Source organism: Peromyscus maniculatus, chromosome 4 (genome assembly GCF_049852395.1).
Source record: "Peromyscus maniculatus bairdii isolate BWxNUB_F1_BW_parent chromosome 4, HU_Pman_BW_mat_3.1, whole genome shotgun sequence".
NCBI classification, from domain to species: Eukaryota; Metazoa; Chordata; class Mammalia; order Rodentia; family Cricetidae; genus Peromyscus; species Peromyscus maniculatus.
Window position 1 is genome coordinate 85,788,610 of NC_134855.1, and position 110,916 is coordinate 85,899,525.

Consider the following 110,916-nt stretch of genomic DNA (forward strand, 5'->3'; position numbering starts at 1 on the left):
TCTGGAACAAACACACCCAGGCATCCTTACCTTTGTTTGTAATTTAAAAGAAAAAAAAAGTTTGTTTTTACTTTTAAAAAGTATTTCCCCAAGTTGGCTTATATAGAGGTAGATTAGACCTCCCCAAATACCAAGATTAATATTTTGCCTAATCATCAGACATCATCACAACACCTTCTCAACATGTGAAACTGAAAATAATGTTTTAAAAAACAAATTACAGATGGGGGGGAATATGGGGAGAGATAGCTAAAATTAAAAGCCTTTTGGTCAGTAGTATGGAAACTGAATACAGTAGACGTTTTTAAAAATATATAGATATATGAAGGTGATCTAAATGAAATTGTCAAATTAACAAGGGAGACAGAGCCCCAACTGGACATCTCTTGTCACCAAACAAAGTAGCCAGAACTGGGTTACATCTAATTTAGCTGTTGGCCAAAGAGGTCCCAAACAACTCAAGCTGTTTCCAAGGATACAGGTTGCTCTCCACAAACTGATGGCAAGGCCTTATGCTGAAGACAATATCTACACAACTAGTTGAACAAGGAGAAGTCAAGCTGGTGCCTACCTACAGCCTTCACCACTATGGACTAGTGTTCTTGGAACTAGAAGGTACTCTGCATACTAACAAAAAACAAAAACAAAACAAACAAACAAACAAACGACAACACAAAAACACCAACCCAGTGACAAATTCGTCTATCTACGAAGGTGTCCTGACTGCAAGAAATGATAGTCCAATAGTGGCACAAAGCTTGTGGTGGTAACTGATCAATATTTGGTTTTATTTTAGGCCCATTCCATAAGATGAAACTCATGCCACTTGGGTGAGTAAGAACTTGAGACTAGATAGCCCAGGGATGTATGACTGTGTGAGGGTGTCAGATCTTGAAGTTACAGAGTAAGCTGTCACGTGGGTGCTGGGAAGTGAACCTGGGTCCACTGGAAAAACAGCCAGTGCTCTTAACTGCTGAGCCACCTGCCAGGTCTAACAAATGATTCTTAAGGGTAAGTTGCATGCCCCACATTCGAAAACCAACAGAAAGCAAACTCAGTAGCATCTTTGGAGGTTCCTTGTTTCATAATGTTTTGTCAAGGCTTTTTTCTTCTTTTTCTTTCTTTTTAAAAAAAAATGTATTTTAAGTTTTCAATTTTTTTAACCTTCAGATCCTTCCTGTATATATTATGGCTTCTGGTTTTGTGTTTTTCTGGGATTCCTGAGTGTACAAACTAGTAAGTGCCTGCATCTACATCTGTTTCTTTGCCTTTTCTTGGGCTCTTTTCCTTCTATTTCTTTGTTTTGACCTATTTCAATGTGTTTGTTTTTGTTTTATCTTATTTTATTATTATCCCTTAGAAGCTTGTTTGTTTTCTAATGAGAGACAGAAAGGAGATGGAACCGGATGGGAAAGAAGATGAAGAGAACCAGGAGGAGTAGAGGGAAGGAAAACTGTAATTGGGAAATATATGAAAAAAATCAATTTTCAACAAAAGAAAAAGAAATTACAAACTTGGGTTGTATGAGTTAGGGCTATAAAATCTTGTCCCATGTCTGGTTTTTTGCATGCTTATTTTAGAAATGGGATATCACTGTGCAATCCAGGGAGGCATGGAACTTTAGAGCAGGCTATGCTCAAACTCAGAGACCCACCTGTCTTTGCCTCTGCTGGGTATGTGCCACTGAGCCTAGCTAAACATTTTTTTTTACTAAGAATTTTTTTTCATTTTATATACCAATCACAGCTCTCCCTCTTCCCTCCTGATTAAAAAGCCAAAAGAACTGTATCCCTTTAATCAAAAACTTAATTTGTCTTGCCAACCTAAAACCATAGCCAATAATCCCAAAGGTGTAGATACAGACCCTAGCACAACCCCACCACCAGGGCCAAATTTCATACATTCATTTGCCTGGAGTAAGAGAGTTTCTAGGTCATATTTCAGCACACTCCTGATTTCTTTCACTTATTACTATCCATCTCCTCATTTTCTTTAGGAGAGGAGGGTTAATTATTCACATTCGTGTTACTCCAATGAGATACCTGACACAGGTTATTTATAAAGACTCGGGTTATTTATAAAGCTTATTTCTCAAATGGTTTCTAAGATCTTAAGTTCAACATGGGTTGTCCCCATGGCCACTAATGAAAATGATAGATATTAATGGTGGGAATCCATGTTGGAATAAGTGGACACATCTTGAGCCATGAAACAAAATAACAACAAAAACTAGAAATAGGGGACTATAGTCTCCTTTGAGGGGCATCTTCACTGACCTAAGGACCATCATGAGGCCTCACTTTCTAATGGTTCCATCATCTAAAAATATTAATCCATTCTGTAACTCGTGGTTATAACTCATATTCTAGAAAGTGAAAATACCAATTTCCTCTTTCCGACAAAAATTTATTGTTGACCAAATGGGCACCTTAACTTCACCTAATAGCTTTTTCCAAGGACATTAACACAATAGTAAGACTCCTTCATTTGACCGTGAGGAAATCTCAACTAAATATGACCTCTGCATGTATGTATGTGAAGAATTCATTGGTTTGAATAATTCAAAGCTTAATAAATATTTTCACTCTAGAATCCCCCTTATATCCTAAAGAACTTATTCCAAAGAGTGTTTCTTGATGTGAATCCTAGTTACTACATTAGAAATTAATTCTAAGAATTACTTTAAACTTTTATGCAAAAAGTAACTATATAATTCAAACAAAAAAATCAGAATGCAGCTATTGTTCCATATTCTTATGTCTTCAAAGTCTGTCTTAATAAAAAATAGTTGCATTCTCATCCCTGCACCTACATTCAGTTTATTGGACTGACACTCATAATTATCTCCTCAAACTCTACTTTATCTTCTTCAGAAAATGACACTAAAAATGTAGACATTAAAAATCTAATTATTGTGAAGTTTTTAATTTTAGCCTTGGGAGTACCTAGGAGAATACCAGGATCCCTAGGATTGCTTGTACCACATTTACAGTTTCATACCTAAGAGAAAGGTTCAGGAGTAGATCTGAATTCAGGACTAGTTATGTCAGGACTCATGGGGGTTTAGCTCTGCTCACAGGTGGATGCTCCTTTGTTAGAACAAGCATGACTACCAGCAGCTCCAGGTTTACATCTGAATAAGTCAATAATCCTGGAGCAAATAATCACACGGTTTTTTTTTTTCAGAAGTGCTAACAAAAGTCCTGTGTCTGACTTGTATTGATAAACCTTTGTTCGTTGTCCATCCTGTTCGCCTAGTGTCACAGTGAGTAGGGAATAGGAAATATTGAGTGAACAGTTATTGACAGCTTTGTCACTGTGAAGCTGAAGGAAGAAGGCTGATACCTACAGAACGTCATGCACAGAGATGGCTTCCAGCAGGAAAACAGAAACATCACCACAAAAAGGGACATGGAGGTAGCAGGGGTTAATCGCACTGCTATTTATTTCCATGCTGTTCTGCAGCTGTCATGGGAAGAACAGCACGTTTACCTCCCTCTTCCCTGCTTCTGCTCATTTAGTCCTCATTGAGCTCGGCTTTGTGCAAAGCCCAGTGCTAGACACTAACAAAAACAACCCAAAGTGACGCCCGTGCTAGTGCTGGTGGAGTCCTCAGAGTGGGACGTGTGCTCTCTGAAGAGATCTACAGGTACTAAATCACTGCACCCTCACAGCAGCCCCTGAGAGAAGCACCACTTTTATCACTAGTCTCCCAGGAGGGACAGTGACAATTAGGCAGAGACTCTCTGTTGGAGGATGGAGACAGTTCAGCACCAGGGCAAGTTAATGACTTTTAACACAAGAGAAGAAGTGTCACTGGAATGGCAGGACTCTGGGTACCCATAGGCATGGTTTGGCTGGAGACCCAAGGTTGTAAGTTACAAAATGGAAAATATTCTGAAAACGGAAACGTCTCATGCTTTACAGCTAGATCTGTACTAGGAACCATGTTATATATTTTTCAAATACCATCTCAGTTAATTTTCCTCATCCTATATTATTAACCCTTAGAGAAGAAAATAAGTACTAAATAACAGAGCTAGGGAAGAAGGAAGCGAAGCCAAGGCGAATCCAGGTGTTTCTGAGAAGTCGGGCATCTGAGAAGAGAGGAATGGTACCCAGGATGGGAGGAGAGGTTGTAAAGAAGCAGAAAAGCATTGCCCCCTTCACCAGCTGCTGGGGAAACACAGAACACCTGTAAGAAAGCAGCCGTGGCAGCAGAACCAGAAACAAAGGATTTAGGAAAGCTCGTGAATTTATAGCTTTAAAATCCTACAAGTAAATTCTCCTTCAGGAAAATATTTTTTAAAAATGTCAATATAAACAATAAAATTACACTATATATTAACGCCACTGAAAAGCCCTGGATCTATTTAGAGTGAACACACAGATTCACAAACTTTCTCTCAATTACCCTGAGAAATGGCACAAACTTACTTCTGAAAGGAGTCTCCCTCTCTCTCCACTCTTGTTCAGCTTAATAAAGATGCTGGTGAGAACAGCACTCAAATTAACAATAAGTAATAACTCTCTAGAAATTAAACGCAAAAGTAATTTTTAAAAGCCCCAAATTTTTAATTAAATTTATCTTTTAAATATCACACCTCTCTAATATCATCTATAGTGAACTGTAAAAATCATGATTAATTCTAACCACCATATATATTTAAATGAAAGCAGTGAAAGGCTGGCCTGTGTTTCTGGTGTTTGGGCTTCATTAAAAAGGTGCAGCTGAAGTTTTCTTTCATCCTGCCAGGGCCCACAGCTGCTCAGACCCAAGTAAACACACAGAGGCTTATATTAATTAAAACTGCTTGTCCATTACTTCAGGCTTCCTACTGACTAGCTCTTACACTTAAAATCAGCCCATTTCTGTTAAGCTATATGTTGCCACAGGTTCTGTGGCTTTACCTGTGTGCCATTACATGCTGCTCCCTGTCAGCCTTCCTCTCCCTGTCTGTTTATCCTGCTTATACTTCCTGCCTGGCTACTGACTAATCAGCATTTTATTTATCAACCAATCAGAGCAACACATTCACAGCATACAGAACATCCCACAGGAAAAAAAAAATGGCTGAAATAAGTTACCACTATGAAAGGAGTGGCTGAATTAGAACTTTATCCTAAAATCCACTACACCAAGAGTCATTTTTTTTTATTTTATTAACATTTTTTTTTCATTTATTTTACATACCTACCACAGTTTCCCCTCCCTATTCTCCTCCTGTTCCCTCCGCCTCTGACTCCCATCTATCCCCTCCCCACCCACTCCTCTTCTGAAAGGGCAGGCCTCCCATGAACTTGAATAAAGCATGGCACATCAGGTTGAGGTAGAACCCATCTCTTCTCCCTGCATCAAGGCTCCAAAAGGCAGTTTTTAATGTAGGATGTGAGTTGTGATCACATGAATGGAGGGCCCTATAAAAGTTCACAGGGAACGGAACCTGGGAAGAGCAGAAAGGCTCACAGAGAAAGCACAGTACCAAAGGAGAACTAGTTTAGAAAACTCAGAAGAAACAGAATTCTCTGAAAGGTACTGGCGTGTCATGTTTCTACTTCATAAAGATCATTCTGTGCTACTATCAGGGGAAATAGTTCCTCCCTTCTGCTAGAATCCACAACTCCTTGTTTCCATAAAATATTTTTTTGTCTATGCACAATTTTACAGATAGAGATAAACCTCTTTTTGCCAACCAATTTGTTTCTTTGGGGAGGGGAGAAAGCACATGGAATGTAAGATAAAAATAACAGGAACTTCTCGACGTTTGCAAAGAAAATAACAAGTTTCTACATTAAGGAATGTGTGTGACCACCGAACGTTAAAGCAAAGCACAGCTAAAGCAGTCTAAAGTTAAAAGCACCCTGCCAGAGTAAGCATTTGTGTAGATGCAAAAGCCAATAGGAAAAGGGAATCAATCATCCTTGATTCCCCAAACAAAGATAAGTAGCCAGTATTTGTTTTGGTGGTGTGATTGCAAACACCACTCAGAAGAATCTTGCCCAATAGACTTTGAGAAAAATGGCACTACTGTAAAAATCTTAATAAATAACAATAATATTTATAATTATCATATATTTATTATTATCACAGCAGCAGCAATAGTAGTTATGTTGTGTCCCATAGAGTTCTGGGATCTGAAGGTAGGGCCTTGTGCATTAGGCACATGCTGTATCATTGAACTATATCACCAGGTCTGGTTTTTGTAGTTTTTAATTTCAGACAGAGTTTTGCAAAATTCCCTAAGCTGGCCTTGAACTTGGCAATTCATCTGCTTCAATTTCCTACGTACCCAGAATAAACTCCTGGGCTACCAGACTTCACTTGTCCCAGGCTCCTGAAAATTGTGCATACCCTAATAATCCTGGAGCCAGAACCTGGGTAGAAAGCAACCACTGCATTAGATAATATTAGCTGAATGCTAGAGTATGTATGACCTTCATATGTGAAGTCCATGATTTCCATGCCTACTTCTGGTTACAGGTTAGTTTCACATGCAAACCTTTACACAGAGAAATAATGAAAACCCATGTGCTGGCTATTGCCACCTACATATTCCAGAGCAGATAATAATTGCATTGCTACTTGTGAATTCATAAGGTGACATTAGCAATTATATAACAATCTCAACATGCCTTCTTAGTATAAATCCATCCTTGAAAAAAATTCTCTCTAGGTTTTAGAGACTGTAAACCTAGCCAGGTCCTAGGTCATCTGATTTCTCCTGGTACTGTCAACATTGAGGCTACAGCAGGTGTTCTTAATTGATTTTTCAGTCATCTAGCACAAATGGCTTAATTCTTCTCTCATCCTCCAAAATTATCAAATAACCATGTTCTAAATTCAGACACACATAGCAATGAGAAATCAGGTGCGAGGACATGGAACACATTCCTTGATGAGTCTCCTGCTCACACTGAAATTGAAAGCCCCACTTACCTTACAAATACTGTTTTCATCATCAAGGGAAGTGTTCCTTGCAGTGTATTAAGCTGCTCTGGGATGAGAGGGAAGATATTAGAATTTAAACGTGGAAATGAATGTAAAAGATGCATCATAAACTTTGCAGATACAGCATCAGATACTAAAAGAAGTCTTTATTAAAATAGTAAATGAGGATAAGATTAAGTGAGACCATTGTTCTGGCTTTGCCACTGTACCCACTATCCTTTTTCAAATGTAAATGGAGGGTATCTTTTGTCATCAACAAAAGTTACAAGGGATAATGAAGAGTGGAAGAAATGTCATAAAAGCAGATGGGAGAAAGCACAGAGGTGGATAATTCATCTACAACATCCTTGAAGACATGCCAAAAATCTTTATCTACTAAGGGAGCTACAGTAGAGAATGTGAAATCTCTTATCCCAGAAAGGAAGGCTTCTTGTTTTCCTGTGGAGATGGCAGTGGGCCAGAGTAGCCATCCAGAGGAAGGTGAAGAATAGAGTTTACTAGAAGGAGGCCCAGGTGAAAGCAGAGACCGTTATGAGTGAAGCGGAAGGGAAACAATTGCTTGCTGTTCTGCAATAGCCTGCTAAGGCAGGACAGTGCTGGATGCAGGCTGGGCGCCTGCAGGTCCCTGAGGATTCCACAGGAGACACCCCCAGTAAATAAAAGAAAAGCTGACGCCTATGCACTGACTCAGACAGCAAAAGGAGGCCCAACCTCTTAACATTCCAGTAATGTGTGTGCTGTTAGCACAAAGCCCAGGTCTAAGCCAGGGGAAATGTTCACCTCACAACACCAGTTTGCAAGCTCCGTTCTTAACCTGGTGCTGGAATCAGACAAATAAAGTGAGAGGGCTCAGTGTTATTTCCTCAAAATGCATCATCCCTCTCTAGGCTGCCAGTGGTCAATTTATGGGCAAGCAAATTGATTTGGAAGTTAGAAAGCTGGGAGTTTGAATGCCCCTTATCCTAATTATCCGTGTTGTATACATTTCTTAACTTCTAGGGACTTCCTTTGCTCATCTACTAAATCACAAAACAGTACCTTTTCTATAGGGTTGTGAGGGAATGCCGGACAGAGGGTTTGGTGCCCTGTTGACATGAATGTAGTAAATTAAGCAGTTTACAGGAGAGGACATTCTCAACTCTGACCCACTGGCTTCCTCCCTCCACTTCTATCTCATGTGCAGGAACGCTGAGACCCTTTCCTGGGTCCTGGAAACTGTAAAAGATTCACTCTACACCTTAAGTGAGAAGCAGGGCAGAAAGGCACTCAGATGTTTGGCTCTTACATTTCAAAAATGGAGGCCTAAGTATAATTCAGGAAAGAAAATTTATAAGACTAAAAAACTAAGTTTTATTATTTTTTTTCATACACCAAATTAAGATTGCAAGACTGAAAAGGTAATTTTTGGGAGAGATTGTCTTAGATAAAAACAGGGGGATAGTTCTGGAGTTGGCTAAAGGCCAGCAACTTCTTAAAGTATCCAGCAATAGAGAATTGTCCCAATGCCCCTATGTATTTCCCTGTCTATTCCTGTAATACCTGTATACACCCTGACATTGATGGTTGTATAAAGTCTTTTTTTAAAATCATCCTGCAAAGATTATCCAATCACAACAGCCATCAGGTAACTCAGTGATCACCCAATGACCATCTTAAAGTGATCACTATTGGCTCCCTAACACTTTGGCCAGATCCATCTGTGTAGTTTCCCTTTAGTGACCAGAAAACACCCATTAGCTAATGTAAAACCATGAGGAAACTTCCAGTGAGCTACAAGAATATGGCATACCTGTAGTTTCTATGTCACAATACCTATTGTTACTATAACTTATATCCATGAATTACACAAGCAAATTCTAATCATCCACTATCACTAATTTAATCTTAAGCAAAGCAAGGGCTGGGGTGATACAATAATAAAATGTTTGCCAAACAAACTTAAAAGACCTGAGTTTGAATCCCCAATACTCATACAAAAAGCTGGGTGTAGCATAACCCCATTGCTGCGAATAAAGAGACAGGAGGATCCTCGGGAACTCACTGACAAGCCAGCCTAGTCAAATTGCTGAGGTTTGGGTTCACAAAAAGACTATGTTACAAAACTTAAAATGGAGCAAGCAAAAGGAAGGCACTCAACGTCAAGCCCTGCCCTCCATGCACACATGCATAGGCACCTGCTCACATGTGCACACACCCACATGAACATGTACACACAAAGAAGCAAAATGTGTGTACGGTATTCTATTACTGTGGGATTCTCACAGTAGCTTATAAAACATCGGTATTCCTCCTGAATCCTGGAAACATACAGCTGGAGATGAAAAATCCACTTCCTGAGCAACAAGTAAGCAATCACAGTCCTAAACCAACCCTAAAATGTCAGAAAGCCTTCAAGGAATCCTAAAGATTGCTGATGCTCCTCTACGCTGCAAGGCTTCTACCAACGGCCTCTTTACAGGTCAAAGAAGCTGGGGAGTTACCTTCAGAGTAAGAAAAAGAATCTATTATTCCTACATAAGCTGGCTTTTATTTATTTTCTGTTTTTCTATTTTTCTTTTGTTGAACATGGATTTTTTTCATACAATATATTTTTATTAGTTTCTCCTCCCCCAACTCATCTGAGATCCTCCCCACCTCCCCTCCCAATCAAACCCACACCCTGTATGCCCCTCATTAGAAAAAACATGGGCATTTAAATAATAATAATAATAATAATAAAATAAGACAAAAACAAATAAAAGAGAGTAGGTGAAACTACAAAAGAAAAAGCACAAGACACACATATAGACGCAGAGATGCACAAATTTGTACATATAGGAATCCCATAAAACACCAAACTGGAAGCCACAATATATACACAAAGGACCTATAAGGTTAAAAAAAAATCCTGAGAAAATATTATGAGACAAAGACTTTCCAAAGACACCATTGAGTTCATTTGTGTTGGCCATCTACTGCTGGGTATGGGGCCTGCCCTTAAGAGTTATATGTATCCCCAGAGAGACTCCACTGGAGATAACTTATTTTTCTTTTGTGGGTGATTATCAATTAGAAATAGTTTCTGCATTATAAAAGAAGAAAAGGAATAAAATAAATAAATAAAATATGGCTGAAAGTGGGAGAGGAAAACGGCAGAGGCATGACCATACATGTGTACATGCGCAAGTATTCTGGGGGAGGTGACACACTCCACTCAAGCAGGATTAGTAACGTATATTGTTGGGAAGCAAGTCCCTTACGGGTAGCTGATATTTACTGTCTTCGTAAAGGCAATTCTCCTTTCTCCTCCTTTTTTTTTTTTCTTTTCTTTTTTTTTTTTTTAATTATTATTATTTTACAACACCATTCAGTTCAACATAATAGCCACAGAATCCCCTGTTCTCCCCCGCTCGCCCACCCCTCCCCCTAGCCCACCCCCCATTCCCACCTCCTCCAGATCAAGGTCTCCCCCGAGGACCGGGGTTGACCTGGTAGACTCAGTCCAGGCAGGTCCATTCCCCCCTCCCAGCCAATAAAATTAAAGGAATACCTAAGCACATTACCAATTGACAGGTTATTAAAATAATTTTGGGTAATAGAACACTAGTTGAAATTTGTTGTAAAACTTAGATAGAAATCTAAAATTGGCCAACAGTTTTTCATGATAAAACTCCTTATATTCCCTTACCCTCATTTAAATAACCACAGAACAGAAGCAGTGAATGTATGCTGAATCCTGCTTCATACCAAGGATAAATACCATTCATTCAGAACTCATAAACTCCCTAGATAAAAGGAACACTATCCAGTTCATTAAGAAGAGCATTTCCATGATGAATGAACTTTTGTATTTAATAATCACTTCTCAAAATATATATGTTGCTTCTAATCATTTTCCTAGTAATGATTGTAATAGCAATACAATACTGAAATTTTTAATGTAACGTTGCCTGATCAAATGAAAAAAAATAAACTAGATTTCAGTTTAAATATAATGATTGAATATATAAAAAAAAAAAAAAAAAAAAGAAATAGTTTCTGGGTTAGAGATGGGAGCTTGTGTCCACCATTTCTACTCTCAGAACTGGGACCCCATTCATCTTAGACTCATTGAGACTCTATGCATGCTGCCACAGTCCCTATGAGTTCATATGTGTGCCAGTCCCCCTGTGTTAAGGAAGGCTTGCTTCCTTGCTGTTCTTCATCCCCACTAACTCTTACATTCTCTCTGCTTCCTCTTCTACAGAGTTCCCTGATCCCTGAGTGGAGGGATTTGATGAAGAGACTCCATTTAGTACTGAGTGTTCCAAAGTTTCTCACTCTCTGCACACTGTCTGGCATAAGCCAGCTTTTAAAAATGGACAGCAAAGAGGTCAGTAAAGGACAACCTGATAATTTTCAGTAGAGAGAGGGAAAATAATTTTCAAACTTTTCAACTTGCCCTTGAGAGTTTATGTAATATGTGATGTTCCCTGGAATTGTCACACATGAAACCTTGGGCATGTTTACAAGTCAGACAGAGAAGATGGTCAATGGAAGAAAGCAGATGGTAAGATGCCAAGTTTCCACGTACAGGTATGCTACAAGCACAACCCTGGGTAAAGAACACATCATTTGGGGTTACTGAGAGGATAGCTCTGTCAATAAAAAGTCAAGTAGGGGGCTTGTCATACAAACATAAGGGGACCTGAATTTGATGCCAGCACCTATGTAAAAAGGCAGATATGGTGACACATATAACATTCCAGCTCTAGATCCCTGGGGATTTTTGATCAGCCAGCCACCCCAATTGACAAGCTCCTGGTCCTAGTGAGAGATTCTACCTAAAAATATGTTTCCTAAAAAATAAAGGATTGTCCTCTGTCTCTCTCTGTCTCTCTCTGTCTCTGTCTCTGTCTCTCTCTCTTGTCTCTCTCTCTCTCTCTCTCTCTCTCTCTCTCCCCCTCTACCTATCTATCTATCTCTTTCTCAACAACAACAACAACAACAACACACACACACACACACACACACACACACACACACACAAATACACAAATGGATTTGCTACAGACTATCACTCTTGACCAGGACACTCCCTGCTGGCTTGCTTTCATAGTACTAGAGAGTGCTGTTTGGGCTTCTGGTGGGGAAGTCATCAACAGTCTTATCTTGCTTTAAACCCCATGAACAGTAATAATGATGAGTGTGACAAAATATGCCCATGGGTGCAGTATTGGCACAAATGTTATAGGGATAACCAACTACCTTCTGATTGAATTCAAGGCCTTCTCCACAGAAGGAAACACATGCCTGACAACTGTAAATCTCCCCCAGATCATTGTAGAGGAGCTCACAGGCCCCATGGGTGAACCTACTACTATTATTCTACTAAATGGGCAGGGTATTAAACTGTCTGCTAAATAAGTGTCTCTACAACCATAGACCAGTACAGCTCTCAGGCATTGTCAGGGGAGTTTCATTGTGCAGTGGACATTAATTAATGTGGAAACTCAACTGGTCAAAGTGGAGAGAATAAACATCAGTGGAGTATTCAGCATCTATATATCACCCTGTCCCCAAAGCTCAGGACCACTGAAGTGAGAGGAAAGTTATAAGAGTGGGGGGCCTGGGAGCACTGGAGTGAAACAAGGTCTCCTGGACATTACAGGACTGTAGCACTCATGAAATCATAGCAGCTGTGGTTTCCTGTACAAGATCAAGCCAATCAACATTTTAGAGCAGAGTGGGAAGGGGTTTATGAGTGCTCACTACTAACTGAAGAGCTATGGACAATTCATGACTTCTGAAAGAAGTAGATTCCATTTTCTTTAACAAAATGGCCCCTGGTAAGTTGATCACATTCCAGTGGATAACCCCATACCAAGGAGTATATGGGCAGCACAAACTGGACTCAATGAATTAATTATGAGAAGAAAAAAGAAGAAGGAGGAGGAGGAGGAGGAGGAGGAGAAGAAGAAGAAGAAGAAGAAGAAGGAAGGAGGAGGAGGAAGAAGAGAGCAGGACATTAGTAGGGGAGTAATGAGGTGGGGGTACATCTGGGCACAGTTAGAGGAAGAAGTAGGAGTGAATATGAGCAAAATATATGAAATTCTCAAAATTCTCCTTTCAAACCACTTAAATGAATTTCTACAATGTCTGTGTGGCTAAGAACTATCCTGGAAGTTTGGCCTGACTTCTCGTTTCTTTTCCATGATGGAACATTATGAAGATAGACCACCCGACAGATTTTGAAACAGCCTGTACCTGAAGGTTCCTTAACTAACCCCCATTACTGATGCTACTTATGTAGAATGGGCACTGTGACTTCTAACATGTTGTACTTTAAAGCTTTTACCCTTCCCCTTTCCTTAGCTGTGGAAATGTCTCACCACTGTATATTTCCCCTCTTTCTCATTACACTTCATTTTCAAGGATCATGGAAAAAAATTGAGTTATAGCTTAGAGAAAGTAAGAATGCTAATTACTGAGACAATGTGATTATCTTATGAGCAGTAACCAGATCTGCCTTGTTCATTGCCAAATCCATAGTGCCAAGACAGGTATCATGGATGACCTCTTTCATTCATGCCATCAGTCCACAAATATTTATTAGCTGCCAACTCTGTACAAGATATGTATGATTTAGAGGCAAACTAGATGAAATCCCCATCCTCATTGAACTTATATTCTGAAAGAAGGACTCAAACAATAAAGAAATGCTGTGGGCAACCTGCCTATTGTCCAAGCCTGAAGACCTGAGTTCAGATCCCAAGAGCACATGTAAAAATCAGATATGAAAGTACAGATGCCATAACCCCAGCACTTAGTGGCAGAAACAAGTGGACCCCAGTAACTCACTGGTCAGCCGATCTAGTTAAAATGATAATCTTCGGGTTAATAAGAATCTCAAAAAATAAAGTGAAGAAGCAATGAGGGAAGGACAGACATCCTGATGCCAGCCTCTGGCCTCCCCACATGCCCAAATGGGTAACCATGTCCACACACACAGATGTGATCACACACACACACAAGTACGATGAGGAGATAGCTCAGCGGATAAAGTTCTTGATGCAACCAATGGAGGAATGAAGCACGCAATGCTAAGTGTTGATAAATGCACTAGAAGAAAATAAAAATGAGGAGCATGACAGGAAATCCCAGGGAGAAGTGAAACCTAGCAGCAATGATAAGGTACGTGGTTTGAGGTTGCCAATGTGACATTTGATCAAAGACAGAATAAGTGAGCAAGTGAGACACGAAGCTGTCTGGAGTTCAAGTACCAGGCGAGGGAGCAGTATGGAAGAAGGACTATGGTCAGCATCTATTAAGAATAGTAATAAAGTCACTATAATTGGAACAAAATATATGAAATGTAGAGTACAGGAAAATATAAGAAGAAAAGCAGTAGGAGCCTTCAGGAAAACAGTGCAGAGTCCTGTTTTAGTAAGTCCAATATTGTTGCCATATTCTGTGGAGAGTTTGAGTAGAAGAATTTGACCTGACTTCTATTCTAGAATAATTACTTCATGTTCTGTGCTTGGGGATACTATAAACCCACTACCAGAAACAGATTGAGAGAGGAGTCAGTTGACAAATTAAGAGTCTGAGAAAAGGACACAGGTGCAGCATGCCATATCGATAGCCTGGATTGATGGAGTATGAGAGCGGTTGGAAACTGTCTAGTTTGCACTTAGTTCACAGATAGCTGATGGAATTTGTAGGTATATTTCAGTTCACAGACAGCTGATGGAATTTGTAGGTATATTTCAGTTCACAGATAGCTGATGGAAATTGTAGGTATATTTCAGTTCACAGATAGCTGATGAAATTTGTTGGTATATTTCAGTTCACAGATAGCTGATGGAATTTGTTGGTATATTTCAAAAGGGCATCAAGAGGCATCAAAGATACATGAAATAGCACCTTGAATGGAAAAAATAGAATTTCCATTTACTGATGTGGGAGACAAGGAAAGAGGCAGGCTTTGGAAGCAGGAATGGAAATCTCTAGCTTAAGCCATGAGAGATTTGAGTTGTTTCATACATGTCCAAGTCTGTCAAGAAGGAAGTAAGATACATACATCTAGTATTGAGGAGAGAAGCCTGAGGTAGAAGTATATTCTCTTGTCACTATGAATTACATTTAAACTCACAATAGTCTATTAGAAAATGATTGTAAGCACAGAAAAACACCAAGGACTGAATCTGAGAGCTGAACACCATAATTTAGGATTCTGCACATTCAGAAACAACCAGCAAACTGAGATTGAAAAGGAGTAATTAGTCAGAAAAGAAAACAAAATAATGTAATTAATTTTATTTAATTAATTTAATTGAATTAATCCAGTAATTAATTTATATTAAAAACAAGTGAATAATCAAATGAATGAGACTGTGGGTTCTAGAGAAAAAAATCTTGGCCATCTTTATGGTTCTACTAACATACAATCTTAAAAGTATAAGTATAAATGTGAATACAAACAGTCCTAATATTAACATCTCAGGCCCATACCTATTCTGGGTCTAAGTTTCCATTGGGGCTATGACAAATTACTAGGTAAGAGTAAGTATGAGGGCCAGACTATGAGACTTCTCATTTCAGCTGTAGGATAGCTATATAACTTTGACTAAATTAATTGCCAATTAATTGTTGTTGGGATAACAACAGTATCTACTTCCTAGGACTCTTAAGAAAATTAAATGTAAAATCACATAAATCATGCTCCCCGGACAGTTTCTGGCACTCAAAAAATACCCTAATAGCTATTATTTTTATTATTATTTGGTACACAATGGACATCAACAATTTACTCAAACATGTTTTAAGCCCAGGAGTCCCTAAGAAGAAAGAATGAACTAGAAAACAAGGTTATTTGAAACCTTTCAATGGGGCTGAAAATTGTCTCAGTGGTATGCTTGTTTATTTTACCCTTTAACAAATGTCATACATGAAGCCTCTTTGCAGCTGCAGTATTTCTCTTTGCATTGTGTGTGTAAATATACATCACCTTTTTAAATCTTCCATGGGTTCTAAGGAAAGCCCCTGTTAAATTGATATACCTTACTTTAAAAAAAAACTTCTATGCTTTGTTAACATATTAAGGATTAGATGTTCTTAAGAAAGCTAATCTAACAGGGATTGGATATCTGATTTCATTAAGGAAGGAAAGGGAAATGAATTTTTTTTTCTGTGTTCAATGGGAGGGGAGAAGAGATTTGTACAGACTTTTAGTCTCCCTATTCTTTCCTCTACTTTGGGGGTCTTTAACTTTGCTTCTCTACTGCACATTGGTTTTCTTAGGAAAAACCACTCCTTCCAACTACTCATTCTCCTTCATCTCACACCTGAGAGAAGCAATTGATATTGAGCCCTTTTCTCTTCTTAGGAGTGTGGTACACAAAGAAAATTCAATAAGCAGTTGATCTTATCAAAGAGATTAATCCAAGAATAGTGACTTGCTTTCAAAATAATTCTTTGCTTTTCATAGGGAGATCCTAAATAGGATCTCTTTAGGTAGTTTTTTCATCTGTAGGACACTGCTATGATAATATATTGGTGAGAACTTTGCTTAACATATAGCAAATATTTTAGAAACACTCATTTTTATTGATGGCTATGGTCTTCCTGATGCCAAAGATACCTCTCTCTCCCCTAGATTTATGATGGCAAGTGAATTTTGATGATCAGTACCATTCAGATTATGAAGAAGTTTCCAAAGCTTTAAGAGGTGTTAAAAGATTGAACACAAGGCTATATTGACAGTGCAGCATGTTCATTGAGAAATATATAATATGGGAGCAAGGAAGAAGAGTATTTATACATGTGCTTTCCAAATGCACTAGGAAGAAATGTCTTCAGGAAAAGAGAGAATGCATCTTTGACTTCCTTAGAAGAAGAGTGTATATTCATTTAATCCAGTTACAGAGAAGTGTGGTGGATTTTAAGGATATTTGCAATCCTTCTGCTAGCTTCTTTATACAAATGTGGTAGTTTTGGTATTCAACCAAATGTGGTGATACTGTGTTCCACAAAATATTGTGCACCCTAATAAACTTATCTGGGGTCAGAGAACAGAACAGCCACTAGATATAAAGGCCAGAAAATGGTGGCACACACACACCTTTAATCCTAGCATTCTGGAGGCAGAGATCCATCTGGATCTCCGTGAGTTCAAAGCCCACTGGAAACAGTCAGGCATGGTGACACACAGGAAGTGAGGGCAGGAAGCAGAAAGGTATAGAAGGTGTGAAAACCAGGAACTAGAGCCTGATAAGCTTTTAGGCTTTTGAACAGCAGTTCAGCTGAGATCCATTTGGATGAGGATACGGAGGCTTCCAGATTGAAGAAACGAGATCAGCTGAGGAACTGGCGAGGCAAGGTTAGCTGTGAATGGTTCTGCTTCTCTGATCTTTCAGCGTTCACCCCAATACCTGGCTCTGGGTTTGTTTTTATTAATAAGACCTTCTAACAATTCCTGCTACACACATTTACTAGAAGTCTTTCCATAAATGGACTGTCAAATTCTTTCCTTTGCACATGGAAGAGACTCAGATATTAAAATCAAATATTATGTTACACATACACACACGCACACACACTTACTTCTTACCCTCTCATAACGTATGACAGCAGAGATGTTGAGTTGCCTTTCTTTGCCAATAGAACCTGTATTGCTCTAGAATTCACCTATAGTCACTCACTCTAACTCATTGCTACCCATGGTTATTAATTTTGCCAAAATCACGTTGCTAGGCTTATCAGAGTAGTACACAAGTGAAACATTCGTGAACAGAGTTTGCTTAGAGGTTGTACAAGTACCATGTGATAGCCTTGTCTTTAGTCTTTTTCTAAAGGATATTGACAGTTCCTTAAATCAGATCAAAATGACTGAAAGGACATGCAATTCGAAGACTGGCTAACCATCCACAAAGTGGTCACAAGACAAGATTCTGACTCAGAAAGACAGCAAGCTTAAGACCTGCTGTCTGACCATTTAAAAATAATCTCCTGCCTTGGGTGACACGTGAGTAATGTGTAAAGCCCTGGGGCTAGGTCAATATGATTACATGGACAAACTTACCAGTAGCACCTCACATGTTCTGTGTGGGAACTTCAGTGTTTTATCCGCTTTATCTAAACATCCAGCTGTGGTTCTAGCTGTTATGGAGGAGTCTAGGGGATCTAGGAATCCTCTAAAATTAGAAAAGTGGATATATTTTTCAGAGAGGAGATTTCAGATAAAATTAAAACTTCCTACAGACTTTTACTTTGTATTTCTTTAACCATTATTCTTTATTACATGTTCCATCCTCACTCATGTTAACTTTAGATATAAGTTATTAAGTGGAAAGGGCCACATCTAACACAACAGTCTGCTGATCCCCAATCCTTAATTAGAGGACGTGCTCAGGAAACATTAGGTGGTGGGAGGAATGAGTAAACCATGTCTGTATAACAGAAGAGACCCTCTGCTATTAAGCAAGATTATCTTAGACTTCAAGTTTGGGTTTGATTTGGTGTCACTGTGTTCACAACTTCACTTTAGTTAAGAGCTGCCGATAGAGGAAGGAACTTATTCCAATTCCAGGCTCAAGTATGACAATAGATGGCAATCAGCACCGATATCAAAGAAGTGGAGAAAACTCCATCATTGTGAGGCTAAGGATGCTATTATAACCAAGAAGAATGATTAGATGCAGACTTATTATAGCAGTTTCAAATAAAATGAGTCCCGATAAAACATGTTAAATTACCTCCTCAAGAGAAAACACATGCTTGCACAGGATGAAGATATCTTACAGGAACTGAATGTGAGGGCACAGTTACTGCATTTCACAACAAAGACAGAAACAAACAAATAAATGCCTTCATAGTCAAACCAAAATTCTGGAGCCACCTCAGTTTCCAGGAACCTTCCTCATGTGTTTTCATTCCTTTATTATATTGCAAGGTTATGATGGCAGCTGTGGAATGCCTGAATCAACACCTAACCCAATGGAAGCTATATTTACTTAACTGACTAAACAACATGTATTACCCCTGGAAATTTCTAGAACCAAGTCCATGTTTCTACACAAAGGAGAGTTTGAATTCTCATCTCATTTCACTTCCCTTCCATGAGCATAGGAATGGATGACTCTAATGAAATCCTCATGCTATTCAAAATGACTGCCTTCAGCACTGAAGAGCAAATAATATCCTAGAAGACTTTCGGAACTGAGCATGCAGGACCAGACTTTTTTTCATGGGAATTACCTGAAATCTAAGTGTCTTAACTGGTTAAAATTATTATTAAACCTCAGCAAATTTACATAGCCCTACCAAAGAAGGAACAAGATGGCTTACAAATGAGGTGACAACTCTGTTTAACAGCCAAGGACAGTCTTTCAAGATAATTTGGGACAAGGAGCAAAGCTTACCTTATTGAATTGACGAATACAATGGAACCTGAGGCAGTTGGAATGCAATTATCCCTGCTAGAATTCAGTCAAGCCAGCTTCTGACACTTCTAAGCAATGCTGTGGGCCTTTTTAATGAACAGGGGGCCTTGGGATTGGATTTCACCTTAGTTCCAGGTATAAAACCTGCACCCTGAGAATGCAAAGTGGGAGATGTTGATTAGTTCACACATGTCAGGTTCAGAACTCTAATCCTAGAGATCAATAGCTCTGACTTCTGTTTCGCAGAAGAAAACTGAGGCATAAAACATCACAAAGTAAAAAAAAAAAAAAAAAAGAACTCTGTTGTTTCATGCTCCCTTTTGTATTCCCAAGTCCACACACCCCTCAAGTTAATTTAATTAGCTAACTATTATTACTGTATTTTCTATACTCAACCCTTTGCTCAAATTCTGGAAATTTATGATTAATGTGATGAATGATGCTTGGTTTTTCCTTCCTTTGTTCCTTCCATCCACCCTCCCTCTCTCTTTCTTTCCAGAGCTGAGTATCAAATGCAGGGCTAGGCAAACATACTACCACTGAACCGAATCCCCAACCCCAACGGGTCTTTGCTTTCTAAAAGCTGTTACCCTGTCTGGAGAAACTAATATGAACCCAAGTTATTCTTTCAGAAGGCTGAGTTTATTAGTCGGCTTTCTATCCCTATCAAAAATACCTAAGTGAAAACAACAAATACTAAAGAAGGGGAACACACAGCACTACCACCAAAAGACAACAGGAATTAACAATCACTGGTCATTAATATTCCTTAATATCAATGGACTCAATTCAACTATAAAAAGACACAGGCTAACAGAATGGATACAAAAACAGGATCTACCCTTCTGCTGCACACAAGAAACACACCTCAACTTCAAAGACAGACACTACCTCGGAGTGAAAGGCTGAGAAAAGACTTTCCAATCAAATGGATTTAAGGAGCAAGCTGGTGTAGCTATCCTAATATCTAACAAAATAAACTTTAAACTAAAATCAATCAAAAGAGATCAGGAAGGACATTACATATTCATCACATGAAAAATCCACCAAGATGAAGTCTCAATTCAAACATTTATGCCCGAAATACAAGGGCAGCCACATTTGTAAAGGAAACATTACTAAAGCTTAATTTGCACATCAAATCCCACACACTAGTAGGAGACTTCAACACCCCACTCTCACCAATAAATAGATCTGCCAAACAGAAACTTAACAGAGAAATAAGAGAACTAACAGATATTATGACTCAAATGGACTTAATAGATATCTACAGACCATTCCATCCTAACACAAAAGAATATACCTTCTTCTCAGCACTGCGTGGAACATTCTCTAAAATCGACCACGTACTCGGTCACAAAGCAAGTATCAACAGATACAAAAAAGTTGGAATAACCTCCTGTATTTTATCAGACCACCATAGATGGCTTAAAGTTAGATTTCAACAACAACAAAAATTACAGAAAGCCTACAATCTCATGGAAACTGAATAATGCCCAACTGAATCACCAATGGGCCAAGGAAGAAATAAAGAAAAAAAATAAAGATTTCCTAGAATTCAGTGAAAATGAATATACAACATACCCAAACTTATAGTACACTATGAAAGCAGTGCTAAGAGAAAATTCATAGTGCTAAATGTCCACATAGAGAAGATGGAGCAATCTCACTCTAGCGATTTAACAGCACACCTGAAAGCTCTAGAACAAAAAGAAGCTAACCCACCCAGGAGGAATAGATGTCAGGAAATAATCTAATATAGGGCTGAAATCAATAAAATAGAAACAAAAAGAACCAATAAAACAAAGAGTTGGTTCTTTGAGAAAATCAACAAGCTAGAAAAGCCCATATCCAAACTAACTGAAAGGCAGAGAGAGAGCATTCAAATTAACAAAATCAGAAATGAAAATAAAGACAGAACAACAGACAATAAGGAAATCCAGAGAATCATCATGTCATACTTCAAAAACCTGTACTCTACAAAATTGGAAAATCTAAAAGAAATGGACAATTTTATGAATAGGTACAATATACCAAAGTTAAACAATTTAAATAGACCTGTAACCTATAACAATTTAAATAGAAATAGTCATTAAAAGTCTCCCAACTAAAAAAAGCCCAGGACCAGATGGTTTCAGTGTAGAATTCTACCAGATTTTCAAAAGAGAGCTAATACCAATACTCTTCAAATTGTTCCACACAATAGAAACAGAAGGAACATTACCAAACTCTTTTTATGAGACTACAGTTACCCTGATATCCAAACCACGCAAAGATGCAACAAAGAAAAAGAATTATATACCAGTCTCCCTAATGAACATTAATGCAAAAAATACTCAATAAAATATTGGCAAACTGAATCCAAGAACACATCAAAAAAATTATCCACCATGACCAAGTAGACTTCATTCCAGAGATGCAAGGATGGTTGATACAAAAATCTGTCAATGTAATACACCACACAAACAAATTGAAAGAAAAAAAACCACACGATCATCTCATTAGATGCTGAAAAAGCCTTTGGCAAAATCCAACACCCCTTCATGATAAAGGTCGTGGAGAAATCAGGAATACAAGGAATATACCAAAACATAATATGGGCAATTTACAGCAAACCAACAGCCAGCATCAAATTAAATGGAGAGAAACTCAAAGCAATTCCACTAAAATCAGGAATAAGACAAGGCTGTCCACTCTCCCCATATTTATTCAATATAGTACTTGAAGTTCTAGCTAGAACAATAAGACAACAGAAGGAGATCAAGGGGATATAAATTGGAAAGGAAGAAGTCAAACTTTCACTATTTGCAGACGATATGATAGTATACATAAGTGACCCCAAAATTCTACCAAGGAACTCCTATAGCTGATAAACACCTTCAGTAATGTGGCAGGATACAAGATTAACTTTAAAAAAAGTAGCCCCCCCCATATACAAATGATAAACAGGCTGAGAAAGAAATCAGAGAAACATTACTCTTTAAAATAGCCACAAATAATATAAAATACCTTGGAATAACTCTAACTAAGCAAGTGAATGACCTGTATGACAAGAACTTTAAGTCTATGAAGAAAGAAATCAAGAAGATATCAGAAAATGGAAAGATCTCTCATGCTCATGAGTAGGTTGGATTAACATAGTAAAAGCAGCAATCTTACCAAAAGCAATCTATAGATTCAGTGCAATCCCCATCAAAATCACAACACAATTCTTCACAGACCCTAAAAGAACAATACTCAACTTCATATGGAAAAATTAAAAACCCAGGATAGCTAAAAGAATCCTGTACAATAAAGCAGCCTCTGGAGGCATCACCATCTCTGACCTCAAGCTCTACTATAGAGCTACAGTAATAAAAACAGGTTGGTACTGGCATAAAAACTGACATGTGGACCAATGGAATCAAATTGAAGACCCTGATTTTTGACAAAGAAGCCAAAATTGTACAATGGAAAAAGAAAGCATCTTCAACAAATGGTGCTGGCAAAACTGGATGTCAACATGTACAAAACTGCCCATACTGTTATTTATATATTTATTTTTGGCCTGGAGCTATTTGCAGCCAAAATTGTTCATTAAATCATATGCTTTTCCACTTTGTTACATTGCTTCCCATTTGTAATATTTTTGCATACATTAATTTTGCTAGATGTAACTGCAAATTTAAAAGATATTGAATCCTTAAACCAGAATGCCACAGGACTCCCTGGTGGTATCTTGGCTCCTGCTTTGGTAGGGGAATTTCACCCAGCATGGCTGCCAGGTGCAGACAACTTCACCCAATTTTGTCACCGTCATTGCCTGTGGTTGTGTTACAAGTTACAGTAACAGTGGCAACCACTTACCGAGCACTCACTATCTGCCTTCTAAAATGGTATCTAATCAACACCCCAAAATCCTCACAAAACTCCACATAACAGTTAGGTTTCCCCTGCTTTTCTGATGAAGAAATGAGGACTCAGAGGCACCAAGGGACTGGGACTGGTCTTAAGCAAAGCCAGCAACTTGCTATAGCTTACCAGAATCCAGTCTCAGTGCCGTACCCAGTCTCTTGACATCCGCAGCTTACTTCCTCACTTAGCATAAGATAAGGAAATGAAAATGAACCTATATAGGACTGCTGTGGGATGTTCTATATGTTAAATATGTTGCTCTGATTGATTAATAAATAAAACACTGATTGGCCAGTAGCCAGACAAGAAGTATAGGTGGGACAAGGAAAGAGGAAAATTCTGAAAAGTGGAAGGCAAAAACAGGGAGACACTGCCAGCTGCCTCCATGAGTACCAACATGTAAGATACTGGTGAGCCACGAGCCATGGGACAAGGTATAGATTAATAAAAATGGGTTAATTTAAGATAAAAGAACTAAATAACAAGAAGCCTGCACAGCCATACAGTTTGTAAACAATATAAGTCTCTGTGTGTTTACTTGGTTGGGTCTGAGTGACTGCAGGGCTGGCAGGTGAGAGAGATTTGTCCTGACTGTGGGCCAGGCAGGACTGGAGAAAACTTCAGCTACATGGGACGGATAGGACTGTAAACACCCAATAAGTCAGTTTAAAGGTGTTTATTCCGCTGTTATTAAACTACAAAAGATAATGGTTGACATCAACAACCATCTTATATCCGAGACATCCATGTATTTCAAATTCAGGTAAGTCTCTTAAGGTGGCATTGACAGGGGCCACTTAGATGATTGACGGCTGCTCTGGTCTAGAGGATTCAAGAGCACTTTACTCACAGGCCTAGCACCTTAGGGCAAACTGAAGATGAGACCTAGGTCATCCTTCTGCGTTTCCATGAAATCTCACAGCTTCCCCATGCGGTAGCTCCAGGACACTAGTTGCAATCAACTTGTCTATCCCAGTACTAAAGCTACAGAAGGAAACGTTTACAGGAATAGGAAGGTAAGTAATGTGAGCGTTTGAAATCTCAATGAGTTTTCTGATTTGTGAAAATAAAGACCATTCTTGGGTTGGTTTCAAAAAGAGGAAGCTATTTTCTCATATTTCTCAAGACAGAACACACTGTGGGTTTGGTGTCCTCTGAGGCCTCTCTCTATCGTGGTCCCATGGCTATCCTGGCTGTCCCCTAGCTGTGTCCTGTGGAATCTCTCCACCGTGCATGCACATCCCTAAAGCTTTTCTTTCTATGAGAAACACTAAATGATATTCGCACACTACATCCTCATCTTAAATTTAAAAACTCTTTTACAAACCAGGTCTAAACATGGTTATGTTCTGAGACACTGAAGATTAGGACTTTGATGGTGGGAAGTGGAAAGATGAGCAATTTACTCCACAATAAATGTTAATCTAGTGCTTTTAGGTTAAGTGGGGAGGGAGACCCAAAGAGAAAAATAATATTTCGCTAGGGTTAGAGAACCCAGCCTTTGGCAGTGAGAATGAGAACTCTTTCCCATGCAGGCCCACTAAGAAAATACTGGACAATTTCCCCAAGATTTATATTTTGTATTGTGGGAGCAATAAACAGAGGCAGGTTCAATGCAGGGACTAGAGATTTCCCCCTTTTCTTTAGAAATTTCAGCATTCTTACAACCACTTTTATCATAGGACACTGAGGTCATGGGCTTCTCAGCACACCCGGATCTCTGAGCCATTCATTCTTCCCATTTCTTGGCTGACATTTCTAGAATGCAGGTCACTATTTAGACTCTGAATCACAATAATATTGGAGAATATGATGTCCTTGTTTCTACCTTAACATAGAGCTGTCAAGACGTTGAGAACATCTCCACAGTAATTTGCAAACATAGACCCATTCTGGGACTCTGAGTCACCGCATTAGTGCCCCCTAATTTGCAGTGTATACCCCATCTTTGATTTGCAGCTCCTGGATTTCAAGAATAACCTGCATCTTAGAAAGAAATTGGCTTATAATCTGTCTAGGCTTCTTCTGGGATGCATCTGCTACCTTCCAGGATAGAGGGGGTAGAAAAAGTCATTTAAGTCTCTAGGGAAATGTAGCACAATTAGTGCTCAATGCTCCTTTTGCAGTCTCTCCTTGTATTCTAATCTATGTTTCCATGCTGTATGAGATTAAAAGACACATCCTCCCAGAGATAAAAGGAGTAATTTAATTCTAAGTCATCTAATAAAATTATGCTAAGCTTCTATTATGTATCACTATTGTTGGGGGAGGGAAAGATGCAGTATAGTAAAGTGAAACTGGCCTGTCACAACACAAAACACATTTCAACAAAACAAACATGAATTAACAGAAGGATGGGGCAGAAAGGATTTATGTGGTATACTGTTCAACATCATGAATTATGGAAGCTAAAACCCCAGAGTTTTTCCTTCTTATTTTATCAGTTGTAAACCTTGTGATCCACGGTTTGTTAGTCAGAGGTTTAAGCAGAAGCACATAGGTAGGGTACTAAACAAAGCACCTGGTATAAATCAGTGCCCAGTACATGGTAGCTCCCATTTTCATGCTTCCTAACGTGGCTGTAAGAAGTGAACAACTGACAGTTTTGATCTCTCCTATTCCTCACCAACCTTGCAAATACGATTTTTCTCCACTCTTCTCCACTTCCTAAATGATTTCTTCAAACATCCAGTTGGTCATGCCAGAACTTCTTTGCCCTCCTCCTCCTCCTCCTCCTCCTCCTTCTCCTCCTCCTCCTCCTCCTTCTCCTCCTCCTCCTCCTCACGTCCCATAAGCCAGTCAGAAGCAGAGGAAGGCAGGATGTCGAAAGTGGAAATTTGTGGTCCCATGTTGTCTGGGGCAAGAGAGGTAGTTAGTACAATGGAAAGCACATACCTGTCAGATGTTTCCAAGGAGACACTGCAATAAACTGTTTCTTTCTCCTGCTTACTTCCTTTGGGATTGTTATTTGTCTTATAATTTCAGGTTACAGTCCATCACTGGGTTTGGGAACTCAAAACAGGAACTTCAAATAGCTAGTCCCATCACATTCAAAGCTAAGAGCAGAGAAAAATAAATGCATGCATCCGTACCTGCTTTTGTTTAACTCATTTTTTCCATTTGTATACAGTTCAGGATCTCCTCCCTAAGAAATAGTGATACCAACTGTGAGCTGGGTCTTCACAAATAAGCTAACTTGATTAAGACAAGACTGCAGAAATGTCCATCAGCCATACTGATAAAGACAATCCTTAACTGAAGTTCTCTTCCCAATTCACTCTCAATCTCTCTCTTTCTTTCTCTCTCTCTCCCTCTTCCTCCCCCCTCCCCCTCCCTTTTTTGCCTGCATGTATGGCTGTTTTGCCTGCATGTATGGCTGTGCAATATATACATGCTTAGTGTCGGCAGAAGCCAGAAGAGAACATCAGATTTCCTGAAACTGAAGTTACAGGTGGTTCTGAGCCACCATGTGGGTGTGGGTGCTGGGAATCAAACCCAGGTCCTCTGGAAAAAAAACAGCTAGTGCTCTTACAAGCTAAGCCATCTCTCCAGACCCACACCCATACCTACCCTCACTTGCCTCCTTTTGATTTACATTCAAGACATACTCCTTTCTCTCAGTCTGTCATTTTCTACCTGGAAACCATAGTGAACGTCAACCTAGACTCTCAACCTACAGTCCTCTAAGCTAGTCTTTACAGGGTCACCAGTCACATCTCCACAGGATTGCAGCCTCGGCTAAACCTTGACTTCATCTTTTTCAGGGAACACCATTCTTCCCCCACAGCAAGAAATGCTGAGCTAAGCCGATTCAGAATTCCTAGCTCATAGTAAGCTACTAGTTTTGGAATGGTTTCTTACATGGATTAGCAAACCAACATAGCACCCTGGGGGTTTTATACTGGCTAGTTTTTCCCCTTAGAATATTCCCCCCCCCCTTTTTTGGTCAGGCCGATCCTTATTTAGAAGTATAGTTAAGCAGGCTGTATGAGAGTAAGGATGCATGGTCTTGGGGTGTCTGGGTTGGAGGAGGCAGTTACAGACAATAGAATGTACATGACCTTCAGATATTTGATCCTAGGAAGACACTTGAGGAAGCCGCCTCTTTCTCCTACCTGCTTCCTGAATTACTGACCACTCACAGCAGCCTGAAACCACCCAAAGCAGAGGCTTACAGAAGTTCTTTCTGAGGATTTTCCTACTAAGAAATATAAAGCTAAAATGAATTTTTACAGAAGACTAGAGTCCTTTGATAACTCCTAGAATGGCTGACATTTGCCAGAGAGCTCACAGGAAATTTTCAGTTTCTAGCATGCCTACATACTCAATACCATACAGACAGCACTGAGTATGGTCAAGTCGATAAACACTGTTTCTCTGATGTAAAAGGATGGTGTCAGCCAGAATTACCTGAAGGTCCTACCATCTTTGAACTTCACAGACATGAGGGAGCTTCTGGGAAGACATATGTAAAGTCACCATATGAAACCAGAATGAGCTCAGGACACATCATATAGATAGATACTTTTCTACCAAGTGAAGAAGAGACTGTTTTCCAGGATTCACATGGAAGGAAAAGTCACTTAGAGAAAGTACACTGAAGCTACTCACATTTCTGTGCTGAACTGAAGAGAAATAAGTGCCATTTTGAGATGAGGCAGAAATGTGATGTGTTATAGAAACAGAGTCCTTGAGCCTGGGGAACACTGGTAAAGTTCACCATATGCTCAAGTTAGGGTTTCCATAGAATTAATAAATGGTCATTTGAAAATTTCCTCAGTGAAAAAAAAAGCTAATTCCTCATTCTGTGTCTTTTTCCTACTTCCTGATCTCTGAGCAGTGGAGTTTTGCCAACAGGAACACTACTTGCTGAGGCCCTTTAGAAAAGCAACAGCCATTCTCTTTCTTCATTTCTTTCCAGAATCCTTCTATCCTTGCTGCCATAAGGCACTCTTGTCTTACCCTATTACTTCCACTGTTTTCAGGGTGGTATCACCTTAGTGAGACACTGTCTTTCCTCTCCTTTCAAAGGAAAACAGACCTAGTTTCTTTAACCTTTCAGCAAATTCCCCAAGTCCCTCTGTCATTCTAGTTGGCTTCTGCTCTGCCTTCTCTAGTTCCAGAATATCCTATTTATAGAAGGAAACCCAGAATGAGCTCAGGACTCATCATATGACCTAACCAATTCTCTTTACATGACTAGAATAGCTTGCTCCAACTTCTCTTCCCTTCTGCAATTTATTCAGTGTATCTCAAACGGAGCATATCATTCTTCTTTTATTCCAGTACATATTAAATGACAAATATTCAAACTCTAAGCCAGTGCTATTTATTACAAGGGATTGATGTTCACTACAATCAAGACAATTCCAGAATTAATAGGTTCAGGGAGGGGTTAGAGACTATAGTTAATACAGAATTAAGGTTTAAAAATCCAAGTTTTTTCCCCTTGATTTTTTTTTAACTGTATGACATTCACTCCAGTTACTTAAGAGGTTTCTTAGCTGTCAATCACACCATAATGTGAGTGAAACCATTGCCTGGAAGAACATGCTTTAGCACTCAGCTGTGCAAAACAATGCAACCCTGTCACCTGGAAATTTGTTGAAAATGCCAAATCTTGGTTCCTATCCCAGATTCAGAATCTGCTTTCTAACAAGCCACCAAGGAGATTTGTGTGTATATTAAATTATGAAAACCGAAGTTCAGCAGCTGTGAGATCTTCCCTCCAGGTACTGCAGGCAGTAGAGAGCTCAAGTGTCTCTCTTGCTAGGCCCACCACATTACCTTCAGTCTATTTTCCTCACTGATTTTCATTTGCCTTTCCATGATCTTAACTCTGGTGATCCATCTCTTTATATTTACTTTTATTCATCTTTGCCTGTAAGATGTTTTAAGAAGAGTCACTCAGCTCAAGCTCCAAATTCCACAGTGGTCTTATTTCAGCTTCACTGTGAGGTTGTCTGGTTTTCTGAAACTGAGTTAAGTCATATTTAAATCTTCTATCTCAAGTTTAGTTGTCAAGCTGAGGAATATATCAGAGCTATTGTAGACTAAATCATGAGTTTCCAAAAGAGCTCCCCACCCCCCACCCCCCCACCCCCTGACGCACCGTGTGTGTGTGTGTGTGTGTGTGTGTGTGTGTGTGTGTGTGTGTGTGTGTGTCCTCCCTCCCCACCCCCCTTGGTGCTCTGATCGTTTCCTTTCCAGCTAAACTAGGTTTGGTAGATGGAAGATTTTGTGAGTTCTTTTTAAATATGAGCTCAACACCAGGTTCTTGGCAATCATTACCCATTCTTGTTTTCAGAAAGCTTTCCAAATTGTGCATCGTGATTCTCTGCCTCTCCTTCTATTGCCTGTGGAGAACCATTAGGGATCAGGAAGTGACTAAGAGAGCCAATCTTTCTTCCTACCTGGACAGAATCACTTCTTATGTCATAAACAGAAAATTTTTGTTACCTGTTTTCTTAGACTACAAGTCATCAACTCTGCTGCTATCGAAAGCCTCTCTGTGGCCACTGTCCTACATTGATTATAACTAGCAATCTTGAAGTAATGAATAAGAAAAGGGAACATTGAGGAAAGGAAAGGGGACACTATTAATATCTTACAGTAATTAACAAAGTGCTCAACTCTGAGATTCAAGGATGCTTTATGGAATTATTAATATATGGTTCTGTAGCCCTCATCACTCTATCTGCCACAGAGTAAGTACAAGAGGAAAGATTAAAAGTAGTAGTTAGAGAGAAAGAAAAAAATAAGACCTCAAACACAGGGTGAAATAGAGAACTCATCAACATAAACAAATTGACTTGATGAAAATATTTGGGAGGAAAGAATATGAGCTCTATCTCATCCACATCTACATCAACACTCTAGAGGAGTTCCTAGCCCATCACTTCATTGTGATGTAAATTTCCATTTCAAATCCAATATATTTCAAAAGATATCCAAGCATCTCTTAATTTGCTAAGGAAAAAACATTTCTTTCTCACTCTGTTTTGTGTTCCCCTTTCCCACTAATTCTAAGATGTCTCAACCATCTATTCAATTGTATTCTTGTACTGTCTACTTCTGTGGAGTCCTTATTCATTTTTGTGCCTATCTTTAAATATATAAGACAAGCTTTTAACTGTGGCATTGATGGAAGACCCATGTGAATATAAACAAACCAAAAAAAACTCCTTCCTGCTAGGTTATGTTCATATTTTGCTTTAAATTTGGCTACATTTTCAGATTGTGATAGTTCAGACACATTTGTTTAGCATTTACTTTGAAATGGTCCTATCATTGCTAAAAATGAATGGGGTCAGATGAACTTGGAGATGTGTGATATTCATATCACAGCTGACTAGATTTGTGTGGGAAAAGATGACATGACCGCAGGAACAAATGCTCCCAAGATTAAAATTGTAGCAGGTACACTGGTTGGTTGGCATCTATTTTAACAGATAAAATGACTGCAATCTTTGCTTGTATTGGGTACTGGATTTCTACAGATGGAAAACAAGAAGGAATTATATAAGTGAGTTTGAGCAGGTAAAAACCTGGAGAGCTGATAATAAACCAAAAGAAGAGAATTCTCCCCAGGTCATTGGAAAATCAAGAAAAGAAAATACACACATGTGTAGTCATTATACAACACATATCACATATTTATGTAGGTCAAATATTATCTCTTCACTCTTCTCAACAACTCACTACAATAAATCTCATTATATAGCAATTTTTATAACTCATCTTGATCCATAAGTTGTATTACTTTTAAGTAATAGATACAAGCAAGGAAGGTAGAAAAATATTCCTTTGGAAATATTTTCAATACAATCCTGTGCTGTCTAAACAATTCAAATCTAATCACTCATTCATGTTTTGAATCCAGAAATACCTAAGCCATCAATTTAGGGTACCTCTAAAACATAGCATTAATTTTCAAAATAAATATACGTTAGAGAAGGCAATTCCCTACAGAAGCCAGGAACAGTTGACAAAGTCAGACATATGACAATAAGAAATAAGTGTGTTCACATATAGCTTATTCTCCCACGTCATTCTAAGATTTCAGACCAGTCTGAATTCACCAACAGGCAAGGGTGGTTACTAACACCTTTGTGAATTTCACTCTCAGTAAACTGGCTTTGCCCACAAAACTTGTACCCCAAGACCTCTGAGGATGGTTTGTGCCAGCGGTCCTAGTCTTAGGGCAGCATCTGCTGGTTAATTCATGGATGGACAAAAAGTGACCATTTGTGAACAATATGAACAGTTCTTTTAGTGGGAGGTAGCTGTTGCCTTGGTGACTGTAATGGGTGAAAGGTCATCTCTTAATGATGATCACCCCCAAGTCTCCAGGAGTCTAGCAAGTCTATGAGGTGAAGAAAATCTTTGTACAAACATATGTTTGCTGGAGCTGAAGATGGGCTGGGTGGATTTTGGAAACATCTCTCTAGAGGTGCATATGGATACTCAACGCTGGACTTACTACTAATACTAATAATCCAGTACCAACGGCGGTTTTAAGAACAGAAACCCATAGGAGTTAGGAAGTAAAGCTTAGTGTCCCTAAAGAGAGCATTCTTGGTGGGGCAGCCACTGCATGCTAATCTTCTAACTCATCCTATGTGTAATTCTGATTTTATACACCAGGAAGTACGAATTCCATTCGAACACAGCACATCTGATTGGAATAAAGAAACTAGAAATTGAAAAGGACTGGGTGGTCTAAAACTTCAGAACTCTCCACCATCTTCTGCAACACCCTCCCCACCCCGCCCCCCCCTCGCCGCCGGCGCCGCTGTCTCATCCCTGCAGTCAATAGCGCCACAGCCAGGGCCAGTTAGGCCGTTGGTGGGCTCCACTGTTGGGAACTCGGGAGGAAGAGTAAAATCATGGTGTCGGTGCCAAAACGGCGAAACCTGAAAAGCGTCTGGGGACTTCCCAGTGCACTCGCGCTCCTCGGAGCTACCGGCATCTCCATAACAACTGGTTTTACATTCATCCTCGGTTCCTGTGCTCCGCTGCGCAGGGGAAGCCGAGGGTAGGCAAAGGACTGCTCTAGTGAAGAAATACCTGGAGCTAGCGCCTCCCAACGTTGGGGGATGCGGTTACCTCTGGACTTACAGCTCATTTCTAGAGATTTCCGGAGTTCTGCCCAGGACCTCAGCCCAGTGCCTCGCCCTTCCCCCACTGCGCCCCTCCCCCACCGCATCCGCCTTTCTCTTTATTTTACACGCGCACACGCGTACGCGCACACACACTGGGGGGTGGGGGGTGTTTTATTGTGCCTCCTTCTTCTTGAAGTTCATCTCTTTCCTTTCAACTTACTTTCCGCCAACACGTGACCTCTCCACTTCCCAGCCTGCGCAGTCACTGGTGGAAGTGTGGTGGCCAGCACGGGGTTTCCTGGGAGAGCCCCCCTCCGGGTACTCGCTTCCGAAGCCCACCTCCTTGAGCGCGGGGCACTGGTTCTCAACCCGGCTACCGGGAAGTACCCGGGTTAAATCAGCACCCGGGGCGGGGGTGGGGGTGGGGAGGACACCGAGCCGACGTGCCACCCAGGGTCTGGCGCGGATCTCCCCACCCCCACCCCGCCCCCAGCTTATACCCCTCACCCCTGGGCTCGGAGCTGCAGGGCTCCCGAGGCGGACCTAGCTGCACACAGGGGCGGTTAACTCGCATTTGAGAAGCCATAAGCCATTAGAGCAAACGCAGTCATAACTTCATTCAACTCAAGCCGCTTGAGAGCTCGGCTTACAACACAGGTTCCTGTGGGCAACTAGTGGCTCGCCCGGGTGCCTCTCGCCTAGTCATCAGTCCCTAAGAGGAAAAGGGAAAGTTACGGGGCTGCTACGCTCTTCGATGCACGCAGTTGTTCCTCAGGACAAGTCACTCCCGCTACACCATCACCCTCCCCCAATTCGATCGTCACTCACGACCACGTCCGCTGGAGACCCTTAGTCATGGTGGGGGAGGGGGAGGGGCACGAACTTTTCTAAGAAGTTTCCTTTTTAACCAAGGGAGTCACTGTGTGTTGGTCACGTAACCGACTCAGAGAGGCTGCTGTTGCCCCCTCCCCTAACCCCCTCCCCGCTGCGCTTTTTTTTTTTTTTTTTTTTTTTTTTTTTTTTTTTTGGGTATTCTTATTAAAGCGGTAGCCGGCTGGTGCAGAAAAGCAACAAGTTCCCCAGCGGTCTTCCCGCCCTAGCCTGACAAGGCGAAGGCTTTCCTACCTGGCGACAGGGAAATCTCCTGAGCAGAGCTAATCTTTGCCAGAGCCCCAGGTGTGACCTGGGCAGTGAGTGGGCAAAGGAGCGGTGTGCAGACTGGATATTTTTATGGGGGTACTCTGAAATTCCCTCACTTTCTCTGGGAACTTTCTGTGCCAGGACGCAGTGACAGGCGGTGAGAAGGATGCTTCAAGAAACATCCGCTATATAGCAGAGCCGTTGGACAGTCATTGGTAACCTCGCTCATTCATTAGAATCACGTATGAACTCAAAGGGAAACGTGTCTCTCAAAATGAGGGCGTTTGCGTAAATCTATAGGTTTTCAACATCGATGCCAATTGCTTTGTCTTCTGTAGTCGTCAAGGTGGTTGAGAGTTTAAGCTTGCGGATATTGCAAAGGGTTATTAGATTCATAAGTCACACCAAGTGGTGGGCGATCCACTGAGCAAAGCCGAACTTCTCACATGATGACTTCAAACAAGACACATTACCTTCCAGCATCTGTTGGGGAGACGAGATTTTAAGACACTGAATCTCCAGGACAGCAAAGCCACAATGGTGAGTAGCAATAAGCCTTGCATTATAATTGAAAATCTTGACATGTTGCCTAACAACAGGAATATCACGGCTCTTCCTAGCACTTCACACGCCAAAGAACAGCAGCTATTCAGGCCAGGGGAATCGGGTTTTACCCACTGAAACTTTAATTGGAATCATTTGAGATTTAACACAGCAGTGTGGAACTGCGTGGAACAAACTTGGAACTGGAGGGGGTTGTTATACTGGCTGTTCAAAGCTGATGCTTGTCTGCCAGCCGTCTTGTATTCCATTCTTTGCTTTACTGTATGGTGCATGAGCATATTGTATGATTTATATGTGGGCATGTAATTGACATCCGCAAAGGGGTTAATTTCCATCTAAAAACAATAATGTTGTTAGAGGTTGGGGTTGGGAGTGGAGGGGATAAGAATGGGGTAGAGACTAAGAGTTAAGGCGAGGATAGGGGTGGAGTTGGGGGAGAGAGGAATAAGTCAGAAGTGCCTATCATCGATAATGAAATGGGTAATGCTCTCATACATGAAAAGGGTCTCATCAACATGTGATCAACTATTAACAGGATGGCTTTGGCAAAGCCATCCGCACGTGACAAAACGTAAGGAAGTGGAAGAAACCGACTAGAGCAATATCAAGTACCACTTAATTAGAGATTTTTTTTTTAGCCTTTTCCTCCTGCTGCGCCGGGTGTGTGATCCGGGCTAGCAGAGTCCATTCAGCACCTTGGACAGAGCCAGCGGATTTGTCCGAGGTGGTAGTACTTCATCCAGGTATTCTTTTCCTCGCTGTCAAGCCAACCCGGTGTCGCCCTTAAAAAGCGTCTTTTCCGAGGTTCGGCTCACACTGAGATCGGGGCTGGAGAGAGAGTCAGATTTTGAAGCGGAGCGTTTGGAGAGCGAGCCCCAGTTTGGTCCCCTCATTGAGCTCGCTGAAGTTGGCTTCCTAGCGGTGTAGGCTGGAATAGACTCTTGGCAAGCTCCGGGTTGGTATACTGGGTTAACTTTGGGAAATGCAAGTGTTTATCTCCAGGATCTAGCCACCGGGGTGGTGTAAGCCGCAAAGAAGGTAAGCACCGGGGCGGGGACCCTGCATCCCCAATTCTTGAGCTATTTTGATACTCGATCTTCCGGGAAGGACGCGTAGTGGAGCGGAGGAAGTGGAGGGAGAGCATGAGAAAGGGCTGTTTCTTGGTATTTGCCCAGTTTAAATTGCCCTAGGTGAGAACCTGAGGCAAATCGAGGAGGGGGAAGCTCAACCTTCCTGCGGATATAATGAGTTTAGTTAACTTGGAACCGCAAATATCTGATTCAAATGTAAGATCTCTCTCATTCCCCCTTCCCCTCCCTCTTTTCCGTTCTTTTTGCTTGTGTGTGGTGTGTGTGCGTGTACAGTAGATTCATTACTAATTATGAAGCTTTTACACAACATTTGATTTCCTAAAATTTGACTTTGTACCATTTAGAATCCGACGATGGAGGGAGTGTGCAGTGGGAAAGAGGAGGTGGAGGCTGGGAAGAGGGAAGGAGGCTAGCTAAATACCCACAAAATGAATCAAGGTAATTTCAGCTCCTCTAGTGAGGAGGATTCATTCTCTCAGTATCCCTGCCTCCCTCTCTTTCCCCCTCCCTCCCTCCCTCCTTCCCGCCCCCCTTCTTCCACCCCGCCCCCTCCTCCTGCCTCCATCCCTCCCTCATTTTCTTTCTACCTCTCCTTAGCCCTCGCGATCCTCGCTGGATAGTTCTTTATGTTTTGGGTGATTCTTTTCTTTTTTTAAATTTTTACCCCTTTCTATATTCCCTCCCCGAGAGTTCCCGGCGCTGGCTTGGAGGGCTCCCGCTTTCTCAAGGGAAGGGGAGCCGCTGAGACTGCGCTCCACTCCCTGCCGGGCCGGATGCCTCACTGAGCCCAGGTCCGAGTCAGTCAGGGTAACTCAGGGAAAGGGGGGGCCTCCGCTCGGGAAGTGGAAGGTCCTTTCTGGATCCAAGAGCCCGGGAGCGGCCCGGGGAGGGGGCCTGGGCGGCTGGTGGAGGTGGAGAACACTCGTAGCTCTGTGCGGCGGCTGGACAGAGCCACCAATCAGCGGGGCGCGCAGACCGCCTAGCCGGGCGAGGTTGTGTCCACCGGCTCGGGTGGAGGGCCTGGGCTCTCCGCCGAGCTGCCGCCACCACCTGGGTGGGCTGGTACCCTAGCAGGGAGTGGAGATGGAGGGAATGGGGGTAAGCTAGACTCGGGCTGGGAGCCGCCCAGCCTTCTCCTCCAACTCCCCTGCCCCCGCCTGCGCCCCCGAGAGACCTAGAGCGCCCCGAGCGTGCCGCTGCGCTGTCCTCCAGCTTCTCTTCCGGGAGTTCAGGGACTTGCGCGCCCCTGGGGGAGGGGTGAGGGTACCTATCCACACTCCTATAACCCTCATTCCCACTGCTTCCCTGGCCCTTTGTTCAGGCCAGGAGCTTTGCCCTGCCGCAGCTTTCTATCCAAGGCTTGTTGCCTCCGGACCCCTCCCCAGATAAGGCTTGGGATGAGGGTGAGGGGCGTTATGGGGGAGAAAAACGATTTCTCAAACTCAAGACTCAAGATTATTTTTAATGAAGGAAAGAATCCCAACTCTGCGCAGGTGGAAAAGATGAATTCATAGGCGATGCGAGGATATTGTGGAAATTTAGGGGGCGGGGGGGGGGAAAACTGGCAGTTGGATCAGATGACTGCCCATAGGCTGTTCGCCACACAAAGGGAACGTAGGGCAGGGTTTACGGATCAAGCCTGCAGCGAATGGGGCACAGACAGTTCCGGGATCCAGGCGTTTTCTCAGTCAGATCTACGTGAAGGGAGCGGAGGGGAGGGGCCGGGAGGGAAGCGTGGCGGGAGGGGCCGGGCTTGGGGACGGGGGGATTTCGGATCAGTCTGATGCAATTCCAAGCGTGCTGCAAAGGAACTCCAAGGCGCCCGCATCACCATCGCCACCCACCCTTCCCAGATGGTGCTGTTTTAAATACGGATCTGCAGGGCTGAACGCAGAACTGGGAGATTTATTGCAAAATCCTGAGAAGGGGGGCCGGGGACAGGGAACCAAGGGACAGAATTTAAAGGTGCAACGCCTGCTTTTTCCCCAACCCAGCGGCAACCGGTTGGAGTTTTTTTTTGTTGTTGTTTTTCTTTTTTCCTTTTTTCTTTCTATTTTTTTTCTTTATGTCTGCCTGTCTTTGGATCTAATTCACTAAGGACAAGGTGTAAATATTGTGACATTTCGTGGAGGCTTAATGGATAGGGAAAAAAAATCATCTGTCATTCTAAATTGCAGAGTTTCCCTCCCGCGCCATGCCTTGCTTGCGATACTTGGGGCTGCCTAATACAGTTACGAGGGCTTTAGACAAACGCTTCGTTAAGGGAATATTATGTTTTTAGTCCACTTGCCAATTTGTCTGACAGTTGAACCGAGAAAATTGTAGGTATCATGTCTGTGGGCGGCAAGGAGGGAAAATACTTACCAGTCTAATTATTTTAACCTCGATTTTTTTAACAACTTAAATAAGCCTCAAAAGTGTCACGTCATCCTCTTACATCCAAGCATCCTTGATTTGTAAGGGGAGATGATTTCGACTGTCACTTTAAGAATGGTGCCCCTGGTATTAGCTATTTTTATGTATTAACACAGATATCAGATATCTTTAACATAAAGGTAAAAATTTCAATTGCCCTTTTTGGAGTCAGAAGATTAATAGTAAGTGGAGAGGGAGGGAGGAAGAGGCGGGGAGAAAGAGAGGGAGAGAGATTCTAACCTTATAATTTTAATAGTATCTAGCCTACTTTTGTAGCCCCTGGTCTTGCATATGAATATTTCTGTAGGTGAGATTTTTACCTTGGTCTGACTCCCTCAGTGGAATATATAAATACTGAATCAGATGAAAATACATGCATCTTGCCAGTATCTTTTCCAGTGTCATTGATAGTAAGACCCACAGCACAACAAAGACAACAGGGGGAAAAAAATCTGAATAAGCTTTGCAAACTGCCACTCCAGAAGTGGTCGACATCACTATGCATGCAAAGTTTGCACTTGATTGAACCAGAGTCCTTGCTAATTAAGAAGATCGTCTCATCTGTATGGTCAAGGCAGCAAATGGAGGTTTTTAAAAGCAAGTGATTAATTGCCTTGCTAAATATTGTCAGTTATCTATCAGTGTAAATTGGAAAGAAGCTTTGAAAAGATGTGGATCAACCTGTGTAAGCAGCTGCTTTCATTTGCACTTTCCCTACTAAGTCTTTAAATTCTTAATAAGAAAAGGTGGTGAATTTAGCAACTTTCCTTTTCCTGGCCTGTCCTCTAGAGGAAACTTTAATAAGAAACAATGTATCAGCACCAGAAATGAGAGAAAGAATACAAGATACTGGGTGACCACAGAATAGAAAATCAGCCACAAAAGTCAGCAAGTTGAATTGAGACAGTTCAAACTAAAACGTGACTTACAAAAGGTGTTTGGTTTTTTGTTTTTTCCATTTATTTCTGTGATCTTGAGACCATTGTCCAAATTGCTCAGATAGCATTCATTTGGTCATATTGCTTACAATCTGTCAGTTAAAATGAAAGTTTTTCTTACTGAATACATTCTTCTACGTAATTTTTGCTTTTAATTAGAGCAAGCTTGTCCAACCATGCAAGTGATTCTAACGAATATGAACTTATATCATATGATATAAAAACTCTGCTGAAAACTAAATTTGTTCAGAACAGCACTGACTTGCCAGAAAAATATCTATTTTTGTAGCTTTCTTTTCACTCTATGGATAATTTAATGAGTTGCCTTTTTTAATTTTACAACTGCTACCTCAGAACTATCTCAAATTATCTTTCTTTTGCTAGTGTTTTTCTCTGCTGATCTGTCAGTGGTGTGTGTGTGTGTGTGTGTGTGTGTGTGTGTGTGTGTGTGTGTGTGTTTCTAGTGGGTTTAACAAGCAGCTAGTCTCTTAAAATTACATACAGTAATCCCCATAAAGAACACAGTGTAGTACTTAATAATAAAATAAACATTAGCATTCAGTGAACGTTTACCACTACTGAGTGCTGTGGAAGTAGAGGGGTTGCCTTAAGTGGAGAAGATTAAATTTTTAAACAATAAAATGTTCTCTCCCCTTCTGACTTCAGAGTGAGTATAATTTTCAAGACTATAAAGTCTTACATCTTTTATCTGGAAATGTAGAGCTGTTGCTTTCACAAGTGTCTCTTGAGAAAAAGACACATGTTCTATAAACAGTAATCATCCCCCACCCCCAATTTGACACCATGGGTCAAAATATTGGGTTATTATTCTGCTTCCATTTCTACTTGGTGAGTTTTTTGTTTGTTTTTAATTTAGGCAAATATTCATCTTTCCCCCTCCCTCCCCTTTTCTTTTTTATTGAAAAACTGTAAAAGAATCCTGTACGTTATTTTCACTACTGTGCAATACTACAAAGACATACTCCCTAGTAAGAGCATTTCAAGTGTTTTGACAACTCATTACAGTTTTCTTCATTTAATTTCTGTTGGGCTATATGAAGTGGGGATCAGGATGGCCTTTTACAGAGGAAACTGCAGTGCCAAGGATTATACATATTTAGTGTCCATTCGTGCCTCCTCAAACATGACTAAGGCCTCTGAGGGAATTTTAGGTATCATTTTCTCCTATTTTGATATTTACTTTTAAAAAGAGGATCTACAAATATTCACAAAACTTGGTCAAGCTAATGGAAAGTTTTAACCAGCCCATGGCCTTGCCTTCCTAAATTCTTTTCCTCTCTGTAAGTTGGAGACTCAAAGTAGGCAGGAATCTTCCCTTGGCTGACAAACTAGCTAAGTCACAGTCACTAATTCCCTTGAAAAACAAACACAGAAGATAGGCCAAAGCCAAGAAGTACATTACTTTTACTCATGAGTCATAGAATCTAATGGCCAGACATTTGTCAGAGGTCACTTAGCCCAGTCCATATCTGATGCATGAGTTCATGCTGGCTTGCTCTCTTTCAACCCTCTGGAATTTCATCCTGGTCTTGGATTCCTGGATACTTGTTTACCTTGGTAGATAGTGTTTGCATATCTTAAGTGGATCATGATGACATTTGCTCCCAAAGTATGCCTTCTGCAGAAAATTAACAGTCGTAATTTTATTCCATACATATTAAATATCAATTAATTGTGAGTCCCAAACTGTGTCAGAATTTGAAGATTCAGCCATGAGCAAGACTGAATGATCCTTAACTTGCTGGAACTTGTAGGCTGGTGACAAAGTCTGGTCCCTTGAAGAGTACAGACATCTAGATTTGTACCTTCTTCAAGAAAACACAGTGACTCAGATTCTAAGCCGTAGTTGAAGCTTTGTCTTCAACTCATTGTTAATAGCTAAAAGGTCAGTCAACTTAGTTTCTGTTTCCTTACACGTAGAACAGAAAATACATTCTCAGGATAAATTCTAAATTTCAGTACCATGTTTGATTGATATGCAAGATAACAGCCTGGGTTGGGTATATGGACACTCAGGAGGCTGAGGTAGAAGGATCACAAGTTCAAGGCCTACCTGGCCTGCTGAGTAAATTCAAAGTCTACTCAGGCAACTTAGTGGAACCCTGTCTCAAAACAGAAAGTAGAAAGACAGCTGTGGTAGTTCAAAGGCAGAACATTTGCCTGGTATGCATGAGATCCTGGGAGTCATTCCCAGTATTATAGGAGATATGCACTGTAATGATTTCCCATTTCTTCATGGGAAGTAGAGTTTCAGTTACCCTACCTAACCTTGGATAATTTATAATTTTAGGGACCATCTATTTTGTACTTTCTAAATACAGTTTTAAAAGCTTAAATGCAACCTATTTGAGACTCACATAGGAGGAATCTGGATATTGAATTTACCATTTTTCTCAAAAATGATGATTATGATAGAAGAATGACCTTAAATTTCTTCAGATTTATTTTTAAAGGAGTGATGTGTTAGAATCCTTACTATCAATTTTTATGATTTTTTGTGACATCAGTGTTGTATTTTTTTATGTAACTTCTTTTTAAAATTAAAGATATTGCATGCCGAAAGTGTCTTGTTCTTATAAATAATGCATTATATGTACATGATAATCAATAATTAGATGGACCAACCAGGAGAAACATGAAAGAGAACTGGTAGCTCAAGGCCTGCAGAAGGTGTGTGGGCATTTGGACATCCAGGAAATGCTATAGATCTGTCCTTAGCTAACTCAGCCTGGTGGAGATAATTAAGAAAAAATGTGGGTGTAGAAAGACTGCAAGCCATTCCCTGGGATGGGCTAGATTGCTACAGTAGTTCAAAAACAATTGGCACAGCCACCCACACTGGACATGATTGCCCTTTGATGAGGCAGCTATTGACTTTTATAAAGATGCCATATTTAAAATAACTTCTGATGCACTAGGGATGACAGACATCACTCTTGAATTCTATTTTAGACAAATGGCAAAATATATTTCAAAGTATTAACTAAAAAATAAACCTTAAGAAAGTTTCTATAAGCTAACCATTTAGCAATTTGTAATCCCCAAATTAACAATTCAATGTGAAGCCAGTAGAAACATGCAACTTATATGAGATATTTTAAAACGATAAGGGCATGTCTCTGGATTGCTAGGGGAATAGAAATGACTTTTCCAATGTTTTTAACCTCTGAGTGAAGGCATACTATTTGAAAACTAGGAAGTAGGATCCAACGGCAGAAGAAAATGTTAAGATCTTGGTGCCAGAATATGTGGTAAGTGCTGTGATACCTAGAAATCTGCTCAGAATCTGTATCAGTACCAGGAGTAGATGAAACTAAGATCTCTCAAGCTTCAAGGAAACACTGATACCCACAATTTTTAAGTATTAAGACCTCTGTAAGACAAAATATGCAAATTAAGTGTTTGCATGAATGTTCTCCCAAATATGAAGCCAGTAGAGTAGGGCATGGCTAGATAGATGAATGGGGAAGAGAGAGGAAATGTATAGCAAACTGAGTAGAAAATAATCCAGGGGCTCTCTGTGGGTATTCCTCCAGGCCATTTGCCCCCAGAGACTGATCTCTGGCTTCCATGTTCATTATTGTTCTAATTACTTTAGTAGGAAACAATGATTTCCTTGACTTTCACCTTCATCCTCCTCTGAGAATGTCTTCCTCTCCAACAACTTCCATAATCAATATTCAAGAATTAAGCTCTTATTCTTTACGACATACTGAACATGAGATTTGTAGCCATTTTTATTGCATAAACTCTTGGCAGTCTGATAAACCCTTTGTAGACTCATCTTAGAATATTACTTCTAAATGAATATAATAAAAAGTCTACAGTTACAAAGGAAACCAATTGCATTTTATACAGAAATAATAATACAAAAATGTAATATTTTATACAATATAGGAATATATGTATTTGTACGTTGAATGAGATCTAACAGCAAACTGATTACTATAATTTTAATACTTAGGCACTGTTATATTTTGAAATAACTAACAATTGGCAGTCAATATGGAAATGTCTAACTTCTACTTGTAATAAAGTCTACAAGTACTACTGGATAACATCCCCTACACATGCTTGACAACAGAACATGTGGGAGGCACTCATTAACATGGCATTGATTCAGAAATGTGAATTTAGCCAATGTCAACATTAGCCATTCCGTTTTCCTTTCTGGCAAAGAAAACTGGCATTAGAAGAAAAAATTTTAAATTCACTTTTGCTATGAGACAACCTACATAGCGGGTAGAAGACCAAATGCTGAGATAGCTATGGCGTGGTAGGGGCTCCTCCATTGAGCTCCCTGACACCCTAACATGGCTCCTTAGTATGGGCATCACAGCTCCACAGCCCTAGAAAATGGTCTCTGCTGTGAAAAGGACAGGAAGTCCAGGAGGCTGGGTTATAGCTCAGTGCTAGAGTGCTTGCTTCGGATACCTGAAGTCCTGGGTTTGAGCACCAACACAGCCCCCTGCTGAACACAGATCATGAATGTTTAAGGCCCGGTCATTAACTTCGGGGGATATTGTCCCCAGAGAGCTAGTACAACCTCCACAAACTCAATCAGCCTGAGATCTCTTCCATTTTTGTCATTGCTACATTGTGGGGACATTTACACAAATGGAGAGGTGAGGGGACATCTGCTTCGCATTTGGCCCGCACTAAGCTCTTTGCTTTGTATTTGACATAGATTATTGAACCCTCAAAGTAACTCCTGGAGACAGATTATATTCTAATTATATAAACAAGGAAACTAGAGCTCAGGGAGTTGAAGTAATTTGCCCAAACAAACATAGTAAATCTTAAAGTGGAGAAGCTGAACTTGAGACCCAAAGTTTTCTGACGTATGGGTTCATTTTTGAATCCTGCCTTCTAAGCCTGGTCTGGTGGTACAGGCCTCTAATTCAACTTTTTCTGGTGGTTGAGGTTGGTTGGAGGTTGAAGTTCAAGGCCTGCCTGAGCAACTAAAGTGGAGATTCTATCTCAAAATATAAAATAAATATATAAATAAAGCTGAGGACATAACTCAGTGCTGGAATACTCACCTAGCACGTGTGAGGCCCTAGGTTCAATTCCCAATACAAAGGAAGGGAGAAGGAAAGGAAGGAAGAGATGGAGGGAGGGAGGGAGAGAGGGAGGGAGGAAAGGAGGAAGGGAGTGGAGATGGGAGGGAGGGAGACCCTGTATTCCTCCATACTTGGTGCCATGAAAGCCTTCTTTTCATTTACATATGGTTTGTACATGTTTTTCTTCCTTTCCTTTTCTCTCTCTCTTTCTTTCTTTTTCTTTCTTTCTTTCTTTCTTTTTTTCCTTCTTTCTTTCTTTTTTTCTTTTTGTTTTGATTTTTTGTGTTTTGCTTTTTTGAGACAGTTTTTCTGTGTAGCCTCGGCTGTCCTGAACCTAGCTCTGTAGACCAGGCTGGCCTTGAACTCACAGAGATCCATCTGCCTCCGCCTTCCCAATGCTGGGATTAAAGGGGTATGCCACCACAAGTAATAATGGTATTTTCTTAAGCAGTCCTTGCCATACCTCTTTACAATAGATGATAGTCCCAATATTAGTGGCCATAAACACTACTTTAGGATGATTTTTAATATTTGCTAATTAATGGAAGACTTTCAAGTCACTGATTGTTACTTCTCATTTTAGAGCAATGTGGAAAAGCTGGGCTCCAACCTGTGTCTTTCTAATGCCAAAGCTTTCTTTTAATTATTAACCTAACCTGCAAAACTTTATGCAGTTTTAGCTGTTGTAATTGTTGTCATGTCTCAGACACTATCAATACAGAATTTTCTAGAAATAAGTGTCTAGCCCAGCTAGAGACCTGAAGCTCTTTACCTGCACATTCTTGCACTCACTTTGGCTTATTACACAATGGAGGATGTCTCACTCCTTTCTTGTTTAGAACAGTTCCAAATGAGTTGACTTCTAAGAGTTATTGAGTAAGAAACATTATAAATTGTTTAGATTGGGATTTAGTGTGTTTAGAAGCCATTTCATAAGTTTGCCTTTTCTAACTGTTACTGGCTGTGGTACTGCAGATGCTCAGATGAGGAACACCCTCTCCAAAGACACACAGTCGATGACAAACCTCCAAAACTTACATGTTGTTTACAGATATGGAGAAGAAGAAAATGGACAAGCACAGCCTGAAACGTAATTGCAGGCTTATAGTTCCTGCTGGGGACTAAGATGTTTATTGGCTTTCCTTGTGCAATTCAGTGTTCTTCCTCTAAGGGCTCCACTCCAAACTTGAAACCTCTCTGGAACTACATCTCATTTGGGAGAATGCCAAGAATGGTATCTGGGTCCTTTGTGTCTTGCACCAACTCAGAGGTGAAAACACCAGCTCTAGAAGGGTAACTGCACAATAAAACAGCATATAAAAGGGAGTCATACATCTACTTGGATGTCTTGATAAATTGCATCCATCCTTCTCCTAGAAAGCAACTTACAAACATGGCATGGTTTAAAATGGTTGATTGAAGGCATGTTGATAAATCTTAGCACAAGTCAATGGTCTTCTCAAAGATGCTAAAGTCACATGAGGGATTAAGGATGCTGAAGTCTATAAAAAGACTTATTCCAGTTCTACCCCAATTTTGGCAAGGAAGGAGACTGAATTCATTATACATTTGGTGTGGACTGTGAAATTATGGTAGAAGTATATCTGTTGGATGAAATAGGCAGGAAAGTTTGATTCTAGGTATCGGGATGGTTAGTGTAATTCTTATGTGATTGCATTTATTTTATTAACTTCATTTTAATTAGGTTTTATGTCTTAACAAAATGGAAGGAAGAAAACAATGGTTTTCGAAAGTAGTATAGTATTTCATAAATCTTATTTTTCTAAAATAGTGTACAAAAGTATTAACACAAACTTGAAAATAGTATTACAATTTAATAGTTAAACATCCACAACTTGAGATATTAACTAGAGTATAGAACATCATTTACACTTAGACAATATTGTGTGCGGCTGGGTTGGGAGTGGGGGACTGGATATCCTGTTCAGGATCTGTTTCTTTTGAAAAAACTCAGCATGTTTATGCTAAGGATAAAGATTCAGCTTTGATACAAAGGCTTGTTCTTTTATAAACCAACCATGTCTGTCTCCAACTCACAAGGGATGATTTGTCAATCTGATTGAATCTTCTTCTCCCTTAGTTTCCCCCCCTCAACAGCTGTGTTCAGATAACTCAAGATTCCCATGTTTCCTGAGTCCTGGATAATTTCACACACATGTTGAATGCAGGACTCCACATTTTCAGAAGAATATGGAGACCTTGGAGGAGGTCCAGGGTAGAGCAAGGGAAGTGATGAATGGACTGGAAGTTGGAGTTTATGAAGAAGGTTGTGAGATTTGATCTGCTCTAAGAAAAGTGTGAGTGGTGACTTAGCAACACCAGGAAGTTAATACGCAGCTGTTCTTCATCTGCAGTAAGGTTGGATGAAATGAAATAAGATATTAATTGTAACAATGAAAACAGGCTACAAGGAGGAGCTTCCAAGTGCTAGCAATGCTAGATTCTAAAAGTTCTTAGAGAGAAGCTTAACATGCTTCTCTGCTTTACAATGACAAGCCTGTAAGTAGGGAGGAAAACAAGGTCACCCCATAAGAGCCCTTCCAGGAGCCAGGGGATAGCTCAGTCTGTTAAGTATTTGCCAAAATTTAAGAAGACCTGAGTTTGACCTCCAGAACCCACTTAAAATGCCAGGTATGGTGGCCTGTAGAGTTCAGACACGCAGATTTCTGTGGTTTGCCAGACAGGCATCATAGCCTACCCAGAGACCTTCAGGCCAGTGAGAGACCCTTACTCTAAAAAAGCAAGGTGTATGGCACTTTAAGAAGGAAAGGTGCCTGAGGAACAACAGCTAAGGTTGACATCTGACTTCCTCATACATATACGTATGCCTTTAAACCCACATGAACACACAGACAAACACACGTGCAAGCACACACACTCACACACAGCACTCCCAGACAACATTTTTGAAAAAAAAAAAAAAAATCCTCCTGGGCTGGAGTGATGGTTCTACAGTTAAGAGCACATACTGCTCTTGCAAGGGACCCAGGTTTCCTTCCTAGCACCCACATCAGATAGTTCACAACTACCTAAAATTCCAGTCCCAGGCACCTGCACACATGTGGTGCACATAACCTCATGCAGATACACATACGTACAGATAAAAAGAACAAAGAATGTTTTAAGAAAAACGTCACCTAATCATTCGCCAAAAATTGATTTACCTCCAATAAATATCACTTGCCCCATTTCTTTTCAAGCACTCTCTTCACTCTTATTTGTTTTATGAAAACACAGCTAACCATGAACAGCAGTAATTGAGGTGCCAGTTAACTGTGGTGTGCCCTCCCTAACTCTTATGTACCCCTCAGCCTCAGAGGGACATTTCTTGTCATCACTAATACATGGGGCATGCAGATGATCATCAGTATTACACCGTATAACAAGCCTAAAGCAAGCAAAACAACATAAGTTTTCATCTTTGGCAAATTTACAAATGGCCCTTGAACTGCACTATAACTCATGGCCAAGATTATAAACTAAAGCATGGAGATGTGTTTTATTTGTCTGTTTGTAACACATAGAATAATGACTAGCACATAGTTGATGCCCAACAAGTTATAAGTAATTGAAGGAATTTGTTCACGAAGTGATGGGAACCTGAAATTGATGAAGTGGTGGCTTTTGGATGCTTCCAGATGATGTTATGTGCTAGACAGACCCAAAACTTAACCTGGCTGCTTGAATGTGCTGTGGAGCCCCCACACCTACCATGTGCCTATGGAACACCAGGTCAAGAGAAAGATGTACCACCTGCCCAGATCTTTCAATACAAAGCTCACTGAACAAAGGCACACATGTCAAAATTACAGGAAAAATAGATCAGGTTCTTGATGCATGCTCTTAATATGACTTTGGGAAGCACCACAATGATTTTGTTTTTAGACTTTTCTTTCTTCATTTGTCCATGAAAAAATATGAAGTTTAACAGCAGAAAATATCTCACCCCAAACCATCACACATTAAAAACTTGTTTATCTCAAAAATAAGGTGACCTACTCTAGGTAACTGATTCATTGTCCTGAAACCCAGTAATTTAAGTTTATTCATGCTTTCCATGGCTCTACTCCCAGCACAACCAACATACACTCTGGTTAGTAACTCCAGCTTTTATTTCCCAAATCAACAGTTCCGTATCTTGTGACTACGTTCATAACCATATTATAATGAGTAAATCAATGTCTCTTTCATTGTTAATCTTTCCATGTTCTCAAGGATGATCTGGTAACTTAGAGGAGGGTTTACAAGTAGACAATTCTTGAATGTTTAGGGGGTTAACCTCAGCAATTTCATAATGGTTTTTATGGTGTTTTTCTTGAAGTAGACAAGTATTTCCAGATGGGATTTTTTTTCACCCTCCTTTTCAACACTCAATACTGAGGCCTTTGTAATCTTTTCTGCTCTGTTCTCTTGCTTTTATCTCTCAATCCCGGGACCGCCAGGATACATAATTCCTGCCACAGTTGTTGGCCAATTTGGTCACATCTAAATATGATGTAGTTATTTTTGTTCTTTATAAGAATCTTACAGAGAAGTACTACCCAATGAATAAGGATACTATTTTTCCCTTAAGGTGTTTTTCTCAGAACAGGGCCTTATTCAATGATTTCAAAGACTGTGAATGACACAGTTCAAGGCCAAACTAGACCTTCAAAGTCATGCAGGGTGGATTTGAAGACATCTTTGTCAGTCTACTCACCAGGGAAGCTTTCTGTTTACATACTATTTTCCCTATGCTAATTACTTTCCCTAATTTTCAGCAGTGCTTGGGGTCAATTCATTTGATACTAGACACTTTTTTTCAAAGAAGGGTGGAGATAGGAGTAACCAGGAAACTTCAATAAACACAATTAAACATAAAATGCTTATGGAGAAGTAGAATTGACCTCAGCCAATTAAAATTATTAATAGAAAAATATGTCAGTATCAAATCTGATCCTGCCGCCTCTGTTCCCACTTGGGTAATGAGGATTAGTTTGTATTTCCTGACAAGAAGAAATGGGAAGTCACATTTCTGCCTCCCTTCTGTCCTCTTGAAACATCGACTTAGGACAGCATTAGGCAATAAGCCAAAGGAATTAAGACTTGGACTCACCCAAAAGTAATGCTAAAACCCCAAAGCAATGGCATTTCTTTTCTTCGTAGTTTTTTTTTCTTCCTTTTAATAGTAGAGAAAATGTTGGCACCAAAATCTTAGAAGGAATTTTTGCTCCCAATAACAATCTTTCATGTCAGAAGCCAATCTTTAAGAAAAAATACACACTTAATTTTATTAAATATTGTCTTTGAGTATAATATGAAAGCACTGTTAGTGCTTTAGTACCTGTAGTACAGGACACTCAGGAATCCACGTCCAAAGCCAGCTTGAGCTGAATAATGAGACCTGCCAAAAATAAAGAAAATGCTTTCTGTACAAAGTTTGATCTTAGGCTCCCAAAACTAGTTGAATCTACTACCAGAATAAATTTTCTAAGAATTCATAACTTCCTGCAATAGTCCTGGCACTTCATCCATCTTGACTTTGTTGTTCTTCATTGTAAGGGGAACTTTTTATGGTGAATAGATAAATGTCTTAAGTCCGGTCTCTTACTGTTCAGTTATTGCCATAGTCACAAATCAGGGAATTTGAAAATACTCGAAAGTGGGAAGAAGTCTACTTTACCCAGCTTATCTGAATTGGCACTCGATCTTTTGTCCAAAATGCTTCTGCCTTTCTGACTCATATGTCTTTTTCTCAGTAAAAATGCACCACCCACTGGAAAGGGAAGACACAAACATTTATTTCTATAATGTCAAGGAAGAATGGGCATAACAAGATCAGCCATGCAATCAGAGTCTCGGAATGAGAGCATGGTTCCTTCAGCAGAAGTGCTAACAGGACAATGTGAGTTCGACAGAAGAGAGATTAGCTGTAATATCTGCAAGAGCAGCAATGACAATGCTTGGGAGGAAATTTGCTTGCAAGGTGTTTTTCAGAAAAGAAATAAATCACAACAGGTTTCAAAACCTAAGGTCCGAACTCATTCCTGATAAGTGTAAAGTTGGAAAGTAGGCGTCCATTTGAAGCTGACTTAAAGTTATTTTCCTTTTAAAATTGGGTAGATGGGCTGGAGAGATGGCTCTGCAGTTAAAGGCTAGGTTCGCAACCAAAAATATAAAATTGGAAGCAGGACTACTCTAGTCCTTTCTAAACATATACAGGTAGTTTTAAAGATTATAATATAGCCACTTAAGATATAGCAATTGAAGAAATAGTGGTTGTGTTCAGCCTACACCCTAGGAAGAAATACAGAGGGTCTTGGAGGTGGCCCCAGCACAGATTCATGTTCTCTATTGCACTCTGTTTCTCCTGCACATTTCATATACATTAGATAGTTCACAATAAACTCTACCATCTGTGCTGTAGGGTCCTTTATATTGATCATGTGCTCCATCAAATTGACAGAGGGGCAAAGCTAACTGTGAGTGAAACTCTGAGAATGTGCATATATTTGAATAACTTGACTATTCAGACCAACAATGTGCAAAGGGAATCTGAGGGACCTGGAATTCTGATGACTTTCCTTTCCTGAAGGGCAGAGAGTAGAGGCAGGGGGCATTTCTAACAGGAGTTCTTGAGGCCTTCCAGGTGTATGCCTGATATGTGCACTCGAGTAAATTACTATGCACTTGGCTAAACTACTATGTGGTATTGAATGTCTGGTTATTCGCTTATAAAACAGAAATAGTGTCTGTCAGGAGTTTTTCGAAGCTCTCAAACAGCAAATATTAGTAAGTTCACTTTATTAACTATCAGCTGTTGGGTAAATGAATCTCAGTATATAATAATACCTTATATTCTGCTCAACAGCTCATTCTTGATAACCATGAGACATCTGGGAAAGGGAACTGTTCATACCTCTTTTCCTCTGGCAAATTTAATGCTCAAGCGTTTAAAGACATTCATACAGCAATGTCTTAGCAATGATTAAGTCATTAAGATTCAACAAAAATGCACATTCACACACAAGGGCCCACAGAAGTTGGGGTGCCAGAGTTTCTGATACTCATTTTTGCCTCCTTTATGAGTCACATATGAGTCTTCCATGGTATGACTTGAGATTGTCTGTAAAGAAATTGCTTATTAAAATGCTAATCACTGGGCCCTTCTTTTACCATACTAAAGGCCAACCTCAGAATAAGGAACCTCTCTTTTAATGCAGGCAGGTGATTATGTTAACCAGAGGTGGGGACTCCACACTCAGTACTGCCCTCTTGTTCTCTCTTTTTTTTTTTTTAATTAAGGTCTGCCCTAGCTTTTACTAACTGGTCGGATTAAAGGAGGAATGTTTAACAATGCAGGATTCCAGGTAGACACTTGGCAGAGTTTATCATACATCTAAATGAAAATAGTTCTTAACTACAGGCAAAAGAGAAGCCCAAAGACCCGCTACTCCAGAGGAAGAGGGGCTTAGTAAGCCACTCACCCCACCCCACCCATCCCTCACCCTAAACTCTGGTTAAAGATTTTTTTTAAATGTGTTGTTGCCCAGATAATGAAAGGCTTGGTGTGTGTGTGTGTGTGTGTGTGTGTGTGTGTGTGTGTGTGTGTGTGTGTGTGTTCGCTAGGATTGGAAGTAAAAACATCTACAAAGCATGCAATACCCTGGAACGGAATTCTTCTAATAAAAGATGTATCATTTTAAATGCGCGGAATTCTGATTCTGGTAATTCGTGCACTAGAGTGTCTATTTCGAGGCAGAGGAGGTATCATATGACAGCTCACGTCAAGGCAGCGTGGAGCCCTCTCGTGGACTCCCACCCACTTTCCCATTCACCGAGGAGAGGACTGCTCGCGCTGCCGCTCCCCCCACCCACCCCCGGAGCTAGCATGAAATCTCCCAGCCTCTGCCTAGATCAAATGGAGCTTCTCGCTGAAGGCGTGCGAGTATTCCCTCCGCCATGCAATTTCCACTATCAATAATTTAACTTCTTTGCTGCAGAACAGGAGTACATACCGGCCACCAAAGACTCGTCCCCCTCCCCCTTTTAATCGAAGGGAAGGGGAAAAAATATAGTAAGAGTCTAGGACCTTGGGGACCGGTCTTCCCCAGAGCAGCTGCCTTGATGTTTACTTTGACAAGTAGTGACTGAAAAAGGTGGGTTTCTTTTCTTTCTCTCCCCCCCCCCCCGTTTGTTCTGCTGGGAAGCATATGGCTTTAGTGAGGTCTGTTATTGCCTAGGCTTCTCGGCTAGAAGCAGTAACTTGGTGTAATGTTATCCGGGGTTATTCATTAATAAAAAATACTGTTATTATCTTGATTGAATTCTATTAGGCAAACTCCGGAGAGGTCAGGGCGCGAACTCTGGTTAAGCTGATGTGTTTAAGGTAGAGGAGTAAACCATAACCCCCGTACACTCTGTGCAGTTTCATTGTGTGCTCGGGTTTGGTTTTTTTTTTCCTTTTTTTTTTCTTTTCTTTTCTTTTTCCTAGCTCTGTGGTGAGGAAAGGTGCGGGAAGGTGTGTCTGGGGTTAGGGAAATGCACGCCCTCTCCCACAGAACTTGGGTGCTGGGATGGGAATGATGGAAAGAGTTGCAAACCAGAGGAGAAAGATTTGGGCGCCTGGGATTCACAAGCGCTTTTTCATGTTCTGGGGGCACATTGCCAGGAACAGGGTTCCGGAAACTGGGATTCGACCCCCCCCCCCCCAAGCCAGGGCACCCTGAGGAGGCCACAGAGGGCAGGCGCAGGGCTTTGGGGTTAAGCGGCGGGCTCCCGGGAAATGGTGAGAAGCCGGTGCAGGGCGGTTAGGGGTTCCCCGAGGGCCCCCGAGGGCTAAGCCCCCCGAGAGGAAAAGGCGCGGCGTCCCCTTTAAGCGGCCGCCCCGAATGGGTATCGGTGGCGCGGCGGAGCAGGGAGGGGATAGGGGCGGCGCTGTCTGACCAATCGAAGCTCAACCGAAGAGCTAAATAATGTCTGACCCCAGAGCCTGGTGCTGGCTGAGCTCCGGGTGCCCGCCGCTGCCGCCGCGCCAGGGCGCACCCGCTGGCTGGCAGTCGCACGGTCCCCGCCGCGCCGGGGACTCCCGGGCCTGGAGAAGGAGGCCGCCTGGGGCGACGCGCCACCTCCGCCTGGGGAAGCTTTGATCAGACCGGCTTCCTCCTTCTGCCACCCCTGCTGTGGGGCAGACGGGAAAGCGCACGGGGCCCGGGACAGGGCGCAGGGGCCAAGAGCGTGACAACGATGTGACTCCGCTGCCGGGGACCCGAGAGCTTTGTGTGGACCCCGAGGTAGGCGACTGCGGGGCGTGGGGCTAAGCGCGGGAGCCGGCGGCGCGTGCGCCCGGGAAAGTTGGCTGGGGTGGGGTGGGGGAGCGATGAGAAGTTGTGGGACCGCAGAACTCCGGCTTCACCTTCGTCCTGTGACAGCAGAGGGGCGGGGTTGCTCTTGAGGAGCGTTCTCCCTGGAGCCCACGGCCCAGAGGGACAGAGGGACCCCGGGAATCCCTGCAGTGCGAGAGAAAAGGCCAAGGGGATAGGACGACTTGCGCCATGGGAGCTAAGCCTGCGTCCAGGGGATCCCCGAAGTCCTCCCGCAGACGAGGAAGGGTGGTGAGAGAGATGTAGGGCGCCAGCTGTCGGGGGCTCAGACGGAGGGCACCGGGTCAGGGCTGGGCTGGGATCCCTTACCATCAGGTAGACACTCTCCAAGCGGATTTGGACCTCGGTGGTGTGGGGTCCGGGAGTGGATCTTTGCGCCCTCTGCCCTCATGTCCCTTCCTGGGTATCACACAGGCTGTACACTGTCACCTGCTCTCCAGGGAGTAATACCAAGGCTTACTTACAGGTCCAAGGCCAACGTAACTGGAAAAACTTCGGGGCCATTCTTGCCGCTAGGGCCTGAAAGGATCTGCGGAACTCCCAGACAGCCTGCACCCGACCCTCTGCCCATCCTGCCGGGCTCCCTTAGGGCATCCTCCCGCGGAAGTGAAAGTTTTGACTTTCGTCAGGAAATAGATTGGGTGTCTATGGAGGATGAAACAACTAGTTTTGGTTTCTGGGGATGCTGAAGGAGGAAGAGGGATGGATGAGTGAGCTAAGGCTGGAAAGAAATAGCTGAGGATGGGGGCTTGGAGTTTTGTGCTTGATGATGAGGGAGAAGGGGAAATTGCAGCCCGGGCGGGGGGGCTCTCCCCGGGCGGCTGGGGGTGGGTGAGCCACAGGCTGCGGGGGTGAACTGGTGTTTTAGTGAAAACAATTCGTGAGTTGGGGGTGGAGCCTGGACTAGGGAACTGGGTATGGGGACCCGGGTGGGGGGCGGGGGAGAGCAAGATGTAGAGGGAGGATCCAGAAGAGGAGGGAGAGGAGGGCCCGGAGAACTGCGCTAGAAAGGTAGAGGGTGCCCTCTGCCGGCCGCAGTGCCAAGAGCAGCTGCTGGGGGCGGTCGGATGGGGGTGGGGAAGTTCTTAGGGGCAATTTTGCTGATCTTTAGTGGGGTGTGAGCAAAAAACTTGTTGAATGGTGTGTTGGACAGATTCCTGAGATGTGCGGCTCAGGCTGGGAAGTTTGACTTGTTGCGCTTCTTTCCTTGAGTGGCTGGGGTGCTTTGACGATCCACCCTTGACGATGAGCTGTGGGACTTTCTGGATCTTACTTCAGGTTCCTCCCGGTATCCCGCATTACACTTCTAAGTGTCAACAACAGCCAACGAACTTTTTATTTCCCCTCACACGAATGCAGGATGTTCTTGGCTAGAAGCATATTTCTCCCTGTTTATTAAACCTTCTAGAAGTTGTATTTCAAAAGAAAGCGGTGTATAACTAGGAACAACCATTGTTATCTAATTGTATAAAAGGTTAAATGAGTCCCCCTTCCCAACAATTGGATCAACTTACTGAGAATATACCCCTCTTTTAATTCTTCTCCGAAATCGATTTTTAATACATTAGTTATAAGGTCAAAAGCCATTTTGATCTTAGGATTGATTTTTGTTTTTTTTTTGTTTTTTCTTTGCATTATTTATTTATTTATTTGTTTACTTGTTTATTTACGGGTTTGATTCCGCTAAACATCCAGGTTCCTCTAAGCTTGCCACAGGCGACACTAATTTCAGGTCGGAGGTAGCTGACGTTAGAACAGGAGCGCTTCAAGCTGTTACACATAATAGACTTAATCCTTTGCACAGGGGTTGAAATAACACTAGGGAGTTTTTCAAATAATTACTGCAGTTCCCTGGTTTTGCATAAGGTTTGGAGTTTTTGTTTTGTTTTGTATTTTTCAAGTTTATCTCTGAAGGTAAGAAAAAGGAAACAGACACTTGTTGAAATGTAATCTTTACTGGAATTTGAAATATGGTAGTTACCATGATTGGAGTTCCAGAACCATAAAGTTGTTTTCTGTTTTTCTTTTATGTTATTTTGTCAAATGGGACACATATTGGTAAACATTAATAGTAAGTACTATGACACAGAATGCATGTTATATAGCGAACTGTTCTAAGTAATTTAAAATGTTCCTGTTTATGAGTGATTTAGGAAGAAAGGAATAATTTCCAGATAAACAAGACTGGTGTACATGACGTACACATATTGAAGCAATAGACCATTGCAGACACACTTAGACATAACATTTTTTTAAAGTAGAGTAACAGTAATTTTTCACATACTTTTAAAATCTCTCACAGCCCATTCAGAGCTAAGTTGGTAATTAGAAATCATGTTTATTTTAGGGTGCTACTTAAGGTCGTTTGAAAGGACTGTCAACCTGTAGGTATCTAGAAATGAAGGCATTTAGGAAATCTGTTTTAGGATGCCCTCCTGGAAGCATGTAACTTTTAATTGCAAACAAGAGGAACCTAGAAAGTGATCATTTGGCTAGAGTGCCGCCATCCTCACCTCACAACACGTTTATGCTATGTAAATTGGTTCCTTAAATCTCCTAAAGGTCCCAAGAGGGAAAGGAGCTGGGTTATTTCTAGTTCATTTTGACTTGCTGGGAAGAAGAAATCATATTAAATGTAAAAATTTATAAAATCCTAGCTCAAAGTCCTTGGATTTTCTGGGGGGCAACATTAGAATGTAAGCTGTTCCCTGCTTCCTGAAATGTTTTGAGAGTCCCAACTTTTTAGTAGTTAAAATGTAAATGATTGATAATCTCATTTCTTCCAAATATAAATAGCTCTGGATTGTAGCTTGGCACAGGGAACAGGCTGAGCACGCCCACCTGATAGTATAGCAACCAGCTTGTTTTCATTCTTTCTTGCATTCATCTTTAAAGCCTTCCGTAAAACCCCTCCCCCACCCCTCCCCCACACAACTCTATGTCCCTATACGTTGTAAAATGTAGCACAGCCAGCAGGTTTGGGTTCCATACGTTTATCTTCTAAGCATCAAGACAACCTAAGATGTATGCCTTGGAAGGAAAGGTCACACACAAGTAGTTCATTAAGAATTTAAGATGTAGGAATCTAGTCCTAGAGTAGACCAAAGAGCAGTTGTGGATTTCCTGAATGAAAACAGAACACGGAAAGGGGACAACAGCCACACCGCTGACTGTCTTTTATGAAAGGCACTCCTGCTGCAACAGTTGTATTGTTCTGATTTCATTCTAATGATTAAAACATAATTTTCAGCCCGTGTTTGTCTCCTTGTGGAGAAGGTTTCAGTTTATGTGAGGGGGCTCTTTGAGTCCCGTGAAAGTAAATATATCTCTTTAATAAGGTAATTGCTCACTTGTCTCAACTTGTTTTCAAACAATTGTTATGGAGCACTCCGTTTCCACTAATTGCAAAATTGCTGCTTAATTGAAGGACTCTCAGCCGCCTAGTGCAGCCATTCAGCCACTGGCAGGCTCTGTGATCTCAAGCTGTGAATTGCATTTTAAAGAGGAATCAGAAGAGAGTTTTGCAGAATTCCAAGTTGAAAATGCTGGCTGTTGTTCAATGGAGGCAGAAGCCATTTGAAGGATAATCACATTAAATTGCATTATGATAAATTTTCTTTATTAGGATGGATAACATGCACAGATGGAAGTCAGAAGTGAATGAGCAGACGTACTGGTTACACTATGCCTCCATTTATTCTGTGTAGTATGGAGTAATGCTAAGCAATAAATGATGTTGGCAAATGAAATCCTTCTGTCACTAGCATGAGTGAGTTAGCCCTTGGAAACATTAGTAAGGCTTCAGTACTTTTAAAGTTAGGGATGCGCATTCTTAAGGTTCTTCTAATTTCCACTTAGGGCGTGAGATTATTTAATCCTAAATAGTTTTATATTTCAATGAATCACTGGACTTCCATCACTCCATCACAAGAATACGGAAAACTTCGGAAAGTTATGGACCCAATTATTGCATGTATGGAGTCGTTGTTGACAGATAAAAAAATAATGAAACTTAGTAGTTGCATTGATATTTGAAAATTGTGTAGGGGAGGGGAATGGTGTCATATATATTATGATGATGATACATATGATATATACATATGTATCACGTGTCATATTATATATACGTATATATCACATATTACAAGATATATACATATATTCATATATATCGTATGTACATATATCACATACATACATACATATATATATACACACACACACACACAGAGTGAGATTATCACAAGCAATATGGCAACTTTGATTTATGTAACTACTCAAGCACAAATGCGAACTATGAGACACACTGTTGGTGAGGCAAATCTTACCAAATATAGTGGCTAGTTATAAAGTAGCTCATCGCCCTGCGGTTTCATTTATAGATGGGCTGAAGTTCAAGGATGGGTTGCAGTAGATGAGTGAAGGGGCAGGGTACAGAATGGGAGAGTGACTGAGGGGAGTAACATAATTTACAAGCTTCAGTGGCAGGCATAATAAAGTAAAAGTTTATTTCTAAAGAGCCCAGAGAGTAATGAATGTTACATAGTTTTCCCCAAAGGTTCACTTGAAAGAACTTTTCATTGGTTGTCATGGCAGTAATGTCCTGCTTTTGAAAGTTTACAGAACCTTAGAGCTTTTAAATGTGCTTTCATCTTGGTTGCTTTGGTTTGCCTGGGATTTTATGATGACCTTCTGTGTTTTTATATGCCTCTGCATTTTTGGAAGGAGGCGAACAGGCAAAGGAGGATATCTTAATTTCAATATAACCAGGAAATACATAAAAAATTACATGATTTTTTTTTAAATCACTGTGTTTCTGTTCAGATTGTTTTTTAAAAAAAGCAGTCTGTTTTTTAATTGCAACTCATCTATATGAAATCTGATAAGTACGTAATAGAAAGTCAGAAAAACATTCCAAATTAATTTAAGAAATTCATCCAACATTGAAGTCGTAGTGTCTACTAAAGCATTTGCCCAGCCTCACGAGGAAGTCAGCTTGTTGCCACACAAACTGCTTTCCAAGGCCATACTGACTAGCTTTCCATGCTTCCCTGTGCAGGCTTGGGAAGTGTGTGTGAAGGGGTGAGGAAGAAGAGAGGGAAAAGTAAGATTTATCATAACAGGTGACTTTTAAAGTAAACAACTCCATACCTCAGCTTAAGCACTAAGTAGGTTTAAAAGTTTTAATATGCGAGTCAATGTAAAATCGGGTACCAGAAATCAAGGACTGGGTCTCCCCCCACCTCCATTTACTTACTGTTTTCAAGTGTTTGTACCATAGCACTGAATACAAAGGTTTTGATTTTACCATTGCCAAAGGCAATTCATTCTATTTTCTGAGATAGAATAACACCAAATGAATGAAATATAAAGATCTTAAAGAATGCCTTTCATCTCTGATCTAATTTTAACTTTCATGATTTGAGAAGATTTAAGAATAAAATGGAGGGTAATAATTAGGGCAGGATTTTTAAACACCACTTCACCTACCACACACCCCATCCTCAAAAGTAAGGAAAATAAAAGAAGTAGAAAGAAATGATAAAGATAACATCAACCTGGGAGTAAATAGCATGGAAAAGTGATGAAAACAGGAATCAATAACTATAAGTTGACTCAAATGTCTCCCCAGTTGTATAATAAACTTATGTGTAGTTAGTGTACCTCTGCATGATCCCACATCGGCATCCAGAACAGCATTAGTCTAAGGAGGCACATTTGTAAAAGCTGCTAAAGGAACAGACAGATTCATTAGTAGTTGCCCAAGATCCTGCATTTGTTGATGTTGTTGATGAAAGAACTTAATGGTTTTAGTGGGGGAAAAAGGTGTTTATTGTTTTGCTGGCAGGGAAAAAGAAACTGGAAGAAATATTTAATAATACTTATTTTTCCCTAGTACCTATTATAAAAATCATTTACTTAACTGAGCTCTAAAATTTTTTATGCATAATTTACCTCACTCATGAAATTATGTTCAGAATATTTGGCATGTTAAAGCTGATTGAGAAAGAAACTACAAACTTACAGGTGAAATTTTTTTTAAAGCCTTCAATTTTAGAGTGTGAGCAGAGAGGCTGGTTTCTGTGTGTTTCAGGGACTGAACACAGTACGTATTAAATGTGTGCCAGTGTCTAGTAAGAAAGAACAGACAGCATGGCAACCAGAGAAAGAAACTGTACCCTACGTGCTTTGTGTCATCCATGGGAGTAATCAGAAAACATTCTTATTCAGGCAAAGCAAGCAAGCAAGCACCTTCCTCTCCTCCCACCCCCACCCCAAGAGAAAGATAGAGAGAAGCATGTGTGAAGATGAAGGGACGCTCATTTAGTAAAGCTTCTGTCACCTGGCAGTGAGTCTAATGACTCTTGGATTTGGAGCTTCTGCCTCAACACTACATTTTCTGTGGACTCCTCTGCCTCTGAAACCTGAACCAGGGCCCAAACTGAAACAACTTTCTCTGTGTTTTCACATGGGCACTTATGTGTTGGATGTGTTTTTAAACACGGACTACTTTCTCTTATATTACATAGAATCTAATGGTGGAGAAATCTACAGTCATGATGCTGGAGGGAGATGCTTGGCAGAGTCCCAGGCCACATTCCTAGACCAAAGGCTCCAAGGTGTTCTCTCTTATGCAACACTGGGAAAGTACACCCAGCACCGAGTGTTGGCTGATGATGTGTCTGAAGGCACAGACGATATGCTTATCACATCAAAGCATAAAGCCAACAGGCACTGCAGGCATTCTGCTGCTAGATAGAAGTTGGATCATTTACATTTATTTAATGGGAAATACTGTGATTACTTATGTATGTGTTGTGTATGTGTGAATTATATGTTTATGTGTGTTCGTGTGTGGATGTATGTGCTCATATTTCTGTGTAGACATCAGAGGAAAACTTGGGCTATCATTCCTTAGTGATGTCATTTACCTTGTTATTTGAGACAGGGTGTCTCCTTGATCTGGAGCCCACCAAGTACATTAGGCTTGCTGGCCACTGAACTCCGGGCATACCCCAGTCTTTGCTGCCCCAGTGCTGGAATCACAAATACATGCCATTGCACTTTGTGTGTAGGGTGTGGGTACAGAACTTTGGCCCTTGTGATTTTTGAGGCAAGTGCTTTACAACTGAGCTATTGCCCCAGCCCTTGTGGAATTTAAAAATTCAGCAGAACAAAATAAGGAGCTAGGGGTGTGGACTTGGAGGCTGACTTATCAACAGATGACAGGAAGGGAAAACTTGGGTGTTTTAAGTAATTGCAGATTCAGTGTAAGCCCATGGTATAACAGGAGCTGTTTATGGGGCTACTGCAAGTTTTGGCCAGGCTTATAGAAGTATAATGCACAAATGAAGAAACAAATCATTTGTTTACTTAATTTTGAAGTCAGAAGGTGATTTTGTTCAAATATCCGGTGTTATTAATATGTATGTTATGTTCGTGGGCCATGCCTTTATAATTACTTAAGTACAGCACATTTGGCATCACCAACTCAGAAATAGTTAGCTTCCTAACATGCAAGGAAGCAAACTTTTACATAATTGTTTTGTGAATCTCAAAAAGAAGAAAGAAAAGAAGAGGTGGGGTACCCATAGGATTAGTAAATGGCAAATGGACTGGCCTTCTATGTAGTACCAAAACTCTTGTCTAGTGGCAGAAGTTACTTCTTAATCTGCTCTTTGAAACAAAATTGGAAAGACAAACATGTCAATTAGCCTCTAAGTTCATGTTGTAAAACCTAGAAAGCATAATATTGTACCATACACCATTTTTTCTTAATAAAACCATACACAGAGCACATATGTGTATGTGCATGCATGCATGTGTGCCTGTGTGTGTAAAATAAGCAACTCTGGTCTAGTTAGAGAACAAGCAAGCAGCATGCTATCTCTGCCCCTCACTCTCAACTACACCCCTCCTAGAGGTCCCTTGAAACTCCACTCCATAAAACCTCCTCAGTAAGCAAATTGCTCTCAATCAGAAGTCAGTAGGTAGAGGTCCATAGCAGAGTAATGCTGGAATAATAATTGTTTCTTGTGAAGGCATCAGTCCTCTAACATGTTTCTGTGCCAATTTTTTGTGTTGAGACTTGCTTCTGCCTCCCAGTTAAGAGTATTCTGAAAACAGTAACTAGAAAGGTAGATTTCCTTTAAAAAAATGTGCAAAAATTCCCATTGTAGAACTTTGGAAATCATAGTTTATAATGGAAGAAAAGCAACAACTAAGCATTTATTCATCATTAAAATGTATAATTAGCATTAATATTTATTTCAAAATCTTTACTGACTATTTCATTTTCTTCACTTTCCTTTTTTCTACTACAGAGTTTAATCTTGCACACACTAAGTAGATGTCCCCACTGGGTTACACATCTAGCCTACCTCCTTCTTTATGGTCTTCACGTTCATGGTAATGATTTTCTTACAATAGTATTGTAAACAAAAACAAAGGGGGGATAGATACAGGAATTGGGGCACATATTTCATAAAGCTGAAGGTTGGGGTAGGTGAACTATTGGAGGTAGTAAATTAGAACATAAAGAGCACAGATTCCCAAACCAAGTGATTATCACAAATGCCTTGTGAATTTTTAAGAATACAGATGTGAGGTCCTAGAATCTAAGACTGAGCCTGGGTATGTGCTGTGTTTAACAATTTGCACAGTTGTCTCATCCATACAGAAATGTTTGAGATCTCCTGAACTAGAAGTCACATAAACCTAATAGCCTATGATTTATCGGGACTAGTCATTTACTTCATTGCCCAAATACCTAGATTAGAACATGACTAGAAGAGATTTGCAGGCTTCCAAATAACCAGACATTCAGAGACTCTGACTGGTAGGCCTATTAAATGTTGTTCTGACTTGGAAGGAATTTCCTATCAGAGACTTCCAAAGAAGAGCAAAAGACCAAAGTCCATATTCCTGAACTCAAGGATGGAGTTAGTCTAACATCTGTCAAGTCTGTGATCCCAGCCAGTCACTTACTCTGTGCCTCAAACTCTTGAAAAGGTAGTGGGGGGTTAAATGTGTTAATATGTGTAAAATTTAGACTGGCACTTGCCATTACCACTGAGCTATATTCTTATCACTTCCCAACTCCAGAAGAATATGTTTTAATACTTTATCATCAAAACAGCAAATGCCTCCCTAGCACACTTCACACCTAAATGAGCTTTAACAAAAAGGACAAGATCAGAAATCTCCTACAATTCTCCGAGTCTATTGTTTACTTATTACTTTCTCCTCACACAATTATACCAATTCTTTAAGTCCCAGCAGGAATTCTGTTTCCACTAAAAAGACTCCTGTCCATGATAAGCCTACCCTATCTGACTTGTTTTCTGCATCTCCGAGCATAGTGATTAATTGCATAACCATTAAATCACTGTTGTGTATCGTGTCTCTGTCAGATTAGATGTTAGGAGCTTTGGAGACGATGCTCTAGTCTGAAAAGATGATTTAGAACATCTAAGGGCAGTCCATTTTCTTCATATCACAGAAAGATTTCTGAAATAGAACTTGTATGAGGTAGCCCATGCCTGGTACCTTTCCTGAGTCTAATGATTAAATGTGATTCCAACATACCTCTTATTTGCTCTTTGATCTTGAGAAAGTTGTGTAAGTTCTGAGGTCTACAAGCATGTCTAGGGAAGTCATTTCCCCATCCCTATGTTGTTCAAGAGGCCTTGCTTCAAAAGAGCACTGTCTGAGGAAGATTGCTCCTGCCATATAGCCATCAGCATCACTTTGGTTTATATGACTGGTGGGTCCCACTCTATCTGTCTTCCAAGTTGTGTGGTGTGTGCGGTTCCCTCGTTTCATTAGCGGGAGATCCCCAAGTATGTTGTACGAGTTAGCCAGCTTAAATACAGCTGGAAGCAGAATTAGACCCTGCTGGAACCAGGAACCAGGAACATCACATAGAGGCCCTGACTAATCAAAATAGAAGGGAGGGCTCTACTCGCTTTTACTGGGTTCTAAGTAGCTGGTTTCCCGTCCCAGCATCTGGATGGTGGTGCAGTGTGAGAGCACTGCTAGCGAGCCCCAGGTTACAGCACCAACATGTGGTTACTTCCAGCCTCTTGAAATGTTTCACTCCAGGAAGGTGAGGAAAGCAACGCTTCGATTTCCTTGATTAGTTTAACATTGTGGGGCAGTTTTGACCATCCGTTTCATGGTAAATCTGCTTTCCAGATGACTGTACATATGGAGATGAGAAGGGTTTTTTTTTGGAGGAGAGGTGCCTTTTAAAAGAATGGTTTTTCATTCAGTCTCTAATTTTGGGTAAACGGTCCTCTGGGGAACATTTTCAGAAATGTTTGAAGTTTCCATCTGATTTTGGAAGTAAGTTGGAAGCCACCTGTGTGAAGCAGGCACTTACTTGCTCCAATAACGATACTGTTCACAGAGTAAGGGCCATCCTACTGGGGCTTACATTCAACATAGGTCTCATGTTTATATCCAAATCTGTGTCCTTAGAGTTTCCTCTATAGCTGCCTGCCCAGTTCCCTTGCTAGACGTTACAGAATGCAAAACACTGAGGATAACCACACATGGAGCCCTTTAACTACATGCCTTTCTCTTCAAGTCGCTCTCTGTCTGCTTGTTCTTGTTTTGTGTTCGTATCCTTATTCTTTCTTTGAGAAGCTCACTTTCTAACAGAAGGGTTAGTATTCTGACTCTCGGTGTGTCACAGAGGTGAGGCACGGGTCCTTAAGTTTGTCCATCTATGCATTTGTTCAATTCTCTGGTAAGAAAAAAAAATGGTCAAATGGCTACTTAATGGGGTTAGTGTTATATGACGTGCTAGGGAAAGGATCCAAACTCATGTCTTTAGTTCCCAGGCTCCAGCCCTGCCCTTCTGCCCATTTCTTCCAGGGAAATGTACCAAAAGATGAAATAGAAAACTCACACTTCTGGGTACCACACCACAGCAGCGAGGCTATGGGTCTTAAAAAATGAAACCCCTGGGTTAAATATTTTTAAAACTTTCTTATTCAATGAGTTAATTAATTATTTAGTCAATTTTTTTTTTGAGGCAGAGCCCTATGTAGCTTAGGCTGGTCTTGAACTCACTGTGTAGCTCAGGATAACCTTGAATTCCTTGATCTTCCTGCCTCTGCCTCCCATGTACAAAGATTACCAGCATGTACCATCTAGGCCTAGGGTTAATTAAAAATTTATATTTAATTTATTTACATTATTCAAATACCAAAATAGTATTAAAAAGAAGTTTATACCAAGAAGTCTGCCTCCACTTGCACCTACCCTCCACACAACACCTACAATTGACTTTAGTATAGAATTATTTGTTTTGAAACCATTACTGTTTGCTTTACAGAAATATAAGTAAGTATGGCTGTCATTATCCCCCCATCTCTAAAGGAAAGGTGACGAAATATTCTGCACATTGTTTTTGGTCACTTAGCACTATATTTCAGAGACCTTTCCATTCCAGCTTATGGGGGACAGAGCATGTTCTTCATAGCTGCCTATTTGACTAAGTAATTACTGTGGTTCTATTTTCCCATAGTTGAAAGCTGCACTTCTTGTGTTATACATCTTGTTGTAATTGATAACCTTATGTGTTATATATATGCATACACATGCATGTGTATATATGCATGTTTGTACCTGTGCACCTGTCTCTACATTTGTTCTTGGGAGTGGAACGGCTGTATTGTAGTAGTAAAGTTCACTCACAATTTTGATAGTGATTCCCTAAACTTTCCTAACCCAGGATGCAACAGTTTATACTCCCACTAACAGTGTATGAGAACACCCATCTCTCCACAGAGTCACCTCCGGTGAGTTGGGGTCAGATGAGACATAGTAATTTCCAAGTGAATACTCAGTCTTTTATTTTGCCCCTGATTTTCAGTGAGACTGTGACACAGTGGGCATAATGTCTCACTGTGGACATGGGCTTATGACAACTCCAGTGCCACACACAGAATGGGCCCATGTTGCCGCCTGCAGAGTTCCCTGTAATGGAAAGTTAGGCGTACATTCATTATTCACCTGACTAGCAAGATTGGCTCTAAAGAGCTCAAGTGATTATTGGAACAAAAAAGAAAATTTTTCCACCGTGGTGCTTTATATCCCAGGCTTCCAATCCAGTGCTCTCTTTTCTGTTACCAACCTCATTTCCAGGACTGACTTCAAGATAGACACCTCAAGGCACAGAGAAGTCTTGCTAAGAGTATTCATACCTAAGGAATGCTCTTTTGAGGAATGATTCTGTGCTTCCCCCAAAGTTTGTAATTAAATAATTAGCACCTTCTGTGATAAATGAAAATTCCAGAGCACATAAACGCTGAACTGTGGTTCACTCTCAGTACACTTTGTCCTCGGTGTTGCCAGGCAGCCTCCTGCAGTATGCAAATAGGGAATCATGTGAAAGCAGCATGATTTATGACCTAGATAACATCTCCACATTGTGAATGGCGTGGATTCCAGGTCAGCCTCCCATAACTCTTACCACTCTTATTGGACTGATTCTTAGTCTCATTTTTCTCTGCCGATGCCTTATTTAGAAAAAAAGGAATTCTGTCATTCCCACTGCCTAGGAGGATGTGGCAAATGGAGCGTGGCAGAGTGGTTATCCAATCCAAATAGGCATTCTTGTACCTATTTTCATATTTGTTTGCTTGCTCATGAAAAAGGGTCTCATTCTAGCCCTGGCTGGCCTAGAACTCACTATGTAGCCCAGACTGACTTTGAACTTGGAGCAATCCTTCTGCCTCTGCCTCCTCACTGCTTAGGTTGCAGGTGAGCCAACACGCCTGACCAAACAAGGTTTTCTAAAGCAGAGTTTTGACAGGGCCGTATTAAAATTACTTTCTTCCCCTCTACAGAACAGCTGAACTTGGAGAGTTTCACTGATGAGTGTATTTGGTCTACACAAGAGACCGTTCATGAGTGTGTAAGTAGACTTCCAAAAGCTAGCTAATGCACAGTGACAAAGACACACTTGACTTTCTTAATGATACTTGCAAAGGCTTTCACAACAGGCATTTCCAGTTCTGTTCTCAGGCTCCTTGAAGCTGCTTCTCTCAAAGTGTCCTGTCTCCCAAGGGCTGATGATGGTCAGAAGCAAGATGTTCTATTTGTCATCTAACTCAACACATGAATTAAGAATGCTAGTTCCCCCACATCCCAGTCCTAAGAGTGCTGCATGCACCAGGCTGGACCATTTCTTCTGCCATCTTTGTGGTTTTCATTCCTTCTTGAGAATACATTGGGGACTGTCCTGCTGTAATTTTCTTTCTGCAAATATCTTAGCCCCTAAGCTACAGTCTTTAAAAAGTAGGACAAGGGTCACAAATAAAGTGCCATACAGCATTAGACATTCAGATATGGGAAGTATTAAGTTAGGGTGTTACGAAGATGTTATGTCACAGGTACATTTTTAAAAGGCACTTAACATTTGGGTCTTGATTGAAATCATTCTTACTCCAGCAAAGTTGGCAGAGAAGCATCTGGTAGCAGTGTTATGGTCTATAAAGTACATAGTTATGTTCCAATGTCCAAAAAATTCCCAGAGAAAAAATGTCTGACACCTCTAATGAATTACCTTCATGCATAACTTTGACACTCTGGAGTTATGTATGTATTGCATGATTGGTACCTTAAGGGAATAACCCCATGTTAGGGACAGGCTTTAACAAAGAAACTTTAGGGTTATATTCAAGCCCATGGAGTTAGACTTTAAACACACTGTATATGAGAAACTCTCATATAGGATTCTGCTGAAGTAAATAAATTTGAGCCTGGAATATAGAGATTACAGAATGTCTTCACCATCTAGGCTTTCAAAATCAATGACACCATATCCACAACTGGATCTATACAGAAAAGCCAAACAAACAGTTGTAAATTGATTTGATTATATGGCTAATAGTTAATGAGAGTTAACTGTTCAGTGGTCATTTTAATACAAAAGCAGCTTAATAATACTTAATATTTATACAGCTGCCCAGAGTATCTTCTAAAATCCATTCTCCACCTACATGACTGCTATAAACAATGGCTTTTATTTAGAGGGTATAGGTAGAAATATAGTCCCCATCCCATTACTTAGATGAAATATATTGTTGTGAGTTTTCATGCCACCTCTACAAATTTATATTTAGTGAAAAGAGGGAAGGCTGGAGCTCTCACTATTCTGCTACTCATGGCACTACAGGTTTGAATATTCCCATACCAGTGCTTAAGTAGTGGTGGTATTTTTGACCAGCCACATAGATCACTTCTCATCTGAGATGCTACTATTTTCATTATATTTTTTAGTAGTTCAGAACACAGTCAGTATCCTGAATATGGTCCATGTGGATCATTATGCACAGTGCACAGAAACTTCCTTACAGTAACACTTAGAAGAATTGAGAGCTAGAGTAAGACAGTGGGCAGGGAAACATATTTTATTTTTCCTCCCACATTAAGCTGCAAATAATGAGCACTTTCCTGTGCATTGCAGTAAGCAATTAAAAGAAATTACAGAGTTGGATGCAAGCATAACCCGAAGGACAACTGGATGTGTGGAACCACCAGTTTTCTCCATGTGCCCAGGCTAATCCTCGTTAAGACTCAGAACATTGAGTTTCTACAGAATGGGTTGCATGTCCATACATGTTTTGGCATCTACCCACACACTTTTGTATGGTATGACTGCGCATCCCAGGAGAAAGGCTGTGGTGTGTGCCTCTGTGACTCAGTGGAGGAGAACAAACTGCTGAAAATGGTGTCATAAAGGTGAGCAACAAAGAACTAGTAACCTTCTCTTGCTAATTTTATCTTTCCCCCAGGAAAATAGTAATTTGATAGTAATTTGAAAAGGAATGTTGCTCTTCTGTTGCCAGGGGCAACTTATCTTCCCAGTTGCTTCCTCCACATATTTTTTTTTTACCTCACTTTTTTAAGTTTGGCGTTCTATGTTTTCAGAAGATAGGGTCGAATTGAGAGTGGTCCTTTGTTTAGACAAAACGTAGCCATCTTCCTGAAGTGATGATATTAAATCTACAAGCTTGGTCCTAAGACGGGTTTACAGGTTGATATTGTATATATATTCTTTCTGTAGTGGAAATTGTGCTGATAGCCACAGGAATATGTTGGCTATGGAAAGTTTCAGGAGTATCATCTGTAGAAAAGCTGGCAAGTACATGTCTTTACCATGCTCCGGGCTCCATTAGGTCTATGTGGCTGTGGGGCTGTGGGGCTGTGGGGCTGTGGGGCTGTGGTCTCTGCTGAGATGTTGGCTTTCAGCAGTATGAATCCTGATAGCATATAATGGCAGGAACACAGGGGTGTTCAACAGTACTCTATAGATAGAATTTGATTAAAGTAGCTAATTGTATAAAAGAGATTGAAATAAGACAGTCTGCTTTCACTCTCTTCTTCTGTGTCTCTGGTTTTGAATCGTGATGGTCCTGGAATGTTTCCAATTAACACATAATGGCAAACAACACTGCTTAAAGGGATTCCCTTTATTCTCAGAGCTAAGAGTTACCACATGCTCTCTCCTTAGGGACAAAGAATGCAACTGTGCCCATCTTGCATTCTGCTTTTGGTGCCTGTGGGGCGTTTACCCACCACCCCCACAGCTTCCCAGAGTTTTCTTGAGTGCGAGCAGCAGGAAATATTAGATAGAAGGATTTATAGCGGAGAATGTTGCGGAGATAAACAGATAGAAAATAAAGGATAGCCTCGAGAGGGCCTGGAACCTATTCCAACGGGCCCGGACGGTCTCTGGTCCAGGGTTTTTATAGAGACGCCAAGGGGTGGAGCAAAAGACCTCCTCCCCCAGCACAGCCAAGTGCAGGCCATCTCAGACACCTGCACTCAGGCCCGTGGTCCTGATCATCCTCTATTCGGACCTGCTGGGTAAAGCCACGAGGAACCCCAGAATGGGCTCCCACAGGTCCCCCCTTCTTAATATATAAAAAAATAACTATTAATGGCTTACAGCAATCTCCATAGCTGTTACACCTCCCAGTATGGGAGTAGAGGATGATATAGATGGCATTTCTCTTTTGAATTAGGTCCAAGGTGACCACAGCAGTCTTAGCTGCCTCAAGCCCTTTCTAAACCAAAACTCTTAAGGCGACTACAAACTTAAAGAATCCCTTTGCTTCATCATTACCATTAACAGGTTAACATAATTATTGCTATACATAATCACAATTCTCTCAATCTTACAACTCAAAGCAAACTCTTAACAGAACCATTTGAATTAGCATATATGGTGCTATATATAGTTAACAATTTTCTCCGTCTTACAACTTTAACTCAGTCATTTGAATTTTCTTAACAGAACATAGGAAAAACTTCGATGTATTCACATTAAACTTAAACATTTCCTCAACTCCACAAAACCAGGGTGCATTAATATCAATAGGTTTCTGCGAACATAATTCAATCTCATAACTCCTCCTTTTCTTTATAATTTTTAAACAAAAACTCAAACCTAGTTAGAGGACCCAAACTTTTGTTTAAACAGTTCCATTTGTAACACAAAACCAGTTCCATAAGTAATTCCATTTTTACATAAACAGTTCCACAAAACAATTCATGAATCACCAGTTAATAAAGCATATATGCATTGCATCTTGATTCTAAGTAGAAATACATTTCTTCATTTAAACAGTTCCATTTTTAACCCAATTCCAGAAAACCGTTCCTAGGTCATTACTATAAGTAAGCTCAAAATTGTCCCATTGCAATGAAATCTCTATTGTTCATTTCATTTAAGTACCAAAATTCAAATGATAAATATTGGTACTAGTCTTCCAAATTTGAAGAAATCCATCACCAAAATGTTTTTGTAATTTTATCTCATTTTAAGTTCAAAAAGTTTTAAATAAGAAATAAATTCTGGTATCAGGCTTTTACTTCCAAATATGAAGAGACTTTTTCAGCCAAAACTTTTTGCAGTTAATTTTTGTTCAAACAAGCGTCTCTGCAACTTTTGTTCTCACAGACAGACCTTTTTAGTTATAGTAATATTTTAAACCGCACCGTTTTTGCTGTTAGCTCAGGTTTTTCTGTGCTGCGTTGATATTCCACGGATCTCAGCTGTGGATGCCTTGTGCTGCTTCTGGCCTCCGCCATTCTTAGCTTCTTAGCGGCTTCTGGAGCTTTTGAAACCATTCAGACTGCCTACCTTGCAGTCTACTAGGACACTATCTCCTGTGTCTCAGGTGTTTTCACCATATACATTAATAGACTCACACTTAACGCTTACACTTTACAAACCCACATAACATGTGCTTAAGCATAAACTCACTCAACATTTACACATTTTTACAAACTCACATATAACATATTAACATCTACTTATTTATACTTTAAGGAAACTATAGAACTACTTTAGCAAATATATTTCTTATTAATTCTTACATACTTATATTCATTCCATCTTATTTCTTATTTAAACTTACATTTACAACTAGCATCTTACAAGCTTATTACTACATGTCTTAAGACTACCTTAGATACTTCTTACAAGCTTATATTCTTAAAGGAACTCTATAGATCTATTTTACAAACTTATATAGGTTACCATTAGCATATATCTAACTTAGCAAACACCTAAAGATTTCTTAACACAGATCTAACAAGACAGAATTTTTTACAAACTCACATATCTTATTTTTGTCTTTCTACTTCTTACTCTTAATTATCACCATCTCTATTAGAAAGATTCTCTTAACTAGACAGGAAGTACGTACATCATTTCTAAAGTTTAGAGTTTATAGTCAGCTTTGTTATAAAGCACTGGGATTTAGTGAGTGTTGTCATTATAGAGTTGTGATACTTGTTGCTAGGGGACTGAAACATTCTCGGGATGAAGCCACATCCCAAAGTTGCCAGTTCTCTCAGCCTTTCCGGACCGGCAGAGATGTACTGTCAGCGGTAAACGGTTTTTAACTAGAGGCTGTCCCTTCACCCAAATTCATAATAGTTCCCCTAAATGCTTCAATTCAAACAAACGTTTCCATCACAGCAGTACATTTGGTTTGTTCTACTGAAAAACTTTATGCTGAGGGTGAAATTACTGTATTTAGCTTCTGTAAAGCTCTTCGCCAAATACTGCATAGCTATTAGGTGATATAAAGCATTTTTCCAAAGAAGCTAGTAAAGCCAAAAGGGGCACAGCTCCAAATTCTTATTTCCTCACTGTTTGCATTAACCAGTGACAAAACCTCAGAAACACCAATCGAGCCACTTTCATTCTGGTTCCTTTATAGGAACATCATTGGAGCTGACCTTCCTTAGTTCCACGCTCCTTACCAGATGCTCCGGTAACCACTGAGCTTCATTCTCCTCTTGTGAAAAAAACACATACATGTCCTCAACCCCCTATTAAAACAGGATCCGGACCCTTCCAAATCCCAAGCAGGGATTCTTTCCATTTCACTTGAGTTTCAGGATTTAGTATTTTCACTTCGTTAGCTTTAACTCCTGATGTTATTAGCAGCGGTGATATTTAGCATTGATTTCTTATAAGGAACTTTCAGGTGAAGCAACTCTTTTGTAAGACAGTTAGATTTTCTGAAGTTTGTTTCCCATCTATAAAGCAGTCATTTCTTTTTTGAATGCCTGTTTCCATGTCTCCTTATTAGATTTGCAAAGGAATTACTCATTGCAGGCAGTTTGTTCAAAAGGCAAAGAACTTTAATTTCAACATGTTTCTTCATATCTAAGACAACATTCAGTGTATAAACTGCTTTCCCTTGTTTTAAGGATTTTAAAGTGGCTTGTTTGCTCTTAAAGGTAGCTTGTTGTCATCCAACTACCGTAAAAACTTTGCACAGCTATTAGGGTAAATAAGGCATTTTACCAATGGAGCCCCAAACCGCGAAGCACCTAGGTTCCGTATCCTTTCAATTTTTCATCGGAACTGACACTTAAACCCTTAGACGATTTTCCTCCTTATTTTTAAAAGCTGTATTTTAAGCTTAGAGCTGACAAAAGTGTTTCAGGGCAATGTCGCCATCTTTAGCGGAAAAACTACATTTCCCAGAATGCATTTCCCTTATATCAGTCCATAATAATATCAGTCCCATATATCATTTCCCATAGTTCTTATCGGGTTTGAGAGTCAACTGGTTCTCTTTTACCAGACTTGCCTGGGAGGTTTGAACAAAGTCTCTTGCCTTTGCAACGGGAGATTTGAACAAGCATTTTACATTTTCAGCTATGGCACATTGGGAGGTTTCTATTCTCCTCAGCTGGCTTTAACAGGTGTTTCAACTTCATCAGACACTGGCCCCCGAATCAGAACCGCACCTGCCTCGTTAGCCGGCATTGAGGCTGGCATTTCTGATAGCAACTTTCCTCAGGGCTTGTGTTTGTTTTAGCCAGTCAGTGAAAAGCAAGATCATGTACAACAGCTTTTCCATAGCTCTTTCAGAGAGATTTTCTCCCACTGATCTATTTTATTTCACTTGTTCCTTCCCCCACAGATGCAGAGCTTCAGCTATCTGTCTGCGGCTCTGTACCTCTGCTAGCTGCCTTTGGAGGTAGGGGCTTTTTCTCCCCCCGAATCTGGCTCAAACTCTAGCAGCTTTGTCAGGTCATGCATTTTCTGGGGAGGAATCTGTCCCCTCTGTTTCTTCAGAGTCTTTCTCCCAGACAGTTCCCAGTTTGGTCTCAGTTTATCCCCTCTACCCCAGAAACAGTTTCCGACACTAGAGCGGCGGCTTTCCCTGCTACTGAAGGTAGGGGCTTTTTGTCCGTTTGTTTTCAGGGTCTGTGTGGTTTGCGTACAGACTGAAAATCTAACAAGGGAGGTTTTTGCCATTTCTAAACTCCCATTAGGAAGGTGTTTTGCCTCATCAGGCCTTCACCTGGCCCAGTCCCCCAGTGGGTTGTGTTTGCTTGTCTGGGTGCTCAGGACAGAGCTTATGCCAAAGGCAGTCACCCCTTAGGGCTACACTCATCTCAGGGAGTCAGTTGAAATAAAGCTTTTTCAAAGAGGTGCTTTCTCTGACAGAAAAGAAAGCTTTACTCCTGGATAGTTCTGTTCTGCCCTGGCTGGGCTCTTTCCCCAGACAGCGATCTGACTCGGCAGCACGACTGCTTCAGACACAGTTCAGTTTACTGTTTTCCCAGAAAGGTCCTTTCTCTGATAGGAAAGCTTTTTCTCAGATTTCTTTTTGTAGCTGTGGACCTATAAACCCGGGACTTGTAGGAAAGTGTGCAACTGTGCCGTTCCCACCGGCTTTAGCTTTGGTTGTTCATTAGCAATCTTCCCCTGGGTCCTGCACCTTCCTGCCTCAGCTCTGTGCTCCAGGAAGTTTACAACGCAGGAACCCTAGTATCCCCGAAATGCACCCCAACTCAGAGACGCTGGCCAGTCACCTCTGGGTTTTTGGTCAGAAGCGAGGATACAATGCTAACAGTTTGCGTTGCTTCAGGGGATCTTTGCTTTAGGAAGATTAGGAGCACCTTTTCATTCTGAAATGCTCACTCAAAACCTTTGCTGCCTCAGCTCAGCTGTAACTGTGAAGCTTGACTATTTTGCTTTTTTCAGGTAAAGTTTCCTGCCCTTTTTGGGCTCTCTGTAGCTCTTCACCCACACTCTCCCCAAGCGTTTCCCTCAGGGTACTCTGACCCACTGTCTTTTACTAGCTTGAAGAGACAGAGCTTAGAAGAGGTTTTTGGAAACTTGTCCCTGCCTCCTGCATTGCAGGGAGGATTTTCAAAGCTTAAAAGAGAACTTAAAGGTTTTGCTGTCCCAAGAGGTTTTTTGTTTTCCCTTAGAGCTAATCACAGGTGGTCCCCATACTAATATCTTCAGGTGATTCTAATTTTTGTCATCAGAAGGACAAATTTAGTTTTTAAGTTTAAGAGAGCTTTTGAGAAAGATTAAGGCTTTTTAGAGATTTTTTTCCCCCAAATTTTCCAAGAAAAGCTTTATAGTTTAAGAGAGATTTTTTTCCCCCAGGAGAGAGACCAACTTTTCCCAAAACTTCCCAACTTTAAACTTTGACTTCTTACACCCCCATTTTTGCCTCAGGGAGAAATTACTTTCTCCTGCCGCTTGGATTTAGCATTTCAGCTGTCCCCAGGTCAAAAAGCTTCCATAGGAAACTTTTCCTTCCCCATAAGCTCCAAGAAGAGCTTTTTTACTACCCGTAAAGCCCAAAGAAAGATTTTTTCCCCCAGTTTGCTTTCATAGGCCCCAAAGTTAGAGAATTGAAGAGTTTTTCTGTCTAGTTGCCTTACTTATTTTTTCCTACACAATCTTATACTTCTAAGTTTTTCCTAAACTATATTACTACCCTATATCTTATACTTATCACAGATAGAAATTGAGAAAGGGATAGAAGATAGAAAATTTTGACAGAAGAGAATTTCGCTGCAGCATCGGACATCCTTCCAGTCCGCTTTCCTTTTCTCTCGAGGATAAAACGCCTGCCTTCCCAAAAAATATATATAAAAATATATATATATTCCATAACACCGGCATGCCTTTCCACTGGCAGGGCTAACTCAGCACTTTCACCAAAAACTCTGTAATAAAACTTATTTTCCTTTATCTTTAGTCCCTATTACTTTGTCTTAAGTCCCTGTTCATTTGTCTTTAGTCCCCCCTTTTTTTGTCCCTTTTTTTCTTTAGTCCCTTTTTTCCCCTTTCTTTAGTCCCTTTTTTCCCCTTTCTTTAGTCCCTTTTTTTCTTTAGTCCCTTTTTTTCTTTAGTCCCTTTTTTTCTTTAGTCCCTGTTCGGGCGCCATTCTGTGGGGCGTTTACCCACCACCCCCACAGCTTCCCAGAGTTTTCTTGAGTGCGAGCAGCAGGAAATATTAGATAGAAGGATTTATAGCGGAGAATGTTGCGGAGATAAACAGATAGAAAATAAAGGATAGCCTCGAGAGGGCCTGGAACCTATTCCAACGGGCCCGGACGGTCTCTGGTCCAGGGTTTTTATAGAGACGCCAAGGGGTGGAGCAAAAGACCTCCTCCCCCAGCACAGCCAAGTGCAGGCCATCTCAGACACCTGCACTCAGGCCCGTGGTCCTGATCATCCTCTATTCGGACCTGCTGGGTAAAGCCACGAGGAACCCCAGAATGGGCTCCCACAGGTGCCATGCACACTTACTCTTGGAGGCAAGGGGACAGTGCCATGTTTTGCTTTCACATTATTCTCTGCCTGTAGGTGTGCCTGTGTATGCAGTCCTTTAGCATGTTGACATTTGTGGCTTTCAACCCCCTATTCAAGGTAGAACTCAACAATACTTGAGACATCACCAGAGAAAGTAAGACTCCATATCTCATCAGCCCCGCAAGTTTGCACATGGTTTGCCACACTGGCAGGATTCCCAGTGCGTGGCATTTATATGTGGATGGGTGAAACTGGTGAGTTCTTGGTGTTTGGAATCTAGCAGTCCTCACAATGTTTTGTCAAGAGTTCAACAGTGGACCAGACTCCAGTTCTGCTTTAAAAAATTGCTTTGACAACTCCCTCATATTTTTGTTCAATTCCAAAAATTTTAAGCATTTCTTTCATTTTTTAACTTTTCAAAATCCATTTAAGGCACTTGTCTTGAAGCAACTGATTTCAAATATTAAATGCTTACTGAGAAATTGTGCTACCTACTGGGCATTTGTTGTAGTGATAGACTAAAGTTGGAGGAACGATTATGGTCCTTGATACTATGTATATTATGGGTTTTTGCCAGCACCGTTCAATTTAGTGAGGCTTAATCGTATTTTGAATTTCACGGTATATGAAATGTCCACATGGTAGGAAAGAGCTGGAGATCTGTTGGTTTCAGGACCAACTCTAAAAATAAGAAATCTGCCTGAGGGGGTGAGTTCTTTCTGCCTCTGCCTCTGCCTCTCCTTTACCACTTCAGAACACAAAGCACCAGAGACATCTGGCTGAAAGCAACTTGACATCTGGCGGAGTGCTTGGAAATCTACTCTCAGATCTAGTTAGTCGTGTCATCTCTAGCATGGTTCTCATTGAGTGGGTGATATCAGACTGTGTGAAGTGATTAGGAGAGCTAAATATGTTTGCATCTGCCTCATGGCACTTGGGAAAAATTAGTAATTGAATAGCAGTCCAGATTTATATCAGTGGCACCCTATAAATGCTCATTTAAGCATTCTCATTTATAGGTACCCCATATATCTCATGCCATACCTCTAGCATAGACAGAGTAGAAAAGCCAGTTAGCAAAAAAAGAGAGCCAAGGTTTTACTTAGTACCATTACAAAAGCAGCAATACTTTCCCAAGCAATGAGCAATGAGTGTGGTGACAAAGAAGGAAGATGGCCAGTAACCCATGGCCTACTAAGAAAGTACCATAGTGCTCAATTTGAGGTTGCCCATTTCCTTCCTTACCTTCCTCAGTCGGCTACCTTTCTCAGTATTAATTGGTGTTTTATATCTCAGCTTTGATGAGTTTTTTAATCTACTTCAAATATCTGAATCTAGTTGAAATACAGGATGTGACAGTGGGTAGGATAAATGGGATGAGAGAGGGGAAGCCAAGATGCTGCATTTCTTATGAGCTCTTTGATGGTATCAATGCAGCTTGGTCATTGATCACACTTTGAGAAAGAAGTAAGGGCTCATTAGTTGGAGTACATTGAATTTTATCCCATACCTGCATTTCCTAAAACTCTAGTATCAGGTCCCACAAATCTCTTATTTTGTTGCAGTATTTTTCTTAACAAGTTTGTATTCATTCTATGTTATTGTTTGAATGTACAATGTGTGTGCATGCCTTCACAAATATGTATGTGAATGAGCATACATGGACACCACACTGTGCATGTGGAGTTTATATGCCTCAAATGTTGGTCCTCACCTTCTACCTTATTTTTCATGAGGTCTTATCATTGCTGCATATACCAAGCTAGCAAGTTCAAACACTTCTGGGGGTGCGCCTGTCTCTGCCTTTCATTTCCCCATAGGAGATGCTGAAATTACCGATGCTCACAGAGTGCATCTGGCTTTTACATGGGTTTTGAAAACTCAAACGCCGATCCTCCAGTTTATTCAACAGTTGTTTTATTCACTGATCAATCTTTTACTGACAATTTTGAATTGCATTAATAAGCAATGTATAAATGTTCATTGAAAATGTTACCTGATATTTGAGACTTTAGGCTGCAAAAAGTTAATTTCAGCCTTGACATTTTTCTATAAATTCAAGTACATATTTAAATACAATTTGGTTGTAGTTCACTTGCACCAGTGTGATGCTGAAGTTGTTTTCACACCTCTGTTCGACATTTCAAAGGTATTATCCCCTTCCATAAAAATCCCATCTATGGGGCTGTAGAGATGGCTCAGCAGTTAAAAGCACTAAATACTCTTCCAGAGAGCCAGGGTTCAATTCTCAGCCCCCAAATGGTGCCTCACAACCTTGAAACTTCCCAGTTCCAAGGGAATTGGGTGCCCTGTTCTGACCTCCGTGGGTACAAGGCATATATGCACACAAAACACCCATACATATAACAAAGTAATTTAAAAAATAACATCCATGATTCCATTGTAATTGATGAATGTCTGTCATTAAATATGATATTCATATGATAAGGTTATATGTTGTGCATTACAGAGTGAGTTGATAAAACTTAATGACACTAATTGAAATATTAATAGTATTTATCTGCCACATATGACAATTTGGTAAATAATACATTGATAAATCTTACTTTGGTGAATGGTAACAAATCTCACCTGGAATTCTGAAAAAAATAGAATCCTAATTTTAAAAGATTTTCCTTTTTGACTGTCAGCTGCCAGTTGGGCCTTATAACTAAAAATAGCTGTTCTAAAGGGTATTTAGAAATGCATATTTGATAACAAGTGAATTAGGAATGCTTGGTGCTAACGATTGTTTGTTAGAGTCATGTGCTGTTTAGGCAAAAGAGAAGGGCAGGTATGAACAGGATTGGTATCTCTAGGGGGGCTCTGGCATTCAGAAACATCCACTGGTTGTGAGGAACATTATGCTGCCCGAGGCAGTGTTAATGGCAGCACTTAGGACCTCTGGAAGGGTGGCAGCTGTGCCCTAGGTTAGGATGTCAGGAGAGAAAGTTCTCTGCCCAGATCTAGTCTTTGTATAAGACAATTTTTTATTCCTTCTTTCCAAATTCAAGTCATCATTTCAGCTGATGTTTGATACTTTAACCAGACCTACTCCCAAATACTGTTTCAATAGCATCAACATAAAGAGAATTGAGTCATTTATTAATCTAGAGAATCTAGTTGATATAGTGTACTATACAGCTTTCTCTAGGTAATAATTACAGGGAGAATGTTCAGTCTCTGTCCTTAGTAGATGGTCTAGTTTTTCTCCAAAAGAAAGGTAAGTCTTCTGCCAATAGAAAACCATTGTTTGTTTGTTTGTTTATGTTAGGGGAGGGGAGTAGATGATGGTAATAGAAGACTGGCATTTTATCAAAGATGCATGCAAATTATCTGTCAAATCAATGATTCAGTACAATATACATTTTTTTCTCATGGTATTTACCTGTGTTTTTTTACTACAGAAATATACTAAAACTCATCAAATTCTTCAGTTCTTATATCATCATTAAATAAAGTTTGTGTCGTTCAATGCCATGGAAAAGCCAAGGGGTTAGAGTACTCTGATATGAAAGACTATGTTTTATAGAAAGTTGTATTAGGGTTTTCAGCAAGACAGAACCAATGTAGCTATAGATAGATGTCTGAACACAGGTGACTTACAGAAGTTGGCACATAGGATTGTGATGATAAAAAGCTCATGAGGGATTGTTTGCAAGCTGCAGACCCTGTTGTTCTGTAGCATGGCTTGGTCCAAGTCTGAAGGTCTGAGAGTCTGAGGATCCAAATACAAGTCCAAAGAGCTACTAGTTCTGATGTCTAAGGTTAGAACTTGTGTCTGTGTGACAATGAACCTTGGAAAAGAAGAGTGTGAAACAGTTATTAAAACAAAACAAAACAAAACAAAAAAAGATCCAATCACTTTCTCCTCTTGTGTTGTGCTGTCTAGGCACCAGTCAATGATATGGATCATGTCCACCCGCAATTGAGAACAGACTTTTCCATTCAGTCCACCAATTTATCTGACCATCTCCTTTGGAAATACAGCCACATCTCAAAACAGCATTCCTTCATCTAGTCAAATTATCACCTAAATTTAACCTTCACTCATGGATAGCTGAATATCTTAAGACACAAATGGTTTAAAAATTATATTACAGAGGTATTTCTAAAAGATTTGAAACATCTGCATTATCTGATATTATTTTCAAAAATATTTATTAGCTTCAATCAAACAGACAGCCAACTAAATAGATAACTATCTGTAGGGTGGTTTTTTTTTTTTTACACCTTTACACTATATATTTTTCCATTTTAATTATGAATTTCAACTTTGATTATTTTCTTTGAGGAATGTGTTGGTGTCTTTAGTGTTGTCTTATTTTTTGTTTTTTGATTCTTGGCTTAGCAATACATGAGAAAATAACACAGAAATGACGTAGATGGATGAAACAAACTAGTACCTTTAGTGTAAGGCCAAACTTCTTTTGGAATCTAGGTTCTGACCTCATTCTACCAAGGGAACCACACTGAGTGGATGAGTTGATTAAAAACTCTGCTCCTCTTACCTCCAGCACAAAATGGGGATAATTATAGTTACCTGCACCTCTTGGGTCCTATGAGTCTTAATTACTTAATATTTGCAAAGCACTCAGAGAGCTTTGAATTAAAAGTGCTGAGCCATAGAACCAAAGTTCAGTACAATTATAATTGGAACGAAAGTTTGTAGTTTTTCCTTATCTCCATCTCTTTATGTCCTGTTCTTTTGCCAACCCAGACATTACTGATAGTTGCTACTTAACTTTGCCTACTTCTGTAACCACTTTCCTTTTTTAAACATGTTTCAGTAAATAGATTGATCCAGATCCATGGTTCTACATGTAAACAACTACTTAGTATTTATTTTTAAAGCTCTCTATTCAAAAATAATGCAATTCTTGAACTCATTATTTCTTCTAATCTGCCACTTAAGTCTTGTGTGGGCAGTGTTAAACAGCCCCCCTCTGCTCAAAATTAAGTGCCCCTAAAATAGCATCCAATCTGTTTATCATCATCCCTAGGACGTTATGAAGTTGGTCAATTGTTTGGTCTTACTATTTCCAATCCAGAGATCTTCTCTTCATATTCTAATTCCATTCTTTCTCATCTCTAACCCATTCATCAAGCAATCATCATCTCCTAGTGTCTTATTTGGAGATGTCTGAATCCTTTAAAATCTTTACAAAGTATTTCTTCATTTCTTACTTGGAAATACCATCTTTCTTCTTCTAGAATTTCATCTATTCCTTCCCTGGATCATTTGCCTTTTTTTTAATTACACATTGGTCTTACTTCCTTGCTAGACTATGGAACTAGAAGATAGATCCCTTGTCTTATAATTGAGCAAACAGAAGTATGATTGACATATGGATGTGGAGAAGTCAGTTGTAAGATAAATATCTTAACGTTATTTTGTGGATTTTTATTAATGTGGTTTTATTAGGTTTTTAGCCTGTATGACAGAATTAAATATTTACCAATCTTTTTAAAAACATTGTCATTATGGTAGTTATGGGACTGTCTAAAATGAGACACCCTATCATAAACCGTATTTTCTTTGCCTACATGCTTACATACAAAAAAAAAACAAAGAGATTAGGAGCAGTTAAAGCTTTTATGGTCCTCTCATCCCCAATTTTCTGATTTTCCTGTATGGTTATTTGGTTTCTTTTCTCAATTTTGGCCATGAAAATTTGGTTCTAATATGACTAACTTAAGGGAAGAGAAGAGACTGTATTATCTCACACTTCAGAGGTTTCACTCCATGGTCATCTGGCCCCACTGCTTCTTAGCCTTTATAAGGCAGAACAACATGTAGGCCCTAAATCCTATGGCTTCTACCTTGCCCCATTGACCATTTAATTATTACTCCATCAATGAATATACCGTTGATGAGATCAGAGCCCTCATCATCTATTAACTATCTAAAAGGGAACCTCTAAGCATAGCTGTAGTGAGGACCAACTCTTCGATTCACAAGGGGAAGATCTGAATTATGACAAAAACTAAAAACAGTTCTAGTAGTATCTTTATGGTGCTGGCTTTAGAAAGTTGGCCTCTGTAGAATTTTGTGCCCAAGTTTTATAAGCTCCCTCTTTGTCATAGCCTTTCTCTCCCCTGTGATTAATATTCCAAAATTGGCATTGTGTTCTGGTAGTAAGAACTTGGGTGAGGAGACAGTGATCTATTAGCTTTATGACACTTGACAGAGTACTTCTATGAAGTGTAATTGCTGTACCTGTGTGATCATGATATTAACTGTCCTCTCTCTGTGATAATCCAGTTTGATGAAGATTATGAATGTTCTGTAATCTTTTATACAACACAGTTATTATAGTACTGCAGTAGAGGAGCAAGCTATCATGCATATTCTTCTGGTCAGATGTTTAGGTCTTGTGAATCATGCTTCTAACTAAACTTTCCTTTACCTTGTTGATTTTTTTTTATGTGGCATACACTATATTAACGTTACTGAGATGAGGCTAAGAAATTCTTCCTAGAACTTTATAGGTATGGTAAAGTTGATTGTTGTTAAGCCTTGGAAAAAGGTATCAATGAATTCGTTAAATATAACCAGACATAGACTAATCAATCATCTACTTAGCAGCACTGCACAGCCCCTTTATCTTTGGAAGATGAGATTTATCTTGAGTTGTATTGGATTTTGTTGCCATCAGAGAAAAGGTTGAAAGGAGGAAAGATTTACTAGAGGTTTCAACCAATGGCAGGCATGGAGGGGTGGACATGGTGAAGGAAATGGCTGGCATGGAGGGGATGGGCATAGTGGAGGGAAGCTTTTTACCTGTGACAACCAGCGAACAAAGAGAAAGGAGCCAGGGACAAAGTATGCTTCTCCAGTGTCCCCACTGACTGCTTTCTGTACTAAGACCCTACTTCCTAAAGTTCCCATCACTTCCCAAAATAGCACCAGCTGAGGACTGAGTCTTAAACATAAGAGGCTGTGGGGAGCACTTCATATTCAAAGCACAACAGGAACCCTTATTAGTCTTTTATGAATTACTAATATAGTGTATAAAATTACTCACTGAAGAATTTACAAGAATATGAAAAAGAAAGCCAGAAGATAAAAAATTCCAAATTTTGCTATCATTGTTATTGTTATTAGCACTACCACCCAAACCTCCACACTGGAAACAGCTGTATGTAGCACAGTGTGTTTTTTGCTTTTTAATCACTCAATGTGTTGCTCCATTAAAATTCAAGAATTTTTTTCATGAATGATAAATTTTTTCAGCTGTTGATATTGATAAATATCAACCTAAGAGTTTAACATTTTTGATTATATACATATATTATATACTAAAATTTATCAAGAATTTAACTAAAGCTTTCAGTGTGTTCAAATTATAAGTATTCTTGTGAAAAAAAATGACACCAGAACCCTTCTTTCTCTTGGCTTAATAAATGAGTATTTATAGATTATTAATTTTAATTTTTCTGTGTGAGCATTATGGGAGATATGACATGATCCCTTTCTTTGGAGAACTTATTTTCTTATAAAAGACTGGTCATAACTAGTAAGTACTGTCAATGACAGATATGGGGGACATGAAGTACCAAATACAGTAATAATGTAGAATTAAAGAGAAGAAAGAAGACAGCGTGTGCTGGAGTAATTAGAGAAGGTGGCAGGTTTTTAATGGCAAATTTTAATGCTTAAATCAGGTCATGAAGGATGACCAAGACTAGTTTCGACAGGTATAGAAGAGAGAGGTCTGTTTGCAGAGAAAATCAAATCATTTCCAGTGATGACCAAGGACCTCAAGTCCTGGCCTGATTAGAACAGAAGCGGAGCCATTGTAAGTTTTTGTCTAAGAGAATAATACAGAAGTGTTTTAACAGGAGGTTTATAGGGCAGAAGGGGCATCCCACACCATGAGGGGACATTAGAGTAAAAAAAAAAAAATGAGATAAGGACCGGGCTAGTGTAGTGGCAGTGTGCTTGGAGAAAGAGGTGTTGGTGGGATGAGTTTGAATCAAAACATCGGCATAATGCCTTTACTGACTAGATTTGAAGGCTATACAGGAAATGTCATTAAACTTTATATCAAACTTTATTCTGAACATTTCAGTCAACTCCAAAATATCAGGAAACCATGGTTAGAAAACAAAGTAGACCTGGGCATGATGGTGAATGTCTATATTCCCAACACTTCAGAAGCGGGGGCAAGAGGATTGAGATTGGATCCAAGGCCATCCTGGGGTACATAGGAAGAAACATACAATAAACTGGCAAAGAAGGTCTTGATAGTATTGAGTTACTTTTTGAGGCATTTTCTAAGTTTTTTCAGCAAGTAGGCTGAAAGAATTGCTGAAGTACCATTTAGAGGGTGTCAGAGGAGTGGGGCTGGATGTGTTAGCATCTAGTTAGTTACTGAATCTATTTAGATGCTCAGCTTGGAGCAAGATCTATGTGTAAACTTAGAGTGAAATACAAGTCATATTCAGATGTCAATTGTTGATTGGAGTTTGCTTCTGTAATTTATGAGAGAACAATGCACAAAGCATTAATTACTTTCCTTATCAGAAAGATAAAAATAAAAAAGATAAATAAAACCCATGAAAGGCTGAGAGAAAACCTAACATTAAAAGACTCGTTAGTGGCCAGGTGGTGATGGTACATACCTTTAACCCCAGCACACGAAAGGCAGAGACAGATGGATCTCTGTGAGTTCGAGGCCAGCCTGTTCTACAGAGCTAGTTCCAGGACAGCCAAGGCTACACAGAGAAACCCTGTCTCAACCTGCCCCCCAAAAGACTCATTAGTGTAATAGTAATAAAACAAATGTCAAACTCTGTAGATAAGATGCCTAAGTACCTCCAGCCATTTTAAATTATACAACTATTTAGTAACTGCTTATTAAATCTGTATCTCATTACTTCTAAAATTTACCTTTTCTTTTTTTTAAATTTCAACATTTTAAGTTGAATTGTATCCTCCTGTGGATACCATCTTGTTACTCTTGGCTAGCCAATCATTACATACCTCCATCACCTTCATCCATTTCCTTTGTTTTTCTATTTTGTGTATGCACCCTGTGTAGGATTAATTATATCCAAATAAATCTAAAAGAACTGTTAGTTAAAAAAAAAAAGTGTCAAAAGTGAAAAAGCTAAGTCTGAGAGCACAGTTTTCTTTCTCAATAGAACATAAATTGGCAGGCTTTTAAAAATATTTATTTTTATTTTGTATATATGGGTGTTTTGTCTGTATATATGTATGTGTACCATATATGTGTAGTGCCCATGGAAGCCAGAAGAGGGCATTGGATCCCCTGGAACTGGAGGTACAGTTATGAACTGCCATGTGGGTTCTAGGAATGGAACTGGTGTCTTCTGCAAGAGTAGCAAGTGTTTTTAACTGCTGGACTATCTCTCCAGCCCTAAACTTGTGTGTTTTTAATGAAATTGTCTTAGATTTGATAAAATGTAGTATAAAAACAGTTGATAATGGCAAATCTTCACCAGTGAGATACAGATAACTAAAATATTTGTTTATTTACTTATTTTTGAGATAAGGTCTCATTGTGTGTGTATCCCTGGTTGGCCGGGAACTCACTGTGTAGAAAGGCTGGCCTCAAAATCACAAAGATCCACTTTTCTCTGTCGCCTAAGTGCTGGAATTAAAAGCATGCACCAACATAAAATAGTTTAAATGTGTCCTTCCATTGGCCTAAATTATAAGAGTCCCTTGAGTTCCTTAAATATGGACTTGGGATAGGAGGAAAAAAGTTTCCTTCAGTGGTTTAAGTACCACCTGCCCAGATCAGAAATCTCCATGCAGGATCCATTTCTGCAATAGTACTGAATACAAACACTCCTAACTTGAGTTATTAGCAGTATTATCAAACAGGTGCATTTTGCTCAAACCAATTTGCCTTTTAACCTTAAATCACTATGTGGTCCAAGCAGCTCTAGATGGATGGATAGATAGATAGATAGATAGATAGATAGATAGATAGATATAGGTAGATACAGATCTCTCTATATAGATTATATATAAATATAGATAGATAGATTTTATTAATAATGACAACCTAATTATTCATATTGAACTTCTACTAGTCAGTACAAAACATACAAACAAGCAAACATAAATAGTCCTTACTCTACTCTGAGTAACTTAAAATCTGATACTGGCTCATCACGCCTAGGCTAAGGGCTGCAAAAATAGTCTATAGAAAACAGCAATAACAAAATGTCCTAGGACACAGAGGGGCAAGTGGCTCAGTCCCCCTCACTAAGGGTGACGTGGTTACCAAGTAGTGGTTATGCTGTGCAGAACAGGGAGAAGGCTTTAGGCAGAATGTCCAGTCTCCCCAGGAAGGAAGACGTGAACCTCCTTCCGAGCAGTGCTGTGCTAGTCTCAAATCATTGCCTGGATTGTGAGTGTGAGATGTTGTCTCACTCGCTTTCATACTGTCTGACTGCACTTGAGTAGCCGGCGCTGTGCAGAGCATCCTCTTGCTGTGGTTGGTGTGTGGAGGCTGTACACAAATATGAAGTCTGCATCTGTTGTTGTGTGCATTGCCCTTCCAAGGAAAACAACCTCAAGAGAATGTTCATGCCACTGAAGACTTGGGGATAGCCTTAATGTCCCATTTTGCTGAGAATTCGCACAGCATATGCAGCTTAAGCTCTCTCTGCTCCCTGCTCAGGATACCACATATAATAGCTGCCATCTTCTCGCTGCTCAGCTGTCCCTCCAGTCCAAGCAGTTCTGAGTATGCTTACCATTTATGCAAATTGGAGGTAAATATATGAGGAAATTTGTATTGGGGATGATATAAAGCCTCTTGATTTAGAATACTCTATCTCTTTCAAAAGTGGACAATAGAAACTTTGGTTTTCAGTACTAGAATTTTTGGGCATTTCTGCACTGTATCTTATTGACTGGAGGTAGGTTGTTTTTGTGTTCAGCAATACATCATTGGCAGAAACATACTTCCCGTGGATTTACCCAGCATAATGATTGGTGTATGTGTATGTCCATACAAGTCCATGTTCCAGAGCTGATAAGTAGAAATAAAGTTAGCATGTTAAGTTAGAGGGATGCTACTCTTTACTACTAAGGGACACAGTGCTTCAGGTAAGTAATTCTGAAGTCTTCCACCACCTGACGTAACCTTGGTTTGGTCTATAGGTATGTTTTAATTTTGCTTGTTATTTGATTTTAATTGGGTTTGTAGAGCATGCTTACAGATGCAAAGCCAAATTATGGCAAACAACAAGAGGTTTAACTGGGTGGTGTGCTGTTAAGAGACTTTGTAGGAAACTTCAAATGTACAGAAAGAAGCTCTGGCTGCCTATTCCAAAGTGTGTAAAACACTACTCAGCTTTGTAAAGGTATGACAATAGCATTTTACACACACACACACACACACACACACACACACACACACACACACACACACACACACACACACTATGCATACCCAAGGGAGAGAGGTGTCCTGATAAAGAGAAGTTGAGCCTTCTCAGTTAGATCTGTGTATTAGCCAAAACAAGCCATTCGGCTAAGAGCCTTCAGAGGGTTGGGAGAGCTAAGTGCGTGATGAGTGTAGAGTCTGCATGTGAGAGGCACTGATACTGCCGTAAATGCTGTTCAGTGCTGACTCTCCAGCTTCCTCTAAAGAGATACATTGTTTTCATACCTGCCTCAGGTCCAGCATTAGAACCGACCTATTGAAAATGAATTGTTTGGAAATAAACAAAACCTTTTCAGATGTAGTAGATCTTTGGAGATGGTATCTCTAGTTCCTAATCAAGTTTCATCATGACACCAGGCAAGTCCTATGTGGCCTTTTGCTTTCTTATCTGCAAAACATGGTGGTCCAAACATGCCATGACATTGTCTCTGGGAGCAAAAGGCCCCTCCCAGCTCTCTGGCTGCAGTTTTCTCTTACTGCTCCTGCTCAGACTCCTTCCTCAGAGCTAGAGAGACCCATCCCGCCCTCAAGCCACTACTGTTTCTGTCACACATTCCTACCAAGGACTGTGTTGCTGACTTGAAAGGAAGATTACTATTCCACTTGCAGTTGTTGCTTAGTAACATTTGTGATTGTGTTTCTGGTGACAGCGTGAGCAGAGATCATTAAAAATTAAACTCCCAAAGCTGCTAAAGTGGGAGGAAGTGGGAGCAGTGAAGCCACCATTGTGTTCACTTGCTTAGAAACCGTTGACTCTCAGGCTTACATGTAAATCTTGGGGAAAACATTGCATGTCTTTGGTTTATATTAAGCCACATACAGCACACTAACTGACATTGATTTGTGTCCTCTGCAGCTGGAGTGGATCACTAAGACATTAAAAAAAAAAACCTCGACCCAGCAGAATGGTCTGGAATTACAATCAGATGGGCCACGTGGTGTCCCTGAAAGAGCAAGCTCTAACCTGTTCTGTGTCTGTCTCTGCTTCCTTCCCACAGTTCCACCAGGTGAGAAGAGTGATGACCATCCTTTTCCTTACTATGGTTATTTCATACTTCGGTTGCATGAAGGCTGCGCCCATGAAAGAAGCAAACGTCCATGGACAAGGCGGCTTGGCCTACCCAGGTGTGCGGACCCATGGGACTCTGGAGAGCGTGAATGGGCCCAGGGCAGGTTCGAGAGGTCTGACGACATCACTGGCTGACACTTTTGAACATGTGATCGAAGAGCTGCTGGATGAGGACCAGAAGGTTCGGCCCAACGAAGAAAACCATAAGGACGCGGACTTGTACACTTCCCGGGTGATGCTCAGCAGTCAAGTGCCTTTGGAGCCTCCCCTGCTTTTTCTGCTGGAGGAATACAAAAATTACCTGGATGCTGCAAACATGTCTATGAGAGTCCGGCGCCACTCTGACCCAGCCCGCCGTGGGGAGCTGAGCGTGTGTGACAGTATTAGTGAGTGGGTCACAGCGGCAGATAAAAAGACTGCAGTGGACATGTCGGGTGGGACGGTCACGGTCCTGGAGAAAGTCCCGGTATCGAAAGGCCAACTGAAGCAATATTTCTACGAAACCAAGTGTAATCCCATGGGTTACACGAAGGAAGGCTGCAGGGGTATAGACAAAAGGCACTGGAACTCGCAATGCCGAACTACCCAGTCGTATGTTCGGGCGCTTACTATGGATAGCAAAAAGAGAATTGGCTGGCGGTTCATAAGGATAGACACTTCCTGTGTATGTACACTGACCATTAAAAGGGGAAGATAGTGGATTTATGTTGTATAGATTATATTGAGACAAAAATTATCTATTTGTATATATACATAACAGGGTAAATTATTCAGTTAAGAAAAAAAATAATTTTATGAACTGCATGTATAAATGAAGTTTATACAGTACAGTGGTTCTACAATCTATTTATTGGACATATCCATGACCAGAAAGGAAACAGTCATTTGCGCACAACTTTAAAAGTCTGCATTACATTCCTCGATAATGTTGTGGTTTGTTGCCGTTGCCAAGAATTGAAAACAAAAAGTTTAAAAAAAATAATAAATTGCATGCTGCTTTAATTGTGAATTGATAATAAACTGTCCCTCTTTCAGAAAACAGACAAAACAAAAAAACAAAAAAAAAAAAATACAAAAATCTGAACCAAAACATTCCGTTTACATTTTAGACACTAAGTATCTTCGTTCTTGTTAGGACTCTGTTTTACTGCTTTCGACTTCTGATAGCGTTGGAATTAAAACAATGTCAAGGTGCTGTTGTCATTGCTTTACTGGCTTAGGGGATGGGGGATGGGAGGGGAATCTTTCTGTTTGTTTTGTGTTTTATTTTGTTTGTTTGTTTGTTTTGTTTTTTAGTTCCGCCAGGAGTAGGGATGGAGAAAATTTCTTCAGTATCCATTCTGGTTGATAAAACGTTATATTTGTATGTTGTAAAGATGTTTGCAAAATCCAATCAGATGACTGGAAAGTGAATAAAAATTAAGGCAACTGAATAAAATGCTCACACTCCACTGCCCATGATGTATCTCCCTGGTCCCCAGATCCCTCTTCTGGCATGGGTCAGGGAAAGCTGCTTTTATTGGAAAGACCCGAATTTGTTCAAAGTACACTCTTCCCCTCCCTCCTCCTCCTTGGGTCCCTTCTTTTTGTTTTGTTTTATCTTAAGAAAGAAAATTTAGTTGCGCGATTTGAAATATTTTATCACCACTGTGAACAGATGATCATATCATGGCACTCATGGAAAAGAGCGATTTTTTTTGTTTTTGTTTTTCCCCCCAAAGAGAAAAATAATAAGAATAAATAACCCAAAGTATTCTTTTTTTTTTTTTTAAGTAAGTGGTAAGCATTGGGTAAATCATAATAAGGCCTAACAATGTTTTTGCAGGTAAAGGTTACTAAATACAGCCAGACACTTAGATCGGAGCAAGAATCCACACTGCCATTGAAATTCGACTGAATGGCCCTGTGGAAGCTAAGTGGAGCTGACATTTCCTGGCAATGTAGGAGGAATTTCTGAGTGGCCATCCTGAGGTCTAGGTGGAGGTGGGGAATGGTACTTGAGACATTCCTAAAAGAAGGTACAGACGCACCCTTCAGAGTAGGCTCTGGAATGATGTGTCAAGTTGCTTAGATCTCCTGCTTTAAGTGCCTACGTTACCTAACAGTGCTCAAGAGGTTCTCCATTGGAGAACCACACTCAAATCCATTTATGCCCTCCATCCCCCGTTCCTAAATAATTGTGTATAAAGTTCGATTAACCTGGAGCGGGTTTGGATCCAAACGTGGCATTTGTGATGATGAGATTAATGCAATGTGATAGAAAATGTTTGCTACGGGGATACTTATTTGCTTTGAACCTAGACTTCAGGAAGCCTAGGTTTTAGTTTTTGAGTCTTTTGAGACTTTTTGGTAAAAGGAAAAGGCACCAAAACTCAGACAGAATGATCAAGTCTGGAAAGGCTAGAAATTCTGTGCAGAGACAAGACTGAAGATGCTTTGCACTGTGGAAGAGGCAAGAACACAGGAGAAAATTTTGCTCCCGGGAAGAGCATAGAAACCTCCTGCAATTCTGTCTGTTCATGGTGAGGGTCCCTTCTGTACTTTGCCCTTTGGGGTTAGAAGTCAAGTTGGTAGCCTGAATGAATGGACCCAGTGAGAGGTAGTGTTAAGCCCATTTCCCTATCCAGCCTTCTTCGAAGCGTGAATGTGTTAGTGGTTACTTACCTGGGTTCCTGAGCATCAGAAAAGGAGGCAAACAATTGCTTCATCTTAGGAGGGGGAAGGATGAACAAAATGAATGTCCACTGTGACTCAGGGAATGAAGATACCATCAGCAAACAGTTTCTTTTTGTCCAGTCTTTCCTTTAGAATTAGCCTGTATTTTGGAGTACCACTGAATACCTGTCTTTGAAAGAAAGATTTTATGTAGCATAGATTGTTTTGTGCCGTTTGACAACATTAATCTTTGTCATTGTTTTTTAACCTACTAAGGAATGCTTGGACTATCTGCTATATGTTAACTTTTCACAGCTTCATTCTGAGAGACATCAGTCGAACAAACAAAAGACTCCCCATCACAGTCTTAACAGTATTCCAAAGGCCAGGTCTGTTAAGTGGCTTCATAGGAGACACTCAGCAACTGTGTGGTCAGTGGCTCCCTCTCTTACCCAATAAGATACATCATAGTTACATGTTTGGTGGTTTATGTTGACTTGAGATTTATTTTTAAAATCTCTTCTTCTCCGTTTCTGTTCGTTCTGGTTCTGGTTCTGTTCTGTTCTGTTTTGTTTTTAAAGTCTTGCTGTGGTCTCTTTTTGGCAGAAATGTTTTCATGCATGGCAGCAGACCTGTTGCTTTTTTTATAGTGATTCCATTGAAACTGTAAGTAAATGTCTGTGGCCTTGTTCTCTCTATGGTAAAGATATTATTCACCATGTAAAACAAGAAAAATATTTATTGTATTTTAGTATATTTATATAATTATGTTATTGAAAAAAATTGGCATTAAAACTTAACCACATCAGAAGCGTATTGTAAATACAGGTTCTATTTAAGTGTACCAATTAACATATAATATATGTTTTAAATATAGAATTTTTAATGTTTTTAAATATATTTTCAAAGTACATAAAATCTGGGGGTTCTGGGTTTTTTTCTCTTTACTGTTAAATATGAAAATGTGTTTTATTATAAATACATGTGTTCCTTGCTTTAAGACCAACTTGACTAGTGGTAGCAACTGAACAGTCCCCACACAGGATGCTTATTTCAAAGCATGGGGAGACCAATCCTGCAGTCTGTAAGCTTCAGAAAAGCTCCAGGATTGGGCCTGTCTTCTGTAGTAGAAGACAGGAGTGTCATTTTCTAGGACATTTGAAACTTTTCCCCTTTGATGTGATATACTTTCATCAAATACCAAACCATGTATCCTAGCAACATCAGGATCCATGAACCAGGGCTGGCAGGCTCTATTTGATTATAAAATAACTGCTTAAAAAAATCAAAGTAGGTTTACTTAGGGATAATGAGAATAAATTGGCTCAAATTTAGAAAGTCAATGACTGAAAATCTTGCAGAAATTCAATATTTGGAGACAGGTCGTGTCCCCTCGGTTTGGAAGTGATGCCGTTTGCAGCATGTGCTTGTATCCATTGCACTGATTTAATTTTTGTATGTGGAGCATGCAGATTTCATATCATAGTACCCATGATCTAACAGATTGCTACAATCTCTAAAAAGATTTGCCTCCATGATGGCTGCCAAGCCGCTGGGTAATTTAGTTAAAGTGTTTAAAGTTATCACTAAATCTTAGGGAAATAAATGGAAGGGTTTTAAATTAGAGAAAGGGCCATTAAGGAAAAGAGCATCTGTTCTGACTCCTCAGGCTCCCTGTTTGAGCACTGACAGCCCGTTCTAGAAAGTGGTGAACTATATCTGTGCAATGTATCATTTCTATTTCAAACATACACACATGGTTTCCTCGTGTATTGTCTTATAAATAAGGATCAGGAAAGTCATAACAAACACTGACTTGTGTTGTGTATATGCAAGAGCAAATCGAATGAGATGGATGACTCTAATCTACCCCATGCATTTGCAGAACACTCTAACCTCTGAGAATCCCCCTCCCCAACACACACACACACACACACACACACACACCAGCCAGCCAGCCCTGAAAGCCCAGTCATGCAGTTAGAACTTTGCAATACTTCAGGCTTACCCAATTTTCATAGTTGACAAAGACCAAAATGTTTTTGAAATGATTGAGTAACAAGAGGTGGAAATTAAATAGGACATCCATGTTTGTGAAGTAAAAGGGGCTTGGCAAATAGGGTGATGTTTCCATTAGTTCCGAAGGTCAGATCAAAATGTAAAATGTACTTAGCCAACATAAAAGGTCATCTATATCCAGACTGTAGCTATGACCAAAAAAATGAGAGAAAATATGAGGTCAGAGGAATAACAAAACGGAAATATTACTAAATTACCCAAGTGGAGTATAACAGGAGTAACCAGTTTGCACTGGATGAAACCTGTTTAATCATTAAGAAGCTTGGACATAAGTTGCATGGTTTGATCTATTGTTTTCATCACATTAGTGAGCCTCTGTGGTCAATCAATGTGTCTATGAGGTTGTTTTACCATCTATACTGATTTTATCAATAATATCCCAACTCTGAAAATTTGAAGTAGGTCTTGGAATGAAAGAGTGAGATTGTTCCATGTTCATTGACATGATTAGCAGGCTCCAGAAAACAGGTCAGACAGCTTTGCGTTGCACCAGTAGACTTCAGGCCTTGCCTCAAGGCAGCCAGCACTCCTGGAAGCATTATTAGTTTCTCCCATTCTAATAGAAAGTGTGTTCTATAAGTCAGTCAAGATGAAATGTCCATGTTTTTAGTAAGCTATTGTTAACAAAGTTAGCTGAGATTTAAAACAAAAACACATACATACATACATACAAATGTACATACCCACATACATACATAGGTAAATAGATGAAGTATTTAGCATGGAAAGAACCATCATAGATGCAGTTCAAATTTAACATACTGACTGGAAAAAAAAATAATATTTGATGGGACCTGGACCGTTCTTTTAGCTGTGTGTTAGCTGTTGCCTTTAAGTTTGGTTGTTTGGTTTGGGAGGGCAAAGGAGAACAGCTGTGACTCTGACTCCTTTTAGTTGCATTGACCTTTCTATAGCTGACGAACTTCTACCTAAGCGCCCAGGACAGTGACCTGAGTGGGACGCAGTCACTATAAAGTATCCAGCATGCCTAGACAGTCCAGCTAGTGAACACCCCAATTGTACATCTACCACTAGTATTTTGAACATAATTTACTCTTTTAATTTTAGCAAGTACCCTTCCTAGGAAAAACTGTAAGTGCCTTACATTTTAACATATGACGAAATACAGTATACTATTTGAAGAATATGAACATCACACAGGAACATTACACACCCATGACAAAAATACTATGGCATTTTAACACACCTATCCTTCATTAACAAAAATCTATTTATGTGACATGATGTAGAATTGGCATAAGCCTTTACCTCAGTTCTTTTTATAACTTGGTAAGCAACCACGTGAAAAGCTCCTAACTTGGCATTTGCCTTTGGAAAAATAACAATTCTGAATGCTTGATAATAGCTATACCATCAAACTGTAAAAGCTAGTCTTACAATTAATAAAGCAAACCAAACACACACACACACACACACACACACACACACACACACACACACACACACACACAACTACCTTTGCATTTATTCTGTATTTAAATGTGAGCTGCTATTTGCTTTTAATCTGGAAATATGAAGAAAGTAGTTTCCTTCAGAAAAATATTGTTTCCTTTATCCTGAAAACAATCTCATACCAACTGTTGTAGTTAATGACAGGATGTGTCTGAAGCATGTAAATAACCAAAGAGTGAGCTGAAACAGCTTGAGGTGTCCACATTTCAAAAGGACATAGGGATGCTTCTGCAGCCCTGCACTTCACTGACACGTATCCTTTCAAATCATTCCTTAAATACAAGGAGCTGCTCTGTGTGTAATGTCTGAACTAAGGGGGAGATATTTTGGTTTAGCTTATGTGCTCACAGTTTGGAAAAATCTTTACAAATCTTTATTAAGTACCATTAAGATGTATCTATTCAATCAGGCCCCAATGTTTAAGAAATGGTTTCTGAACTAGAATTTAGTGCAGATCAGAGGGGGGAAATGGTAAAGATATAAAATAGACATACTTAAACAGCAGAGCCCTTCTCTAAAACCTATTCAACAGCCTTCACTCAGAGGTCACGGTGTCTATATTCTTCTCCTCCTGCACTAATACAATGAGTCTCAGAGTGATCTCCAACCAGCAGCAGCAGCAGCAGCAGCATCTCTAGGGACTATTTAGAAATGTGCATTCTCAGGCCCCACTCTAGACTTGAAGACTGGGAGAAGGCTCTGGGGCTAGAGCCCCACAATCTGGTCAGCAGGCACTCTGGGTGAGACCTGAGTATCACTAGAAAGGGAGTCCAATACCCAGTCTTCTGTTTTTATCTGGGTAACAGAGCGTTGGCGTAGCCCAAGGCTTCAGAACTGTGGTCTCTGATCCTTCCAGAACACTATCTCTTTCCAAGACTCCTCCACCTTCAAACCATCTAGATTTCCACTTCCTAAAGTCCAAGAGCAGTGGGTGCCTAGATGTGGGACAATGTTCAGGGTTGCACTGATGGTTTAACAGCCAGCATGGAAATGTATGCCAGAAAAGCTCACTCCAGTTCATAATTGACATTTTGTTTCCTTTCTTTTCAAAATAATGGTAATAGTGGAGTCAGGACCTAGAGCATGTCATCATTTATAACACATCGGAAATGACTGCAAGAAATGAGAGGTAACACGCAGCAAATTAATATGGAAACAGTCCGCCTGGGGAGGTGGGCTGTGCACATGCCAATAGCCCTGTCTCTAGGAAATACTGTTTATAAATTAAATACATACCCTGGCTTAATTTGCCATTAACAGGATGAGGAGTCTTAGGTTGACCCTCCAGAATGACCAAAGACTTCCCCAGTCTTTGCGGCTTACCTTTTCCTTGTAGGAATTGGCTTTTGGAAATGAGGGCCTATTCTCTTGCCCATGTCATCACTCTGTGTGTGTGTGTGTGTGTGTGTGTGTGTGTGTGTGTGTGTGTGTGTGTGTATGTGTGTGTGTGTGTGTGTGTGTGTGTGTGTTTCTCTGTGTGTGCATAATCCTGCATATTCTAGATTTCAAGCTGCTTTTGAAAATTTTTCTGTTCATTGGGTGGAGGGGAGGTTACCTAAAATTATTTCCCATTTGGCAATATGGAAAACTGAATTATGGCAAACTTGGCTTCAAAGCCAGGAGTTTGGTTAATTCTGCCATAACTAGACTAGCCAAGCAATGCTGAGTCTCTGAGCCTCTGTTAAGCCATTGTTACTCATAGGAGAAGGCCAAACTGGACTTTCTTGGAGTAAGAGTTTTTTTTAGCTCTAAAGCATTCTACTACTCCATTAACCTGCAGTAACATGAGGTTACAGAAGAAATTTCTGAAGTACTTACATGATGGAGACCATCTTGAGGTGTTTTACCTCCTGCCTCCCTCCATTCTTGGTGCCCTTATTACTTTACAGATGCCACAAGACTGCAGCACCTTGAGTCAGAACACGGGTTGTGATGGACAGGCTCCCAAGAGAGTTTTCACTTTAAATGCAGCTTATAAAGTTATTTTTAAATCCAAATATGTAACAAGGATTTTTTTAAATGCCTTGGCAAAGCTGATCAACTACAAGGTGTGAACTTTTTCTGCCTGGCTCTAAACTTACTTTCAAAGCCAGGCAATGCTCCTTTACCTGTGTTTTATTTCTTTCCTATTCTCATGCCCTATTGTGTGATGCTTGGAAAAGAAATCCAGCAGTGGCTAAAATTGTGGCGAGGAGATGCTAAGTTAACCTGCTGGGTTTACATCCCATTGCCTCTGTTTCTAGAAGTCTCTGTTATAGAATGGGCTTTCGTTTTCTTTCTGGTGAGCATCACATCTTTGCCAAGGACGTGCACATCTCAGCTTGCGTAGCGGCCACTTCTGAATACTAAGTATACTCCCCACTGGAGAGGGAAGCCCTGAGAACAAGGTGTCTCATAATTAGCCGTGGGATACCATTCTGAGTAAAGCTTTGGTCAGAGTAGGGGACCAAGTTCACTGGCATACCATGGCCTAGAACCCTCATTTCAGCCTCCAAGCTCTGGATAATTCCTAGTCCAGAGTCCTTCAGGCCGGAATCTGCCAGAAATCTGTTTTGATTGTTTTTTTCTATGGTATTTTGGGCCTGGCTTCCCTCTTGATGACCTCCAGGCTCTGTTTCCTCTGGATCCCACCCTCTCACCTGTCAGAAGGAACATACTATGGCCATGAAGGATTCAGATTTTGGAGCCTGGCCCACGTGTCTGAATTCCAGCCTGCTACTATAGCTCTGTGGCTAAGAGAAAGTCACCTTCTCTGTGTCTGTTTCTTCACCTAGAAATAACACTGGAAAAAAATACTGCATATCTTAGGATTTTGTGAGAATCAAATGAGGCAATACACATAAAACTTAAAAAAAAAAAAACAAAAACCGCGAGGCACTCACAGAAAAGCCTCAAAAAGCATTGCAAACTCTTAAGAGGGAAATTCTGGTAAGTGGAGGTGGCCCAGCATAGCCTTCAGAGATCCTTCTATGATATTCTCTGGTTCCTGTGAAGGATCCCCTGTTGTCTATACAGCATTAAAGGCTTCTTTGTCTTTTCTAGAAAATGAGAGGCAACTCCTGTTTATCTACGAGCAATCCTCTTGTCGGTTCGATAGTCCACATTCATAGGCAAATGGAACAAGAACTGCAACAACAGGTGTTTCTCTAGAATACATAGTTCAAATGGTGTCCATCATCCCTAAGTGTCTGTGCCAGCCAAACAGTAATAGCTGAGCCATGGCAGATGGCTGAATTCATGAAGTCGGAAAGAGAAAGAGAGGCACAGTCACATTTACATCCCTGAAAGTGACCATAGAACATGAAAAGAACCTGCCTCAATCTTCTGCCTCTTCTTAAACAAGCATCCGTCCCATCCCCTGATGGCAGGAAACTAGTGAACACCACAATTAGGCAGCATTCCTAGCACCTGTGGCCCACTTCACAACAATCTATGAAGAGTTGATGGCACCAGGACTCCTACTTTAGTGGCAAAGAAACTAATACAGAACCATAGTTTCTACCAAGGTTCTTAGTGCTAATGAGTAGTGCACGGTGGTGTGACTTCACGTAGCCTGCATCTACACTCACTGTCCTCACCACCACAAAAATTAAAAGAACATTAAAGAAACTGGGAAAATACAGGGAGGGGGGAAGGAAAAGAAGGAGGGAGAGTGTGAAGGGGAAGGGGGAGGGACAAAAGGTGAAAGGGAGGCGGAGGGAGAGACAGAGGGAGGGAGGCAGGGAGGGATGTGGGCTTCCATCAGAAAGGAAGAACACTGGCCATATTTTCTTACTAACTTTCAAGAGAGCACTGGCTGGTTCTTTTAAGGGTTAACATGCAAATAGACTCATATTGCATGAAGGCTCCTCCCAAAGTGGATGCAATGAGCTGGCTCTGGTTCCCTTTACTTTGCGCCAGCTGTTTTCAATACCTAGAAATGGGACAGCTGTCATCCCTTCAACTTTGTAACAGAGCTGAAAGGCTTTCTGTGAGTTGCTGGGATTGGATAGATTAGTGTTTCAAACCACTTGCTAAGCTCAGGAGTGCTCAGTCCTGCTGAGGTCAGAGTTCTCTGAGTGGTACTGAGGATTGGCATCATGCATGACATCCAAATACTCTACCACTTAGCTACACCTCCAGCCCTCCCAAGTCAATACTTTCCAGTTATTCTGTATTCATGGTTGGTGGAGAAGAAAAAGGAGTCTTGGACATCATCACCTACCGTCTTTTTCCCTACACTTCCATATATGCCATACATCACTGGAAAGTTCTAGCTGAGCTCAGATTTAACCTCAGGATGTTTCACACTGTATGTTCTGTGTGATCACTGCCCATTAACTAGAACTGACCCAAAAGATGAACTTGATTTGCTTTTCTCTTTTCCCAGTTTTTTAAGAACAGGTCTTCCAGGTGGTGGAGTAATTCTAACCCCAAAGTCAAGGTGCTGAGGACTGTATATTTCTCTGAGGTTTAGTAGACATCAGGCCTGACAGGGAGGTGCATGTTCTACAGACATTTACTTAAGAGTAACACCTATGGACTTCAGATAGACAAGCCAGTGAAGAGCCAGTAAAGGATGGCTAGCCTAAGGTTAGTTGAACACCTACAAGGGGAAGAGTTGGGCAACAGACTCTAATAGAATATCTTTAATTTGTATGAGATATCATGTTAACTGCTTTCCACACTCCGTAAAATACTTAACAACCACATGGCAGTGTAATTTTACAGACACAGAAAGTGACAGCAAAGGGTCCTAAATAAGTTGTCTGAGGTATTATAGTCAATAAATAATATAGTCAGGATTGAGGTTACATCTCTATTGTGACACAAGGCTTCAATCTTAACTTACCTATGGCTCTCAATTTTGACCTGTACATACGAATCACACAGACTAAAAGTTCTTATGCCCACCTCAAATGCAGGCAAGTTAAACTGGAATCCCTGGTAGTAAGACCCAGGCATGGTTGTTGTTTTTTTTTTTTTTTTTTAAAGCCTTCCCAGTGGTTGAGTTCTTCCTCTAGGTCAGAACATAACCAGGATTGTATGATTCTAATGCCTGAGAATTAGCCAAGCAGGACCCCAGTCCTAGAATAAACTAAATGCAAGTGGGTGTACAACCACAGCAACAAGAACTAGCCATTCTAGAAGCTAATGTCAACCTCCGGAGTCATAATTGGGCACCGGACAGTTCAGCCTGATACTGTACTTTTGGGCCAAGGTCTACCAATTCCTGCAGGCTCCCTAAACAGAAACAATGCTGGCACAAAGGCTGCAGGAAGCCCAGATCTACAAATGAGGGTTCCCCTGGCCTAGGGTTAGAGAGAATGGAGCTTCATGGGTTTCCCACAGGCAGGCCATCAGCTGCTTTCAGCCAGCAACACCCCCCAGTGTCGTTTCACTAATGCCTGGCTTATTCTGTTGGACACTGAAAGGCTTTAAAAGGTTCAATTGAAAGGACAAAAAACAGTCTATCATGACTATTTTGAGGATTTTCTATGTTTTCAAAAGTGACCATTAAAATAATATTTGACTTTGTCCTCTGTCCCCCCACCTCTACCGTCAACTTCCAAACAGGCAGTAGTGATTGACACTTAGGAGAAAACAGTCTCTGAATCCTATAACCCCTTCCTGGAGGGCTTCTTTTAGCAGCATTGCAGGGCATGCCTGGTTTAGCGAGGCCACGGGACTAATCGAATTTGGCAGATGCACTGCGTCAGCAGGCACCAGGGTGCTAATGCCCCAGGGCAGCTGCTTGAGAGGGTAAGTGGGCAAATGCCTGGCTTCTTCCCCATGTTTTCAGAATAGGAATCTGAGTCTCAGTAATCACCCGACTGTGGGACCAGAGGCTATTTTGGGCCATCTCTTATCCAATGGAAAGTTAGGGGCGGTGTCATTTGAAACTGCCAAGGAGCATCTGATTTCACCCTTATCCGGGACATGTCCCCAGAGGAAATGGGAGCAATGTCAAGGAGATCAAAATGCAGGTGTCAGAATTTACCTTTGTTTGTATTTCTGGGTTCTTTTTCTTCTCTTCCTTCCATTTCAGCCCTCCTTTCCATTGCTTCAGCTAAGGTGTGCATTACACCTCACCTGGAACATAGCAGCCTTCCAGCAGTCTCCTTCTCCCCCACCTGTTGTCTATGACTTCCCTCTTGCCTTTAATGATATGATCTCTCTGAAGGTTCAATGGCAATGAGTGTGAAAATCCTTCATATCACATCATGCAAGTCACAACACCCACATAAACACAAATGGATTTGTTTGGAATAAGACACAGGGATGCACTCCTTGCTTGAGGGAGACTATGCAGGAGTAAAGTCCAGTGCTTGTGCAAGGAATGAAATAGAGCAAGAGGGATGTTTTAAGGCTCTCTCTGTCTCTGACTCTCTCTTTGTCTCTGTCTCTCTGTCTCTGTCTCTCTCTGTGTGTGTGTGTGTGTGTGTGTGTGTGTGTGTGTGTGTGTGTGTGTGTGTACACCCTCAAATGGGTACCCCACAAGCATTCATGGTGGCCTTGTCTGCTTGGTGATTGAAAGTCAAAAAGAAATGTAGACTGTAGCTCTAATTATGATCATTTCTCATGGAACTAAGGCTGAGAGAGGCTGTGAGTTGGAGGCAATTACTGGTATAACCAGGAGATAAATTCAGAGGACATATGCTCTCTAATATATCTTACTGATGGATGGATGGCTTATATAATCTCTCCCCATTTAACACATGGAATGGCTTATAATTACTGACAGAGCACACATCAGTCATAGTGGCATTCAACACTTTTATGGTGTGTCTTCAGGTTATTTTCCCCATTGGATACTCAGACAACTCATAATACACCTTGCACTGCCCTCCCACGCCACCTCTTCCTCCCTATGTGGATTCTGTTTAATCTATGCCTTTATTCATTTTATGTGCCCTTCCTTGGTCATAAAATCCTTAGCCAACCATAATCCACAGCAGGAATGCCAGGTAAAATACAGGATGTTCAATAAAGTGTGAGTCCAAGTTGAATATATGTTTCATATAAGTAGGTCGAAACAGTGACTGTAACATGCTGTGAATAAGTGTTCATGCAAAGGTTCATATGTTGAGAGGGGTGGTACGCAGGGTGGCATATTGGCAGGTCATATAGCCTTTAGGAAATGGAGCTGAGTGGAAAGTCCTAAAAGCAACTGTGGTCATATCCTTGAAATCAAAGACAAAGTACTTTTCATGAGACTTTCTTTAGTTCTACAAAGAAAATTGCTACAAAAGCCTCAGTCTGGCTCTACTCGAAAGTCATTACTTCTGGCCTACCTTTCCATGCTCTGCTATGTACCATGAGGTTCTCACCAGAGCCCATAGGATGCTGCTTAGACATTCAGCTTCTAAAGCCAGGAGCCAATGAAATCTCTTTACTGTTAGCCTTTGCTGGGCATGGTGGTTGATACTGACCGGCAAATTTGCAGGTCCTATAATTACCTAGAAAGACAAGCCTTTGGGCATATCTGTGAAGAAGTTTCTTGACAGGGTTAATTAAAGTAGAGAGACATCATGCCATGGGTGGAGTCCTGGGCTAATTAAGACAGAGTGAAGCGCCAGTGTTCATCTGCCTTTACTTCCTGACTGTGGATGCAATGGGATCGACTGCCTCATATTCCTGCTGCCAAGCCTTCCCTGCCAATGACAACCTCTATGCCCTTGAATTGTAAGTGAAATGAACCCACCCTCCTTTCAGTCATTGTTGTCAGGTATCCGACCTCAGCAATGAGAGCAGTAACTAATATACCAGGTACACAGCATAGTAATGAGATGCTGACTAATAGGGAACATTTATTGTTATGTTCATTTAAATTCAAATTCCACCTGGTGTCCTGAACGTCTTACTTTTTCATTTTAATTTTTGAGAATTTTATACATGTACACAGTAAACGATGGTCATATCCACCTCCATTTCCCTCCTCCAATCCCTCTGTGTCCCCTCAAACATGTCCCCCTCCCAACTTCATGTCTTTTTAGTTTTCTATAATCCACAAAGTACAATTAAGATTGCACAATGTGCATTGAATACGTGGCCACCCACTGGAGCGTGGAAAATCTAACCATGGGAGCCCTTTCATAAGGGACTGACCCTCCTTCCCCCAGCAGCTATCAACTCCCAATAGCTCAGTAAGAAATGGGACGGGGAGAGCACCTCTCCATCCGTGCAGTAATTCTGGTTGGCTTTAACTTATTCCAACAACTTATTAATGCATGGCTTCTGTGTGCTAATGGCTACCATAGCCGTGCCATGTCTGGAAGACAGCGCTCCTCCACATGCCCTGTAATTTTAATTCCTGTGTCTGACAGCCCCACCTGGAAGACGGTTGCCCCATATGCATGCTCTCAGAGTGAAGCTTAGTCCTTCTGTTTGTTTTCCACTCTCACCAAACCATCCCTGAGCAATGCATCACATTTCTTAGTAAACCCAAATAACGGGTTTACTCTTCAAAGTGCCCAGCATTTAATTTTTAGAAGTTTCAGGATAACCTGACAAGCCACTGCTCTGGATCAGAAAAAAAAAAAAAAATCACTGTTTGCCATAGATAGGGTTTCTATTGCTGTGAAGAGACACCACGACCGTGGCAACTCTCATACAGAAAAACATTTGGTTGGGATTAGCTTACAGTTTCAGAGGTTTAGTCCATTATCATCATGGCAAGACATAGGGGCGTGCAGACAGACACGATGCTATAGAAAGAGATGAAAGTTGTATGTCTTGAGACATAGGGAGCAGAAGTAGTCTGTCCACACTGGATATAACTTGAGCACAGGAGACCTTAAAGCCCACTTCCACAGTGACACACATCCTTCAATAGGACCACACCTACTCCAATAAGCCACACCTCCTAATAGTGCCACTCCCTATAAGGGGCCATTTTCTTTCATACCACCACAGTGCTCTTCTGACTCTTTTCTGTTATAGCACTCAGCTTCGCTCTCTGCCTCCATTTTACAATAGAAGATGCTTCCATCTTGCAAACCCAGACATTGTCCAAGGCATATTTATACACCGCTGTGAACTTATCAAGCCAACTTTTCAATTAATCATGTCTCTCTTCACAAAGTAATCTCCCCCCCACCCTATTTTTTAAATGTTGCCACATGTTACAGAATCTTCAAATATTTCCATGAGGCCTCTAGAATTCCTCCCCTGAAACACTAACTACTTACTAGGCAAAAATTATTTGTACTGCTGGTCAACTCCCCTGTTTTACCTTTTGCTATTCTTGAGTACTAGACATTTCCATTCATCTCTTTTCCCACCACAATCCATCTATCCACCTGCAAGAAAGCTCTCAACATGTATGTTTTAAATTGGATGGTCACGGGATAATTGAATGGACACTATATTTTAAGTATATCTAGCCCTAAATGGCTATAAATTAACAGTAGATCTCAGCAATAAGGAAAATCTACTTAGAAGTCTAAGTGAGTAATTCTCTACTCTGGTTTTATGTTGGACATCTGAGTGTTTAAAAGAACACAAAAACATGATTTCTAGACCTTACACCAAATCAAATGAAGCAGAGCCCCTGGGAGTGAAGCTTGGGTATCAATATTATTTTGAAAGCTCCCAAATGATTTTACCAAACAAGCAAAATTGACAATTTTCCAGAGATTTGGATTAATATTATTCTTCAAGTCTAAGCTGTGACAGATGAGAAAGAGCAGGCTAATAGGGAGAAACACCATGGATGTCTTTTTGTTTTGTTTGTTTGTTTGTTTTTTAATAATGTGCACCATGCTTTCACATACGTGAATACACCATGCTTCACCAGGGTTCCAACCCTGCATTCACTATTTGGGGTTCTGGTTTCACCAGAATAATGATAGGTACTTTGTGAAAATTTTAAAAGAAAATTAAGAACTTGCTGATGCTGAATTGCCACATCTTGCACATCCCATCCCTACTACACACCAACCTGAAGAGAAGAAAACTAAGCAATTGGTTTCTTCTTGGTTTGGATACATTCCACTTGACGTTCTTCCAGGCATTGTGAAGTAGAATTCCTTTCAGTATATGTGACTGTAAAGAGATGGATTCTTGAAATGAAGACTTTCGGAAATAAGGATAAACATGTGCAGGGAGAAAACATGGTCCTAGGAGTCAGCCAACTGGAATCCTTGACCTTGCTCTGACCCTTTCCAACCATATAAACTGGGCAAGTCCCCTTACTTCTTTCAGCCTTAGTCTCTGCAAAGGAATATTGTAGCGCACTTGTGCTGTCATAACAGAAGACCCAAAACAAAAATTTGTAAACTTCAGAAATTTATTTCGGGCAGTTCTGAAGACAGGAAACTCTAAGATCAAGCATCAGGAGCTTTATCTCTCTGGTGAAGGCTGTTGTCTGACTCTAAGATGGTGTATTGGCATTGCATATCCCAGAAAGAAGGAGCATTGTATTTTCATGTGACAAAGAAACAGGTTAAAAAGGACCTAAACACCACTTATCAAATCCCTTTATGGCAATATTAATCCATTCATTAATACAGAACCCCCAGGACCTAAACACTCCCAAAAGTCCTACCTTCCAACACTGTTGTATTGGAGCTTAAATTTTAACACATTGATTTTGGGGAGAGACATTCATGGCACAGCAAGAAAGTTGCTAGATTTCAACATCTCAATGTTCCCTTTGGTATCTAAATGCCTCATGGATTTGAGGTCTTGAAATAGTGCATGAGAGTTGTGTTGAGGATCTATAAGATATTTCTTAGAAATAGAAGTTAAGCTCTTCTCCAAAGCATGGATGGATTATTTATGTATTCAGATAATGCCTTAAAAGTCCAGTCACATGTTTCTGTCTTTAACTGGTACTACATTCTTGAAAGCAATCACATTCCCTCTGAGCTTCAGTGTTCTCAACCATAAAGTGGATGTTATATTAAGTCATCTCTACCTACTTTCTTAACCCTGCTGAAAGAATATTAAGTGCTTGAGTGACTGTGAGCTATAAACATAAGTCAAATTTTAAAACAGAAAGTCAGAATTAAAGAACACTAAACATCAGTTGCCTAGTAAAGACGAGTGAACCAATGAAGAAAAGGAGAAGGAAGCACAGGAAGAATTCACAGGTAAAGTTCAAATTCTGAACTTATTTTATTCAATCAAAGAAAAATGTCTATAATTCCTTTTTAGTTTAAATGTGCAAAGTACATCAATCACATTTCATAAAGAATGCTTAAACTCTTCAAATAAGCACAGTGCTTGCAAAATCAACCACCGCGGTAATTTAAAAAAAAAAAGACCCCCTTTTTTTTCTGTTTACTGACGTATATCATCAAAAAAAACTAAGCAGGTAAATGAAGCCATCATTTTACTAGTTCTTAATGAATAATAATCACCATATCTCAAAGTCTCAAAACTTAAGTTTTACTCCATTTCTTTTGCCATTTGACTATTTTATGAGCCATTACGGTTCTTGACCTTCATTGTGCACAGTCTGCTTTGTACTTCAGGAGCCACTGAGTCCTGCACATGTTCCAGGGGCCACAGTTACTGAGCCAACCCCTGCCTGCATCTTACCAACAGATGGCCTTTCACACTCCTACATAAATACACCCTTCAAGACTCAGACCCATTTCCATCTCCTCCTTGGATATCTTTGATTTCCTAAGCTAGAAACAATCTTCCATTTTTGATCTTCAGCTTAGAATGGTACCTATGTCATAGGAGTAGGGTCTGTCTGACCCAGTAAGATTACATGTACAACAGCAGTTAGCATAGTCTTGACTGCAGGTCAGACACCATCAAAACCTGATATTTATTAAACTCCTGACCTTCACTACAACTATTAGTAAACCCCCACTTGATCAATAAGGAAACGAACCATGAAGAGCTTAAGAGTTTTGCTCAAGAGGCTGGAAAGCTGAGCAGTTAAGAGTAACAACATTGGGCAGCTCACAATTGCTTGTGACTCTAGTTTCAGGGCATTTGATGATCTCTTTTGGCCTTGACAGGTGACTGCATAACAAGATGCATGTACATGCACTCAGGTCTACACACAGACCATAAAGTAAACAAATAAATCTTTCTTTTTAAAAAGAGATGTGCTCAATACTTTACCAATAGAAAGTAGTTACACTGACTCCATGGTCCATGTTCTTAACCACTGTGCTAGGCTCCCCCTGTTATATAAATGTTAATTATTTTTATCTGTAAATTAGTTTCACCATAGAACTGGGCACATTGTTGTCATGAAGTAGAGCCTCAAAAAATAATTATTGAATAAAATGACCCAATAATTTCATTTGAAGGAATCCACCTGCCTCAGTGTGTGTGTGTTTTTTTTCCCCAGAGGCTGCATTTTTACTGAACTATTAAGGCATCACTGTGTAGGAAGGCTTTCCTCTAGCACACTTCTGCTGGCTTATTTCTACAAGCCCCATCCATCCTCAAGCTCATGATCCACTGTATTGGCTCTTGGGAGAAAATAATTCATTTCGAAAATTGTTCTCTTTCCAAGGAAATGTCAACAACACTGAAGACATCAAAATATTTCAGAGGGAACGTTCTCATTAGAAAAAGATTACTGCCGGGCGGTGGTGGCGCACGCCTTTAATCCCAGCACTCGGGAGGCAGAGCCAGGAGGATCTCTGTGAGTTCGAGGCCAGCCTGGGCTACCAAGTGAGTTCCAGGAAAGGCGCAAAGCTACACAGAGAAACCCTGTCTCGAAAAAAAAAACCAAAAAAAAAAAAAAAAAAAAAAAAAAAAAGAAAAAGATTACTGCTCTGCTGTGTGACCTTAGGCAAGCCATCTCATGTCCCTTAGACATCTCCTCATCCGTAACATGACAGGGCTGAACATAATGATCTCTAAGCTCTAACAGTTCGTGATTCCATGTTGTTATATGGTTTTTTTCTTCTTCTTTGATATCTCAAGATGTGCCTCGAGGCCCACAGGATACAGAAATGTAGTAATATGATCTATAGAGGATATAGTTGCCAAATGTAAAGAACAAAACAGAAATAAAAGAGTATTTGCTTAAACTGTTCTTATTTACATTCATCCTCATGAATTTGCATGGCGTTAGTAGTGGGGCACCTACAGAGGGCTTTTCAAGATTTTTCAAAGGTTTTACCACCATTGTTAGGAAGTTTCCAGAGTACTGAAATAAAATCAGCAACAAAAACACTGAAAGACAGATGCATAGAAGAGCTAACTTTATCTGTATAGCTAGCATTTAGTCGGCATTCATCATCTTTTAGTTCTGTAAAGGAGCTTAAAAAAACACACCCTCAACTCAGAACTCCTGCCACCTAAAATGTAGGAAAGGTAAACACTTTCTGCTACAAACTAAGAGTATGAAAATACTGAGCAAACAGTGAACTTTCTGAAAGAGTCTGAGAGCCAGACACAGGCCAAGAGTTCATCCTAGGACTTTCTGCCATACTATTTATCTCTTCCAAGTTTATGGTGCCTTCAAGTTTCTAGAACACTAAATACGTATTAATTTTAATCTTTAGAACACACATACTTCACCACCAACACAGATGGGGAAACTGATCTAGAGTTGTAAAAACAGTTGTTTTAATTTCAAGGAAATGGTTTAATACAGATACCATATTCAAATCCAGGTTAGCTGACTTTAAACCCTGCTTCCTGTCACTCTTTCAAAACTATTTATCTGAGCTCAGTATTTTGTGAAACCAGAGGAGCTCTGGAAGATTTTGTTAGAGTTGGGAGGAGTAAGAAGAGCAAAAGAGCTTGGATAAGGTAGGGAAGCTCAGCTACATGTTCTAAGTTTTAACATTTTAAATAGGATGGATACTTTCATTTCCAGGAACAGATAAGGAAATTGAGGCTTAGCATGATTAGTTCAAAAGTGCATAGCCAGTGGCAGCCTCAAGTCTGAAATCAGGTTGTACCTGGCTCTAGTGATTAAAAGCATTCATTTTGATTAGAGCTCTCATCTCTACATTAATGTTGGTCCAGCCAGCTGCTCAAGCCTGATGTCTTCACTGTGACATGAGACTAATAATGACAGTATGCACTGGTGTGATCTTGCTGTATATAATAAGTGAACTTATTCCTTGATGTTTAATCTAGTATTTGGTACAAAGACCATGCATAGTAAATAGTCAATGGTCATCTGCTACATTTCAGCACCTGTCCTGAGTTTTGCTCCTTTGCTCCTCAAAGGTACAAGGGACTATGAGTTGAAGAAAACCTATGATGTGGTAGAACAGATGGTTGTGAAGCTGTCCAGAACACATCGGCCTTCTCTGTGGCCTCTTTCTAATCCATAAACTCCAATTTGGTGCACGGGGCAAAGCTGACTAGATGAGAGGTGAGCCCTAGCACAAGAAAGAGAAGCAATTGCAGTAAAGCTCTCCTGCTTGGGAACTTGAACTTGAGATCTGAACAGATAGGACAAGTCTTGCATATTTCTGAAACTATTGCATTTAAACAGAAGAACAACAAGATACCTGCAAAGAGAGGAGGTCTGCGGGTAGGAAGGATGAAGGAGGCAGTGTGCAGAGGGGAGCAGAAACAAGACAAAGTTTCTGACCTCAGTCTTTTCTGAAGACATGGCCATAATCCTGTGCTGTGTTCTCCTTCTATTTCCTCCTGGTTACTAAGGCTGGCTCAGGGACTTACTGAAGCTCTGTCTATAGGACTGTACACCTGTCTTCCTCTGCCCCTATCTCACTGGAGTTCAAACCTGGAGGCACAAGGCTTGCTTCTTTAGGAAAAAGGACACAGAAGCTGAACAGCAAGCACCCAAAGGAACACATAAGCCATCGTGTGTCTGGACTGTGCCTGTGTGGTCAGCCTATTTTAGATGATTTGGTCTTTAGCTATGCAAAGTGCTGCCACCTAAGATGTCAGGGGTCCTAACAACGCTGGCCAACATTCATCACTGAGATCCCATCACATTCAGTGCAGACAAGACAGGAAGCAATGTGACAAGGGAGTGGAGAGCCATCTGAAGGGAAACTTTCTGTGGGGGAGGGCACCTGGCATTCAGCCTGTATGTGGCAACAAAGCCTTCATCATCAAAGGAGTGATACAGTCCCTGGGTCAGTATTCTATCTTTCAGCCATGTTCCCCATGGCATTGCCCCTGAGCCCTACGGAGCAAGAAATAAGGATGCATAAGGGCAAAGGGGCGCCATGATAAGGGCCAAACATTCGTTCTATCCTCCATGGATATGTGGCACCCATGTGACCTTAATACCTCCTAGCAGTGGTTTCATGTAGAACACTGTAGTCCTTGCAAAAGTTGTCAAAGCGTCGTGGCAGAATAAGGCAAGTGTCATACAGAAACCCAGAGGGTAAAGTGTCTGGAATCCATGGAGCAACAACCTCTGTGGGCCCTCAGAAATAATTGGGAAAGGGAAAAGTTTTAAAATAATAACAGGAGTCCTGCAAGAGCAATTAAAGGTGGGGAGGAAGTGGGAGCAGTAGAGCACAGGTTAGAAATGGCAGTAACTCAGGGGACATAAATATGCACTCAGGCAACCACAAAGATTGGGACCAGATGACCTGAAAGAATTTAATGAAGCTGAAAATTCAGGCCAGTGATGTGAAGTGCAGATGGCTGCTGAATTGCCCGACTGAGAGTCATCCAACCTCTCTTCCCTTCATGCAAATGGTAACCTTGGTGATATACAAAGAAGTTTCTCCTATTCTATTTGAATATCACTGCCTACATTCTGATCAGGGATTGAGAGATCAGAGAGGATGCCAGAAAAAGGGTAGAGAAACAAGACTCCACTTGGATTTTCCTGGTTTCACAAACAGTGACACAATATTAACTGTGAGATATCTGACAGGTTATCAAGTGCCCTAAGGATACAGAAACATGTGGGTGTCCACCACTGTCAGATGGAGCTGCCAGGTGAGGCCAGAGTATAGAAAACCAGAATTGGATTTTATGGCCCTACAACTTGGAGCCAGAGAAACCCCACTTCAAATTATGGCACTACTCCTTACCAATCATGTGAGTATATTATAAATTAACTTGTCTTCCAGTTTTTCTTTTTATAAAACTGAGATAATAATGAAATAGTTAAATAAAGTGTCATTTACTTTTCCATTATAAACTAGGCTAGCTTACAAGCCTTTGTCCCATTGTTCTTTTCCCAGGGGACTGGACACCTAAGTGAGCATGGTACACCATGGCAGACCTTGGTGCACAGGATACCACCCATCCCATCAGAAGATGCATCTTTAAATTCAGTCTCTTCTATCCAGTAGAAATGCTGTCCCCGGATTATCAAAAATTAATTTCAAGAGGAGCCAGAAATATGGAGTTTCTGGGAAGTCTCTTATCTAAAATGTTACAACTAATACAAAGGTTTTTACAAATACTGTAATAGTTATGTTGTGTGGCTCTGATAAAATACTATGATCAAAGGCAACTGAAGGAAAAAAGGGTTTATTTGGGTTTAGAGTTCCAGAGGCAAAGTCCATAATGGAGAGGGAGGCATGACTACAGGAAGCTGAGAGATCACATCTCAGCCATCTACAGAGAGCCCAGAGAGTGAATTAGAAGTGGGGCAAGATTGTCACCTCTCTAATTCTGTCCCCAGGGATGTGCTTCCTCCCCCTGCTGCACTACCTGAAAGTTCAGTAACCTCTCCAAACAGCATCACCCACCCACGGGAGACGAAACGCTCAAATACGTGCACCTATGTGGGACATTTCCCATTCAAGCCACCACAAACAAACATTTATAAGGCAAAGCCCAAACAAGCTGCATTCAGTCCACAGATGCTGGCTATACTTTAAGGAAGGATGTAATCACAAGATTCCAGCCTTAAGATCTTCCCAGAAACCAGCCCAGATCTTCTAAGACATCATTGATTCCTGTGATGGTTTGAAAGAAAATGGCCCCCAAAGGGAGAGGAACTATTAGGAGGTGTGGCCTTGTTGGAGGAAGTGTGTCACTGTGGGGGAGGGCTTTGAGGTCTTTTTTGTTTATGCTTTCCTCGGTGTGACTGTCAGTCGACTTCCTGTTGCCTAAAAAATGTAGCACTCTCAACTGCAGTACCACATCTGCCTGCACACTGCCGTGCTCCCCTTCATGATCATAATGTACTGAACCTCTGAAACTGTAAGCAAGCCACCCTCAATTAAATGTTTTCTTTGTAACAGTTGCAGTGGTCATGGTGTCTCTTCACAGCAAT

General features: G+C 40.6%; 1 protein-coding gene and 1 long non-coding RNA gene across 11 annotated transcripts; one reads left to right on the plus strand and one right to left on the minus strand.

The window, feature by feature from the left end:
* Positions 1–17,987: 17,987 nt before the first annotated feature.
* LOC121829105 (uncharacterized) lies at positions 17,988–32,438 on the minus strand. 3 transcript variants are annotated; one of them, XR_006071896.2, is made up of 4 exons: positions 32,365–32,438; positions 26,140–26,300; positions 19,330–19,501; positions 17,988–18,102 (listed from the first exon to the last, which is right to left on the minus strand). It is a non-coding gene; the product is annotated as an uncharacterized LOC121829105 (long non-coding RNA). The 3 variants fall into 3 exon arrangements; XR_006071894.2 differs by having other exon boundaries at positions 32,353–32,420; XR_006071895.2 differs by having other exon boundaries at positions 32,314–32,420.
* A 1,052-nt stretch (positions 32,439–33,490) lies between these two features.
* Positions 33,491–88,655, plus strand: Bdnf (brain derived neurotrophic factor). 8 transcript variants are annotated; one of them, XM_076570253.1, is made up of 3 exons: positions 67,023–67,711; positions 72,692–72,704; positions 87,505–88,655. In XM_076570253.1, the coding sequence occupies exons 1-3, from the start codon at positions 67,503–67,505 to the stop codon at positions 88,270–88,272; spliced, it is 990 nt and encodes a 329-aa protein (XP_076426368.1). In that variant the 5' UTR covers positions 67,023–67,502; the 3' UTR covers positions 88,273–88,655. The 8 variants fall into 8 exon arrangements, with proteins under 8 accessions (XP_076426364.1, XP_076426365.1, XP_076426366.1 ...); XM_076570249.1 differs by lacking the exons at positions 67,023–67,711; positions 72,692–72,704 and adding an exon at positions 33,491–34,028; XM_076570250.1 differs by lacking the exons at positions 67,023–67,711; positions 72,692–72,704 and adding an exon at positions 34,784–35,090.
* Positions 88,656–110,916: the final 22,261 nt, after the last annotated feature.

What these genes read in the sequence shown, in the direction of transcription:
- Bdnf (XM_076570253.1), top strand. Translation starts at nt 67,503, where the DNA reads ATGTGTGGAACCACCAGTTTTCTCCATGTGCCCAGGCTAATCCTCGTT.